The following is a 144,179-nucleotide window of genomic DNA, read 5'->3' on the forward strand; positions in this document are numbered from 1 at the left end:
CACCTTGCTCTCGCTTTGACATCTCTATCCTTGGCCTCCGTACTGTGCTGTTCCAGTGAACTTTAACGTAAACTTGAGGAATAGCGCCTCATCTTGCAATTAGGTACTGACAGCCTTCAGGATTCAACAGTGAGTTCAACAATTTCAAACCACAATCTCTGCTCCATTTTGTTCCCTTTCCTTTGCTTGTTTTGTTTTTCCTTTTCATCAGCAGCACACCTTCTCTAGGTTACATAGAAACATAGAAAATAGAAGCAGAAGTAGGCCATTCGGCCCTTTGAGCATGCTCATTATGGTCATGGAAAAATCATCAAATTCAATACACTGATCCCACCTTCCTCCATTTCCCTTGATCCCTCACCACTCCAGTCTGGTGGTCTGTATATCACCCCTCCAACTTGGTGTTTCTTAACTAGACGCAAAGTGGTTCCACATTGTCTTGTGCTAATGGGCGGGATTCTCCGATAATTGGAGCGATGGCCGGGACCTGGCGCTAAAAATGGTGCGGATCACTCTGCCGTTGGGCCCCCCCCAAACGGTGAAATTCTCTGGCCCAGAATGGGCTAGTAGCGGCGTGACACCATTCGCGACGGAGTCACCCGCCGCAGATGTGCGGCGTCATTGATGGCAGGCGGCATCACAGCACAAAAGACGTGCCCCACCCCCGCCCACACATCCCCCCACCCCCAACCCCCCCGGAGATCCGACAAGGTGGCCGTCCACCGTGCAGCCCCAAGGTTCCAGGAGCGCAACATCGAGGCGCTCCTGGATGCAGTAGAGCAGAGGAGGGAGGCCCTGTACCCCGGACACGGCCGCAGGGTTGCCCCACGCCTCAACCGGAGCCTGTGGAGAGAGGTTGCAGAGGCCGTCAGCGCTGTGGCTGTAACACCACGAACAGGTGCACATGCCACAAGAAGGTGATTGACCACGTCAGGGCAGCCAGGGTGAGTCCCCCTCCCCCCCCACTCCCCCCCCCCCACCCCCCCCCCCCCACCCCGCCGATGTGCGGCACACCCCCAGGTGCAACGAACCCTAACCCTAATGTGCTGCGTACCTGTGCCAATATACGCACAACCACTGGCCTGCATATCCCTGCCTAACACTGTTGCCCTTTATCCCTGCCACCCACCCGCCCGCCCCCCACAGGAGAAGCGCACACACAACAGGGAGTGTGAGAGGACTGGAGGGGGCACAGCTGATGAGAGACCACTCACCGTTCATGAGGAAAGGGCCCTGGAACTGGCAGTCGGACCCGAGGAACGGGAGGTTGCCGATGCAGAGGTCGGGGGCGCACCACCAAGTGAGAACCCCCACAGCCCATCCCCATTCCCCCCATATCCACCCTCCCCCATATCCCCCTTCCCCCATATCCCCCTCTCCCTTTTCCCCCACCCCCATATCCCCCCTCCCCAATATCGCCGGTGACGGCCGGCTTGTAACGGCTGCAGACGCAGGTGGAGGAGTGCACCCTCGTCCAGTAGCTGGGAGTGGTGCCGGTCATGTGTGCCACCCAGGCCGAAACAGCATGGGTGGCGTCCGCGGTGGAGGCAATGGGTGCGACGCCGTCAGACATGGGGAGCAGTATGCAAGTTCCTGGGGCTTTCCGTGCAGACACGTCTGTGGCCCAGGACATGGTTGCCCTCTCACAGGGAGCCATGAGCCAGAGCCAGCAGCAGATGGCAGAGGCGCTCAATGCCGTGGCCCAGTCTCAACAGGGAGTGGCCCAGTCTCTGCAGGCAGTGGCCCAGTCCCAGGAGGCCATGGCCCAGTCCCAGCAGGCAGTGGCCCAGTCTCAGCAGGCCATCGCTGGGGGCATTGGCACCATTGCCCAGGTGCTGGCCGGCGTCACCCAGACACAGACAGGGATGGCCAACTCCCTGAGCTCCATGGCTGAAAACTTGCAGACCCTTGTCGATACCAGGGTATGCCTCCAGGACTGGCAGTGCCAGGTGTCAGGGGGGTGTTGGATGGCCGGTCCGTTCACACCCCCGACCCATGTAGAGGCCCAGGGGCCATCAGGCACCCCGAGGGAGGAGGAGGTGCTGGGGTCCGTCCTGGGTCCCCCTGTAGGAGAGGCCCTTTAACACAGCGACACCTCGGACTCCCCCTCTTCCGTCCCAGGTGCATCTGGTGGGCAACGGGCAGGACAGGCTGGCAGCTCGCCATCCCAGTCGCCCGAGCCTTAGCCTGGCCCATTTAGGCCGGGCCGCCCCAGGAAACGGCCGCCAAAGGGATCCCGAGTCACAGGGCAGGAATCACAGGAGTCTGCCTCCAGTTCTGCTGTACCGTCTGGGGAACCACCTAGGCGTAGTCAAATGGCCCGTAAGGCCAAACAATTAGACACTGAGTAAGTTGGCACGGGTGCAGGGCACAGATGAGTTATAGGGGCTAGGGCACGTCTATGGACTGTTTGTCATTAAAATCACTTTCACACATACTAATCTGCCGTTGTGCTCTGTCCGATGCGTGCAGGGGGGTGGTGTGAGGTGAGTACCAGTGTGTGTGAGGGGTGGTATTACATCGGCCCCAGGTGAGTGTGCCCCCCCCCTCCCCCCGGGTCGCCCTCACCATCCCCCTGGGCAGAGGACGGGACCGTGCGCTGCAGTGTGACGGCCGCATGCAGGGGTGGTCCGGAAGAATGATGGTACTTTGGCCATGAGTCAGACATTGTCCAACAATGTAGAGCCAGGAGCTCATCGCAGAATGTGTCGTCATCATGGCCTGCAATAGACACGTTTCCAACGGCAACCGTGTGAGCCCGGCCCGTTGTGCCGCAGGTGGATGTGCAATGGAGAGGTGGTGTGCATGCGGGTGGGGTGGTTGGTGGTGGATGGGTGGTGGGGGGTGAGGGTGTTGGTGGTGGGTGGGTGGGGGGAGTGAGGGTGGTCGGCTGGTGCCGTGGTGTGCGGTCTGTGCCATTCCCGCACCAGCCTCCCCGGACAGGCGCTGGAATGTGGTGACTGGGGGCTTTTCACAGTAACTTTGTTGAAGCCTACTCGTGACAATAAGGCGTTTTTCATTTTCATTTTCATTACTCGGCGATTCTCATGCCCTCCCTAGTTTGTGAACGGGGTGGCTATCGGCCTGTCCCGTGCCCGCTGGCCCAGCCGGTAACGGTGGGCAGCCTCCCGCCCATGTCCTGCCCCTCTGTCCTGACCATTTCCCCAGCCACCTCATCTGGGGAGGACTGCGCCTCACCCTGCTGCTCCTCCACTCCCCCTCCTCTGCCTGTGGCACATCGCCCCTCTGCTGGGCTATGTTGTGCAGGACACAGCACACCACAATGCTGAGGCCCACCCCATCTGGCAGGTACTGGAGGGCCCCTCCAGAGCGGTCCAGGCACCTGAAACGCATTTCTAGCAGGCCAAAGCACCTCTCTATCACGCCCCTGGTCGCTGCATGGGCATCGTTGTAGCTGTTCTCCACGTCAGTCTGTGGCCTCCGTATAGGCGTCATCAGCCACGACCGCAACGGGTAACCCCTGTCGCCCAGCAACCAGCCCCTCAGCCGGGGGTTGAGTCCCTTGAACATGCCGGGGATGTAAGACTGCGCCAATACGTATGAGTCATGTACACTTCCCGGGTACCGGGCGCAGACGTGCAGGATCATCATGCGGTGATCGCAGACCATCTGAATGTTCATGGAATAGGTCCCCTTCCTATTGGTGAACATGGCCCTGTTATCTACAGGTGGCTGCACGGCGACGTGCATCCCATCGATCGTGACCTGGACCATGGGAAACCCGGCCACGGCAGCGAAACCCGCTGCCCGGGCATCCTGGCTGGCTCAGTCCATAGGGAACTGGATGTAGCGATCCGCAATGGCATATAGGGCATCTGTCACTGCCCGGATGCACCGGTACACCGATGCCTGCGAGATGCCGGACAGGTCTCCACTCGGCGCCTGGAATGACTCAGTGGCATAAACGTTCAGGGCCACTATGACCTTGACGGACACGGGGAGAGGATGTCCTCCCCCAGTGCCATTCGGTGCCAGTTGTGCCATCAGGTGGCAGATGTGTGCCACGGATCACCAGTTCATCCGGAGTCTCCTCCTGCATGCCCGATCTGTGAGGTCCTGGTACGATGAGCGGGGCCGGTACACACGGGGCCTCCTCAGGCGTCTCCGTCGCCGTGGCGCAACCACCTCCTCCTCGTCCTGTCAGGCGGGCGGCCCTCCAGCCTGGGCGGCTGCCACCTGCCCCTCTGCGGCATGCTCCTCTACGGCAGCCTGCGCCGCCTCCGTCGCACGCTCCTCCTCCTCCTCCTCCTCCCCCAGGGCAACATGTAGAAGTGCGGTTGCCGCCATGGCGGCCAACATCGCTGGCTGATCAGCAAACATAACGGCCTGCAGGGGGTGGGGGTGGGGGCTGAGGGGTGGGGGAAGGGGGGAAACGACAACATGTCATTATTGCCCGGTGCCATGGGCTGCATGGGCTCGACTGTTGGAGGCTGACATCTGGCCAGGCGGACGACCTCCCTCGTCCTCTCCCCCCTCCCCGGCACTCACCCTCTCCCCCCTCCCCGGCACTCACCCTCTCCCCCCTCCCCGGCACTCACCCTCGCCCCCCTCCCCAGTACTCACCCTCTCCCCTCACCCCGGCTCTCACCCCCCCTCCCCAACACTCATCCCCCCTTCCCTGGCACTCACCCTCACCCCGGCACTTGCCTCACCTCCCCGGCACACCCTCTCCCCCCTCCCCGGCACTCACCCTCGCCCCCCTCCCCAGTACTCACCCTCTCCCCTCACCACGGCCTTGCCCACCCCCTCCCCGACACTCATCCCCCTCCTCCCCGGCACACATCCCCCCCCTCCCCGGCACTCATCCCCCCCCTGCCCGGCACTCATCCCCCCCCTCCCCGGCACACCCCCCCTCCCCGGCACTCATCCCCCCTCCCCGGCACTCCCCTCTTCCCTCATCCCGGCACTTGCCCCCCTCCCCGGCACTCGTACCCCCTCCCCGGCACTCACCCTCTCCCCATAACTTGCCCACCCCCCTCCCCGGCACTCACCCGCTCCCCCCTCCACGGCACTCATCCCCCCTCCCCGGCACTCACCCTCTTCCCCGGCACTTGCCCCCACCCTCCACCCGGCAGTGGGTCGGAGAATCCCGCCCAATATCTTTCCTCAACATTGTACCAATATTTTCTTTAATCACCAATTATCTGTCCTCCCTAAAAACCGAATGGGCCTCAATGTTTTGTTCCCATCTTTGGTCACCTTGGAGCAATGACTCCTTAATTCCAAGTATTTTATTTATTTTTTATAAATTAAGAGTACCCAATAATTTTTTCCAATTAAGGGGCAATTTAGCATGACAATCCACCTAACCTGCACATCTTTTGGGGTGTGGGGGGTGAAACCCACGCAGACACGGGGAGAATGTGCAAACTCCACACGAACAGTGACCCAGGGCCGAGATTCAAACCCAGGTCTTCAGTGCCATAGGCAGCAATGCTAACTACTGTGCCACCGTGCTGCCCTATTAAGTCCAACTATATCATACCCTTTCACATCTATCTGCGCAATTAATTCATCCATTTTACTTTGAATGCTCTGAGTGTTCAGGTACATAACCTTTTAACGTTTCTTGACCCATTGTTACAATATCTTTACTCATTCTGGCCCTTAATTTCTCTGTCTATCACTTTTCTTATTCTCTTTGCAGTATTTTTCTCTTGTACTTGATTCTCCCTGCTCTGAATCCTTACATAGGTTCCCACCCCCCCCTGCCATATTAGTTTAAACCCTCCCCAACCGCTCTAGTAAGTACCTTCCCAGGACATCAGTCCTGGTCCTGCCCACGTGTAACCCGTAGAGTTTGTACTGGTCCCACCTTCCCCAGACCGCCCTCCCCTGCACATGCGCCGGTATGACGTCAGCAGCCGCTGATGCTCCGGCGCATGCGCGGACTTACGCCTGCCGGCGAAGTCCTTTCAGCCTCAGCTGGTGTGGCGCCAAATGCCGTTCACGCCAGCCGGCGGAGTGGGAACCACTCCGGCGTGGGCCTAGCCCCTCATGGTGAGAACTTGGCCCCTAAAGGGTCGGAGAATTCCGCACCTTTGGGGTGGCCCGACGCCGGAGTGGTCCACACCACTCCGACACGCTGGGACCCCCCACCCCGCCGGGTAGGGGAGAATCCCGGCCCTGGTTCCAATGCCCCAGGAATCACCAATAAGGAAATAACCAGCTCTCCTTCACAGTCAATGGCATTAACATCACTGAATTCCCCACTATCAACATCCTGGGAGTTAAGAATGACCAGAAATTGAACTGAACTAGCCATACAAATACTGTGGCTTCAATAGCAGGTCTGAGGCTAAGAATCCTCCGCCAAGTAACCTATCTCCTGATTCCCCAAAGCGTGCCCATCATCTGCAAGGAACAAGTCAGAAGTGTGATGAAATGCACCATTCAAAACAAAACAACCAGCTTCATTGGTAACCCTTCTACAAACATTCACCACCAATGAACAGTGGCAGAAAAGTGTATAATGTACAAGATGCACTGCAGGAACTCACAAAGACTCTTGAGACAGCATCTTCCAAACCCACAACCATGACCACGACCATTTTGACGGTTAAAGTCAGAAGATACCTGGGAACACCACCACCTGGGATTTCCCCTCCAAGTCACTCACCATCCTGACCTGGAGATGTATTGCCATTCCTTCGCTGCCCCCGGGTCAAAATCCTGGAACTCCCTAATAGCGGCGTGGGTGCACCTACACCTCAGACAGCAGCAGTTCAAGAAGGCAGCTCACCACCACCTTCTCAAGAGCAACTGGGGATGGGCAATAAATGCTGGCCTAGCCACAATGCCCACATCCCACGAGTGAATCAAAAGCCTTGAAAAATTAGTTGATGACAGATAATTGAATGAATTACAGAGTTTCAGGGGTGTAAGAAACAGTAACACGTTCACCAGTGGAATGGCCAAATTATATGCTGCAAGACTTTCAAATTAGGTATTCTTATCTTTATTTTTGTTCCTTATTAAGTCAATTTAACAGAATTCCCATGGTATATTGAACATTCAGTTTACTGAGAACAGTCAATATCATTTATTTTTAATTTGCGTTGTACCTAATCTCTTTTAAAATGTCTGAGTGTTTTAGACCTATCAACAGATGTGTAATTCAACAGTTTCTACCCAGGATTAACAATATCTGATTTTGTATTCCAACACAGCCTTTTAGCTGAATAGTGTTAGGGCTTTGCAATTCCCAAGGAAGCTGAGCACTCTCAGTGACAAACATCAGTTTTCACTTTCCATAGGTCCTGTGCAGTTACTTACAAATGTTTCCACAGCTTTCTTAAGTTGCACTAAGTTCAATTGAATCTCACCACTTCGATTAACTGTCTGAAACTAATCATCAGTTATAATGTTCTATCCACAACCAGAAGAAAATCAATAACTGGCATGTTCCATAGCATTTATATACAGTTAGGTCACTGCTTAACAGTGCAGACATTATGAGCAATTACTTTGCTTGCTCTGTGATGGAGAAAGATTTCGCAAATTGATTTTAAAAAATGGAAAAAGTTCTCTTTTCCCTACATTATATACTGTTCCAATCATTCTAATATTCTGATTTTTAAACCTGCAGGAAATAAACATGGTCAGAATATTAACAATGAGATGTCACTGAACGAGTATTCCAGAAACACAATGCCAGCTGCATTGTCTTAAAATAATTTGCCTAATACATATGAATTAAGATTCGAGGCACCTCTTGACACCTGTGTTTTGCTCTCCAGATCAATCTATGTAATTCCCCTGTTTCTGCTTTCACTGAGTCAATAATCAGGCTTATCAGCAAACTCCATTATGTTTGACCTCCCAATTAAATAAATCAATAACATTTATGTGGAGATTCACACTTCTCAACAAGTGAGAGCTAAATGTGGCATTAATGCAAGTTGGGTCTTAACTGGACAATTGCAGCACAGAAAATCATCTCCCCACTTGAGTCCCTGCCCTTGTAGTTTTAAAAAAACTACACTTGAGGTGAAAACTACTTTCACTCTATCAGTTACATGTTTCCACATTACTGTTAAATATTTAGGGGAGGGCGTGAGGCAAAAGATTGAAGTGTGGAAGTCCGTCTCAGACGGAGGCACGAAATGGGTGATAACAGACTGGTCACCTGTTAAATGCAGCACTTCTTACTCAGTTCTACTGCGGTCAGGTATATCAGGAATATTCAGTGCTGTGTATAACAGGAAGCAGATACTACGGCTCCTCGTTTGCCCAACTGTGTCAGACAAATTATGACCCGCAAATCCGTAAATTTCTGCAGAAGGTGTCAAAACTAGGCAATTTTATTGTTCAGAGTGAATGGCTTTCTAAAGATTTGTTACGATGCCCTGAATTCGTGCACAGTCGATTCCAGCCCACAGACCCCTGGAGTCCCAACAAAAGTGAATTAACCAATAGTTTCAATAAAATTCATAAACTCTTTGCCCCTTGACTACACAATAACTGTTTTATTATAACAGAAATAAAATTCAAATGTGAAGTAATTACAACAAAATAACAGCCAGCTAACCTACTATGCCCCCTTTTGACTGTCCTACCCTCTACCCACACAAGACAGACAAACAGAGAGAGAGAGGAGAGGGGTAAAATAATTGGTATTAAGATGGAAAAAGAAATATGAGAGTCCTTGCTTCTGATGTTGAAGCCTTTGCAGTGGGCTGTCCTCCCAGAATGCTGAGTGATCAAACTCACTGGTGTAGTATTAGTGATAATCTTCTGGCAGCAGCTTTTTGTCAGTACTCCCAGTCAATGAGTTTTCCACTGGAGAGGCACTTTAACTTTCATTAACCTGGGCCTTCACTCAAATAAACATCCTCAGGCCTGTTTAATTCTTAAAACTCTTTGTCTCACTTCAGTCTAGCTCCAGCCTGAGTTTTAATCTTACTTGGTTTCCAGCTCCACCAGAATGACCTCCAACCTTACTGAGGAAAGAACAGAGTTCCCCACACAAGATTTTCAGAAAGCTTTAAACATCTGAACCCTACCTTCAGCTGGTGGCGTGACATTATTTCTTTGCAGTTCAGTCTTACTGTGCAGAGAGAGAATTATTTATCCCTGATCTTTAGAGAGAATCCATTATACGAGACAGAGAGGGTGAGAGCTGCTTTCTTCATGTTTCTATACCAAAAATGAAAGTAAGAAAAACCTGGGGCAGAATTCTCCGACCTCCCAGGGGTCGGAGAATCGCCCGGGGCCGGCGTCAATCCTGCCCCCGCAATGTCCCGAATTCTCCACCCCCCTAAGATTCGTCAGGGGCGGGAATCATGCCGCGCCGGTCGGCGGGCCCCCGGCCCCGGTTGGCAGGCCCCTCGCGGCGATTCTCCGGCCCGCGGCTGATAGGCCTTTCCCGCCGGCGTGGTTTAAACAACCTCTCTTACCGGCGGGATTGGCGGTGCGGGTGGGCTCCGGGGTCCTGGGGGGGGGCGCGGGGCGATCTGACCCTGGCGGGTGCCCCCACAGTAGCCTGGCCCGTGATCGGGGCCCACCGATCGGCGGGCGGGCCTGTACCACGGGGGCACTCTTTTTCTTCCACCCCCGCCATGGCCTTCACCATGGCGGAGGCGGAAGAGGCCCCCTCCACTGCGCATGCGCCAGTATGACGTCAGCAGCCTCTGACGCACCGGTGCATGCGCGGACTTACGCCGGCCGGCGAAGTCCTTTCGGCCCCGGCTGGCGTGGCGCCAAAGGACGTTCACGCCAGCCGGCGGAGTGGGAACCACCCCGGCGCGGGTCTAGCCCCTCAATGGAGGGCTTGGCCCCTAAAGATGCAGAGAATTCCGCCCCTTTGGGGCGGCCCGACACCGGAGTGGTTCAAGCCACTCCGACACTCCGGGACCCCCACCCCGCCGGGTAGGGGAGAATCACGGCCCTGGTCTCACTGAGGAATTCCAGAGAAAGCAGCACCAATCCTGACCTAAACAGGACCCAGCCTTTGGGTCAGTTCATTGGCCAACAGCCAAGCTGGTCAGTCTGGGTCATGATTGATGTCAGACCGAAACTGGAGCTTACTGCTTTAAATCAAAGGTAAACTGCTTGGCCTTAAAGTTATTAATCAACCTGTTCAAAAATTGTAATTGCCAAAAGAATAACGGAAATTAAAAAGAGGAACAAGGAACAAACGAGGGTTAAACAGGAGGATCCCTACTAATACTATTAGTATTATTACTGGAAGAAGGCACAGATCCCTCATTTTAAAATGGAAACTAGTTGGACCCGATCTTGCCTTTTGTTTGCCCATTCACAGGATGTAAGCCTCACTGGCAAGCCCAGTATTTATTGCTCACCCCTAATTGCCCTCCAGAAGGTGGGGGTTTGCACGGTGGAGCTGTGCAAATGGTCCTTTAAAAACATAATCCAGCTTTGCTAATCATTTCCTTGCAAAAACTACCTTGGTTAAATATGCTGGTCCTGAAGACAAGTTGGATGAAATTTGCAGACATTAATTTTCATATTTGAGCAGGAGCGAGTGATGCCAGAAGTGTGAACTGGACTACTCTTTGGATCACTGTCTGTTCCCCTCATGTTTCCATTTCCATTTATAAACTGGATTCAGAAGCTTACTAGTCATTCTGCTGTCAGATAGAGACTCACAACTTTGGATTGTTGTTTTGTTATTTTTTTATAATATAATTTGGAAGCTCCTATCTTCATTTCGAAGTCGCCCTTGAGATAATTTCTTGTTTGAAGTATTTCCCTAAAAGGAACTTTGCAAGGCTGCAAAGTATTTTCCCTTATGGGTGTTCCCCTTCTGAGTTAGAGAAAAATGAACAGCAGGCAAGACAGGATTTAGTAGTGGCACAGGGCCCTCCTACAAATGGAAGCACTGGGATGTATAGCTCCAGATAACTATTCCACACTATATCCATGGATATAGATTTCTGAGTTCTGTGAGATATGCGCAGAGGTTTCAGGAGCTGCCATTTACTCCAAGTAGCTTATTTCCTCATGGGATGTGGGCATCACTGGCTACGCCAGCACATATTGCCCATTCCTGATTTCCCTTGAGAAGGTGGTGCCTTCTTGAACTGCTGCAGTTTTTGTGGTGTAGGTCCATCCCCCGTGCTGTTAGGGAGGGAGTTTCAGGATTTTGACCTAGTGACAGTGAAGGAATGGCGATCTATTTCCAAGTCAGGATGGTGAATGGTTCAACATGAAGATGCTTTCTTTAATCATGCTGCAAAGGATTGCCATCAGCTCTGACACCTGCCAGACATCTTTTTACAGTCTTTGCAGTACCTTAAAATTGTTCCAAAGCTTGGAAACAATTTTTCTTTTTGCGGCTATACCCCTGCAATCATGATTTGAATGCTCAGCAGCCAGAATCTAACATCTCCATGGTCACATGTGCGCGGTGGCTCACCTCGGCGCTCGCGCCACGACATGGCAGAGCCACACAGCAGGCCGCGCGGAGTAAGGTAGGCCCCTCCCCAGATCGCGATTGCCCACCGATCGGTGGCCCCCAAACGCGGGCCTGCCCACTGTTGAGGCCCCCCCCCCCGGAGTCAGATTCTCCCCGTTAATCATGTGTTAGTCTGTTTTGATCCCCCCCTTCATTCCACCTCATAAGAGTAGGGCATCCCCGTGCCCGATCTACGGCACGGGTAACAGAGCACCCAGGCACCTTGGCAGTACATTTACCAGCTTGGGTGCCACCCAGGAACCCTGATAGTGCAGGGGTGACACTGCCAGCATGTCAGGGTGGCTGGGTGCCAGCAGAGTGCCAGAGTATTACCCTGCCATAGCCCAACCACCTGGAAGACCAGCCTAGATGCCATTACACCTGGTCCACGTTTTGGTGGACCAGTACTAAACGGCATCACAGTGAGGCCTCCCAGGCACCGGCATTCGGCCCCAGGCCTTGAGAGACTCCAGAGCTAATAGCTCACTTAAATATGCAAATCTGGATCCCACCTAGTGATGGTGAGGTCCAGATTGTGACCTCCCATGAGATCTCATTAGATCTCACGAGGCGTCCAGAGCATTACAAATCTCACGAGAAGCCACTGGTGAGATTTAATGGCCTGGTCGCGTACCGAGTCGGGCACGACAAGGCTGTATGATTGGGCTCCCAGACTACACGGACTGGCGAATGTAAGAATCATAGAACTATTACACACAGCAAAGAAGGAGACTATTCTGCCCATTGTCTCTGCTAGCCCCCAGAGGGCCAATTCACACAATGTCACTGTGCCTTTTTCCCATAGCCCGGGATAATTTTCCTTTGCAGATAATAATCTAATTCCCTAGTGCATGCTTTAATTGAACCTGCCTCAGACACTCTGAGGCAGAACATTCCAGACCTTAATCAGTCGCCACTAGTTCCATTGCTTTAAATCTGTGCCCTCTTGTTATCGATCCTTCTTTAAATGGGAACTGTTTCTCTCTGCCAACTACCTACTTTTTCCTTCCTGTTGGACTCATGATAAGAGTGGCTTTGAACTATTAACATCAGAAAGGGGAAATTAGCATTTAGCACAATCATTCATTGGCATCCTACCTTTCCATCCCTTCAGGGATCAGTGAATGTGTTCTGGGGATTGGTATCGCTGTCTCCTTCTACAGTCCAACCTTCTTGGCAATCTTTGCCTGCATGAACAAAAGTGCCTGTTATTCACAGACTGTTTAAATCAACAACATCTTGAACATTCTCATCACTTCTCTTCTTCATCTCCACAAAACAATGAGATGCCACTGGGCATCATTGTAAGGTGCTGTATCCATTTAATGCAAATACTTTGGGAGCAAGTACATCACAGCAGATAAAGTTAGTGCGCAGTAATACACGTGGATTTGTGAACCTACGTATCAAATAAAGATACGTTTCTGATCAGAAATAAACAAATATAATGATAGCAGAATGTACCCAGAACACACCTTTGGTGACCTTGTAGAAGTATGAAAGGCTGTCCTACATTGGAGAGAGATTCTAGCGGCTTTCCCATTCACTCTCTGCACCAATCTACACTGAGTCTTAGCAGATCTCTTGTCACTCACACTTTCCACTCTTGTCCCCACTCTCCATGTCTCATTTCAGTCAGAATAATATTTATGAAACTCTCCGAAAAGTTTCCTACTTCTTGGATGCTGTTGGATCTATTTCTTCAACCTATGCTGCCTGCTGATTCTGCTTTAACGGTAAACCCACATAACATGACGTTTTTACTCCATTCCTCTGTCTCCTCCGCCCCTCCCCAATCTCCGCCCCGGCCCCCAAAACCTTGCACACCCCCATACATTTTCTGGACTTCCATTTGCTGGATGGACATATAACCTTGTTCTGCCCAACATTGTCAAAACGAGCTGACCCTGGAATTTCTGATGTGCTCAGGGTCAGGACAGCAGATGACAACATGTATCAGGCCATCACGAATTGCTGGATTTTGCAAAACAGCTGTGTTTTGGCAGAGTCATTGGTCAATCTTTAGAAGCAGTAATCAACATCAAACTCTTCTTTTTTGTGAAGGTAGAATAAAAAAAGGAGGAAAAATGTTGGGCAGCATGGTAGCATGGTGGTTAGCATAAATGCTTCACAGCTCCAGGGTCCCAGGTTCGATTTCCGGCTGGGTCACTGTCTGTGTGGAGTCTGCACGTCCTCCCCGTGTGTGCGTGGGTTTCCTCCGGGTGCTCCGGTTTCCTCCCACAGTCCAAAGATGTGCGGGTTAGGTGGATTGGCCATGCTAAATTGCCCGTAGTGTCCTAATAGTAAGGTTAAGGGGGGGAGTTGTTGGGTTACGGGTATAGGGTGGATACGTGGGTTTGAGTAGGGTGATCATGGCTCGGCACAACATCGAGGGCCGAAGGGCCTGTTCTGTGCTGTAATGTTCTATGTTCTATATTCTAACTGGAAGGTGCTTTGGTGACAGTACACCGTGAATTATTGTCTTTTCTGAGTCTCTGAGATATATTCAGATTCTGGAAGCTGTGTAGTAAATGTTCATGAGGCTAATTCCTAGAAGCTAGGTTAAGATGAAATACCTGAAACATTCAGACAGAAAGGAGTGAATTAAGAGAGAAAAATAAGTCCTGAGCCCCACCATCACTGAAATCAGCATATGTCCTGTATTACATTCATACTTAATACGCTAATTCTTTTCTTGTTTCCCTTGTTCAAAGAAATGCAACTCATTCAAAACTCTGTTGCCTGCTTTTGCTCCATTGATTAAAGTCATATCTAGCACACGGGGAAGATGGTTGTAGTTTTTGGAGGCCAATCATCTCAACTTCAAGGAATCACCACAGGTGTTCCTCAGGGTAGTGTCCTCGGCCCAACCACTTTCAGCTGCTTCATTAATGACATTCCTTCCACCATAAAGTCAGCAGCGCAGATGTTGGTTGATGATTGCACCATTGTTCAGCACCATTCACGACTCCTGAGATACTGAAGCCACCTGAGTCTATATACAGCTTGATCTAGACAACATTCTGGCTTGGGTTTATCAGTGGTAAGTAACATTCACATCATACAAGTGACAGGCAATGGTCTTCTCCAACAAGAGAAAATCGAACCATCGCCACCTTGATAGCCGATGACATTACCATTGCTGAATCCCCCACTATCAACATCCTAGGGGTTACCACTGACCAGAAACTAAATTGGACTAGCCATATAAATACTATGGCTACAAGAGCAGGTCAGAAGCTGGGAATTCTGTAATGTATTCCCTTCCTGAATCCCCAAAGCCAGTCCACATCTATAAAGCACAAGTTAGGAATTTAATGGACACACTCCAGAAATAGCAAACCAATAAAAACTATTAAAAATTATATATATACTTCACAGAATCCCAGTCATTGTGGGGGAATGTCGGCCAAGCTATTTCACCTGATTATCCAGTGACCCTACTTTTAATGCATGTGTCGGGTTGTTGAATGTTGGCAGGTTTAGACTCAATTCAACCTGCTGTCTGATAGCTTTTGCCATTCACTGTTAAGGATCTAACATAAATATTTACTACTTAGATGAGTTATCTAGGGATCACTCATTCCCACCTAATTGTATCCAATCCAGAGCTGCCTGGATGAGTGCAGCTCCAGCAACACTCCAGAAGCTGGACACCATCCAGGACAAAGCAGCCTGCTTGACCGGCATCCCACCTACCACCCTAATCATTCACTCCCTGTACCGCCAATACACAGGGACAGCAGTGTACTCCATCTATGAGATGCACTTCAAGAGTTTGTCAAGCCTCCTTCTGCAGCATCTTCCAAAACTGTGACCTACAACACGTAGAAGGACAAGGTCAGCAGATATCTGGGAAGACCACCGCCTGCAGGTTTTCCTCCAAGTCACTCAGCATGCTGACTTGGAACTATATCGCTGTTCCTTCACTGACATTATATCAAAATCCTGAAACTCCTTTCCTAACAGCACTGTGGGTGTTCCCACACCACAAGGACTGCAGCAGTTCAAGAAGGCAGCTCACCAGTACCTTTTCAACAGCAATTGATGATGGGAAACAAACACTTGCCTAACCTGTGAAGTGCACATGCCATAAAAAGAATACATTTATAAAACCGCTCCCATTTTAAGTGCCACTGCCTTAGACACCAACCAACATTCGCTCCAAGTTCTTCACATATTGAATTTTAATGCTTGACCCTTTCTTTAAATCCTTCCCCAGTTTTACCTCGATGTATTTTCTCTCTAATCTCCTCCCATACACCATGCCCCTCTGACACTGGCTTCCTGTGAATTCTGTCTTTCCCTTCACTGCGTGGTTGGTGACAGGACTGCCTGTTGCCTTGGTACTAATCTTGAGAACCCCCGTTTCTAAATTTCCCTCATGATCCATCTCATTCTTCACCTTCATCTCTTTGATTTCTGTTAATCTCTTCATTCCTCGTTCAGTGTCTACCTTTTCATTTCTTATAGCCTTGGGATCTTTTAAATGTTAAATGGGCTGTAAAAATCTAAATCCTTGTTATTGTACATGGTATGGAACAGATAAATCCAAAGCACTACTTCATAATGAACTGCGATAGTGTGACAGATCACTGAGACTTAAACCAGCGAAAGGCAAATTTAGGTTATGTCAGAAAGTTCTTCACAGCAAAACAAATAACAAGTGGAATGGATTACTCAGTTTATGCGCTGCAATAAATTAAGGAACAGTTGAACGATGCACTGGCAGGGTTATTGTCGGCACTTTCTGAATATTTGAGTGAAGATGGGTTAAATTATTTCCTCAATTGTATATCTTGAGATTTCATCATGTTCTGGCACCAAATGGTTGCTCTAATCCTTTAAACTACAAACTCTGACTGCCTTTATCCAATCACAGAAAACCTGATAGCAGAAAGGTCCAACAAAATATAAATAGGCATACAACATTCTCTCCATTTTATACAGAGCTCTCTAACTGAGGTCTACGTCTGTCTGTCTGTATCTGTCTCACTCTCTCTCACTATTAAACAGCACACAGCGCCAGTAGACCGGGCTATTGATATCATTGGGACCCTTCACCTGAATTAGCTCATGTTAGGTAACCATCAGACCAGAAGGTTATAGTGACATCGCCTAATAACAGGGGGGGAAATGTATTCAACCATGAACATACTTACGTTTGTATCTATGCTTTTGTCTAGTTCCCAAGCCTCTGTGTTCCATGGCTACATGGTCTGTGGGTAAGTTTGTTCCAATGTCATTCATTTTCATTTCACTTTTTCTAATCTTCCTCGTATTTTTCCGAAGGCTCTAAGTATTAAGTATAGTTCCATAATTACCAGGCATTATCAGCCTTGATTCATGTGTAAGCTTGAGCAGCTTTATCAAAGTGGAAAACACCACAACTGAGACGGTTTTGAGGAGATGGAAAGGAGGAGAGATATCCGGTATCCAGAGGAGGATGGAAGGTCATCCAGAACCATGGGCAAAACATAATGGAAGCAGATAGCTGTGCAGAACAGTGTCAGGACACAAGAGCCATAAAGCTGAATGCAATGCAGCAACTGGTTCAGCAGCGCACGAGTGGTCAAGGTTAGTGAATGCACCTTCAAACGCCAAATCCTACCATCTGTACCACAGCCGCACTCACTCCTCAATTGGCCACACTTCCATCTCACCTACCAACAAGCTCTATTAATCAGGACTCCTACTGAACATTGATATGTTTCACATCACCCTCGCACACTCAGTATTATCTGAAAGCCTCACACCCACATCTTGTAGCTTGTCCGCACTGCCAGCTATTCAACCACAACAGCAATGTCATTACACCACACTCACTGAGGCACATCCCTCTCTTTTACAGCATAAGGTGATGTAGAAACAGCAGAAGCTACCTGGAATGAGACAGATATGTCTTCAGCCCCATAGGACAGATGGTGGTGGCCATTAATAGAATGTCCATTGTTGAGACCATGGACACCAACAGGATCAAAACCATCACAGAGGACAGTATTCTCATATTCAATCCTCCTTTTCACTTCCCACTCATCCCACAATGCCTTCTAATTTTCAAGCTGCAGATGGGGTAAATATTACCTTTTACTTTATTCCATCTCTCTAACAACACCTTGCCCTTGTGCTGTTTTTTTCCCTAAAATATATATCCAAGTGGTGAAGCCTGGTCAGGCACTGGAAGAAACCAAGGCAAGATGAACACACATCTTTGTCAGCTGAGATAAAGATATTGCAAATATTTTAGAGGATAGATTAGAGGTGGAGGCTGCGAGTGGTTGGCCATTTGATCTGTGGCCAGGGATGGGGGCATAAGTAATGTAGGTGTCAGCTCAGCAGAGGATGAGGTCACACGTGGGATGGGATTCAGAGGACTCTGATGAGGACTTTGATGGGGCAGTTTACAGATGAATGCTGATGAATCCATGGAATGAAATACTTAGTGCACTGGCAGGCCTGCCAAAAGCCCCTGATAAATGCCAAAGGCCATGGAGAAGTCCAGCACCAACTTGGCACAGGGTTTTGAGTTGAGTATGGCATCATTCTTTCCTATATATAAGCGGTGGACAACTCCACTTCAAACTAATGGACCAAACCATGATAGAATGTGTGATGGTCCGCCAAATCCTACAGCTTACATTGCCAGCACAGGCTGCGGCAAGTAACTCCATTCACGAAATTTCCCAATTGTCCCAGCTCTCCCCCACACGCACCTCATGCCCCTTCCGTGCCATATCGTGCCAGCCTATGTCCTCACACATTCCCTCAAACACTTCATGTCCTCAAACCATCCCCTTGTAGCCCCTAGGCAAATCTAGTGCCTAGATCCAACCATCACCCTCTGCCCTTACACCTGCCATGCCAGCATACTCAGTATTCATCATGGACAGGCTTGAGGGTCCATGCTGAGGTGAAATAAAATAAAGTTCTAAATATCTACACCAGAGTTCACAAATCAAAAAAGTCGCCTGCAAGATTTTCTTTGAATAGGGTTGTGGTGTTCACCCTGAGAATCTCGAAGCCATTCAGGCAGCATTTTTAATTTAGTTCCTTGTCATTGTTTGCTCTATTTGCAGGTAATTATCTCTTTGTGCTGGTGGACTTGGACTCGATGTTTAGGTTATGGGAGGGGAAAGGTTTGGAAAGGGTTGGGGACCTGTTCCTGAAGGGAAGGTTTGTCAGATTTGCGGATCGGTCAGAAATTTTTTAACTGTGGGACCAATTGGTTTAGCTACTTCCAGATTCCTGATATTTTGCAGATGTGTTTTCCTTAATTTCCCTTGGCACCACGGTCCTCCCTATTGGTGAGGATTTTATCTTTGGTCAGGTCTGTTTGGGGGGGGGGGGTTTTATAGGTTTTTCCGGCCAGAACCCTTCAGTGGAGTCAGCTCTGTTGGGGTGAAGGTGAAATGAGAGGGTGAATTGGGTCCTATTTTGGATGAGGTTTTTTGCAGAGTCAACTCGACGCCCTCCTGTGCTCGGCTTAGTTTCATCCACGGCTAATCTGACAAAGGTGAGGATGAGTAGTTTCTTTTCGGGGTTGGTGACAGGGGTGAGTTTAGTTCATGGGGGCCGGCTATAATATTTTCTGGTCGTGTCCCAAACTGTTAAGCCTTTGGGTCTCCTTCTTGAACAACATGTCAGAGCCTCTTAATGTTAAACTGCAGCCTTGTCTGTTGGTGGCCATTTGTGGGGTGTTGGACTTGCTGGTGCTGCAGACGGGAGTAAAGACGGATGGCTTCGCCTTTGCCTCATTAATAACCCGAAGGTGGAGGTCTTCCATTCCGCCCAGTGCCTCGGCCAGATTGGGTGACCTCATTGAGTTCCTGCATTTGGAGAAGGTCAAGTACACCATGAGGGAGTTGGTTCAAGGGTTCTCCCTCAGGTGCCAGCTATTAATTTCCTTTTATAAAGAATTAGTCACCGTTAGTTGTTCGGGGTTTTAAATTTAATGTTGGGGAGTTACGGTTGGATGGGTTTTTCGTTATTGATTGTGCTCTTTGTACAGTGTAACCTGAAGCATCTCTTTTATATTATATAATTGTACTATTTTGTTATAATGAAAACAGTTTCAATGAAATATTTTTTTTTTAAAAGAAGTTTCATTCATGAAAGCCCATTCAATACATTTATATCCATTCAAGGAATTAATCTATTGTAAAAAAAAACAAGTACAAGTATTAATAACCCCACCTCAAAGGCAGCTAATCCTTCACTAACTTCTTTGAGCCATCAATCAAACTGGAAACTTACTGCACTCTGCTATGATAGTAAAAGGTTATGGAAGCTGTCAAGTAGCAATGAATTGGTAAGTGCTGTCCTCTCACGATGGTGTGCTTGTGCATCATTCAATAGATAACCCCAACCTTAATACTTGTAATGCAGGCTCCACCAGGTCATAGAAGTGTTGTTCGAGTGTGCTGTTGTATCACATTATATGTGACAAAATGACTTTCAATGAATTTATGTCAGATAGTCCTTGTGACAAACTCAATTCATGACTGATATGCGTGTATGCCTGCATCGGTTGCCATTTTGGTCCCCGAATGGCAGCCTTGGCACCTAAACAATGACCACTCGTGGCAAGATTGCCATTATTTTCAATCTTGTGGATGACACATTAAACTGAGTTCCGCAATAAAATACCAACAATAACAATAATGATAGCAGTCATAAGCATTCACCCATCCTCAATGAACAACAAAACATATTAACAACAACTTAAATTAACACAATGTTAAGTTAAATAACCATAGAAAAAATAAAAACAATAATAAAGAACACCCCCCTTCCTCCCCCCCCCCCCCCCCCCCCTCCCCCCTCCCCCCTGGGTTGCTGCTGCTATTGACCAAGATACTTATCTTTGAGCCAGAAAGTCCAGAAAAGGCTGCCACCGTTTATAGAACCCTTGTATTGATCCTCTCAGGGAAAATTTGACCCTCTCCAATTTTATAAATCCCGCCATGTCACTGATCCAGGTCTCCACACTTGGGGGTCTCGCATCCTTCCACTGCATCAAGATCCTCCGCCGGGCTACTAGGGCGGCAAAGGCCAGGACACCGGCCTCTTTCGCCTCCTGCACTCCCGGCTCCACCACAACTCCAAAAATCGCGAGTCCCCACCCTGGTTTGACCCTGGATCCAACCACCCTTGACACCGTCCTCGCCACCCCCTTCCAGAATTCTTCCAGTGCCAGGCATGCCCAGAACATATGGGCATGATTCGCTGGACTCCCCAAACACCTGGTGCACCTGTCCTCACCCCCAAAGAACCTACTCATTCTAGTCCCGGATATGTGGGCCCAGTGCAGAACCTTGAATTGGATGAGACTAAGCCTCGCACATGAAGAGGAAGAGTTGACTCTCTCCAAGGCATCCGCCCAAGTCCCGTCCTCTATCTGCTCCCCTACCACACCTCCCATTTAACCTTCAGCTCCTCCCCTGACGACTCCTCCACCTCCTGCATTACCCTATAAATGTCAGACACCTTCCCCTCTCCGACCCATACCCCCGAAAGCACTCTGTCCATCGCCCCCCGCGAGGACATCAAAGGGAACTCCTCTACCTGTCGCCTAGCAAACGCCTTTACCTGCAAGTGTCTGAACATGTTCCATTGGGGGAGCCCAAATTTATCTTCCAGTTCCCCCAGGTCCGCAAACCTCCCGCCAATAAACAGGTCCCTCAGTTTACAGATGCCCACCCTATGCCACCCCCTAAATCCCCCATCAGTGTTTCCCGGGATGAACCGATGATTTCCACCTAATGGAGCCTCCATCGAGCCCCCTATTACCCCCTGTGCCGTCTCCACTGTCCCCAGAATCTTAGGGTCGCCGCCACCACCGGGCTCATGGTATACCTCTTAGGAGAGAGCGGTAACGGCGCCGTTACCAAGGCACCCAGGCTCGTACCTCTGCAAGACGTCATCTCCATTCTTTTCCACGCTGCCACCTCCCCCCCCCCCCCCCCCCCCACCCCATCACCCATTTACACACCATTGACATATTGGCCACCCAATAGTACCCCAAAAGGTTGGGCAGCACCAGCCCGCCTCTATCCCTCCCTCGCTCCAGGAAAACCCTCTTCACTCTCGGAGTCCCATGTGCCCACACAAAGCTCAAAATACTGCTAGTCACCCTCCTAAAGAAAGCCCTGGGGATGAAGATGGGCAGGCACTGAAAGAGGAACAAGAACCTCGGAAGCACCGTCATTTTGACGGACTGCACCCTCCCCGCCAACGACAATGGCAGCATGTCCCACCTCTTGAACTCCTCCTCCATCTGATCCACAAGCCTGGTGAAATTATGCTTGTGAAAAGTCCCCCAGTCCCTGGCCACCTGCACCCCCAGGTACCTAAAGCTCTCCCCTGCCCTCCTAAGCGGGAGCCTACCAATTCCCTCCTCCTGGTCCCCAGGTTGCACCACAAACACCTCACTTTTGCCTAGATTTAGTTTATAGCCTGAAAAGGTCCCAAACTCAGCTAGCAGCTCCATCACCCCCAGCATCCCTCCCACCGGGTCCGCCACATACAGTAGCAGGTCATCGGCATACAACGACCCCCTATGTTCCTCCCCACCCCGCACCAAACCCCTCCACCTCCCTGAATCCCTCAACGCCATTGCCAACGGTTCGATTGCCAATGCAAACAACAAGGGGGACAGGGGGCAACCCTGCCTGGTCCCACGGTAAAGCCGGAAGTACTCCGACCTCCTCCCATTTGTGGCCACGCACGCCATCGGGGCCTCATATAGCAGCCTCACCCATCTGATAAACCCTTCACCAAATCCAAACCTCCCCAACACCTCCCATAAGTACCTCCACTCCACTCTATCAAAGGCCTTCTCAACATCCAGCGCCACCACTATCTCAGCCTTCCCCTCAATCGCCGGCATCATGATGACATTTAACAATCTCCGCACATTCGTGTTCAGCTGCCTTCCCTTCACAAACCCTGTCTGGTCCTCGTGTACAACCCCTGGCACACAGTCCTCTATCCTGGTGGCCAGGATCTTTGCCAGCACCTTGGCGTCCACATTAAGGAGAGATATGGGTCTGTATGAACCACACTGCTGGGGGTCCTTGTCCCTCTTTAAGATTGAAGAAATCAGCGCCCGCGACATCGTCGGGGGCAAAGTCCCCCCTTCCCACGCCTCAATAAGTGTCTGCATCAGCAAGGGGCCCACTAGGTCCACAAACTTTTTATAAAACTCCACCGGGAACCCATGTGTCAAGACTGTTTTAGTAATATAAGTTTTTTAATTTCATGCTTCAGTCCCTGAGCTTATTCATATTTTATTAGAGGAGCACATTCCTCCCACGTACTATACAACTAATGTGTTTTAAACAACGTTTGAGAACATTTTACCTTTATTCTTATTGATACAATTAGAAATGTATTCTTCCACTAGTGGACAAAAGGTATTCTGAACTCAGTGTATCCACAAGGGCGCATGCAACAATGAATAACACATTTAAAAAATGGCCATCTCACTTACGGGGAGGCGGTGGCATAGTGGCATTGTCACCAAACTAGCAATCCAGACACTCTGGATAATTCTCTGGGAACCAAGGTTTGAATCCCACCACGGAAGTTGGTGAACTTTAAATTGAATTTTAAAAATTTGGAATTAAATTCTAACGATGACCATGAAACCATTGGCTAATGTTGTAAAAACCCATCTGGTTCACTAATGTTCTTTAGGGAAGGAAATCTGCCATCCTTACCTGGTCTGGCCTACATCTGACTCCGGACCCACAACAGTGTGGTTAACTCTTAACTACCCCTCATGGGCAATTAGGAATGGGCAATAGGTGCAGGTCCAGCCAGTGATGCCCACGTCTCATGAATAAATAAATAATTTGATTTGGTAATTGTGCAAACAAAATTTGTCTTATTCGATTTGAGGAATGCAGTACTTCTCCATCGAGCAATTTAGTTTCTCCATCTGGTAACAATCTAACAACTAACTGCACAAAAATTCATTGCCCGCAGCCTGAGCTCATTTCAGTAGGTGAACCAACAGTCTCAATGCTGCCAGCAATCCAAGTGTCAGCAGTCATACTGAACTACCACATTAGGCACAATTCTCCGGCCTTATTGTGCTCAAGCAAGAGCCCGCCCATCAGGCCAGGGTGATACCCAGAGGGGTGGCCCACGACAACCCAGGGTGTAGAAGCGGCGCTGGTCTTTTGAGCAAATGATGGACAGCATGTGCCGCAGAAAGCTCCACCTCAAAAAATGGATGATGCGACTCCTTGCAGACTTGGCACCACATGAAGGAGGAGGATACCACTCTCTGTGGCCTTCATGTTCACTGCAGCTCTGAACTTTTACACCTCAGGATCATTTCAGGACTCAAGCGGAATATGTGAGGCATCTCTCAGGCTATAGCCCATAGTTGCATCCGACATGTCACAGATGCCTTGTTAGAAAATTATATAAACATTGACATTGACCAAGACCAACAAGATGCCCAGGCAGCAGATTTCCAGTCCTTCCCTTTGGCAGGATCTTCTAGGTGCGGGACTTACAAAACCCCATAAACATCGGCAGGAGCAGAAGATCCCGCCAATGGAAAAGGAGGTGGGGTGGGGGCAGAAAATTCCACCCAATGTTTAAATATACAATCTGCAAGATGCGCTGTGGGAACTCATCGAATCTCTTCACCTTCTAAACCCCTGACCACTACCATCTAGAAGGACAAAATTAGGAGATATATGGCAACACCACCAGCTGGAGGTTCCCCTCACCATCCTGGCTTGGTAATATATCGCTGTTCCTTCACCGTTGCTGAGCCAAAATCCTGAAAACCCCTCCCTAAAAGCACCCTCCACCACAAGGACTACAGCGATTCAAGAAGACAGCTCAGGATAACCTTCTCAAGGGCAATTAGGGATGCGCAATAAGTGCTGTTCTAGAAGAGAAGTCCACGTCGTACAAATGAAAGTATGAAAAATGCAAATTTTAATATTTTTGCTGTCATAAATAAACTAAAATCAAAATTGATTAAATATCAGTAAGTAATCAAATACTGCTCTAAACTGTGCAACCGGCATTCACTAATAGATTCCTTAACACAACTGGTAACTGCATGCTACATTCTAGTTGATGACAACAATGTGATATGCGAGCTAATGACAACACAGTTATGCGTTTGATCACAGATTCCAAAGTCAAGTTGAAGTACCAGCATTTAATAACAAACAGTTTTGTAGAGTGCAATCGATTGTTAAAATGGTGCCCTGCCTCTGACTGTCACCATGTTATTAATTTTGATGAAGCAGCTGAAGATGGTTGGGCCTAGGACACTACCCTAAGGAACTTCTGCAGCGATGTCCTGGAACTGAGGTGATTGACCTCCAGCCAGCACAGCCATCTTCCTTTGTGCCAGGCATGATTCCCACAAGTAGAGACTATTCCCCTGATTTCTATTGATTCCAGTTTTGCTGGGACACTCTGATGCCATATTTGGTCAAATGCTGCCTTGATGTTAAGGGTGGTCACTCTCACCTCACCTCTGCCATTCAGCTCTTTTGTCTGGACCAAGGCTGTATTGAGGTCAGGTGCTTAGTGACCTTGGCGGAAGCTAAACTGAGCATGCTATTGTTAAGCGAGTGCTGCTTGATATTACTGATGACCCCTGCCATCACTTTACTGATGATCGAGAGGCTATAATTGATCGGATTTTTGAGTACAGGATATTCACGAATAATTTTCTACATTGCTGGATAAATGCTAGTGTTGTAGCTGCACTGCAACACTTTGGTTTGGGATGCGGTAAGTTCTAGAGCACAAATCTTCAATACTATTGCCTAACTATTGTCAGGCCCCACAACATTCGAAGTATCCAGGGCCTTCAATCATTCCTTGGTACCATATGAAGTGAATCAAATTGGCTGAAGACTGGCATCTGAGATGCTGGGACCTCCAGCGGAGGACGAGACGGATCACTTCTGGCTGAAGATTATTGCGGCTGCTTCAGCCTTATCTTTGCACAGATATACTGAGCTCCTCCGTCATTGAAGATGAGGATATTAGTGGAGCCTCCTCGTCTAATGAGTTGTTTAATTGTCCACCACTATTTAATGACTGGATGTGGCAGGACTGAAGAGCGTAGATCTGATCTGTTGGTTATTGAATCGCTTCACTCTGTCTATCACTTGTTGCTTATACTGTTTGGGATGCATATGGTCCTGTGTTGTAGTTTCACCAGATTCACTTTCTGGCATGTCTGGTGATCCTTCCTGTACTCTTCCTTGAACTAGGGTTGATCCCCTGGCTTGGTGGAAATGGGAGAGTGGGGGATATGCCAGGCCATGAGGTTACAGATTGTGGTTGCATATAATTCTGCTGCTGTTGATGACCACAGCGCCTCATGGATACCCAGTCTCGAATTGCTAGATCTGTTGGAAGTCTATCCCATTTAGCACAATTGTCGTGCCACACAGCACGATGGAGGCTTTGCTCAATATTAAGATGGAACTTTGTGTCGACCAGGACTGTGCGATGCAATACTGTCATTTACAAATGCAGGCAGCAGGCAGATTGGTGAGGATGAGGTCAAGTATGTTTTTTCCTCTTGTTGGTTCCCTCACCGTCTGACTAAAGGGAAACACCAAAGCTAAGCCAAACTGAAAAACACCTGAGAATTTTATTTTAGCATTATTTTCGAGCTACAAATGTATTGTGGACCAGTCCTGTTCAATGGGTTCCAGTAGAACAATCAAGAAAAACAATTAGCAGTCATTGATTTTTATTTTGAGGAGTTTTAAATTCTGTGGCTGTGATTCAGCGGCCTTGTCATGCCTGATTTGGTGTCAGGACAAGGCCATTCAATCTCACAAGAGGCCTCTCGTGAGATTCGCGACGTTTGAAATGTCTCGCGAGATTCAATGGAATCTTGCCAGGCGTCGCAATCTGGATCTCACTCTTGCTGGGCAAGATCCAGACACGCACATGTAAATGACCCATTAGGCACATTTAAGTATGGATTAGCCGGATTCACTGAGGGCCCTGGATTCACCGGCCATGGCTGGGAGATTTCGCCAGGTCGCCATTTAGTACTGGTCCACACAAACGTGGACCAGTCATAACGGCACCTGGGTGGTCGGGAAAGGGGTAGGGTGACACCCTGGGCACTGCCACCCAGACACCCTGACAGTGTGACTCTGCCACTGTCATGGTGCCCAGGTGGCACTGCCATGCTGGAAGAGGCACCAGGGTGACAGGCTAGCAGTGCCAAGGGTCAGGCCCAGAGGGGTGGGATTAGGCAGGCTCGAGCTTGAGGATCCCGGAAGAGATAAGTTAGGTGAAATGGGGGATCCTGAGGCCATGGTAGGGACGCTGAGGGGGGGTTGTCGAAAGATCAGAGTTGCCTTTAAAAATAGCGCCCCTGAGGGGAGGTTTGCGAGCCTGGGAGGGCTGGAGGAGAAGTTTCCCCCCGGGAAACATGTTCAGATATTTACAAGTGAAGGCATTTGCTAGGCGGCAGGTGGAGGGGTTTCCCCTGCTCCCCAGTAAGGGGGCGAGTGATAGGGTGCTCTCGGGGGTCTGGGTCGGAGGGGGGAAGATATCAGACATCTACAAGATAATGCAGGAGGTGGAAGAAGCATCAGGGGAGGAGCTGAAAGCCAAGTGGGAAGGGGAGCTGGGAGAGCGGATAGAAGACGGGACGTGGGCGGATGCACTGGAGAAGGTCAATTCTTCCTCCTCGTGTGCGAGGCTGAGCCTCATTCAATTTAAGGTGCTGCATAGAGCTCACATGACGGGGACAAGGATGAGCCGGTTCTTTGGGGGTGAGGACAGGTGTGTCAGATGTCTGGGAAGCCCAGCGAACCATGTGCATATGTTCTGGGCATGTCCGGTGCTGGAAGGGTTCTGGAAGGGGGTGGCAAGGACGTTGTCGAAGGTGGTGGGGTCCAGGGTCAAACCAGGATGGGGGCTTGCGATCTTTGGGGTCGGGGTAGAACCGGGGGTACAGGAGGCTAGGGAGGCCGGAATACTGGCCTTTGCGTCCCTAGTGGCTCGACGAAGGATATTAATTCAATGGAAGGACGCGAGGCCTCCAAGCGTTGAAACTTGGATTAACGATATGGCTAGCTATATTCAGCTAGAAAGGATCAAATTCGCCCTGAGAGGGTCGGTACAGGGATTCTCCAGGCGGTGGCAACCTTTCCTTGACTTTTTAGATCAGAGATAGACGTTCGGGGTAGTGGCAGCAGCAACCCGGGGGGGGGGAGGGAGGGAGGGAGGGAGGGAGGGAGGGGGGGAGGGGAGGGGGGGAGGGGAGGGGGGGGCAGCAAGGGTCGTGGGGGGACATGCACAACTGTAACGCGGGCAAGTCTGCTCGCTGCTCATGTCTGAAACTGTAGGCTGCCTTGTTTGTTAAGGTTGCCTGGGGGGGGGGGGGGGAGGACTGGTGCGCGCGAGAGGGCGGGCGAGGGAGGGACATTTGCCTAGAGGGATTGTGTTGTAAATAATTTAAAAATTAGTAGGGGTAAATGTTTGTATGGAAAAACTCTTTCAATAAAAATTATTTAAAAAAAAAAAAAAAATAGCGCCCCTGCCCACGCATAGTCTTCCTGGAAGTGACTTAAAGTGCAGCCTTGATGGGGAGTTCCTTGGCAAGGCTAACAACATTAGCAATGTGCCGGTGAATAGCGGGATCTTAGTCAGTACTGCAGGTGCTGGGAAACACCCCGCTAAATGTTCCATTCAGCAGACTTTAACTCAAATCCATTGAATCGTGCCCTATATCATATTCAAAATAAAAATCATATTGCTGCCAGTGTAACGGCAGTTGCTGTTGTAGAAACTACAACAACGGCAATGGCAAGACAATAAATTCAAGATGTTTATTCATTAACCAAATTCCCTCCCATTGCAAACATTTATCATCCTTAGAATTGTGTGCAAGCCTTGTAGGCATTGACATTAACAGTAGGGACTCTCCCAGAACATCTTAATTTTGACAGGATATATTTGTAAGATACTTACATTATTGTCTTAAATAATTACTTAGTGCTATTTGTAACAAAACATAATTAATCAAAAATTAAAATGCATTAGCCTTACCTCCCTCAACACTTTACATTTCGATGAAATATGGTGTGTAAGTGTGTAATGTTGCAGATATGTCTCAATTGTTAATGATAATGATAAATCTGTGTTACCTGGTTTAGTAACAAACATCTTCAGTGTACATTCTAATGAGACCATGGGTCACAGAGAAAGTACATCAGAGGAATGAGGCTTGTAATTTTGTTTACATTTTTGGTCATAAGTGGAGTTAATTGACTAGTAAAGGTCAACAATCAGTGAGGCATATTTTAGGCTATTTATCTAGTCCTGCTTATCTTACCTCCCTTACATTGTAAGGGTATTTTGAGGCGTGCGCAGTGCAACACAGTACAATTCAAGTCCTTGAGAGAGAGACGCACAAATGCCGAAGCACCATGACAACCACAATGATAAGGAGTTAGCAACATCCTAAGAGGGCAGTACTGTACACCGAAGATAAAGAAAATAAATCGCATTGTTCTTTTGCTCTGTGTAGAAACACAAATTAAAAGAAAAGTCCCAAATTTGCATTGGATTTTTAAAAGTTTATTCTTGAAATGAAGACATCACTGGCATGGCCAGCATTTATTGCCCATCCTCAGTCATCCTTTAGGAGGTGCTGGTGAATTATTTTCTTGAACGACTGCCAAAAAAGCTAAAGAAATACCTTCAGAACCATTGAATATTTTTGTGTGCTGATTAATTCTGCTGCTATTTACCCCTTTCAGTGAGAGAAAGCTGCAGTCCCTTGGCACAACTGTCCCAACGTCACAGTTAATGAGGAAGTAGTGCTCCACATTTACTTTCTCTGTATGAATTTGTTATTTTCCACACTCCCATGAGATTCCCCTCTCAGCTATTTAATTTCAAGTCTTGGGGCCGAGTTTCTCAAGTCATTCCTCATAACTCAACTCCTTAATATTAAGCATGTAATATCCTGACAGATGTACGACCACCATATAGATTAACAATTGAACAATTTATTAAAGCAAGAAACTATGCACAGAGAACAAGACAAAAGCCATCATGTCCCAAGTCTCCAAACTCACAACTGACTGTGAATCCCTTCTCCGCCCCCAGAGTTCACGCACTCTGACCCCATTGGCTGATTGGGTCACATGACTGTTCAGAGACTCGCCCCCTTAAGGGGGCACACTACTACATCCCTCCCCTTGAAGTCCTTGATGATTATTCTCACTTAACAAAAGAACTATTTACAAAAATGTACAACAAGCGCCTCTCAAAACAGTCTCTTCTAGGGTCAGTTAGTTAGGGGATATTTTATTTCTTTGAGAGTGATGCAATTCATTAACGGGTGCTAAGCAATAGAGGTGACTCTGGGGATGATCTCCCTCACAATGGTAGCATTCTTCATAGCTCTTGATCTGCAGACCAAATTCTTTATATCGCTCCATTCTCTTCTGCTCCTCGGCACCACTAGTGCAAGAATCTACCAAACTCTTAACAGCCTGGCTCTCAATAGGTGAAGGTGTATCCATGTAGGTAGTTTCCTCAGTTTCCCTTAAGACAATGCTGGGCTTTTCTTCTGGGAAGCTTGCTGTGCCACTACTTTAATCCTCATACATCTTGTTGACAAGTATTCTGGGGCCAGGTTGTCCCAGTTGTTTGGCGTGCAGTTCACTTTTCCTAAAGTGGTCCAAGTGTTTTTTAACCTTCTCCCTTGTACTTCTATCTCATACGATACCGGATTTGTTTGAGTCACGACCGTTCCCGGGACCAAATTAGAGCCAGCATCAAACTTCTTCATGTAAGCTAAATGTAACCCACAACTGTTCTTTCAACTTTCTTTGTTGAATCGTGGTGTATTTTCCATTCATTTTGAGGGCCTCCACCCTCCCCACCAAATGTAGAAAAAGATTTAATCGCCTTTTAAGATTCTTAAGGATTCCCAGCGTAGCTAGCCTGACCAATGTGCTTCTTAAAATAAGGGACTGGACACCACCTTGAAAGAAATGATACATGTGTTCACCTGCAACTGTAGCAGAGGCCCCTGTGCCTACCTCCATGCTAAGCGGCTAACCATTTACCATTAGTACATTGTAACTTGGGGGTGTCTTGCCCACCTTTATATTGTTTAAACTATAATAATTTCAGGGTTATTCTCAACACTGTGGACTCGAGTTGGAGGTTTTTTTTGATGGCCCCCTTTGTGCTCTGCCTAGCCTTGCATTTCTTCCTAAAATGCACCCTGCTATTGCAGGCACAACATGCAACTTCCCTGAATCAACATCTTTCTGGGGATGATCTTCCCAACAGTGGTAGCATTCGTCATAGCTCTTAGTCTGTGGACCAAATTCCTTATATCTCTGCACTCTCTTATGTTCCGAGCATCTTTGTTCATTACTTTCTGCACCTTCATCCTTAGCACCACGACTGCCAGAATCTACCCAAATCATCCCCCTCTCGTCATTTTCCATAGCCTGGACAACATATAATGCCTTGTTTAAGGTCATCTCTGTCTCTGCTAACAATTTTTAAAATATGGTAATGTCATTAAAAACACAGACCAGCCTATTCCTCAATATGTTATCTAGTGCAGACCAGAACTTGCATTGTTCAGCCGTTTGTTTTAGGCACTCCATGAATGCCACGATTATCTCCTTTGGGGCCCTTGTTGAATTGAATTTGTAAAGTTGCATGATTATCAACGGTTTTGGGTGGTAATGGCCCTTAACAAATTCCACCAACTCCTCGAATGTTATAGAATTGGAGATGTCAAGTGCTCAATTAGATTGTAAGTGGGAGCCCCATAAGCTGTTAGTAGAATAACCTGCTGCTTTTCTGCCCCCACCCCACCAATTTCACTTGCCTTGAAAAAGTAACAAAGTCGCTTTATGTATAGCGGCCATTGTTCTGTATGGGAGTCAAATGGTTCTAGTTTACCAAAAAGGGGCATTGTCACTCATGGACTGTGAAACACATTTGCTTCGATTGAGAAGTTTTCACACAACGTTGGCTCTCCTGATTTTTGCAACAGCCGAAAGGCACTCCGATTGATCCTCATTGCTAATGTCGCCACAGCTGGGCGACAACCAGATGTATCGACAAATGACCGATTTACTAAAGTCAGAAGCTATGTACAGAGAGTGAGACAAAAGCTACCATGTTCCAAGACTCCAAACTCCTAACTGATTAGAGCCTGCCCTCTGCCCCTAGGGCTTATGCGCTCCGGCCCCATTGGCCGATTGGATCACATGACATCTGGGGTCATTTCAGGCAGGAATGGCTGGAAGTTTCTCTCCAGTTCTGTTGGCAAGTACACCACCGCTATCTAACCACACCAAATTGTGTCAACCCTGGGAAGTTTCTCTCCGGGCTAGTCCACACTGACAATTATTCTCATCAGTGGGGAGTTGAACTCACTGGCCAGACTGGCTCCTCTGAGATCAGGCCATCATTATGAAAGGATGCTCGATCTCTAAGTGAGCTTAAGGGTTCTCCCACACACCCCCAAGCACGGACAATGTCAGCACCCCGCACACATGGACATTAGCACCCCCCTCCCAAGGAGTCGTTGGTGACCCCCTTATCAGGATTTCCCATGCCCACTTTCAGGCTCACCCTCCCTTCCAGGCCCCCACCTTTCCAGAGACCCCTTCATACCGGCCCTTCACCCCCCCCCCCCCCCCCCCCCACCCCCTCGGGACCTTGGCAGGGCCAGGACGGTAGTGCCAAGGTTCAAACCTGGCATTGCCAAGGTGACCGGGTGTGAGAGGGAGAGCCAGTGTGCCACCATGCCCTGTCCCTAACTGTCCAGGAACCTCCAATGGCCTGGTCCACGTTTGTGTGCACCGGTAATAATCGCCGCCTGCGCGACCTCTCACTGGGGAGTCGGTTAGATCATGGGAGGCCATAGGATTGGGTTTCCATCTCGCAAGTGAGATGGAGATTGTCCTCAATTGGCCCCAATTAGCTTCACGCCGCATATAGGCGGGATCCGGATCCCGCCAATGAGAGGGTCTGTTCGATCGCATCCGCTTGGTGCTCACAGCGGTTCCCGATTTTTACCTCTCCTGTGATCTAACCAACCTGCATGGATGCTTGCCAGGCACAATGCGGCCATTAAATCATACCCAATATGTTGCATATTAGAACACAATATAATTTTAGTGTGAAATTCCCCTGCTTGCACTTATCTGATTTAACAACAGAGTTCATTTTACTTTGTTGATTGCTGCTCCACGGTAATTGAATGTGTCAAGAACCAAGTCTACAAACAACCCTGGGGCCCTACAACCCTGCCACTGCAGATATTAACAGTGAACACAAATGTGTTCATCTGAAATTCCTCTCACTTAATTTTAGCAGAGATGTTAACCTTTTATGTTCACATAAAATTACATTATACAAATCTTGCAGCACAGAAACAGACCATTTGGCGCGACAAATATGAGCTCATTCTTATGCTCCACACCATACTTCTCACCTTTACAGCACATGACAATCTCCACTTTATATCACCCTTTTAACACTGAAATGTCACAAGGCACCTCAGTGGAATGTCATCAAACAAACTTTTTCTTTTGCAAAAGCATAATTTATTCATAAAATATCTGCAAGAACATTACACACATCTCAGAATGGCCATCACACAAAGTTCAATAATATTCAGGTTCTCCACATACAACATGGACGCAATACAGCGGACTGACATTAAAGTCCGCTGACCAACGCGTTTAGGGGGTGTTTCTCTGTGGCTGCAGCACCGAGAAACATCCGCTATCCGATGGCATTTTGCCATGTTTTTTGTCCTCGCGGACATTCTCACTGCCGAGATCAGACAGAGTGATTTCAGGATAATCAGGCTGATCTAAAGGCACCTCGCAGATCGGGATGTAATTTTGACTGACAGCTCCGATCTCACCCCCTTTCGCACCCCCCACTCCCGCTGCTTTTTTGACTTTGTCACCTCCCAAACTTTGGGGAGGCCCCCCTCACTCCACCCGACTCATACCACACCTTGCCCAACCCCTGGCAGTGCCAACCTGACACCTGGGAAACCTGGCATTGACAACTTGACAGCCTGGCATTGCCATAAACGTGCAGATGGGGTAAGACTCTGGGCGTCTAGGAAGGATCTCACTGGGAGGGCCTTTTATGGTATCAAACGTACATCAAACATATCCTTTTAACAGCAATTTAAACAGGATAATTACTCCACTGGTAGAAAGGATGCTCAGATGAACATATTGCTGTTTCTCGGTAATTAATATTCCACAATACACTTCATGGTTGAGACATTGTTCCACCTCACCATTTACTCAGCCAACACTTTTTCTAACTGAGCAGGTCAACCATTTTCACAAACGCTATTTTAAACTTGTTTAGATTGAATTTTATTTCTCATGATCTGACTATTGACAGATTCAATCAAACAGACAGGTTTTGAAGTGCCTAGGGGCCTCACGGTAGCATGGTGGTTAGCATCAATGCTTCACAGCTCCAGGGTCCCAGGTTCGATTCCCGGCTGGGTCACTGTCTGTGTGGAGTCTGCACGTCCTCCCCGTGTGTGCGTGGGTTTCCTCCGGGTGCTCCGGTTTCCTCCCACAGTCCAAAGATGTGCGGGTTAGGTGGATTGGCCACGATAAATTGCCCGTAGTGTAAGGTTAATGGGGGGATTGTTGGGTTACGGGAATGCAGGTTACGTGGGTTTAAGTGGGGTGATCATTGCTCGGCACAACATCGAGGGCCGAAGGGCCTGTTCTGTGCTGTACTGTTCTATGTTCTATGTTCTATAAAGGGAGGGAAAGAGGTTTCAGGAGGGAGTTCCATAGCTTAGGGCCTGGACATTTGAAGGCACGGCTACCAGTGACAGAGTGATGTCTCACCAGACTTGCCTGCCTTCCCACTAGTTAATAGGAAAATTGGGCTGAAACCAGCCTTACTTGAGAGGATACTATAGATACCATAGAAAGCCCTATTTTTGCAAACCTTGTCTCACTATTTCCTGGTAGCTTACAGTGTTCTTATTTTCCATTTTATCTGCTGGCAATCTAGAGTGTATTATTGTTGAACGCTCAGAGCAATGGAAGGAAGCAAGACTAACTGTCAGAGGTAGCTTCAGGAAACTAGTCTCTTGGAAACTTGACACAATCCAGGACAAAGCAGGCCATTTGATTGGCACCCCTTACAGAAACATTCACTCCCTCCACCCCGACACACAGTGGCATCAGTGTGTGCCATCTACAAGATGCAGTGCAGCAATGGGCTCCTTCGGCAACACCTTCCAACACCTCCACCAGCAGGACAAAGGCAACATTTGGATGGGAACACCACCAACTTCAAGTTCCCACCAAGCCACACAGCAACCTGACTTAGGTCTGCATCACCATTTCGCTGTCGCTAAAAATCCTGAAACTCCCTTCCCAACGGCACCGTGAGTGGACCTACACCACCTGAACTGCAGCGGTTCAATAAGGCAGCTCATCACTACCTTCTCAAGGACAATTACCAATGGTCTACCTGTCAACGCTCACACCCATCAGCAAATAAAATTTAAAAACCTGCTGCTGCAAATGTAACAATGGATTTGTAGAAAATGTCATAGAGGACCTTGAAACATGTCAACATCATATACATATATATACCAGGACCTGAGATTGTCAATCTTCTCCCAAAGCAGCTTGTGTGGACAGTGCACCATCAAGCAGTGCAGTCATACCACTCTCACAATAGTACTATATCACTGGTACAAATATACAGATTGCATTACATATGTTCTTGCATTGCACGTGTTCAACAAGAAAGGTCACGCCTATAACCAGGTTCTCTATAATTACAGGCTACATTGATAGCCCAATATTTAGTTCAATAATATCAATGCGTGTAGGTCTGAAACAATAACAACCACAACTTGCATTTGTGGTGTAGCTTTAACACAAGAAAATATTTGAAGAGGCTTTACAGACGTCTAAGAATGTTGCCGATTGCTACACTCCAAAGACAGGGAGGGAGAGAACAGTTTGTTCTCTGATAACTCTGTCATCTTTCTATGATGATAATTAGCTGCCTGAAGTGAATTACCTGCTTAGATTAAGAACTGTTAAAAGGTCAAGTCAAAATGAGGCACCCATTTTGTAAGGCGGATAAACTCATTAGAAACCGGAAGAATTTTGCCAACAGTGGCAGTCTTTAAAGAGGTCATTAACAGCCTGATCCTGAGGTTAAATAACACATTGGGTACATTTAGATCTGAACTTTCTTCATTCCGGCTGTCTTAGACACTAACCTAACTCTGATACAATCTGATATAATCTTTACACAACCATCACACTCATGTTATCTACTAGAGCGATCTAACCGAAAGCAGAGTCCATTCTGAGTGGGATTAGTGGGCTCGTTCGGCACCTTTTTCAGGTCTCAGTGGGAATGCACCTCCAAGATGCACTCAGTCACATTTCCTCCACTGAGATGCTGCACTTGTCAGTGCAGGAAGATATTGGGGCACCATTTTTAAATAGCGCCCCAATCTCTCGACTCCTGGACACGACCCCCCCAATGCCCAACTCACCTGTTGGAGGTCTTCAAGCCCCTCACATCCCACCTCATTAGGGAAGGGGACCCTCAGGCGAGCGATTCCCCCATGCGGGAAAAATGTCACCTGGGTACCTTGACACAAGCCTCGTATCTTGGCAGTGTCCCTGCCAGCCTGGCTGGATGATCTTAGCACCCTGACAGTTTCAGTTTGGCATCCAGGGGATACTGCCAGGGTGCCCAGATGACAGTGCCTGGGTACCAGGCTGACAGTGTCAAGGTACCCAGGTGGCATCAGCTGTGCAAGGGTGCCACCCTGCCAAGATACCAACCACCCGGGCATCCAATTGCCTGGGAGACCCCCAAGAGCCATTCTGCCTGGTCCCTGTTTGTGAGGAGCAGTGCAAAATGGCACCTAGCTGGGGTCTCTTTGGTAAGACCTGTAGATCCTGGGGGGCTGGTTAGATCTGGCATTGGCAGAGTCAAGTGAGTTTTTAAGATCAATTAACTCTGCAAGTATGGGTCCCGCCCCTCATGTTCAGGATCCAGGTCGCGGCGACTCGCAAGATCTCAGTAGATCCCGTGAGGCGAATCGTGGCCTACATTTCTGAAGGGAGAATTAATGCATTATTAGAGTCAAAGTGACTATGGAATGTTCTAACAGCAGCACACCGTTTCAAAACTGATATGGTTAACAGTTTCAATGACCAGCCCATTTTCGTTTGGAGGGCCCATCAAAATTCTGAACCACCCTTTGATCAATGTCTTTTGACATTTTGCTGGAAGTCAGGAAAATGTGATGGAATTCTGAAATTACCTTTTGTAACCAGAAAGGTAGAATAACTTAAACCCCAAACCCCTTGTAAACTAACTTGGTTAAAATCTCTTAATACTGCAAACATATTTATATAATTAATATAACAGCATAGTTACAGCGAGTCCATTTTAAACTGCCCTGTTGTAGGCTTTTACATTCTTAAAAAAATAAATTTAAAGTACCCAACTCATTTTTTTCCAATTAAGGGGCAATTTAACGTGGCCAATCTACCTACCCTGCATATCTTTGGCTTTGTGGGGGTGAGACCCACGCAGACACAGGGAGAATGTCCAAACTCCACATGGATAGTGATCTGGGATCGAATCCGGGTCCTCGGCACCATGAGGCAGCAGTACTAACCACTACACCATGGTGTCGCCCTAAGTGTTCCACTTGAATGTCGGTCAGGCAATGGGGCCAGTATTTATGATTGGTGCCACTAATTTTACTTTAAAGCTATTTCTTGATTAACAAGGGGTGAAAGATTTATGGGGGTAGGCAGGAATGTGGAATTGAGGTTACAATCAGATCAGCCATGGTCATTTGCGAGGCGGAGCAGGCCTAAGGGGCAACACGGTAGCATTGTGGATAGCACAATCGCTTCACAGCTCCAGGGTCACAGGTTCGATTCCGGCTTGGGTCACTGTCTGTGCGGAGTCTGCACATCCTCCCCGTGTGTGCGTGGGTTTCCTCCGGGTGCTCCGGTTTCCTCCCTCAGTCCAAAGATGTGCAAGTTAGGTGGATTGGACATGATAAATTGCCCTTAGTGTCCAAAATTGCCCTTAGTGTTGGGTGGGGTTACTGGGTTATAGGGATAGGGTGGAGGTGTTAACCTTGGGTAGGGTGCTCTTTCCAGGAGCTGGTGCAGACTCGAAGGGCTGAATGGCCTCCTTCTGCACTGTAAATTCTATGATCTATGAATCACCGAATCCTGCTCCTAATTCATGCGTTTGGATGTTTTGAGTCAGATCTGATGTGGGGCCACGTGAGCTGATTGACATAGTTTGGAGCAGTCTCTGCTACTCCCTGTCCCTCTTTCTCACCACTGACTCTCCATTTCAAGCCTGTGCTGCTCCCTTGTCTCCCTCTCACGGCTTACCTCCTTCAAGCTGCAGCTGCTCTTCCAGCCTCTCACTGCTCTTGAGCCCTCCAGAGCAAGATGTGAAAAAGAGCTAGGGTCCAAGCCCACTGGTGAGAGGGTTATTTTCAGTAACAGTTCGTTTCTGATCCTTCCCCCAGCAAGGAATAAAATCCCAGCCTTTGCAGTTTGCTGAGTACCTTCTTCAGTGGCGGACTGGGTCTAAAAATATTGGTTGCCAGGAGACAAAGGGGGCCCACCCACAACTACAATGCTATCATTTAATTTTCATAACGAATAAATAAAATTTTCAAAAAATACATATGGAAAAAAGGGTACAATTAAAATTTTTGTGGAAAAAATGTGTATTTCTTAGTCATTACAGTGTACATGTACTGTACATATTACTGGCAGTAGATACCAAATGTAAATACAGAATGTTATAATTGAATTTTTTTTTTTTTTTAATTTTAAGTAATTGGTTGATATTTTTAAATAGTTTACTGCACGATTTACATATTAACAGATAGTTCAAAAGCACAATAGAGCATTGCATGCAGTCCACTATATTAAGAGCAATCGTTTGTGTTCGCTAGATGATTGAGCGAATCTGCCAATAATTGCTTCTGCATCCAATTCATCTAACAATTCCTTTTCAATGGATAGCAACATGTATGATTCCAAATTCTCCTCAGACAGCAAATTTTTTAACCTTGTCTTTATGATCTTTAGCTTTGAAAATGTCCTCTCACATTGGACTTGAGTAACTGATAGTATGCAGATGACTTTATAAAGTTCATAAAGATTATCATATGCCTTGTCATGAAGTCTGTTGGATGCCAGAATTTTTACTACACACAATGGACAAGTGCTGCAAATTTTACAATTGTTGCAACTGGAATCCATATTCTCACCATCATTAAGCAATAGCTTTAATACATCAAAGTTTGAAGCAAAATAAAACAATTCCAATATTACTTGATCTTTGCTGATTTGTGGAAACAGCTTAATAATACCTTCCAATGCTTCATCTTCAAGGCCCTTCTCTGCAATAGTTTTAAACTTTGTTGGGTCCAAGCAGGACAAATCTTTATACAACTGTTTGTGTTGTACAAAGCGTGAGTCTAGCGACTGGGCAATACAATCCATTATTAGGTTAAACACATTTACTCGAAAATCAGCTAGAGAATCTGAGGAATTTCTTTCATCATCCATAAGCTCATCTGCCATTCTTTTCTTCTTCCTCTGCCTCTTAACTGGCAATGCTGTTTCCAACGCATCAATTTCCAATGTTTGATTTTCATCCATATTCATTTGTGAAATCCTGTCATTACATTTATTTACAAATTCCAAAGCCTTGCTGTGAACGTTATCAAATGTTCTTGTCTGTTCCTTCAACTTTGTTGTAGCTGAATCTACCAAACTCCATGCAGTAAACATATCTAAACCACTTGTCTACATAACTTGATAACGGGGTTCTAGTTTCAAATATTTACAAGTAAGTAAATGCTGTCAATATGGTTTCAAACTTTAGAAGACTTTGAAGTAAAACATTTGCTTCATGTTTTGTTTTTGCATCAAACTTTTCTGAATCTTGTATCATTGATAAGCATGTCAATAGATTACGAAAGTACTGGCAGCTGCATCATCAAAACGTCCAAATGTAGTCGTTGCTGCATTGGATTTTCCTGACCATCTGGTCTCACCAATTAGCTTTAATCGTTTCATTTTTTCTTGTCCTAGATGTTTTCCAACAACTTCTATCCATACAGCCATTCTCTTGTATGATGCTTTCACAAAAGTTGCTATATTCTGGAGCAAATTGAAAAAAGAAACTGCAGGCACACAACATTTTGTTGTTTCAGTTATCACCAAATTCAAGACATGGGCATAGCACCATATATGAATATGTTGATCAGCCACATCAGCAATTTTACTTTGTAAACCATTATACTGGCCATGGTAGCTTGCAGCGCCATCTGTGCTATCAGATAAACATTTTTGGGGGTCAATTTTAAGATGCTGTAATGTTTCAATCAATAGATCAAAAAGACCCTGTCCTGTACCATCATTACTTGGCACAACTGAAAGTAGTCGCTCACAGATAATACCTTTAAGCACATACCGAATAATAATGCTAAACTGATCGATGGATGAATTATCTTGTGTTGAATCAACCTGAATAGAATAATATTTTGCTTGAGAAACTTCATGACTAATTTTTTCTTGTATCATATTCTTCATAATTTTGATTAACATGTTTATAGTTGTTTTACTCAGGTATGTAACAAGTCCACCACGGCCTTTACTTTGAGCCTTTCCTTGTTGCTCTAATCGTTTGATTCTTTGTTTAGACTTGTTTTGCACTGCAGAAACGTGAGCTGCCATACTGGGGTCATATTTTTCCATCAGCTGCACTGTAGCTAAAGAATTGCCATGATTCAGAACCTCATTATCTAGAGTGTAGGTCGATTCATTTCTGTGACCTCGAAAAGGAAGTGCTTGCTTGCCTAATATCTTTAGGATGTCTATAATCCTCATGACAATACTTCTCTGCTTCAATACTTCTTTCCTTTTAATTGGTGATGCTGCAAAAAATTTATCTAAGGTGCCATCATTAACCACACTGATATATTGCTGAGCATTTCTGACATGTGTTGTTGTCGATTCATGTAAAGTCAAGCTCTGGCTAACACGCCTGTAGTCACTAAAGCCAAGTACAAAGGGTGATGGATTACAAGTGTTGGGAAACTCAAAGGCTAAGCAGTATGAACAATATAAGCATCTATTTTCTTTGTTATATGTTAGCCATTTTCTTGGGACTGAGTCATTCATAATTTTCCTCTCATACAAACGAGCATCAAATGGCAGATCATCAAGTGGCTGAAGTGGATGTTCAGCAAAAAACTGTTTTAGCTTTGCTTGTGATGGATATTGGAAGATTCCAGTAATTGATCTTTCATTTTCTTGCGTAGGTTCATTTACAGGATGTGCTTCAGAAACCAAGTAATTTATGCTTGAAGGAATATCTGATTCCCTGCCACTAGTTGAAGCTATGTGTTCAGATGTTGCAACTACAGGCAGTACAGATACCGGAACAAGGAAGCCAGAAGAAATATTGGCCTGGGTTGATTAGTAATGGATGCACTTGTATTTGTCTCTACATTCAAAGTAGCTCTTCTCTGTTCTTGTAACTCGCATGTCATTGCCATGAGCATTGTTTCTTGCTTCTTGATTATTTGTTGCAGAACTGGATATTGATGTGGATTGTGCTTGTGGTGTTATAAACTCTGTAATAGGCCTGCATCGCTTGGCTGATTCCTTCCTTTCTGCTTCTTTTTGTTCTTTGCGTTTTAGTGACCCAGATTTATGCTTTTTCTTTCCCATGCTAGTAGGGGTAATATTCCTGAAATAAAAACTTAATTAAAAATAGCCCACATTGGGAAAAATGAATATTGATGATTGCAAGAATAACTTGAAGGAACGCCAGAAAACCCCAACTTGATAAAAAATATAAAATAACTTACTTACACTTCAATAGGCTATGTTCATTAGGCCACTACTGTGGCCGATGCAGCTTCAGAAGAGGAGACAGTCCACTGTCCAGTGTTCACACCAGCAAGCAACTGAGACAACTGTTGATACTTAGAAGTTTTGTCCGACTATAGTAAGACATTAAGAATCGTCCCACGACCAAAGTGAACATGTCCAGTTTGATACCAGTGTAGTGTTACAAGTCGCAACCCTTTGAGTTTACCGATCATGGCTTATCACTTCAATATCTTTGACCTCATGATTCACGGTCAAAGGTACCGCTTCTCCTTTTCGGTGACTTCATGACCCTATGTACTGCTTGATATCCTTTCAAGTTGCCGACCATCTCAAATCACAAACTGTAACTTAATCTTTAAATTCACACACTCTTGCTGAAAACGTGGATTTCCAACTATGTCCGACCCGGGTTAACCAGCACCCCCCCCCCCCCCCCCCTCCCCCCCTCCTCCACTCCTTTTCACATCCGTTAACACTGCTTCGTTCCTTCATATGTTAATTCCTGATTATTTTGCTGTCAGTCTGGATTCAATAAAATCTGAGATGGATTTGCAGGTATCATATCATTTAATAATAACTAACTTGCAAGGCTGACTCAATCCATAGGACCTCAGGACACACACACTGTCTTCTGAGAGCCCAGGATAAAGAGAACCTCAGGACAAAGGAACACTGGAGATATATTTCAAATTACATCAAGATTCACATACAAACTTCTCATTGGTCATTTTACACACCTCCTGACCTGGTCATATATCCTAATTGGCTCACTTATCCTGGGCCTCTTGTTACCCAGCATCCTTTTCACTATTCTCTCCACGAGGCAAAGCTCCCCTCCCCCTTCCTAGCCATGCTGTGCTCATCCCTTTGTTCTCTGTCTGTGAACACATTACCCTCAGGGTCCTACTGTCCATCATATTCCTTTGTTCACTTCCTCACATATACTGAGTGATTACTTGTTTGTTTCTTTATTGCATTTTTATTTGGTATTGCTCTTTTTAAAAACAATTATATTTTATTAAGTTAGAATACAAATCTCAGGAAAGAAGTTGGAGATTTATTTATCTAATTAATTATAATTTTTAAGGGCCCTTCAGAGATTCTCGGGCCCCTTCTTGGTTCTCTGGGCCCCGGACCGATATATCGGCTGAACCAAGACTACTGCTTGATATCTTTTGAAGTTGCCGACCATCTCAAATCACGAATTGTAACTTTATCTTTAAATTCACACACTCTTGCTGAAAACATGGAATTTCCTTAATTATGCCCGACCCGGGTCCCCCTATTCCACATCCTTCCATTACCTCCCCTGCTTCGTTCCTTTTCATGCACTGCTTATTTGTGTCCTGTTCTCTTTTTTTTCTTATTCCTTTTTATTACTAAAACAGTTGTCTGTGTTTGTTTCTTTATTGCATTTTTATTTGATATAGGGGGCCCACTTGCCATCGGGCAAGCTGACACCCTGGCCAGTCCGCCACTGCCTTTCTTGGTAAATAACGCCCTGATTAATACCTCATTTTACTGCTTTGATTGAATTTGTTATTTTTACTTAATTGTCGTATCGAAATCAGATAGTGGATAAGCAAAATCTTCCTGACAGCCATTAATGGTGTGCCCCCTTTGAGGGAAAGGACATGATACGTTTCTTTGGAGATAGACCCATCAACTAAACTGACCTGCTTAAAAAAAAGAGCCACCACATGCCTTACACATGTTTACATTTTATATTTTACTTTTCTGTATGAAAATCCATCTGCCATATCTGAAGCCATTTATAAAATTGATTTAAAAATCTCTCTGCAAAGGTAATCAGCCTAATTTCTTTAGATTAATCTGAACATATGGGTTTACAGACCTGCAGAACAGATTGTCATTAATTTTACACAATACTACTTTTTTAGATTGGGAAGAAAGAGTACAATCTTATTGGCTTAGAATACTGTGGAGGGCCTGACATACAACATTTTGAACAGCAAGTAAATCACCCGTTTCCAGTATTCAAGAGCCCTGTCGGGCCGCCATCCCATTGTAACCACGGAGTATGGATCTGACAAAGTGGGGCAATTTTAAATTAACTAATCAAGTGGAAAACTATGGGATCAGGCAGACCACTGATTACACCCAATATTGCTCATTGAACTCAATGGGCAGTAAAATTGGTTGGGGTGTAAAAATCAAAAGAACACCCAATCCCTTGAGTTGCCCAACTGAACAGACAGGTTCAAATCCCCAGTAAGTGGGTCATGGATAGGTCAGTTGTCCACTAGATGGGGAGGGAGTGTAAGACTTGAAAACTACAAAATACTTTTTAGTTCTTGTGAGAGATATGTCCAAGCCATCATCCAGCCATAGGCATGCCCCACTTCCATCTGATGGCCATCGGGTGCACATTCTCAACCTATCAGCTTACCATTGTACCATCAGGCATGGGGAGAGGGTACTCCTGACCTGGTAGTTGGCCCCACTTCCCGCCCAGCCATACCCCTTGATGGGGAGATCCATGTTTGGGTTAGACATGAGACAGCGTGAAATGAAAACAAATGTCTAATCTCTACATGGAAACCAACAGGATTGTCAACACACAATACATCAATCCCATTGCATTCTTGCTGGATTTACAGTTTCAGTCTGCCAGAAGGTATATGGATGTCAAACACCACCACCCCCACTGCATCTCACCCCCCAACCCCCACATGCTCACCTTTAATAGGAACATAAGAACAGGAAGAGGCAGTTTTAGTCCTGTGAGCGTGTTCTGCCATTCAATGAGATCATAGCTGGTCAGCATATTGCTGACTTTGCCCCATATCCAATAATGCATTTGGTTCACAAAACTCCAGCAATCTCAGATTGAAAATACATCTGACATACATTGCCATTTGCGGAAAATAATTCAGGTGTAGAAGTGTTTCCTAATTTCACACTTGAAAAGCCCGTCTTTAATGCTTTAACTATGTTCTTTTGTCCTGAACTTTTGTCCCAGCCAGCAGAAATGGATTTCCTCTATCTATCCTATCTTGCCTCTTTATTTTGATTTTAAACGTCAAATATTCTAAATTCCATGGAATATAACTTTAGTTTGTTCAACCCTTCCTTATAGCATAACCTTCCTTAGTGCCAAGATATAATTCCAGTAAATACATACAGCATTCCCTCTGCGGCTAATATGTTCTTCCTCAGGGTGTGGTGTTCAAAATTGCTCCCAATTCTCCAGATTTGGTTGAACCAGGACTTTGTGTAGCTGAAGCATGACATCGACTGCCTCACACTCTCTATTCCTGTAGTTAGAACGGCCAGTGTTCTATTTGTCTTTTTGATTATTTTCTGTTCTGAGAATCAAGGTGACACCCATGTTGTTTCTCGGACATTGTAGTTGTAGAAAACTATCTTGGGCACACTGAAACATTTCACTACTTATGCCAATCTATATAAAAGTTAAAGGGTGGGGTTTTCCGGTCCCTGAGCCATGTGTTTCTCAGTGGCATGCCATTCACTGGCAGCGGAATTCCCACTTCCCGCCGCTTGTCAATCGGATTTACTAGTAAAGCCACCCCACGCTGCCAGGAAACCTGCGGCCGGGGGGGGGGGGGGGGGGGGGGGGGGGGGGGGGGGGGGGGTACTGCCAGCAGGAAAAGAGAAACCGATGACCAGAGAATTCCAGCATAGATCACACAGTAAAACTGCTCTGCCTTTTTTGCATGCTTATCTGATCTCAGCATTTGTACAACCTGCTACGACCTGTACCGGCTGAAGAGTCACCGTGAAAGTCGGACCTTCTCAACCTTGCAGCTCACCTAAGGTGTGGTGACCCTCAGGTTAAATCACTACCAGTTAGCTCTCCCTCTCAAAGTGAAGTCTGGAACAATGGTGAATTAACTACCAGTGAAAGAACACAGAACCAACCTACGCCTCAGGCTCCAAACCTTTCCCATTTCTTAATTCTACCCATAGTCTCTTGCTGTATCCTTTTTCTCAATGAAATAATATCATCCTTAATCATTCAGTCTCCTCCCCCCTTGCTATAATTTTTCCTCTTTTATGTCAAACTTGTAATCTGGTATATTTAGTTCCCCGCCTGACCATCTTGCAGCCATGACTCCAGAATGATACCTTGTTATACCCACCAAGTTGATTTCATTTTGTTTTTCATTATACTCCATGTGGTTTTTAAAAAGATGAATATTTGGGACACACATCCTAATTTGCCCATTGACTCGAAAGTTTACTCACGCATTTCCTATTTCTTTCTCCTTGTTCAGTTAATGTAGCAGCTAGCCCCTTTAAAGGGGTGTGCATTGGAATTATCATGTGACATGATCAGCCAATGGGGAATGAGTGTGAGACCCCATGTGCAGAGCATGGGCTTTTGCAGCCAGTTGTGATCCTAGTGCCGAGAAGGCATCAGTTACAGTGTTCGGCATACAGCTTGGTCTATAATAAACCCTTTGTTGTTCATTAGCTAACTGGTGGTCGCCAAGTATTGTATTTACTGCTTTGACGATGAAGAAAAACAACAAAGGCTCAGGAAGGCACCTTTGGTTGCAAGAGTGCAGAACATGTCCAATTGGGCCCAGCCTGAAAAAGGTGCAAAATTTAGTCATGTCTCTCTGCGGAAATTGAGCAGCTTTTGACGCTGCCACAGAAGAATAGGTGCAGTATTCCAATATGAGCCTTTGGAATATTTTTTCTGGGCTAATGAAACAGCGGGAGAAGATAGGAGGAAATTTGTATTGCTGACTGCATGTGGGACCCAGACAACAAATTGAACTGAAGTTTAACATCCCCGGATACTCCCGAAAGGAAGGCATTTGCAGAGCTCATTGAGCTAACAAAGAGGCATTACCACTCTAAGCACTCAGTAATATCACAAAGGTACAAATTTAACTCCACAGGGAGAAGCTCAGGGGAGAGCAATGCGGCCTTTGTGGCAAGGCTAAGACAAATCGTGGAGCATTGCGATTTTGGGTCAGCGTTGAATGACATGTTATGAGACCAATTGGTGTGTGGTGTAAACAATGCAGCTATACAAAGAAAATTGTTAGCTGAATTGGAGTTAATTTTAAAATGGCTACGAATATGCCATTTTTGTTGGTAATGGCCTCAGCGATAGAGAGCACTGGAAGGACACCCAGTATCTGCAAAGTGCACAGAATGATAAGGCCGTCACCAGTTTGGACAGGAAGCTGTGAGCAGCAGTGGTGCCAGGAGTGAAGGCACTAGTTTAAGGAGACAGGAGCCGGAAGAACCACAAGGCATAGAAGATTTTAAAAACCACCCAGGAATAAAAGAATGCTATCATTGTGGGGAAAGTCACTCCCCAGAAACATGTAGATTTAGAGAACGCTACATGTGTGGAAGAAAATGATATTTGAGGCACAAGTGTAAAAACAAGCAGGGCCTGTCCAGTACCAGCAGAGTAAGTAATCCAGCCCCAATGCATAGTATGGTGGATAGCCCAGCGGGTGAAGGAACATATTGTCACTGAATAATGTGAGAACAAGCAAATGGTGCAATTAGTGAACAGTTGTCCTCAGAAGATGGACGTAGGCATGGGAGCATCAGCTACTGTCCTGCCTGAACAGACCTACCGGTATCTCCAAGAAAGGAGTTGATAAAGTATTGCAGCTAGATTGGCTACAAATACTGCAGGAGGTATTGGTGACAAAAATCGCAATACTGAAGAGTATAAAAATAGCAGGGGTGACCGTGACCCCCGTGAGCTGTAGACAGCAGTCTGCGCAACTGCAGTCGATAATGGTGTTAGACAAAGGATCAAGTTTAATGGAGTATGATCTCCAAGAAATCAAGTTGAACTGGCTAGAAATGTTTAAATTGAAAGAGGAGGGCCTGCATGAAGTCATAAAAAATACCAAGATGTATTCCAGGAGAAACTGGCAAAGATCAAAAAATATGATATAATGCAAGCAAAAATCCATGTGGACTCGGAAGCCATCCCAAGGTTTTTTTGAGCATGTTATGTGCCCTATGCATTATTATGTAAAGGCAGAAGTAAAATGACTGGAAGACTTGGCATCACTGGCACCATACTATTCCCAGAGTGGGTAGCACCCATTGTGCCAGTATTCAAGTCAGACAAAAACATTCGCTTTTCCTCAGATTACAAGCTAAATGGTAAACCAAGCTGCAAAATTATATAGGTACCCCGACCCAAAATAGAGCATCTTTTTGCCAAGTTGGCGGTGGTGGTAGCAGTTTGATACGTACCAAATTGGATATGAGCAATGCATACAAGCATTTTAGACCTGGATGACACATGCAGAGGATATGTCACCATAAACACTCAAAATAGGTTATACCAATACACACATTTATGATTTGGGGTTTCATCAGCTTGTGCCATCTTCCAGCAATTTATTTAGAGTTTTCTGCAGGATTTGTCCAGATTTACTGAATAACCTTTATTATTGTCACAAGTAGGCTCACACTGGCACAGCAATGAAGTTACTGTGAAAATCCCTTCGTCGTCACACTCCGGCGCCTGTTCGGGTACACAGAGGGAGAATTCAGAATGTCCAATTCAACTCACAAGCACTTCTTTTGGGATTTGTGGGAGGAAACTGGGGCACCCGGAGGAAACCCACGCAGATACGGGAGACCATGCAGACACCGCACAGACAGTGACCCAAGCCGGGAATCGGACCGGGGATCCTTGCGCTGGGAAGTAACAGTGCTAACCACTGTGCTACCGTGCCGCCCAACTAAAAGGAAGACGAACATCTAGTCAATTTGGATGAAGTTTTGGAGAGATTTCAGGCTGTGGGGGTGTGCTTGCAAAAAGGTGGTTTATCTTAGTTATCGTGTGGGTGCTCAGCGGTTACACCCTATTGAGCACAAATTGAGGGTAACTAAGGAGGCACTGGCCCCTAGGAACACATCCGAACTCGGATCTATCCTTGGGATGGTCAACTTTCTCTTTCTTTGATTCCCGGCTTGGGCCACTGCCTGTGCGGAGTCTGCACGTTCACCCGTTTCTGCGTGGGTTTCCTCAGGGTGCTCCTTCCACAGTCCAAAGATGTACAGGTTAGGTAAATTGGCCATGCTAGATTGTCCTTAAAGTCCAAAATGGTTAAGTGGGGTTACTAGGTTAGCGGGATTGTGTTGAGGTGTGGGCTTAAGTGGGATGCTCTTTCCAAGGGCCGGTGCAGACTCGATGAACAGAATGGCCTCCTTCTGCACGGTAAATTCTATGTAAACTATTATGGGAGGTTCCTCCCAAATGTATGGGGGTTGTGAGCACAATTGCACGTGCTGTTACAGAAGCGCTAGGCATCGGATTGAGAAACACAACAGGATTAGGCTTTTAAGCAAGTTAAGCAGGCACTTCTGCCTTCAAGCTTATTGGTACATTTTGACCCATCTAAGAAGATAGTATTTACATGTGCTGCATCACAGTATGGGGTAGGGACTGTGTTATCCCATACAATTGGGGATGGATCTGGGAGACCCATAAGGTAATATATCAAGAATCCTAACAGATGCTGAAAGAGGATACCCCCAAATAGGAAAAGAAAGGCCTGGCTATAATCCACATCAGTACATATATGGGCAACATTTTGCTATCATCACAGACTACAAGCCACTTTTAGGGCTCTTAAAGAAAGACAAAGCGATTCCACTAAGTGCTTCTGCTACGACACAATATTGAGCACTGATCATATCGGCCTACTGATGTGCCTTCGAATATCAGCCATGGGCTCACAAAACCAATGCAGATGGCATGCCACAACCTCTAATACTGCAAGAGATTGAAATGGCATTAATCCTTTAGGACTCCTTACCTGTGACAGCATAGCAAATTAAATACTGGACTAATAGAGACCAATTGTTATCGAAGGTTAAGCATATGACACTCCATGGATGGTGGAATGAGAAAGCTTCGGAGGCAATGAAGCCTTTTCAGCTCAGGAAAGTGAGTTTAGTAATGAGGACGGTGTCATCCTTTGGGGAATGAGAGTGGTCCTCCCCATACCAGGAAGTGAATCATTGTTTGAGGAATTGCATAGTGCCAATTTGAACATGTGTAAGATGAAAATGTTAGCAAGAAGCTATGTTTGGTGGCTTGCCATCAATGTCGATAGAGAAAGGATTGTGAAACCATGTGACCAATGCCAGTTATACCAGAAGTTGCCAGCTGCAGCTTCCTTGCACCTCTGGGAATGGCCGAGTCGACCATGGGTGAGGGTTCTCATAGATTATGTTGGCCCATTCATGGCAGTTATGTTCCTTTTGCTCGTGTATGGCCATTCAAAATGGATGGAGGTATTCAAAATGAAGTCCAGAACTTCATATGCCACAGCTGAGAAATTGCACTAATGTTTCGCCACCCATAGCATACCAGAAGTACCTGTATCGGACAATGGGACAACGTTCACAAGTATGGAATTCCAGCAGTTCATGACTTTAATGGAATAAAACATACCTGGGCTTCACCAAATCACCCCTTGTCATATAGGTTGGCTGAACGCACAGTTTGAGCATTCAGAGATGGTCTGAAAAAGTAATCACCTGCAACGCTAGGAAACAAGATAACATGGTTCCTCTTAGCCTACAGAACCACCCAGCATATCACCACAGGCATTGCTCCAGCTTAGCTGCTGATGGGCCATTGTAGTGAGAACGAGGTTGAGTCTGGTAGTTGCAAATTTGATGGAGAGGGTGGAGTCGAGGCAGAATTGCCAGAAAAGGAACTATGATTCGGCAAATGTGGAAAGAGCATTTGAGCTAGCCAATCCAATTTTTGTAAATAATTTTGAAAGTGGACCAAATTGGGTGGTCTACTTCTAAAATCAGGGTCCTGGGAGTTGTGATGGCCAACACTGTCCTATGAAGTGAAAGTGCAGGACAAGTTTTTGAAGAAACACATAGGTCATTTGCGGAGACAGGGGCAGCCCCAAGGACTAGTGCTACTGTCTGATCCAATTGTGCACACTAGCAGTGTTGTTGTTTGTCCATGGAGTGAAGAAGCAGATCAGTCAGGGCCAGGCCAAAGTGCTGCTCCCAGTGAAACTGAGAAAATAGTGAAAAGTGGTGTGCTGCTACCAGGGCAGAGTTCCAGTGTAGTGGCCCAATCGAAGCTATGTGTGGCCTTGGCCGCGCGTCCCCTGTTTAGGCCCCTTATTCAAAGTGAGTCGTCTTGAATAACCACTTGTTACTTGGCACTGCGAGGGCTGGGAAACACACGGCGAAACACGCTCGCTTGGGAACTTTGTTCCCTTTTGTGAAGATCGCACCCAGAGTGTTTCTGACTCGCACTCCAGCTCAATGGCTCTGAACTGGAGAGATTTGGGACAGAGGCTACTGCAGATGTTTTTCTTTGGGAGGTTTTACTGCCCATAAGGGATTCCAGAGATGAGGGATCTGTCTTTTGAAGAGCGATTGAGCAGTTCAGACCTATACTCTATTCAGCTTCGAAGAATGAGAGGAGATCTAATTTAGATACATAAGATTATGATTCTATTGAAAGGCGAAACAAGCTCAAGAGGCTCTCTTGCTTACTCCAGTTCCTAGTTCTTCTGTTCTTAAAAGTCCCACATACGGCAGCTCAGACACACAACCTGCTCCACCACATCTTAATCTTGATTATTTATATTATACCTGATCTTTGTATATTTTTTCTATAGCCACTACGTTGCATTAACAGTGGACAAATATTTAAAATACTCAGTGCCTCAGGTTTCCAACTGAAGTGATCAAGATGAAAATAAAGAAACAAAAGCAGATGACACGAAGGTCTGTGGAGTTGTGGATAGTGCTGAAGGATGATATAGGATACAGAGGGGCATAGATAAGCTGCAGAGCTGGGCTGAGAGGTGGCAGATGGAGTTTAATGCGGAAAAGTGTGAGGTGGTTCACTTTGGAAGGAGTAACAGGAATGCAGAGTACTGGGCTAATGGCAAGATTCTTGGTAGTGTAGATGAACAGAGAGATCTCGGCATCCAGGTACATAAATCCCTGAAAGTTGCCACCCAGGTTAATAGGGCTGTTAAGAAGGCATATGGTGTGCTAGCCTTTATCAGTAGGGGGATTGAGTTTCGGAGCCACAAGGTCATGCTGCAGCTGTACATAACTCTGGTGCGGCTGCTCCTGGAGTACTGCGTGCAGTTCTGGTCACCACATTATAGGAAGGATGTGGAAGCTTTGGAAAGGGTTCAGAGGGGATTTACTAGGATGTTGCCTGGTATGGAGGGAAGGTCTTACGAGGAAAGGCTCAGGGACTTGAGGTTGTTTTCGTTAGAGAGGAGAAGGCTGAGAGGTGACTTAATAGAGACATATAAGATAGTCAGAGGGTTAGATAGGGTGGACAGTGAGAGTCTCTTTCCTCGGATGGTGATGACCAACACGAGGGAACATAGCTTTAAATTGAGGGGTGGTAGATATAGGACAGATGTCAGAGGCAGTTTCTTTACTCAGAGAGTAGTAGGGGTGTGGAAAGCCCTGCCTGCAACAGTAGTAGACTCGCCAAATTTAAGGGCATTTAAGTGGCCACTGAATAGACATATGGATGAAAATGGAATAGTGCAGGTCAGATAGGCTTCAGATGGTTTCACAGGTCGGCGCAACATCGAGGGCCGAAGGGCCCGTACTGCGCTGTAATGTTCTATGTTCTATGTTCTATGTTCCTTTTTCTGGAGGGTTGTACCCTGGAAGAATCCTGGAAGAGGTATTGGGGGGACCCCTCAGAAAACCACATGCAAGTACAGCATGGGGATGAACTGGGTAGTTTTGTCGTTCACCCGACATCTTCTCATGTGATTTCACAGGATTTCGAGTGGAGAATGAGCCCACTTAAACAACGTTTAATTCTGGCCCTGGCCTTTTAAGTCGACTTAGTGAATGTGAAATGAATTTGATAATTATTGTTGTTATTTTATTCGAAATGCTGGAAAGTTAAGATAAATTCATGTCCCTTTCAGAAGAAGGGCAAGCATAGCATTGCTCCATGCAGCATCTGACAATGCGTAAATTCTCAATCTTTGCTCTGATGGGCTCATTTGGTTGTTTCTTCGACATGAATTATTCATCTTGGTTCTCTTATTCGCTTACACTGGTTACACTTGTTTGACTATTTTGATCTTTTTTTTCCAAAACCATTAAATGTCTTGGCACAGTTGTGTCTTGTTCTAAAGCATGCCATTTATGTGTGTTTTATAACTATTATAAGCTGATCATACTGGAAACAAACATGAGTTATCACTACCAATCAACCTCAAATTAATCACTACGATCAAAGATTAAATAGCAGGGTTGATGTGGGAAGGGTCATTTGGAATTCATGCACAGGGTTAACTTACTCATAGTAAATTTACTTCTGAACTAGGACTTTTGAAGCTGCAGAGTCAAATGCTAAAACAGAATCAGAATGTGGATCCATGCTTATTCCACACATGCTGGCACTATTGAAAAAAATGATTTGGGCTTCCGTCTTAAATAACTGATTTTCTGGAGAGTTCAAGTAGCTATTCACATCGGTCAGTGGGATTTAAAAGATACAAAATTCAACAATTAACTCCCATCTTATTAAGCAACAACAAAGATTGGATATGGCACAATTCTGCAGTTCTGGGTGAGATTAGTATTAGCAGAGGCACTGAGACCAAATCCCCAAATTCATCATTGAAATGGTACAGTTCCGAATATGATCTAAAATAACATAACATGATTTAACTTCTTTAGCCACTGAAATACTAGAGGAAATATGAACTTGTATTTATATAGCACATTTAACCCTCAAGACCTTTCAAAGTGCCTCACAATGTTTTCTTGTTAAAATGTATTCTATATAGCTATGTAGGTGCTCACAGCAGTTCATTTGTACCCAGCAAGGTTCTTCAAACAACATAATCAATAAATTCCATTTAATCTGCTTTTAGTAAAAATGTTAATTAAAAAATATGTTCCAGTCAAAATATTGAGAGTATTGCCCTGCTCTTCAATACATCACATGGCATAAATGACTAAGACAAATGGTGTCCAGAAATAGTACAGTTGTGGACTATTTAATGGTGATAGGCATTCAATCAACCTATTTCTTCAATAGTGTTGTTTCAGCATGTTTCAAGAACAAGGGACAATGCCCTTGCCCATAACGTGTGACACCTCATTGTCTGTTAAACCGCCTTTATACATTTTTATCGGCATTTCTTGATCTGCAATTAGTTATTTTCATGAGGTCCGTTTCCTGAAACACATTGATCTCCCAGGTAATGTAAAGCTTCTGGGCCTCATTAGGACTGACAGTCCGATAAAAGCATGCTTAAGACCAAAACCCTCCCACATTCCCAAGTGGCTGAGATTTCCACTTCCATGGTCACCATCCCACAATTTTCCACCAGGCCTCTGAGTGCAGGTTGACAAAGCGCAGAAAGCCCTGGTGGTCTTCTATTTGGCTTCGAGCTGGCAACACAGACCCTGTGCTTCAGTAATTCAGTGGCAGCAGCGAGATTTTGCATTTTTGTGTATTCTTTTCCACATGGAAACAATTCATCTATGAATGTTCCTAAAGACTGACAGGCAGAAAAAATGCCCCAGACCCCTGCCAAGTACATGTTTCATCAGATTCTTCATCAATTATTTAACACAGAAGTTGCATCTTTTAAATAATCTGTGCCCTCAGGCACTTAGGAAATGAGCTTTTAAGGGTTGAATATTCCTCCTCTTGCTGAAGAAAGCCATGTGGAGACTTCTGCCTCCTCTCTAAATCCTGCTGTGTCTTGACCCAATTTTCTGGATTGGGCCAGTTTATCACCACATGGGAAAATGCTGGTGGGTTCAGCGCCAGCGACAGGAGGCTCACCATTGTCCAGAAGCAACTGTTAGAGAGGTGGGCTGAATCTTAAATGGGACAGAAAATGCCCAGAAGATTGGGGAAAAGAATTAGGGCCTGGAACACAGCCGAGGCTGAGTTAAAATCTGGGGCCTAAGAAGAAGAAAAAGAATCTGCACCAAAAATGGATGTGGAGTTGAAGCTTCTGGATGACTTGATGGTAATTACTTCAATACAGTTTTCGGAATGGGCATCACCCAGCAGCCCAGTTTTGAAGCCAGACTGCACAGTCCGAAACTGCGGTGTTATAAGATGATGGTGAACAGGGCTGCTAAAGTAGATTTGGGCGGCACGGTAGCACAGTGGATAGCACAATTGCTTCACAGCTCCAGGGTCTTAGGATCGATTCCCGGCTTGGGTGACTGTCTGTGAGGAGTCTACCAGTTCTTCCTGTGTCTGCGTGGGTTTCCTCCGGGTCCTCCCACAGTCCAAAGATGTACAGGTTAGGTGGACTGGCCATGCTAAATTCCCCTTAGTGTCCAAAAACGTTACATGGGGTTACAGGGATAGGGTGGAGGTGCAGGGCTTAGCTAGGGTGATCTTTCCATGGGTCAGTGCAGACTCGATGGGCCAAATGGCATCTTCCTGCACTGTAAATTCTATGTCTATTTATTATCCCCAGGACTGAAGATTTATATTCCAAATTGGCAGAAGGCCTTAAGTACACCAGCAACTTGAGCTGGAAGATGAGTCAAAAAAGTTTGTTACCATAAATACCCACTGTGGTGGTATGGATATGAGCACTGCCATTGGTGCTGAGCACCGGCTTACCATTGGCTCTGGCTGGTCATGTGCCTCTCGTCCGATTGGTTGGGACTAGTCATGTGACTGCTCTCCAATTGGTCGAGAGGCAAGTAGGCCCCGCCTCTGAGGTGGGGTATAAGTACCCAGAGTTCCCGGCGGTCGGCCATTCTCTGTAGTCGACCACCGGGCTAACAACTAGCTGATTAAAGCCACAGTTCGGATCCTAATTGTGTCTTGAGTCGAATTGATGGTACATCAATTTAATCAGCTAGCATTTTGGAATGGAGCTACGCATCAACCCTGACTGCCTCCGCACCAGCCCGCATGCCTCAAATGCGCCTGCAATCTTTAAACACTGGCAGGCGTGTTTTAATAGTTACCTGACGACTGCAGCCGGCAAGCCCACCAAGGAGCAGAAACTCCACATCCTCCACTCATGCGTGGGCACATCGGTCTACGCAATGATCGAGGATGAAGGCGACTTTGATGCAGCCATGGAGATTCTCAAAGGACACTTTCTCCGGCCGGTCAACGAAGTTTACGCACGGCATCTGCTGACGACTAGACAACAGTTCCCTGGTGAGTCCCTCAACGAGTTTTACCAGGCCCTCGCAGCTCTAGGGTGAACGTGCGCATGTCTCCAAGTTTCGACGACGGACCACATGGAACTTCTAATCAGAGACGCTTACGTTGCTGGCATGCAGTCCCCTTCTATCCGCCAACGATTGCTGGAGAAGAACACCCTCAGCCTAGCTCCCTGGAGGTTGCTGACCTGAACGCCCGCGCTTACGCCCCCGGCCGCGCAGCAACCCCCTGGACTTCATGGCACGTGCCACCCCCGTCCTCCATGGACCCCGACCCCCCCCCCCCCCCCCCTAAGCCTGCGCTGCGGGTCGCTCCGACAAACTAGCGGGGCCCCGTTGCTATTTCTGTGGCCTCTCAAAGCACCCCCGCCCACGCTGCCCGGCCCGCTCCGCTCTGTGTAAGAGCTGCGGGAAGAAGGACCACTACGCGGTGGTCGCCAGACCAAGCCGGTCGCTGCTGTCCCGCGCAGCGACCGCGGATCGCCCCCACGGGCCCCTCCAGGGCCCCATGCCGTGCAACAACCTCTCCGGCCCGGCTCCCGCAACAGCCCCACGGTCCTCCCGACCCGCGCTCCCAGCTGCACCGACCGGTCCGCAGACGCCGTTGACACTGCCCCCAGCCTCCACGAGGCTCCCATGTGCACCGCCATCTTGGGCCCCGGACACCATGTGCGGGCCATGGGCGCCGCCATCTTGGTGCCCCGGCTCCACGCGTGGGTCCTGGGCGCCGCCATCTTGGGACCCCAACTCCACGTGCGGGTCCTGGGCGCCGCCATCTTGGGCCAACACGGAAGGCCCTGCAAGCGATTACTCTGCCACTGAGGAGGATCTGGAACTCTCACCACGACTGGCTTCCATCATACTCGACCAGTCGCGACCACGCACGCTCACCAAGACTATAACAACGGTTCAGCTCAACGGACACAAAACGAGGTGCCTGCTGGACTCCGGGAGCACGGAAAGTTTCGTCCACCCCGACACGGAAGTCGTCCTCAGGATCCCCTCTCCCGATCTGGCTGGCCACCCCCAGGCCCATCTTGCTCCGGAAGCATGTGCGGGTGCACACGTCCGACCCGTTGGTTGAGCGAGTCCAGTTACGCCCCGCCAACCCGCAATATGCGTACGTGGAGTATCCCGACGGTCGGCAGGATACGGTCTCGCTTCGGGACTGGGCTTACATGGTTGCCAGTGGAAGCGTGTCTATTGCAGGCCATGGAGGATGATGACAACCTGCTCTGTGATGAGCTCCGGACTCCACATCGTTGGACAATGTCTGACTCGGTACCACCCTCCGCCTGGTCTGTCCCTGCATGCGGCCGTGACACTGCAGCGCACAGTCCCATTGTCTGCCCGGGGGGATGGTGAGGGCGAGCCGGGGAGGGGGGGGCACACCCACCTGAGGCCGATGTTCTATCACCCCTCTCACACACACACTGGCGCTCACCTCACACCACAACCCCACACGCATCACAAGAGGCAGCTTCTGTAGGTGTGAAAGTGACTTTAATAACAAACAGTTCCTACACGTGCCCTGGCTCCAGAACTAATCTGTGCCCTGCACAGGTGCCAACTTACTCTGTCTAAATTTTTGGCCTTGCAGGCCCAAGACTACGTCTAGGTGGTTCCCCAGAGGGTACAGCAGAACTGGAGGCGGACTCGTGTGATTCCTGCCCTATGACTAGGGTCCCCCTTGGCGGCCGTTTCCTGGGGCGGCCTGGCCTGGATGGGCCACGCTGCGGCGTGGGCGACTGGGATGGCAAGCTGCCAGCCTGTCCTTCCCGTTGCCCATCAGATGCACCCAAGACAGAAGGCGAAGAGTCCGAGGTGTCGCGGTGTCCCAGATCCTCCCCTGAAGTGGTCCCAAAATGGGCCCCAGCACCTCTTCCTCCCTCGAGGTGCCCGATGGCCCCCATGACTCTTCATTGGTCGGGTGTGTGAATGGATCCAGCATCCGACGCACCCCTGGCACCTGGCACTGCCAGTCCTGGATGACCACCCTGGTATCAACAAGGGTCTGCAGGTTTGCAGCCTTGGAGCTCAGGGAGTTGGCCACCCCTGTCTGTATCTGGGCGACGCCAGCCAGCACCTGGGCAATGGCGCTGATGCCCTCAGCAATGGCCTGCTGGGACTGGCCCATGGCCTACTGGGACTGGCCCATGGCCTACTGGGACTGGCCCATGGCCTGCTGGGACTGGCCCATGGCCTACTGGGACTGGCCCATGGCCTGCTGAGACTGGGCCACAGCCTTGAGCGCCTCTGCTATCTTCTGCTGGCTCTGGCTCATGGCTTCCTGTGAGAGGGCAGCCATGTCCTGGGCCACAGACAACGCCTGCACGAAAAGCCCCAGGCCGTGCATACTACTCCTCATGTCTGACACTGTCGCCCCCATTGCCTCCACCGCGGACACCAACCGTACGGTGTCGGCCTGGGTGGCACGCATGACCGGCACTACTCCCTGCTCCTGGACGCGGGTGGACTCCTCCACCTGCGTCTGCAGCTGCCGCAAGCCGGCCGTCACCGGGGGAAAGGGAGGATGGGGAAAGGGGCGATGGGGGAAGGGGGGTTGGGGGAAGGGGAGATGGGGCTGGAGGAAGGGGGTGGGGGAACGGGAAAATGGGGGATGGGGGAAGAGGGAAGGGGTGGGGGAAGAGGGATGTGGGGAGGGGGAAGGGGGATGGGAGAAGGGGGGATGGGAGAAGTGAGGATGGGGATGGGGATGGGGCTGGGGGAAGGGGGGTAGGGGGATTGGGAAGGGGTGGGGGATGGGAGAAGGGGGATGGGGAAAGGGATGGGGAAAGGGGGGATGGGAAAGGGGGATGGGGAGGGGAGAAGGGGGAAGGTGGGGTGGGGGAAGGGGGAAAGGGAGGATGGGGAAAGGGGCGATGGGGGAAGGGGGTGGGGGAAGGGGGAATGGGGAAGGGGAGATGGGGCTGGAGGAAGGGGGTGGGGAAGGGGAAAATGGGGGATGGGGGAAGAGGGAAGGGGTGGGGGAAGAGTGATGTGGGGAGGGGGAAAGGGGGATGGGAGAAGGGGGGATGGGAGAAGTGAGGATGGGGATGGGGATGGGGCTGGGGGAAGGGGGGTAGGGGGATTGGGAAGGGGTGGGGGATGGGAGAAGGGGGATGGGGAAAGGGATGGGGAAAGGGGGGATGGGAAAGGGGGATGGGGAGGGGAGAAGGGGGAAGGTGGGGTAGGGGAAGGGGGAAAGGGAAGATGGGGAAAGGGGCGATGGGGGAAGGGGGTGGGGGAAGGGGGAATGGGGAAGGGGAGATGGGGCTGGAGAATGGGGAAGGAGTGAAAGGGGGATGGGGAGGGGGAATGGGGAAGTGGAATGGGGAAAGGGGGGATGGGGATGGAGGAAGGGGGAAAGGGGGATGGAGGAAGGGGAAAGGGGGATGGGGAAAGGGGGATGGAGGAAGGGTGGATGGGGAAAGGGGGAAGGGGGTGGGGGAAGGGGGATGGAGATGGGGGAGGGAAGGGTGGTGGGGAAGGGGGATGGGGCTGGGGGAGGGGAGTGGGGGAAGGGGGATGGAGCTGGGGGGTGGGGGATGGGGAAAGGGGGGAGGGGTAAAGGGGTAAGGGGGTGGGGATGGGGAAGGGGGGTGGGGATGGGGAAAGGGGGAGAAGGGGAAAGGGGGAGTGGAAAGGCGGATGGGGGAATGGGAAAGGGGGATGGGGAGGGGAAATGGGGGATGGAGAAGGGGGTGGGCGAGGAGGAAAGGGGAAGGGGAAAGGGCGATGGGGGAAGGGGGAAAGGGTGGATTGGGAAAAGGAGGATGGGGGAAGGGGTGTGGGGAATGGGCGAAGGGGGGATGGGGAAGGGGGGATGGCGTTGGGGAAGGGGGAAGATGGGGGAGGGGGTGGAGATGGGGAAAGGAGAAAGGGGGATGAGGAAGGGGGATGGGGAGGTGAAAAGGGGGAAAGGGGGATGTGGGAAGGGGATGGGGAAGGGGGAAGGGAGGATGAGGAAAGGGGCGGTGGGGGGATGGGGAAGGGGAAAGGGCGGATTGGGAAAAGGGGGATGGAAAGGGGTTGGGTGATGGGAGAAGGGGGAAGGGGTATGGGGCTGGGGGAAGGGGGTGGGGGGGATGGGGATGGGGGAGAGGGATGGGGGAGAGGGATGGGGATGGGGAAAGGGGTGGGGGATGGGGAAAGGGGGAATGGGGAAAGGGGGGATGGGGAGGAGGGGGAAAGGGGGATGGGGAGGGGAAAAGGGGGAAGGGGAAAGGAGGGATGGAGTAATGGGGTGGGGTAATGAGGGTGGGGGAAAGGGAGGATGGGGAAGGGGGTGGGGAAGGGGAAAGGGGCGATGGGGGAAGGGGTTGAGGGAAGGGGAGATGGGGCTGGAGGAAGGGGGTGGGGGAGGGGGAATGGGGGGATGGGAAAAGGGGAAGGGGGAAGGGGGAGGGGGAAATTGTGGATGGTGGAAGGGGAAGAGCAAAGGGGGTGGGGGATGGGAGTAGGGGGATGGGGAAGAGGAAAGGGGGTGGGGGATGGGAGTAGGGGATGGGGATGTGGGAAGGGGGGTGGGGAAGGGGGGTGGAAGGGGAAGAGGAAAGGGGTGGGGGGTGGGAGAGGGGGATGTGGGAATGGGGGTGGGGAAGGGGGATGGGGAAGAGGGAAGGAGGGAAAGGGGGATGGGGAGGGGAAAGGGGAAAGGGGAAGGGCAGTGGGAGAAGGGGAAGGGGAAAAGGGAGGATGGGGAAACGGGGTGGGGGGGATAGGGGGGTGGGGGAATGGGGAAGGGGAAAGGGGGGATGGGGAAAGGGGCAATGGGAGAAGGGGGGGTGGGGGAAGGGGAGATGGGGCTGGAGAAAGGGGGTGGGGGAAAGGGAAAGTGGGGGAAGGGGGATGGGGAAGAGGGATAATGGGCAACAGTGTTGGGCAGACATATACATGCGGACCAGCGGTTGTTTATATGTTGGCAGAGGTTAACACCCCATCCTGCCAATGCAGCCTGCGTGGGTGGGTGCAGCCATGTCAGTTTCAGCTAGGGCTGTCCCGCCCATCGGAGGCGGGGTGGGGGGGGGGGGGGGGGGGGGAGGCTACAAACCCTGGCTGCCCTGACTAGGTTATTGACCTTCTTGTGGCACTGGCTGCCTGTCCTGGCTGTGACGGCCACGGCGCTAACAGCCTCTGCCGGCCCCCTCCTCAGGCGCCGTCCGAGGTGTGGTGCGACCCTGCGGCCGTGTCTGGGGTACAGGGCCTCCCCCCTCTGCTCCACTGCGTCCAGGTGTGCCTTGATGTCGCGCTCCTGGAACCTCGGTGCTGCGGGGCGGGCGGCCATTTTGCCGGGTCTCCGGCTGGGCGTCGTTTGTGCTGCGACACCTTGCAGCGTCAATGATGGCACACGCTTCAGTGATGGGTGACGCTGTCGCGATTGGCGTCGCGTTGCTGTTAGCCCCTTCCGGGTCGGAGGTTTTCCGACGTTCCGGTTGGCCTGACGCTGGAGTGACTCGTGCTGTTTGTGACGCCGGCGTCGGGCCATCGTGCCGATTGTCTAGAATCCCGCCCGGGGATTCAGTTTATTTCTCCTCACCTGAGAGCCCAACAATTTAGGGATATCTCATCCAGAATCATAACAAATTGGGGAACCTGACCAGAGACAGGTCATAACAGTGGGTGCACTGCCACTACCAGCCACCATGCCCGCCTTCGATTGCTAGCACCACTCAGCATGTGGATCTTTCAGTGCCGAGGACCTCATTGGCAGAGAAGGCCCAAGCCCGCCAAGTAAGTCCTGGAATTGACAGGACTACCTCGCTGGTTCTCTCGGAGGAGGGTGAGACCCCCATCGACCTGACAAATCCTGTGCAAGAAACGTGCAAAGCCATTAGCTATTAGTATAATATGGCCACCAAGTGTTCGAATCAGGAATTCAGAATAAATTGTGATGTAGTGATATTCACTATCTTAAGGAGTAGCTCAAATGAAGAATATAGATGTAATAAGGAGAAGCTAGATACCCGAAAGAGAAGGACATATAGTGCAGGATTTTCCAGAGGCTGCTCGCGATTGGCTGGTGGCAGGAACCTCTGGTCCCACCGGCGTCCACCTTGTTTTACATGCCCCGCACCCTCCGCCGTGAGGGAACGCACCTCACTGTGTGGCCATCGGCGGGACCGGAAAATCCGGTGGGAAGGGCCAGAAAACCTTGACCAAAGAGTTATCCTGATGGAGTTAAATGAGGAAGGATAGATGGACGCTTGAGCGGAGCATAAACACTGGCAAGGACTCTTTGGGTTGCATAGCGTGTTTCTGTGCCTTGTATTGAATGTCAGTCCATGTAAAACCCCAATATCACTGAGCTGGTTCTCCAGTAATTGAGTTTAAAGGAGGCTCAGTTATCTCTTAAGCTCAGCAAGTTCAGCCATATATATATATATATATACACTTGGATATTATTCTGCTCAAAGGCATCCTATTATATGTCTGGCCCGATTAGACAACTGTAAGGTTGTGAATCCTAAAAGCAGCATCTGGAGCTGATAGATGAATGTGAGCAGCAGATTCGTCCATATTATACCAAAATAATTTAGAAAGGCTAATTTGCTTTCTGTGTATTATTTCGCATAAGTTACAGCCAGTCTAAATCCTTCACTTTATGGAGATAAGACCCAAAATGTTTTTAAAATTGCTTGATTTTAGAAGTTAATTTCAAAGTCAGTTGAAATCTATCTGAAACCACATTATATTATTCAGATGACCTTTTGGGAACGTCTCTTTGCTTGAGGCAAATTAACACTTAAACGAAACATACTTTTCCTCATTTTGTTTAATTCATTTAGCCTCGTGTTCTTAAAATTTCAATATGTTGGAATATTAGCTGTTCAATCTTGGTGACTTTCAATTATTCTGGAGAACCAATATCCCATCGCGGTAAAAGAAAAAGCAAACGATGGAAACTGAAATACGAATTACGCATTTACAACTCACATTTGAAAGGTCATGGGCGAAATTCTCCCAAAACGGGAGAAATCGTCAAACTGCCGTAAAACCCGGGCGGGTTTTACGGCATCGCGCCCCTTCCCGACGGGGGACCGATTCTGGTCCCCCGTCGGGGCTAGCAGCCCGACGTCGGAGGCTCCGACAAGTCGGGCTTAACGAAAATCGTTAAGCCCGCTTGTCGGATTTAGCGCCGGCTGACGCTTCATATGACGTCAGCCGCGCATGCGCAGGTGGGAAGACTCCACCCGCGCATGCGCGGGTGACGTCATCGCGTTTTTGCGCGAAACCCGCGCATGCGCGGTCCGGGTTGCCCCTCAGCCGCCCCGCGTATTGATACTGCGGGGCGGCGGAAGGACAAATAGTGCGCGGGCATCGGGCCCGCTGCCCGCGATCGGTGGGCACCGATCGCGGGCCCATGGCACCCTTGGCACGGCCGTGGTACTGCCGTGCCAATCGGTGCCATGGTTATTTTTTTCCAGGTGGTCACGACGTTTTTACGAACGGCAGGACCAGGTGTGTTTTCCGTTCGTAAAAAGGTCGTAAAGGGCTGGGACTTCGGCCCTTCTAACAGCTGTGAATCGCTGCCGGCCGTAAAAAAACGGCGGCAGCGATTCGTGTCGGGATTTCGGCGGGGGGGGGGGGAGAATAGCGGGAGGGCGTCAAAAAAGTCGGGAAGGCCCTCCCGCTATTCTCCCACCCGTCGTGGGGGGGGGAGAATTTCGCCCCATCTGCGTGATTGCCGACAAATCCTCACCTCTGTGCCGTACGCCAACCTCTACGTCGGTGACCAATCTGTCGCCGGTTACCACTTGACCTCCAAAGCCCGTTCCATGTAGGGGGTGAAGACGAATGTCTGCTACCGCGCTGCCCATCTTCACCCTCTCCCGTCTGTTGTGGGCTAACATCTCCTGCAGGGATACAGATGGTGCACCGTGAGCCGCATGCTTCATTCATCAGAAAGATGGGGGGTGCGGAGGGCACCCAACCCACCCCCCGATCACATGTCCATTATCCAGCAAGATCTCCATCCGACACCGGATGGTGCCGGACCAGCCAGGGTGGTTTATTCCCCCCTACCCCCCCCCCCCCCCCCAACCCCCAACTCTCCCCCCACCTCCACCGACCTCGCTTGAGAACAATCCAGAAAGGAGGTCCAAAATGACCACTGTATTCGCAGCCCAGCCCTAATCCCCACCCTCCAGCAATGGAGAGATGCACACCTTGGTGGGCGACAGAAGTGGGCAGGCTCCTGGGGCACATTCTGGTCAGCACAACCTAATTGCTGATGCATATCAGGTGGAGGCAGGACGTTCGGGTGGGACAGGAGTCAGAGGTCTGCTGGATCCCTTGACCCAGTTGGGTCCCAGTCAGATGCTGAGCCTGTGGAACATGTTTACCCGAAGCTGAGACAGTTGATAAAATGCAGCCATGATATTCAGAGGGGGATGTGAGCGACACTCCAGCAGATCCATTGCAGATTGGAAGAGTCCCACGGCTACGGGGGCAGGAGATATTGCCAGCAATGCATCGCGCCGAGGCAAACATTGCTCGGATAGCAACCACAGTGGAGAACCTGGTGCATGATGTCAGTAGCATGAGTCAAGTTTTGCAAGGCATTGTTCAGTCAGTGATGGCCATGACTGAGCACCTCAGCAGCATGTCCGACTCTCTGGAGGACAGGCCTCTGTGACTCTCTGTCTTCCAACCACAGGTGGGCATTGCCATCCGCTCCAGAGCATTTCCCAGTCACTGAGGAGTATCGCCGAGTGTGTCGATACCATGCTGCAGACGTTGGGGAGTCATCAGGGCTGGCAGAGCCAGTAGACACAGAGGCAGCTGAGTCACAATCCAGTATCCCCCCGTCCCAAAATGACCCCAAGGGCCAAATGGGCACCGGCCGTGATGAGGGGGTGCTGGGTGCCAACATGAAATCAATCTACGGTGTGGCAATGCCGGCCACCAGCTCCCCCTGGGTTCCACCCCGCTAACAATGACGTATCTCGGAGTCAGCCCCCAGAACAGGGTGGCATGGTGGAGCATGTGCTGCTGGCAAGTGGGTTAGGACTACCGGTAAGTGGGTCGAGGAAGCCCATCTGGGGTATCGAAGGCCACCGGATACGGTAAGAAACTGTCTGCCTCCACCTCTGATGTGCATCAGGCACACACCTAGATGCAACAGTAGAGCACGGAAGGCTAAGCATGTCAAAGGTCACTGAGAGGGTACTGGGAAGAGAAGGGTGTTGGTCGCACACAAGCCTGACATGCAAGGAGTGGAACTCCTTCCAGTAGATGTAGGGCACTCCCTGATGGCCCGGTGCACGCAAGGTGATATGCAGGCCATCTATTGCCCCCTGAGCCTGAGGCATCCCATCGATGAGCACCTCGGTAGCATGTCCAACTCCCTGGGGACAGGCCTCTGTGACTCTCTGTCTTCCAACCACAGGTGGGCATTGCCAGGCCACTCCAGAGCTGCCCAGGCATCTTGTGGGAATGGTCCACGTCAAAGTATATAGTTTGCTGCCCAGGCAAACAGGGCATCCATGACCTCACAAATGTACTTGTGGGCTGTAGCTTCTGAGATGCCACATAAGTCCACCCTTGCGCCCTGGAATGATCCTGAGGAGTAGAGGTTCAAGGCTGCGTTGACCCTGATGGCTGCCGGGAACGGGTATCCCCCTCCTCCACGTGATGCCAAATCGGTGAGGGCATGGCACAGGTGCTGCACTGTCCCCTTGTTGAAACACAAGCGATGCCTGTACACTTTCGACTGTCGCCGAACTCCCCCTCTGGGTCCCTCCCTGGTCTGATGAGCGTCCGGGTCCTCAGGTTGTGGGGCAGGTCACTGCGATGGCAGCCTCCGGGAGGGTTCATAGATATCACCCACCTCGTGTAATATCTGTAAGAAATTGGAGAGGGTGAGATACTGGCGACCAGCTGTGATTTCCACCCAGGTACGCTCCATTCTCCTATTGCTCACCCACCCCACATCCCCTGCCATCCGACACACTCTGTCCATGCACCCCTGGTCACCAGACCCCATACCCTGGACACCTGCACCTTACGTTACCTGGACAGGGCGCTGGTCCCTTCCCCATTGCATGCACCCACCCTCGGTCATGGAAATGTCCCCAGGGCTGGGGGCAAGCTCTGGATGTTGGAATGTTGGCCTCTGTGACCATGGAGTTGCTTCCTGCAGTTTTCAAGCACAGTGTCCAGGCATCACGTCTGATTGGGCAATAACTCCCAAATGCTGCATGTCATGCCTACCCACGGGAATCCACTTGGGAGCTGTGAAGTGCTCACATAACTATGAGAATAATAATCTTTTTTAGTGTCACAAGTATGTTTACATTCACACTGCAATGAAGTTATTGTGAAAATCCCCGAGTCACCACACTCCGGTGCTGGTTCAGGTACACAGAGGGAGAATTCAGAATGCTCAATTCACCTAATAAGTACGTCTTGCGGGACTTGTGGGAGGAAACCTGATCACCCGGAGGAAACCCACGCAGTCATGGGAAGAACATGCAGACTCTGCTTAGACGGTGACCCAAGCAGGGAATTGAACCAGGGTCCCTGGCGTATTGTCAATTCCTTATTAGCAGTCACCTTCAACCACTAGGCCAGAGGCCTCCACAGTCAACTTTGACGTGGACCAGCCCCAACAAGATTACTGGGCAACAGAATTCTCCGCCATCGATGAGATGCCCCAGGTCCAGGGGATAATAGATGACATGTATGTCAACTTGCGCAGCGGGCTGTCAGGGAGTGCCCTACATCAACCAGAAGGTGTTCCACTCCCTATGGATGGTTGGTGGGATAGACAGGCAGGGGCAGGTGTGGTCCCCGGTATGGGTATGCGCGATCCAGGAGGTGGCAGGGCGGACCCGTGGGGCCTGAGACCCCCACCAAACCCTCAGCACAGGGGCGACACCCCTTACTGTTTGATGCCCACTCCCCTCCGACCAAGGCCGCCCACCCACCTCCCATGCACCCCTCCACACCCCCCCCCCTCCCGCATACTGGGGCAGCAACACCAGTGCCCCCAGACTAATTGCCCAGGAGCGATGATGGTTACTGACCTCCTCGGATCCCCACAGCAGCCGTTCCACCAGTTTCACATTTTAAAAAGGTGTACTAATCAACGCCCACATTACCACTTACTGGGAAGGTGGTTAGATCATGAGAGGCCATTAGATTGGGGGTCACCACCGCTAATTGTGCGGAGATGGCTTTTAAGTAGTGATTACTGGTTTCTGCCCTCGGCGGGATCCTGATTCCGCCAACAGGAGCTGGCCGGTTAGATTGCAAACCGATTGGCGCCCAACGCAGTTTTCAATTTTGGCGTCTCCCACAACCTAATGGCTGCATCGCCCTCTCGCTCAAGCGCGATGTGGCACTAAAACCGCAGCCTAAATGCTTGCTCCTAATTCTACCTGTAACACTAAGGAGAAGAGAATTGTGTCAACATCGTAACCATGGCATAACCGGAAGTGTGTGAGGCTTCCTTTGTCTTGCGTTTTTCTGCTTCCAATGTGATTACTGGCGACGTGTGTAATTGTCCCATGGCTGGAAGCTTTTATTGGTGAAACCTGCCATCAGCTGACAGTGCTGCAGCTATGGGTGGGCGAGTAAAATACCTCCTAATCAAACAGGGATGCTCGGCTTCACAGCCAAAACTTTCCTGCCCAACTCCATTTCCATCAATGTAAGACTTGAGAGCACAAAGGTGAAATGGTCGTTTTTCAATATTAAACTTAACTTAAATTTACTTTATTTATGTGTGCATTGTTGTCAATTGTTGCGGCTAGCTTAGTCAGAGAGCAAAATGTACTGGTATGCCTCATGGTTGGCACTCATTGATGGTAATATGAAGTAGGAAAGATTAATAAAAAGAATGTTTGCCCCTTACAGTCAGAAACAGGGAAATTCATAACAAGGAAGAAGGAAATGACTGAGGAACCAGATTCATCCTTTGCTTCTGTCTTCAGAAAGGTGGATATGAATAAAGTACCATAAGTCCTGAGAAATACAAATTTTAGTGAGGAGCTGAAGGAAATTAGTATCAGTAAAGAAATGGGCCAGGATTCTCCGACCCTGTGCTGGGTTGAAGAATCGGCGGGGGGGGGGGGGGCGATCCCGGATCGCCGCCACGCCGGTCAGGGGCCGTTGAAAGCGGCTGCCCCAGCGACTCAACGGGCCTTGACGGGCCGAGTGCCCGCTGAGTTCGGCCGAGTCCCACCAGCATGGGTTACGTATTGTCCCACCTGACGGGACCTCGGAGTTCTGTCTGCGGGGGCCATCCTGGTGGGGAGGCAGGGGAATCTGACCCCGGGGGGGGGCCTCCATGGTGGCCTGGCCCGCGATCGGGGCCTACTGATTGGCGGGCGGGCTAGTTCTGTGCGGGCCTATGTTCCTTCTCACGGGGCGCCTGTAGGCCGGGGGCCGGCGTGGAGACGGGAACCCACCCGCATGCGCCAGCCGTGGCGCATGCGTGAACTCGCGTTGGCCGTAAAGTGCATATGCGGACACGCGCCGACCGTGGAGCACATGTGCGGACTCGCGCCAGCTAGTGTGCGCCGGCTTTTGGCCGCCTGAGCCGCAGAAACCACTCTGGTGCCATACTAGCAGCCCTAGGAAGGAGTGGATAGCTGCCAGTTGAGGCCCGTTCACGCTGTCGTGGCTCGCACCACTTTTCACACCGGCATCAGAACTTGGCCTAATGGGTTTGAAGGTGGACAAAGGGACTCTGGAATGATTCCTCCAGATTGGAGGGTAGTTCATATATGACTGCTACTCAGAATGGGACAGAAAACAGGGAACTATAGACCAGTGAGCCTAACATCAGTAGTCAGGAATTTGCTGAAGTCTATTATCAAGGCTTCCATTGCACAGCATTTGGAAAGCTGCGTTGTATTCAGACAAAGTCAGCATGGATTTACAAAAGGAAAATCATGCTTGACAAATCTACTAAAATTCTTTAAAGATGTAACTAGTAGAGTTGACCAGGGAGAACCTGTGGATGTGGTTTATTTATACTTTCAGAAGGCTTTCGACAAGGTCTCACATAGAAGATTACTATGTAAAGTTAAAGTGCATGGGATTACTGATAGTGTCTTGAGATGGATAGAAAGCTGGTTTGCAGACAGGAAGCAAGGTGGAATAAATGGATCTTTTTCTGATTGGCAGGCAGTGACAAGTAGGATACCGCAGGGATCTGCGCTACGGCTCAACTGTTCACATTGTATATTAATGATCTGGACGAGGGAATAAATTGTATTGTCTCCAAATTTGCAGACGATACGAAGTTGGATGGGAGGGTGAGCTGTGAGTTGGATGCAGAGATGCTTCAGCGGGATCTGGACAGGCTGAGTGAGTGGGAACAAGCATGGCAGGTGCACTATAATGTGGATAAATGTGAAGTTATCCATTTGGTAGCAAAAAATAGGAAGGCAGATTATTATTTGAATATCTCTGCATCGCAACCTGCTGTCAGGAAATTGAGATTTCACCTAATTACCTCACCCCACACGCAACATTTCCCACTTTAGTGAGCTCCATAAAATTCCCCTGAAAGTATCACAAGGGACTGAGTGGCTGAGCATTTTACCAACCATGAGCTTGATCAACAATTCAATCTAAATTTGCAAAGTGTAGGTCATATCCGTTTCAACTGACTGAATTTTCTAGCAGAGGTCAAGAACGTGGTGGGTACAGGACGATCTATGGATGTTGTTTTTATCAATTCAGAAGGTATCACACAAGGGATTAGTAGTAAAATGAGTGCACATGGAATTGGAGATTACCTTGCCATGTGGGTTGGTAACTTGATGGGAGACAGAGGCTATGGATAAAGAGAACACTCTCTGGTTGATGGAACGTGATGGTGTTGCCTAAGGCTTTGTCTTGTAGCTTTTGCTTTCTATCATATGTATCAATGACTTGGATGAAGGACTAACATATTGCACATTCAAGTTACCAGCTGATAATAAGTTGGGAGGAACAGTAAATTGTGTAGATACGAAGCGGGGTTACAAAGGGAAGAACTTTGGACTTTGCAATAGCAATTTTAAGGATTAATTACGTGCCAGAGGAGCTGAGTTTGGTTAAAAGTATTAACTCAATAAAGGAATTGCTAAACTGACTGTTCGTTGCATGCAGGGGAGGTTGACCACATTTCAAAAGCGTTATGAAGACTTCCTGGAAAACTCTGAAGAAGGCAGTCATGGGAGATTGGGAAATCGTTGTAAACAACAGGTGCTGTTTGTTCTCATCAGTCTCTGTGACCATAGCAAAGAGACAATAGGAAATGACTGAAAAGCTGGTTCTTGTCAGCAACAATGTTGCAAGAGCAATGATTCTAAATTGCAAGAGAACTCAATCCTCGAGACAGATCAAATAACCATTGAGCACGATGGTGATGTATTATTAACCTCCCAGTCTCCTAAAGAAGAAGAATTGGCCAACCTCAGTTTCAAGTTGTGCAACTGACTCAAAGATTGCACAAATCTCTCTATCCGTAAAATCTGTGGTATTATTATGTCAATCAAAAGAATGAATTAAAAAGAAAGTTTTGGTATATCTCACCTCTTATTACCCTAAAGCCTGTAAACAGTAAAGTAAAAACCCGACACAGAGCAGAGACTGACTAAGCGAATGGTCCATCATCACCTATGTAATAATGTTGAATAAAATAATGCTAGGCTGCCAGTTATTAGATCCTTCCATGAGACTGTCAAAATAGAAACAAATGCTGTCACTAGATTCGTAAAGAGCAGGAATATATCCCTCTTCTCCCAGTGGACTACAAGGGCACACCATGTTGAGAAATTAATAACCAGAAAGGAAACAACGTGACAGGAATACCTATGCAATCAATTTCCAGCTTTTCAATGACCTGGAGCATTTTATGAATTTAATATTGTTCTACTCTGTAAAATGCTTAAATCTCTATGTGAAAGAGAAACACCATGTAAATTGCTGCAGGCAGATATATACAAAATTAAATAGCAAAGGAAGGAATACTGTTTTATCTTTCGTACTGAGGGGACTATTGATAGGAATGACTGCAGCGTTGCCTAATTCTGTTCTACAAGCACTTCAAAGAACCTTCATTTCCATTTACAGCATGCCTTGGTTTGGTAATGACATTTACCATGCTGGAATAAATCAGCACTGAAACATGCTGGAACAGCTAGAGCTGGAAGCAGGAATATTGAAGAAAACTTGACCCTGTTATTTACTGTCAGTAAGTTTTGAGAGGGAATATTGTAGCTCAGTTCATTAAGATTGCAGAGAAATCCAACTCTTTTATTAGCAACCTAATCATAAGGAGTCATTAAATTGCAATGTGTCTCAAAGTTAAGCGAATTATGCCCAAAATATTTGTATTACCTATGCTGTTTTATGGTTTTTTATTTTGATCAGGTCCCACCCATGAAATAGGCCATATCCTTAGTCGAAATAGCAAGACCCCACTGATTGCTGGAGGGAGGTACTTTAAATGAGGTACACAGACACTGGTCGGCACTTTTTAAAAACAATCATATAAAAGTATATTTAATTTACTCAGAGGTAAAGGATTGGACTCCGTTGTTAAAAATATTTACTTTTGATAATAAATCCATTTTTAACTGTATTAATACAATGCTACCAGATTACCACTCTTAAACACATCAAGGAACACTTTTAATGGAAAGAAAACCAATAAATAAATATGTTCTATTACACTACCCGATTGCATTAGTTCATGGAAGATTGGGTCACTGTCTGTGTGGAGGCCGTGTGTGGCTGTTTGGGGTTCCTCCGGGTGCTCCAGTTTCCTCCCACAGTCCAAAGATATGCGTGTTCGGTTGATTGGCCATGCTAAAATGACCCCTTAGTGTCTAGCAATGTGCAGGTTAGGTTATAGGGTTACGCGGATAGGGGAGAGTGGGCAAGGGTAGAGTGCTTATTCAAAAGGTCGGTGCAGAATTGATGGGTCAAATGGTCTCTTTCTGCACTAAAACCACTTAAGGCGATATTAGGTCAGATGACCAAAAACTTGGTTCATGTTTTGAGAAATGTCTTAAAGAGGGGGAAAGCAAGTTAGAGAGGTGGAGAGGACATGGCCCAGGCAACTAAAGCACAGACACCATTGGTGGAGCAATTTCAATTGGGAATGAGGCCGAGACCAATTTGACAGGCACAATTTGAAATGCAATTTCCCAATTACACCCCTTGTTTCTAGTGGGCACTAAATCAACAACTTTGCTTAGGAAAACAACAACATGCTATGTGAAAAGAATATGAATTGTCCTGATACAGTTTCTAATGTGTCCATAAAACTACCCTTGCCACAGGGTACAAGTACAATCTTACACAAAGAAACCACAGGCATAATTGATGTGCAGGAAGGATGTGATTAGCAGAAGGTGTTGAGCAGAATATTTCAACAATCAAAGCTTGGACTCCCCTGTATTTCATCTACGTCTCAGACTTAGATTGTAAAATTAATTGCAATTTATCAAATGGGCAAACATAATTTCTCCAGGGTTTCCACAGATCTTTGAGCCAAGTTGCAGCAGACAATCAGGAGAACCCCTGCACCACCACGACCCCCTCCCCCCCCCACCCCGAATCAGCCCATTGCATCTGTGTGAAATAATTCCAGCGAATTTAGTGCCTTAATAAAGGAGAATAACACAGGGTGAATAGGATCAGATGAGGTGGCTAAATGAAGAAAAACACTAACAGGCTTGAAGAGTGAAACAGTTTGTTTTCATGTTGTGAGAAGCGACAATTCTATTTGATTGGCCAAATGTTCTTGTCCAAAGCTTGACTTTTCTCCAGATGCTCGATTTCTTCACAGGTGCAGGAGGAATGCTTTCTGCTCGGGGGCTACTTGATGTTGACCCAGAATACCTGGAATAAAGAAGTGCTCCGCTCCTCCATAGTTGTACCTCTGTCTTGTCCTCCTGGGAAAAAAAAAACTTTGAAGAAAAAGGTAATTCCCCACAGTAATACAACTAGATGTTTGTGATATTTCGACACACAAAATCAAAATTCCACATTTGACATAGATTTTTGCAAATCAATATTATTTCAAATGATATTTTATATTTGCTTCACTGGAATTATTTTTGGGTTACAGTGATAAAGCAGAAGGAGCTAGGGCAGCACGGTTGCACAAGTGGATAACAATGTGGCTTCACAGCGCCAGGGTCCCAGGTTCGATTCCCCACTGGGTAACTGTCTGTGTGGAGACCGCGTGTTCTCCCTGTGTCTGCGTGGGTTTCCTCCGGGTGCTCCGGTTTCCTTCCACAGTACAAAGATGTGCAGGTTAGGTGGATTGGCCATGATAAATTGCCCTTAGTGACCAAAAAGGTTTGGAGGGGTTTTTGGGTTACAGGGATAGGGTGGAAGTGAGGGCTTAAGTGGGTCGGTGCAGACTCAATGGGCTGAATGGCCTCCTTCTGCACTGTATGTTCTATGTTCTAGGAGGAAATATCCAGTCCATTTCCAAATATTTGCTCACCAACCACTTCAGACTAGCAGAATAATACACAATAAAAGATGATGGGAAATACTTTTAAAACAGTTTGAATTATAGCAACGATAACATGAACACCATTGTGCGCCATCTGCTCTCACCAGAAAGCAGCTGGCTTCAGTGAATATTCAAAAGTAGCATTTCTATGGACCATCCTTGCAAAAGGGCATCATTTTGGTGATCCTCCATGATCATAATGAATGGTGGAGCGTGCTCAAAGGGCCAAATGGCCTCCTCCTGCTTCTATTTTCTATGTTTTATGTACTTATTTCGAAGAAGACTAGGAGATTGATCCTGGGGTCCTGGCCAATATATTCCCTTCAATCAGGATCACCACACTAGATTATATAGAATCATATAATCAATAGATCATTATCTCATTGCATTTCTAGAATCTTGCTATGCACAAATTGGTTGCTGCATTGATGACTACAATTTAACAATGTTACATTGGTTGTAAAAAGTACTTAGTAGCATCTTAAAGATAGAACATAGAACATAGAACGATACAGCGCAGTACAGGCCCTTCGGCCCTCGATGTTGCACCGACATGGAAAAAATCTAAAGGCCATCTAACCTACACTATGCCCTTATCATCCATATGCTTATCCAATAAATTTTTAAATGCCCTCAATGTTGGCGTGTTCACTACTGTTGCAGGTAGGGCATTCCACGGCCTCACCACTCTTTGCGTAAAAAACCCACCTCTGACCTCTGTCCTATATCTATTACCCCTCAATTTAAGGCTATGTCCCCTCGTGCTAGCCACCTCCATCCGCGGGAGAAGGCTCTCGCTGTCCACCCTATCTAACCCTCTGATCATTTTGGATGCCTCTATTAAGTCACCTCTTAACCTTCTTCTCTCTAACGAAAACAACCTCAAGTCCATCAGCCTTTCCTCATAAGATTTTCCCTCCATACCAGGCAACATCCTGGTAAATCTCCTCTGCACCCGTTCCAAAGCTTCCACGTCCTTCCTATAATGAGGCGACCAGAACTGTACACAATACTCCAAATGCGGCCGTACTAGAGTTTTGTACAACTGCAACATGACCTCATGGCTCCGGAACTCAATCCCTCTACCAATAAAGGCCAACACACCATAGGCCTTCTTCACAACCCTATCAACCTGGGTGGCAACTTTCAGGGATCTATGTACATGGACACCGAGATCCCTCTGCTCATCCACACTATCAAGAATTTTACCATTAGCCAAATATTCTGCATTTCTGTTATTCTTTCCAAAGTGAATCACCTCACACTTCTCCACATTAAACTCCATTTGCCACCTCTCAGCCCAGCTCTGCAGCTTATCTATGTCCCTCTGTAACCTGCAACATCCTTCCGCACTGTCTACAACTCCACCGACTTTAGTGTCGTCTGCAAATTTACTCACCCATCCTTCTGCGCCCTCCTCTAGGTCATTTATAAAAATGACAAACAGCAACGGCCCCAGAACAGATCCTTGTGGTACGCCACTCGTAACTGAACTCCATTCTGAACATTTCCCATCAACTACCACTCTCTGTCTTCTTTCAACTAGCCAATTTCTGATCCACATCTCTAAATCACCCTCAATCCCCAGCCTCCGTATTTTCTGCAATAGACGACCGTGGGGAACCTTATCAAACGCTTTACTGAAATCCATATACACCACATCAACTGCTCTACCCTCGTCTACCTGTTCAGTCACCGTCTCAAAGAACTCGATAAGGTTTGTGAGGCATGACCTACCCTTCACAAAACCATGCTGACTGTCCCTAATCATATTATTCCTATCTAGATGATTATAAATCGTATCTTTTATAATCCTCTCCAAGACTTTACCCACCACAGACGTTAGGCTCACCGGCCTATAGTTACCGGGGTTATCTCTACTCCTCTTCTTGAACAAAAGGACCACATTTGCTATCCTCCAGTCCTCTGGCACTATTCCTGTAGCCAATGATGACCTAAAAATCAAAGCCAAAGGCTCAGCAATCTCTTCCCTGGCTTCCCAGAGAATCCTAGGATAAATCCCATCCGGCCCCGGGGACTTATCTATTTTCACCTTGTCCAGAATTGCCAACACTTCTTCCCTACGCACCTCAATGCCATCTATTCTAATAGCCTGGGTCTCAGCATTCTCCTCCACAATATTATCTTTTTCTTGAGTGAATACTGACGAAAAGTATTCATTTAGTATCTCGCTTATCTCCTCAGCCTCCACACACAACTTCCCACCACTGTCCTTGACTGGCCCTACTCTTACCCTAGTCATTCTTTTATTCCTGACATACCTGTAGAAAGCTTTTGGGTTTTCCTTGATCCTACCTGCCAAAGACTTCTCATGTCCCCTCCTTGCTCGTCTCAGCTCTCTCTTTAGATCCTTCCTTGCTTCCTTGTAAATATCAAGCGCCCCAACTGAAACTTCACGCCTCATCATCACATAGGCCTCCTTCTTCCTCTTAACAAGAGATTCCACTTCTTTGGTAAACCACGGTTCCCTCGCTCGACCCCTTCCTCCCTGCCTGACTGGTACGTACTTATCAAGAACATGCAATAGCTGTTCCTTGAACAAGCTCCACATATCCAGTGTGCCCAACCCTTGCAGCCTACTTCTCCAACCAACACATCCTAAGTCATGTCTAATGGCATCATAATTGCCCTTCCCCCAGCTATAACTCTTGCCCTGCGGGGTATACTTATCCCTTTCCATCACTAACGTAAAGGTCACCGAATTGTGGTCACTGTTTCCAAAGTGCTCACCTACCTCCAGATCTAACACCTGGCCTGGTTCATTACCCAAAACCAAATCCAAGGTGGTCTCGCCTCTTGTTGGCCTGTCAACATATTGTGTCAGGAAACCCTCCTGCACACATTGTACAAAGAATGACCCATCTAATGTACTCGAACTATATCTTTTCCAGTCAATATTTGGAAAGTTAAAGTCTCCCATAACAACTACCCTGTTACTTTCGCTCTTTTCCAGAATCATCTTCGCCATCCTTTCCTCTACATCCCTAGAACTATTAGGTGGCCTATAGAAAACTCCCAACAGGGTGACCTCTCCTTTCCTGTTTCTAACCTCAGCCCATACTACCTCAGAAGAAGAGTCCCCATCTAGCATCCTTTCCGCCACCGTAATACTGTCCTTGACTAGCAGCGCCACACCTCCCCCTCTTTTGCCCCCTTCTCTGAGCTTACTAAAACACCTAAACCCCGGAACCTGCAACAACCATTCCTGTCCCTGCTCTATCCATGTCTCTGAAATGGCCACAACATCGAAGTCCCAGGTACCAACCCATGCTGCCAGTTCCCCTACCTTATTTCGTATACTCCTGGCATTGAAGTAGACACACTTCAAACCACCTACCTGAACACTGGCACCCTCCTGTGAAGTCAAATCTGTGCTCCTGACCTCTATACTCTCAATCTCCCGTACCCTAAAACTACAATCCAGGTTCCCATGCCCCTGCTGAATTAGTTTAAACCCCCCCAAAGAGCACTAACAAATCTCCCCCCCAGGATATTGGTGCCCCTCAGGTTCAGATGTAGACCATCCTGTCTATAGAGGTCCCACCTTCCCCAGAAAGATGCTAGATAAATGCACATATGTGTTCTTTCAAAGAGTGTCCTGATTCCACACTTTAAATATGCCAAAAGCAATTTGGAAATTCTAGGCTGTAATGTATTGTAAATAATTTTATTCTAAAAGTGTTGGTATGTGCATTATTGCTAACAACATTATTTGGTTCACATTTAATTGTTGCTTTATTCCGAAGGAACATTTGGACACAGCTTGTATTCTCAATATTGTTCCAACTTTCAGGAATAGAAACCGAGTTCTGCATGAATATATGAAAATGATACAATTAAAATATATCCTCCATGGATGTCGAACAGAACAAGGGGATGATTATCTGTTGCTCCTTTATGTTTCATTTATTGTTCCAAGGGTTTGTGAGGACTAATTGTATTTTACTTTGCAACCTTGGTAATCCGTTACCATAGAATATTTTATGGCGTTCTTAAATGGGAATATTCAGTAACTTTCCATTGGGGACCTGTTAGTTTTCTATCTATGCAGTAAAGAGATTAATCAGTGAAACAACCACTAATTGTCGAAATCGTTGATAAACGAACAGCCTTGTTGGACCAAATTCTCTGGATGGACGTTAAGAATTTATGCATCAGAAGTACACTTCACAGACAAAAGGAAAATACTGCAGATGTATTTTAGGTAGATAGATACGTAGCTCAGTTTGCTTCACATTCCATCCATTTGTTATGTTAGACAAAGCGTTTTGTGCATCTACTAACTTTGTTTTTTAAATTCCCTATATTTATTCTGAGCAGCCGTGGGAATGCCTACCCTATTCCCTTCTCTATGCCCTACTTAAATGCATAACATTCTTTCTCTAACAGCACTGTGGGTGTATCTACACCCACAAGATACTGCAACGGTTCAAGAACATAACTCACCACTATCCTCTCAAGGGCAACTAGGAATGGGCAATAAAAGCTGGTCTCGCCAGTGATGCCCACATCCCACAAATTATTTTTTTGAAAAATAAGCCATTTTATTTTGGGAATACCTGAGCAATTTGCAAGTCAGGAAAAAGATACCACCTGTTTCAGTCTGGTACAGAGATTGTCGTACCATTTACATAATCTTTTAACAGGCTGATATATCCACTACTCTGCTAGTGTTGACTCTAGTGTGTGAAGTATATTCCAAAGAATTTAGTCATAGGAGATCATTTTCAACTTCAGTTTGGAGTAAAAAGTTAAAATAATTCATGTCAAAACAAATCCGATCCCATTGCATCGGAAATCAAGACCTGCATAATACTGAAATATTTAGCTTGTGCGGAAAAAATGATAACAGTACATCCTAAAACATTAGACAATGGAAGATTCCATTGTAGCAGCATGAGGATTAAAATGTAATGAAGTAAACTTAAAAACTTAAATTGCAACTTTTTTTTTTGTTTTCAGTAGTTGGGAAGTTAGTTCAGTGGGAATGGAGGTTAGGGCAGTTGAATGTTCCTCCTGCAGAATGTGGGAGGAAAGGGTCACCTCGAGTGTCCCTGCTGACTACATCTGCGGGAAGTGTACCAGCCTCCCATACCAGCCTCCCCGGACAGGCGCCGGAAAGTGGTGACTAGGGGCTTTTCACAGTAACTTCATTGAAGCCTACTCGTGACAATAAGCGATTTTCATTCATTTCAAGTGCACCCAACTCCAGCTCCTCGAGAACCGCGTTAGGGACCTGGAGCTGGAGCTGGATGAACTTCGGATCATTCGGGACGCGGAAGGGGTTATTGAGAGGAGTTATAGGGAGGTAGTCACACCTCAAGTAAAAGAAGGAGGTAGATGGGTTACCGTCAGGGGAACGAGAGGGAACCAGCAGGCAGTGCAGGGCTCCCCTGTGGTCGTTCCCCTCAATAACAAGTATACCGTTTTGGATACTGTTGGGGTGGGGGGGACTTACCAGGGGTAAGCAATGGGGCACAGGTCTCTGGCACAGAGTCTGTCCCTGTTGCTCAGAAGGGAAGGGAGAAGAGGAACAGAGCACTTGTCATTGGGGACTCCATAGTTAGAGGAACAGACAGGAAGTTCTGTGGGAACGAAAGAGACTCACGGTTGGTGTGTTGCCTCCCAGGTGCCAGTGTTCGTGATGTCTCTGATCGTGTTTTTGGGATCCTTAAGGGGGAGGGGGAGCAGCCCCAAGTCGTGGTCCACAGAGGTACCAACGACATAGGTAGGAAGAGAGATAGGGATTTGAGACAGAAATTCAGGGAGCTAGGGTGGAAGCTGAGAGCTAGAACAAACAGAGTTGTTATCTCTGGGTTGTTACCCGTGCCACGTGCTAGCGAAGTGAGAAATAAGGAGAGAGAAGAGTTGAACATGTGGCTACAGGGATGGTGCAGGAGGGAGGGTTTTGGTTTCCTGGATAATTGGGGCTCATTCTGGGGTAGGTGGGACCTCTACAAACAGGATGGTCTTCACCTGAACCAGAGGGGTACCAATATCCTGGGGGGGGAGATTTGCTAGTGCTCTTCGGGGGGGTTTAAACTAATTCAGCAGGGGGATGGGAACCTAAATTGTAGTCCCAGTGTACAGGATGTTGAGAGTAGTGAGGTCAGGGATAGGGTTAAAAGTTCGAAAGAGGGCACCGGCAAGCAGGACGCTGGTTTGAAGTGTGTCTACTTCAACGCCAGGAGCATCCGGAATAAGGTGGGTGAGCTTGCAGCGTGGGTTGGTACCTGGGATCTCGAGGTTGTGGCGATTTCGGAGACATGGGTAGAGCAGGGACAGGAATGGTTGTTGCAGGTTCCAGGATTTAGATGTTTCTGTAAGAACAGAGAAGATGGTAAAAGAGGGGGGGGGGGGGGGGGGCATTGTTAATCAAGGAAAGTATTACGGCGGCAGAAAGGACGTTTGAGGACTCGTCTACTGAGGTAGTATGGGCCGAGATTAGGAACAGGAGAGGAGAGGTCACCCTGTTGGGAGTTGTCTATAGACCTCCGAATAGTTCCAGGGATGTAGAGGAAAGGATTGCAAAGATGATTCTCGACAGGAGCGAGAGTAACAGGGTAGTTGTTATGGGGGACTTTAACTTTCCAAATATTGACTGGAAATACTATAGTTCGAGTACTATAGATGGGTCAGTTTTTGTGCAGAGTGTGCAGGAGGGTTTTCTGACACAGTATGTAGACAGGCCAACAAGGGGCGATGCCACATTGGATTTGGTACTGGGTAATGAACCCGGCCAGGTGTTAGATTTAGATGTAGGTGAGCACTTTGGTGATAGTGATCACAATTCGGTTATGTTTACTTTAGCGATGGGCAGGGATAGGTATGTACCGCAAGGCAAGAATTATAGCTGGGGGAAAGGCAATTATTATGCTATTTGGCAAGATTTAGGATGTATAGGATGGGGAAGGAAACTGCAGGGGATGGGTATAATCGAAATGTGGAGCTTTTTCAAGGAACAGCTACTGCGTGTCCTTGATAAGTATGTACCTGTCAGGCAGGGAGGAAGTTGTCGAGCAAGGGAACCGTGGTTTACTAAGGAAGTTGAAGCACTTGTCAAGAAGAAGAAGAAGGCTTCTGTTAGGATGAGACATGAAGGCTCAGTTAGGGCACTTGAGAGTTACAAGTTAGCCAGGAAGGACCGAAAGGGAGAGTTAAGAAGAGCGAGGAGAGGACACGAAAAGTCGTTGGCGGATAGGATCAAGGACAACCCTAAGGCTTTCTATAGGTATATCAGGAGCAAAAGAATGACTAGAGTAAGATTAGGGCCAATCAAGGATAGTAGTGGAAAGTTGTTTGTGGAATGAGAGGAGATAGGGGAAGCGTTAAATGGATATTTTTCGTCAGTGTTTACACTGGAGAAAGACAATGTTGTCGAGGAGAATACTCAGGTACAGTCGACCAGGCTAGATGGGATTGAGGTTCACAAGGAGGAGGTGTAAGCAATTGTGGAAAGTGTAAAAATAGATAAGTCTCCTGGGCCAGATGGGATTTATCCTAGGATTCTCTGAGATGCCAGGGAGGAGATTGCAGAGCCTTTGGCCTTGATCTTTATGTCGTCTTTGTCAACAGGAATAGTGCCGGAAGACTGGAGGATAGCAAATGTTGTCAGCTTTTTCAAGAGGTGGAATAGAGACAACCCTGGTAATTATAGACCTGTGAGCCTTCGGTTGTGGGTAAAATGTTGGAAAAGGTTATAAGAGATGGGGTTTATAATCATCTTGAAAATAACAAGTTGATTAGCGATACTCAACACGGTTTTGTGAAGGGTAGGTCATGCCTCACAAACCTTATTGAGTTTTTTGAGAAGGTGACCAAACAGGTGAATGAGGGTAAAGCGGTTGATGTGGTGTATATGGATTTCAGTAAGGCGTTTGATAAGGTTCCCCACGGTAGGCTATTGCAGAAAATACGGAAGTATGGGATTGAAGGTGATTTAGCGGTTTGGATCAGTAATTGGCTAGCTGAAAGAAGACAGGGTGGTGGTTGATGGCAAATGTTCATCCTGGAGTTCAGTTACTAGTGGTGTAGCACAAGGATCTGTTTTGGGGCCACTGCTGTTTGTCATTTTTATAAATGACCTGGAAGTAAATTTGCAGATGACACGAAGGTCGGTGGAGTTGTGGATAGTGCTGAAGGATGTTATAGGTTACAGAGGGACATAGATAAGCTGCAGAGCTGGGCTGAGAGGTGGCAGATGGAGTTTAATGCGGAAAAGTGTGAGGTGGTTCACTTTGGAAGGAGTAACAGGAATGCAGAGTACTGGGCTAATGGCAAGATTCTTGGTAGTGTAGATGAACAGAGAGATCTCGGCATCCAGGTACGTAAATCCCTGAAAATTGCCACCCAGGTTAATAGGGCTGTTAAGAAGGCATATGGTGTGCTAGCCTTTATCAGTAGGGGGATTGAGTTTCGGAACCATGAGGTCATGCTGCAGCTGTACAAAACTCTGGTGCGGCTGCACCTGGAGTACTGCGTGCAGTTCTGGTCACCGCATTATAGGAAGGATGTGGAAGCTTTGGAAAGGGTTCAGAGGAGATTTACTAGGATGTTGCCTGGTATGGAGGGAAGGTCTTACGAGGAAAGGCTCAGGAACTTGAGGTTGTTTTCGTCAGAGAGGAGAAGGTTGAGAGGTGACTTAATAGAGACATATAAGATAGTCAGAGGGTTAGATAGGGTGGACAGTGAGAGTCTTTTAAATTGAGGGGTGGTAGATATAGGACAGATGTCAGAGGCAGTTTCTTTACTCAGAGAGTAGTAGGGGTGTGGAACACCCTGCCTGCAACAGTAGTAGACTCGCCAAATTTAAGGGCATTTAAGTGGTCACTGGATAGACATATGGATGAAAATGGAATAGTGTAGGTCAGATAGGCTTTAGATGGTTTCACGGGTCGGCGCAACATCGAGGGCCGAAGGGCCTGTACTGCGCTGTAATGTTCTATGTTCTATTCACTGCAGGATTCTTATTTATCTTAGAAGTAGCTTAATTCAAATTAACTGAATTCATTATTGGAATTACACTGCCTAATGTGAATTTGTGGAAAGTACGTTCTTGTTTGCTTGCAAAAAAAACCATTGCGCTGGTAGGAGTGGAAGGTGTTGGCTTTGTGACATCACAATGGCAGGAGAAATATCAACACAAACCTTATGCTGATGCCCACTCATAGACACCAACCAAAGGTTATTGAAGAACTATATAGCATGGAACTAATATATTAAAAGAGCACAAGCAGCTACTGATTCAGAGGAATTTATAGAGTGACTGGCATTAGCAAATTCATCAATTAGTTCAACAGGGAACTAAAAGTTAATGGAGCAGTCAGCATCAGCAAAATGATCAATTATTACAGCAGCAACATTAGAAAATGAATGAAGCAGAAGTCAGCAATGATTTAATACATTCGTAGACCAGTGGACTCACAAATAATAAATTAATGCAGCAGCAGGTGGCAGCGAATTAATTTCTAGAGTGGTGAGCGTACCACAAATCTATACGTTAATGGGTCAGCAGACATTGGTGAATTACTGAAATAAAGGGAAGTGGGCAATAGAAAATTAGTAAGTTAATGGGGAGCATGAACAAGTGAATTAATAACTTGATAGAGCAATGCACTAAAAAGTCAATAATTTAATTAAGTGTTGGGTAACAACAAATCAACGGAACTATGAGGAACAGAGATAGGCCATTCAGCCACTGGGCCTTGTTCGCCATTCAGTAATATAATGGCTCAATGTGCCTCAACTCCATTGTCCAACCTTTGCTCCACGTATCTTGATGGGAGCCTTATTTACATAATCAATGATTTACCACAATTAAATGTGCCAGAGAATTACTCAATGAATGGATCAATGTGTATTATGAATGAATGCATAGAGTTTCGGAGACCAAAAATTGAAGAAGCTCATAAAGTGGTGGTTACCTCAGACTTAATAGCCACCATCGACATCCATGCTTTCAGTTGGAATTACCTCTCTTAGCCTCCCTGCCTCTCTCCTTCTGTCAGAGTGTTATTAAAGCCTATTTCTTTGGCCAAGCCTTGAGCCACACATCCTGATATTTCTTTGACTCAAAACCAATCCTTTCTTTATGCACCCGATTCAATGAAGAAACAATGATATATTTCCCTGTCAAGTTGGCGTGTGACTTGAGAAGAACTCACAGGTGGTAGTATTCCCGCCTGCTGCCCTTGTCCTTTTAAGTGGTTGAGGCCATGGGTTTGAAAGGTGCTTGCGAAGGAATCCTGCTGAGTTGCTGCAGTGCATCTTTTAGGCAGGACGCACTGCTGCCACTGTGCAGCGGAGGGAGGGGGAGCAGTGAATGTTTGTGATGGCATGCCAATCAAACAAACTGATTAGCCCTGAATGGTGCCAAGCTTCTTGAGCGTTGTTGGAGCTGCACTCAACCAAGCTTTAATAAGGACATGGGGGAGACCACACCGAGTAAGAATAAAGAACTTTGGTTGATTTACAGTTACTCTATACACAGCACGGTAGCATTGTGGATAGCACAATCGCTTCACAGCTCCAGAGTCCCAGGTTCGATTCCGGCTTGGGTCACTGTCTGTGCGGAGTCTGCACATCCTCCCCGTGTGTGCGTGGATTTCCTCCGGGTGCTCCGGTTTCCTCCCACAGTCCAAAGATGTGCAGGTTAGGTGGATTGGCCATGATAAATTGCCCTTAGTGTCCAAAATTGCCCTTAGTGTTGGGTGGGGTTACTGGGTTATGGGGATAGGGTGGAGGTGTTAACCTTGGGTGGGGTGCTCTTTCCAGGAGCCGGTGCAGACTCAATGGGCCGAATGGCCTCCTTCTGCACTGCAAATTCTATGTAAACCCCTGATAGATCACTATCAGGTCTCCACATGGCCGGTGCCTTACTGACCAACCTTTTATACACAGCTGAAAGGTGTTCCCCCGCCCCTCAGCGGCAGAGCTGGTACTCGGCGAGAAACATGTAGAAGATAATCATTCCCACCCCGTAGGTCCTGTGCAACACCAGCTTAAAGTCCAACAGGTTTATTTTGAATCACTATCTTTCGGAGCACTGCTCCTTCCTCAGGTGAATGAAGAGATGGGTTCCAGAAACACATATATAAACAGATTCAATGATGCAAGACAATACGTTGAATGCGAGTTTTTGTAGGTAGTTAAGTCTTTACAGGTCCAGACAGTGACTGGAGAGAGGGATAATCACAGGTTACAGAGGTGTGAATTGTCTCAAGCCAGGACAGTTGGTAGGATTTTGCAAACCCAAGTTAGATGGTGGGGGGTGAAAGCAATGCAACATGAATCCACATGAATCCAAGGTCCTGTTTGATGCAGTACTCATGTGTGCGGAACTTGGCTATCAGTTTCTGCTTGGCGATTCTGTGCTGCTGCACATCCTGAAGGCCACCTTGGAGCACGCTTACCTGAAGATCAGAGGCTGAATGCCCTTGACTGCTAAAGTGTTCTCCGACTGGAAGAGGACATTCCTACCAGGCGATTGTCGTGCAATGTCCGTTCATCCATTGTCACAGCGTCTGCATGGTCTCGCCAATGTGCCACGCCTCAGAACATCCATTCCTGCAGTGTATGAGGGAGACAACGTTGGCCGAGTCACACGAATATGTACCACGTACCTGGGTGGTGGTGTTCTCATGTGTAATGTTGGTACCCTTATCGATGATCTGGCACGTCTTGCAGAGATTGCCATGGCAGGGTAGTGTGGTGTTGTTGTCGCTGTTCTGAAGGCTGGGTAGTTTGCTGCAAACAATTGTCTTTTTGAGGTTGCACAGTTATTTGAAGGCAAGTAGTGGGGGTCTGGGGATGGCCTTCGCAAGATGTTTGTCTTCATCGATGATGTGTTGAAGGCTGCGAAGAAGTTGTCATAGTTTCTCCACTCCGGGAAAGTACTGGACGACGAAGGATACTCGGTTGTGTTTGTCCTCTGAGGAGGTCAGTGTGGTTTTTTGCTGTGGCACGTTGGATTTGCCGATCGATGAGTCGAGTGCCATATTCTGTTCTTACGAGGGCATCTTTCAGCATTTGTAGATGCCTTTTATGTTCCTCCTCATCTGAGCAGGTCCTGTGTATGCGGAGGGCTTTTCCATAGGGGATGGAGTCGTTCACGTGTTTAGGATGGAAGCTGGAGAAGTGGAGCATTGTGAGGTTATCCGTGGGCTTGCGGTAAAGCAAAGTGCTGTGGTGACCATCCTTGATGGAGATGAGTTTGTCCAAGAATGCAACTGATTCTGGAGAATATTCTATGGTGAGTCTGATGGTGGGATGTAACGTATTGATGTCATCGTGTAGTTGTTTCAGTGATTCTTCACCATGGGTCCAAAAGAAAAAAATGTTAGTGATGTATCTGGTGCATAACGTCGGTTGAAGCTCCTGTGCGGTGAGGAGGTCTTGTTGGAACTTGTGCATGAAGATGTTGGCGTATTGAGGTGCGAATTTGGTCCCCATGGCTGTTTTGTGTGTTCGGATGAAGAACCTGTTGTCGAAGGTGAAAACGTTGTGATCTTTCACACTCATGTTGATTTAAATGGCTACATTCCTGAGTAGGCTCCACGCCTGTTAGAAATATCCCAGATAATCAGACAAAATAGACCAAAACTCCAAAGGAACACCTAAAACAGGGGTGTGTGGTGGGGCGGTTGGGGAGGGGGGGGGGGGGGCAGAGGAGAGGGCCGGCCGATCGACAAGGGGAAGAGGGGAAGGGGGAGAAACAAATATGCATGTGCAAATACTTGACAATCATCTTCTGTATTGCAATAAAAATATTTCAAAATAACAAAAAAAGAAAGGAGTTCAGGGGGTGGCTAGGGGGCTTGGGTTATGGGGGCTATTTCTAATTGGTTTTGTAAATTGTATCTGGTCAACACAGATTTGTTTATTTTGTATTGTATAAAATGAAAAACTTTAATAAAAACATTTTCAACAAAAAAAAGAACCTGAAAATAAATGCCAGTGAGAGGAAAGGTTAACCCAAATTTGGACGCTGACAGACCACAGCTGAACCATCAGTTTGCACTTCCCCAGAGCCACTGAAGCCAAACTGCAACTCCAGGTTTGAGCGTCACTCAGCTCCCCAGAAATGATAGTTTTGCTCCAGCCCTCAACAGCACCGAACCCCTCAGCGTTTGCCGCTGTTACAGCCTGCTTCCCTTGCTGCATCATCGTCAGCTCGCACTTTCCAGCAACTTGCCATGCAGAAAATTAGAAAAAGCTTAAATGAGCAAGGTAAAGTTTAAATAACGGGAAACATTGTTCGATACCCTATGAAAGCAAATTACGGCCCATTGTGTGATTTGCCACAGGAGATTTAGCATGTTAGAACTATCCAGTAGTTCTGCTATCCAGTGGTGCTGCAGTACTAATGACCGAAATACATGGTGTGATGTTTTCCATTCAATATCATGTAATTGAAATGCATTCACCCTGGTAGAAAGTCTTAGAAGTAGACCATGTGAGATAATGGGACAGCTTCCCTCCAAATTATTGTGTGCTAAGTCCTGTCATTCTGTTGAAGATTTGATGTAAATATCTAACGGAAGTCAAGGACAGAAAATTCTCAAACACAGCACTCTCCCCGCCCCTCCCCATCGACTTTGTAGCCTTGTCTAAATTTCCAGGCTGATAAACTGAAAGCAGAATTCAAGTTATAGATGAGTGTAATTGCGCATGAAAAAGCAGACCATGAATTCAAATAAAGATTCGCCGAGGCTTTACCTGAACACACATTGATATTAAAGGACAGACAGGCTTCAGCTAAAGAGGATTGAATATAATGTGTGCTGGGCTTCCTCTGTGGTTGAAGTTTATGACATTTATTCGCAATCCCGTCCTTTCCAAAGCTGATTTCGGAAATAAAGCTGCAAGCAAGAAAACAGCACAAACATAATGCTTGGAAATTTTTAATTAACTTTAAATTATTGAGCTGGGTGCATGCACAAAAGTAAAAAGAAAATCTGTCAAGCACTATCCCTTACAAATGTAGAATACTAATTTTAATATAACCTGCAGACATAAGCTGTGAATCTCTCATTTAAGCATTAATAAATTTAATGGGATGTAAAGGAATAATTCTTGTATTAATGGCATTTAAATCAACCTAATATAGACCAAATGAGAAGCTTCAGGCAGCAAAATACAACTTGAGCTATAAAACTAAGGAACTTTGCTTGCAGCAACTTAATTTGAAACCTTTGCTCAGACATTTAGTAAGTTTTAATTAAACCTTGATGAGAAAATCTGATAATTGCACGTCAAAGCAGTGAGATGAGGCTGATGGTCGAGCTGGGTCAAAGGCGGTACAAAGGACTTGTGCACATGATAGCATCATACCTATTGTCAGGAGACTGGACACAGGTCCACAATACCATGCTGCTTGCAGCCACAAACCAGTTGAATAATGGATGACTGGAGTCCTTTCTGTGGAGAAACACAGTTGGGTCCTTCAGGGGATCACATGGGGTCATTTGCCTGCTGTCACGCATCCCCTGTACTCCATTCTATGATAATCAATGTGGGTGGATCCCAAAGCACTTCCTTCAAGCATATCAGTCTCGAAAGAGAAGTTACTGAGCTCATGATAGCTCGTAACCAACGCATTGATGACCCCTGCCAGACCACCAGGTAAACAGAAAACTGACTGCTATTGCTGATGTTTCCAGAGTAATTTGCACATGGCATCAGGACTAGAAGAAGCTCTGGTTAAGTTATGCAGCCACAGGCAGTGCAAACCGTGCCCTCGAGTTGTATTCCAATTCCTGCTATGTATAAAAGTCTTTCCTCATGTCGCCTTTGGTTCTATTCAGATTAAATCGACGTCCTCTGGGTCTCGAATTTTCCGCCACTGGGAAAATTTTCTCGCTATCCACTCTGTCCAGACCCCTCATGATTTTAAACACCTCTCAGCCTTTTATTATCTCAGAACAATCCAGATTCTTCAGTCTGTCCCTATACCTGGGGTTGGATTCTCCACTCCCCGACGCCAAAATCGCGAGGGGGTGGAGAATCCCCGATGACGCCAAAATCGGGAGCTGCTTTCGCGATGCTGTGCCCCCCTGAATAGCGACGCCGCGACACGTATTCACGGCCTCAGGCCGCTGCCTGAGGCCCGCCCTGCAATGCCCCGTCCCTGACCGGCTGAGTTCCCGACAGCGTGGGACATGTGTGGTCTCACCCGTCGTGAACTCAGCATGGTGGCTGCGGACTCATTCTGGCACCGCCACAGTCGGGGAACGTCCAATCAGCCGGAAGGGGGGCTTCATTCGGGACTGAGGACACTGTTGGCGGGAAGCCCGGGGCTCGCGAGTGGCTGAAGGTGATTACTATTTTTGCGGTCTGGGTGCATGGGCTGAAGAAAGTTCTTCCATGAAGAACGGCGCAGCTGATGCAGGCCACCGCCGTGCGCATGTGTGGCCATGGACCCAGAAATTCTCAGGGCCGTAATGGCAGCGAGAGCTGGGAGCTCTATGCTGCCTCCCTGTTAGCCACCAGCAAAACGGCGAATCAGTGGCCGTTTTGCGCCAGTTGTCCTGGTGTAAAACACCACCATTATCATGCTGGTGTGGGGATTAAGTCCCCAAATGGAGAATTCAGTCCCTGAAGTCCCTCATCCCTGGAACCATTCTTGTGAATCTTTTCTGCATCAGCTCCAATGCCTTCACGTCATTCCAAAATCTGATGTGCAGAATTGGACACAATACTCCAATTGAGGCCGAACTAGGCGTTTTAAAAAGGTCCATCAAATCCTCCTTGCTTTTGTACTCTCAGCACCTCCATTTATAAAGCTCAAGATCCCGTATGCTCTATTAACTGCTTTCTCAATTTGACCTGCCACCTTCAATAATTTGTGTACATATATCCCCGAGTCTCTCTGTATTGTTTATCTCATATTGCTTCTCTCCATTCTTCTTACCAACATGAATCACTTCACACTTCTCTGCATTGAATTCTCTGCAATAAAGGCAGAAAGTGCTATAAATACTCAGCAGGTCTGGCGGCAGCTGTGACGAGTTAATGTTTCATGTCACAGAGTTTCAAGTCAAATCCGACTCTTCAAAACTTTGTATCATTGCTGTCACTTTCCATTTTTGTCCCCTTGTCTCTAACTTTGCTGACAGATTTGTTATGTAGCACTTTATCAAACATCTTTTGGAAGCCCATGCTTCCATCAACTCTCTCTGTTATCTCATCAAAGACTCAATCAAACATGATTTGCCTTTAGAAATCCATGCTGGCTTTCCTCAGTTAATGCACATTCGTTCAAGTGACTGTTTCTTTTTCCCTAAATGATAATTTCCTGAAGCCGAGGTTATACTGACTAGTTTGTAGTTGCTGGGTTCACCCTTACACCTTTTTATGAACAAATGTGTGACATTTACGCTGCATGGTAGCATAGTGGTTAGCACAATTGCTTTACAGCTCCAGGGTCCCAGGTTTGATTCCCGGCTGGGTCACTGTCTGTGCGGAGTCTGCACATTCTCCCTGTGTCTGCGTGGGTTTCCTCCGGGTGCTCCGGTTTCCTTCCACAGTCCAAAGATTTGCAGGTTAGGTGGATTGGCCATGATAAATTGCCCTTAGTGTCCAAAACGGTTAAGTGGGGGTTACGGGGATGGGCTGGATATGTGGGCTTGAGTGGGGTGCTCTTTGTAGTTGCTGGGTTGCTGGTGCAGACTCAATGGGCCAAGTGGCCTCCTTCTACACTGTAAATTCTATGATCTATTTGCAGCTCTCCTGTCCTCTGGCACTGTCCCTGTACCTAAGGAGGGCTGGAAGATCATGGCCAGAACCTCCAAGGTTCCACCCTTCCCTCAACATTTCGGAGGCAACTAATCCGGTCCTGGTGGCGTTTCAATTTTAAGTACAGCCGGCCTTTCCAGAACCTTCTCTTTATCCATTTTTAGGCCAAACAGTGTCTCAAAAGCCTCTTCTTTCAATATGAAAATAATGAGAAGCATAGATAAAGTCAACATCTTTTTGTAAAGCCAGGGGAGTCTAAAACTAGAGGTTTAAGATGAGAGGGAAAAGATACAAAAGAATCCAGAGGGGCAATTTTTTCACACAGAGGGTGGTGAGTGTCTGGAACGAGCTGCTAGAGGCAGTAGTAGAGGTGGGTACAATTTTGGCTTTTAAAAATCATTTAGACAGTTATTTGGGCAAGATGGGTACAGTGGGATATGGGCCAAATGTGGGCAAAAGTGACTAGCTTAGTGGTAAAAACTGGGCAGAATGAACAAATTGGGCCGAAGGACCTGTTTCCATGTTTTAAACATCTATGACTTCTATGACTCTATGACTTTGGAAGTATCTTCTTCCTTCTAAAGACAGATGCAGAGTACTTATTTCATACCGAGGCCACATTCTCTGACTACAAGTATAAATCTCCTTTTTGGTGTGGCCCTGCCAAAGCCCTGTACAATTACAGCATGGCTTCTTTCCTCTTGTACTACAGCTCCCTTGCGGTTTAGGCCAACATGCCATTTGCCTTCCTAATTACTTGCTCTACCTATATGCTAACTTTTTGTGTTCTTGTACAAGTACACCCAGCTCTCCCTGGACATTAATATTTACATGTTTCAACCCTTTCAAAATATTCTGCTTTTTTATTCCTACGACCAAAGCAAATGACCTCACACTCCCCTGCATTATACTCCATCTGTCACCTTGTTGCACACTCACTTTACCTGTCCATATTCATTTACATCCTCCTCACAGCTTGCATTCACACCAAGCTTTGTCTCATCGGCAAGCTTAGGTACATTCTTCTCTGTCCCTTTGTCTAATCTATTTATTAACTCGTGTGTGCTGGCTGAAGGCAAGGCATGGTTGTCTGTCGATGTTCCATCAGGAGCTGTTTCCTCAGCAGTTTTTGTCCGTAATGGTTTGCCATTGCTTTCTGCTTTCAGAGACAAGGTGCAGGCCACATGTTTACCTCAGCCAGAACAGGAATCAAACCCATCCAGAATAATGTTGGCATGATTATGAAGAACAGGCTAGCCATCGTGTCAACTGAGCTAACTGACCCCAACTCATAATAGCAGCAATGAACTTTGTGGCAATCCACTTGTCACAGCCCGCCAATTTGAAAATGTTACATTTATTTTTTGGGCAAAATTTTAGGGATCTTAAGCAATGCGTGCCTGATCTGAACTCTCATGAAATGGCTTGAGATGTCGGGTAAAGGTACCAACGTGATGATGTCTTCATGCAATATTTTGGTTGGCATGCATGCACGGGAGTCAGAAGTATGCCTGCTGTCAGGTGAAAGGGAAATTAAGCCCATTAAGCATGCAATTGGTCCTGATTTTATATGGCCAAGCACTTTTACTCTTCATGCCAATTGGCCAGGTGACATTCACGACTTTTCAGCATTCCCGATCAAGGGCAGGATAAAATGACCAGGATGAAATACCAGGATGAAATAAAATAACAGAAATTGTTTGAGGGTTGAGGTGCTAAATGTTATGCTGCCAGTTGCTTGATTCTGCATGATGGAGAGAGTTTGCAGCATTTTGCGGGTTCAAATGTAATGGGAACAATATCGCAGCTCCATGAGGCAGATGTCAGCCTTCAGAGAGCTTGTTGGAAACGCCAGCCTGCACTGTCACTTCCCTCAGCACCTGCCCACTTCCCAAACTCCTCAGCAGTGGTCAGCCTTTCAGAATGCACGTTTCACACTGGCTAGCCAGTGCCCTCAGGTTAATCGCACCCGAAAGCAGGTTTTGCACCCGCTTACGGGTCCCCCAAGTGCACAAGTCTGATAGGCAAAAAATTCAGACCTCAATCCCTGTTTCCTCTCCATTACTCAATCCTCCATTCATGCTAATATTTGATCCCAACTCCATGAGCCCTTATCCTGTGTATTAATCTCTTATGTTGGAAGCTTTCAAATGCCTTTAGGAAATCCAAGGACGGAATTCGAGCGAGAGTGCGACGAAGCAGATGATTATCGGGAGAGGCCAAAAATGGAAACAGCAACAAGCGCCAAATTGTTTGCAATCCAACCGTCCGCTCCCGAAGATAAAATCGGGATCCTGCTGTAGCATGGCGAGAAGCCAATAATCAGCACTTAAGACCTATTTCCATACAATTAACAGGAGCCACCTCATATCCATTGACATCCCACGATCCAGCGGCCTCCCCAGCAATGATTCCATGAAGTGGTCATGCTCGCGACGATTAGTACTCCTTTTTAAAAATATCAACCTGGCGGAAGGGCTTCTGTGGGGATTCATAGAGGTGAGTAGCTATCTTTGCTCACAGGCAGTGAGCGTGGGGGCACTGTGCTTACCGTCTCTGTGTTTGGAGTGAGGTGGAGGGGGACAACCGAGGGGTGGGGAGAATACTCTTGGATAGGGTCGTCCACCACGGGAGGGGGTCGGACTTGTGGAAGGGGATGCTCTGTTGGGGGGGCAATCACGCACGGCTCCTCCATGCCAATCGCTGGATCATGTGTACCCATTGTCCATGCCTGCCTGGATTATGGATGACCCTATCCGAGGGTGCTCCCCCCACCCCTCGGTTGCCTCTGGCCATGTAGCTGAAGGCTATTGCTGAATTGGGATTCGTGGTTGTGAGAACTTCACACCTCTCAAGTGGATTCCATGGGTGGATGACCCAAATAATATGTGGATTTCATTGCCTAGCTTCCCAATCAGACCGTGAAGCCTGGATACTCTGTCTGAACATTATGGGAGGCAACACCACACATGCAGCTGCCGAGATCCAAACTCCCAGGGGATGAGCCCCAGCACCAGGGACATAGAACATAGAACATAGAACAGTACAGCACAGAACAGGCCCTTCGGCCCTCAATGTTGTGCCGAGCCATGATCACCCTACTCAAACCCACGTATCCACCCTATACCCGTAACCCAACAACCCCCCCCCTTAACCTTACTTTTATTAGGACAGTACGGGCAATTTAGCATGGCCAATCCACCTAACCCGCACATCTTTGGACTGTGGGAGGAAACCGGAGCACCCGGAGGAAACCCACGCACACAGGGGGAGGACGTGCAGACTCCACACAGACAGTGACTCAGCCGGGAATCGAACCTGGGACCCTGGAGCTGTGAAGCATTTATGCTAACCACCATGCTACCCTGCTGCCCACTACTGCCCATGTCCACTACTGGAGGGTGCGTAAGTGCCATGGGGAGGGGATCAGTGCCTGATCCAGTTAATGTTATGTGCCGGTGTCAGGGTACTGGGTCTGGGGTCCGGTGAGCGCGGGGGTGGGAGCCACCGCTGTTTGTCAGTTCAGCACCCTCTCCCAATTCCTTACAAGTATTGAACGGTATGAACGGTATTTGGGCCCTGCCGCACAGGCCCGAGTGGTGTTGATGCCAGACGCCGGACACGATGGCAGCAGCAGCAACAGCGTTGACAGAAGCTTGAGGCTGCGGCCCATGTGCCGGACCCCGACCCACAACTTGACGACCCAGCCGGCCATCAGGCCAGGGTGACAGGGTGAGAACCAGAGTGGGAGGCCCGTGAAGGCCTAGGGTGTGCAAGTGTCACTGCTCGTTCGAGTAGATGATGGACTACGCATGCTGCAGGAGGTTCCACCTCAACAAGGAGATGGTGCGGCACCTGTGCCATGTCCTGGCGTACTTGGCACCATGTGGAGGAGGAGGACACCCGCTCTCCATGGCCACTAAGGTCACCACAGCCCTGAACCTTTGTGCCTCGGGGTTCATCCAGGGTCCACTCACCCGTGCTGCCCGGTGTAGGCCGTTGACATTCTTGCAGCACTGGAGGCCAGTCCTCCTGGTAATACTGTCCAACTTCCGGCCGCTTTGTGGCAGGCAGCACTGGCTGCCTTGTAGCTCACCTTCTGGGACCCTCGGGAGAACAGGAATTCTCTTCTTGCTCCACTAAATCTAGGAGCCTCCTGAGATCCGCGTCTCCAAACCTTGGGGTAGGTTGTTCCGGCACTATGGCTGCGAGCTCAGTGGGTTTGGCTGTGCAACTGCTGTTCGGGGGGCTGGCGGCTTGCGGCTTCCACACTTGGAAATCTTTCCGGAGAATCACACCCTAAGTTTCATTTTGGACGGGATTGGTGGGGTGTTTCCCATTGGCTTTTTGGGTGAGATCCAGACCGGGATTCACCCACGCTTAGTCTTTTTCTTTTGTCCTTGAGGTGTTTCTCCCTGGTCTACCCCACTCTTAGAAATATTTATATCAAATGGGAGCTGAACACACTGGTGAGACCAACTCTTCAGAGATCGGGGCACCAGTTTAAAAGAGTGCGTTGATCTCTTTATGAGCTTGAGGATCCCTCACCACCGCACCCACGGGCAATGCCCTACCCCCCTCGCAGACATGGGCATTATCTAATGGCTCATTTAAATATCCTTGTCTGGATTACGCCCAGCGAGGGCGTGATCCAGATCATGCCGGGCACTGCGAGTCAGGTAAATCGCGTACACTTTTGCGCCAGTTGCAGAGCCCGATGTAGACCTCCTACTGCGATATTGCTGGCATGCCCGGATCAGCGCCGGGCGCAACTCAGTGGCAAAGTTGCTTCATTTATCTATCCCCAGATAAAGGGTGGCTCCCTGATGTACTTTCACCACTGGATATTTTTGCAAGGGGCAGTTTGGATGACAGACTGGCTGCCCATTCCACAAGAGGTGACCAGCCAATTTAAATTATTGAGGCCCCAGTTAGGGGTGATTTTGCGGCCACTCCATTGGCAGTGAACTGGCTCAGTCATCGCTTGTAGAGGCCACCAACTTAATGGAGGAAACTTCCCTGTGACAGGTTTGGGGGGGGGGCAGCCAAAGCCAGGGACTCCATGCTGTAATAAGGGGGCTGCATGAATGAAAGGCATAATTACAGCCCAGGCAGGCCCAATATAAGGGTTTTCCTCCAGGATGATTCACCCACAGGTCTAGATGCTGGTGAGAAACTAGTTCGGAGAAAGGCAGAAGCAGCCAGTTAAAAGAACTGGGGAAGGGAGAGCAGCTTCAGAAAGAGAAAGAGCACGGTGAGAGGTGGACTCAGCCAATAAAATAGTGGGGGAAATGGAGAGCAGCTTTGGGATGCAAGGCCAAGCACTATGTTCTTCCTGCATGATGTGGGAGCTGGTGGGCCCCATTGTGGTTCCCAGTGAACAATCTATAGCAAGTGTTGGTTACTTCAGAAACTTCAGCTCAGAGATGATGAGCTGGAGTCTGAGCTTCAGATGCAGTGAAACATTACGGAGCGGGAGAGTTACCTGGACTCTGTGTTTTAGGAGACAGTCACACCCCTCAGATTGACTACCTTGAATTTGGTCAGTGATCAGAGACAGGATGGTGTGACTATGAGTGAGGCAGGTAGAGAGATCCAGGAAGTAGGGTTGCAGGAGCCTTGCCCAACAGGTTTGAGTTTGTTGGCCCTTGTGAGGATGAGAGCGGGGACTGTAGGAAAGATGAGCAAACTGACCACAGCACCGCGTTTCAAGGAGCCATTCAAGTGGGGGGAGAAAAGAGAAATGGCGTCATAATCGGGGATAGTATAGTTAGGGACATAGACGCTGTTCTCCATAGCCAGGATCGAAGGTTGTGTTGCTCACCTGGTGCCAGAGTTTGGGATATTTCACCTGGACTTCAAGGGAACTTGGAGGGGAAAGATTCAGTTGTCGTGGTCCATGTAGGTACCAATGATATAGGTACAACCAGGATACGGGTGTTGCTGAAGGAATATGAGCAGCGAGGGGCTATGTTAAAAAGCAGAACCAAAACGGTAATAATCTCTGGATTGCTACCTGAGGCACGAGCTAATTGGCACAGGGTCACTAAAATTAAAGAGGTAAATGTGTGGCTCAAAGATGTGGGAAAAATGGGTCCGAATTCATGGGGCATTGGCACCAGGATTGGGGAAGGAGGAAGCTGTTCCCATGGGGCAGTCTTCACCTGAATCATGCTGGGAACAGAGTCCTAGCTAATAGCATAACTCGAGCTGTAGATAGGCCTTTAAACTAAATAGTGGAGGGGCAATACGGTGCTGCAGCGGTTAGCACTGCTGCCCCACTGCGCCGATGCTCCAGGTTCAATCCCAGCTCTGAGTCACTGGCCATGTGGAGTTTGCACATCCTCCCCATATTTGCGTGGGTTTCGCCCCCACAACTCAAAGATGTGCAGATTAGGTGGACTGGACACGCTAATTTCCCGTTTAATTGGAAAAAATGAATTGGGTATTCTAAATTTATTTTTTAAAAACTAAACAGTGGGGAGAGGGTTTTCAGTTTCATGTAAAATAGAAAATCAATTGGGGCGGCACAGTAGCACAGTGGTTAGCACTGCTGCCTCACAGCTTTAAGGGCTGGGGTTCAATTCCGGCCTCAGGTGACTGCGTGGAGTTTGTACTTTCTCCCTGTGTCTGTGTGGGTTTCCTCTCGGTGCTCTGGTTTCCTCCCACAGTTCAAAGATATGCAGATTAGGTGGATTGGCTATGATAAATTGTCCCTTAGTGTCCAAAACGTCAGGTGGGGTTACTCGGTTGCGTGGATAGGGTGGAAGCGTGGGCTGAAGCAGGGTGTTCTTTCAGTGCGTCAGTGCCGACTTGACAGACCAAATTACCTCTTTCTGCATTGTAAATTCTATGATTAGTGAAGGAGAAGATAGGAGTCCAGGTTAGTGATGAGGCTGATTGTTACCAGAAAATAAAAGGAAGGGACAGATTGCATGAACATTATTTTTCACCAAAAATATACAAGAGTAGAGAAATGTGATAATGGAACAAACAAAGCGGTTTTATATCTGAATGCATGAAGCATTCAAAATAAAATCAATGAGTTTACAGCGCAAATAGATTTGGTGGCAATCATTGAGACATGTTTACAAGGAGACCAGGGCCGGGATTCTCCCCTACCCGGCGGGGCGGGGGTCCCGGCGTGATGGAGTGGCGTGAATCACTCTGGCGCGGGCCGCCCCAAAGGTGCGGACATCTCCGCACCTTTAGGGGCCAGGCCCTCACCTTGAGGGGCTAGGCCCGCGCCGGAGTAGTTGTCGCTCCACCGGCTGGCATGGATGGCCTTTGGCGCCATGCCAGCCGGGGCCGAAGGGACTTCACCGGCCGGCGTAAGTCCGCGCATGTGCCGGAGCATGAGCGGCTGCTGACGTCATCCCCGCGCATGCACAGGGGAGGGGGTCACTTCCGCCTCCGCCATGGTGAAGACTATGGCGAAGGCGGAAAGAAAAGAGTGCCCCCACGGGACAGGCCCGCCCGCCGATCGGTGGGCCCCGATCGTGGGCCAGGCCACCGTGAGGGCACCCGCCCCAGGGCCAGATCGCCCCAGGACCCTGGAGCCCACCCGCGCCGCCTGCTCCCGCCGGTAAGGTAGGTGGTTTGATCCACGTTGGCAGGAGAGTGTTGACAGCGGCGGGACTACGACCCATCGCATGCCGGAGAATCACCGGGGGGGGGGGGGGGGGGGGGGGGGGGGGCGCCGACCAGTGCGCCGCGATTCCTGCCCCTGCCGAATCTCTGGTGGCGGAGAATTCGGGACACGGTGGGGGCGGGATTGACGCAGGCCCCAGCGATTCTCCGACCAGGCGGGGGTCGGAGAATCCCACCCCAGATCTGGGAATTGAATATTCAAGAGTACTCAGTATTTCGGTAAGATAGACTGAAAGGAAAAGGAAGTGGTGTAGCTTTGCTAGTAAAAGAAGGGATCAGTGCTGTAGTGAAAAATGATACAGGCTCTGGAGATCAAGACATGGAGTCAGTCTGGGTAGAAATAAGACATAGCAAAGGAAAGAAGTCCCTGGTGGGAGCAAACTATAGGTTCCCAAACAATAGTTCAACAGTGGGGCACAGCATACACCATAAAATACAGGGGCTTGTAAGAAAGGTATGGTAATAAACATGGGTGATTCAAATCTGCACATAGACTGGATTAATCAAATTGGTAAGGGTAGCCTCAAGGGAGACTTCATTGAATATATTGGAGATTATTTCTTGGAACAATATATTGTGGCTATTCTGTATTTGGCATTCTGTAATGAGGAGGGATTAATTAATGGTCTCATAGTTAAGGATCATCTTGGGAAGAGTTATCATAGCATGATAGAGTTTCAATTTCAGTTTGAGGCCGAGGAATTTGAGTCCCACACCAGAGTTCTGGTGTTAAATAAAGGTAATTACATTAGCACAAGGAGAGATTTGGCCCCAGTGGACTGGACAAAAAGACTAAAAGGTAGGACAGTTAATGAGCAGTGGCAGTTGTTGAAGGAGATATTCAATTCCTCCCAACTAAAAAATATTCCAGAGATGAAATAAAAAAGGGAAAAAGTATCCATGGCCAAGCATGAAGTTAAAGATAACCTAAAGATAGGCGTTAAGGCATTACATAATGCAAAGGCCAATGGTAAGGTGGAAGATTGGGAAACATTTAGAAATCAACAAAGGGTTGCTTTAAAGCAGTAAAAGATCAAAGGTAAATTACGCAAAATATAAAAAAGGACAGCAAAAGCTTCCATAAGTATATAAAAGGGAAGGGAGTAGCTAATGTGAATGTTGGTCCCTTGGAGGATGGGACTGGGCAGTTAATAGTGGGGAACACAGAAATGGCAGAGACACTAAATCAATATTTTACCTCAGTTTTCATAGTGAAGGACACAGGTACCATCCCAATAGTAACAGCTAATGCTGAGGTAATAGAAAGGGAGGAACTTAGAAGAAACACCATTAATAGGGAAAAAGTACTGAACAAACTATTGGGATTGAAGGCAGACAAGTCCACAGGGCCTGATGGCCTCCATCCTAGGAACTTAAAGGAAGTGGCAGTGGAGATAGTGGATCCATTGGTTATAATATTCCAAAATTCTTTGGATGAGGAAAAAGTTTCAGTGGATTGGAAAAATGCTAATGTAAAGCCCATATTCAAAAAGGGAGGCATCGAGTAGGAACCTATACCAGTTAGTTTAAAATCGGTCGGTGGAAGGAATAACAGGACATTTAGCAAATCAAAATCCACTCCATCAGCGTCAGAATGGTTTTATGAAGGGTAGATCATGTTTGACCAATTTTCTAGAGTTCTTCAAAGATGTAACAAGCCAAGTGGATAATGGACATCCTGTAGATGTAGTATATCTGGACGACCAGAAGGCATTTGATAAGTTGCCGCTCAAAAGGATCACATACGGTTAGGGGTATTTATTAACTTGGCTAGAGGACTGGTTAACCGACAAAATGAAGAGTCGGGATAAAATAATTCTTTTTCTGGTTGGTAAGATGTAACTAGTGATGTGCCACAGGGAGTCCTTGCGCCCCAATTATTTACAATATATATAAATGACTTGGATGCAAGGATAGAAGGTAATATAGCCAAATTTGCAGATCACATTAAAATAGGTGAGAGAGTAAGTTGCAAAGAGGAAATAGGAAATTTACAAATGGATGCAGATAGGTTAGGTGAGGGGCCAAAATTTGACAGATGAAGTTTAACGTGGATAAGTGTGAGGTTATCCATTTTGGTCTGAAAAATAGAAAGGCAACCTATTATCTAAATGGAGAGAAACATCAGAGTGCTTCAGTGCAGAAGGACCAGGGTGTCCCAGTGCATGAATCACAGAAAAATAATATGCAGGTATAGTCGGAGGAGAAATGGAATGTTGGCCTTTATAGCTAAAGTAAGCAAAGCATAAAAGTAGGAAAGTGTTGCTGCAACTGTACAAGGCATTGGCGAGACTGCACCTGGGGTACTGTGCACAGTTTTAATCCCCTTTTATGAGGATGGATGAAATGAAATGAAATGAAATGAAAATCGCTTATTGTCACAAGTAGGCTTCAAATGAAGTTAGTGTGAAAAGCCCCACAGATGTGGTTGCATTGAAGGTCGTTCAGAGGAGGTTCACTGGATTGATTCCAGAGATGAGGGGTTTTTCTTATGAAAATAAATTAAGCAGTTTAGGCCGGCACTCTTTTGAGTTTAGAAGAATGAGAGAAGATCTAGTTGAGGTATATAAGATGATGCAAGGTGTTGATAAAATAGACATAGTGCGGATGTTTCTTGCGGGACAATCTAGAAAGAGGGGTCATAGTTTTAGGGCAGCACGGTAGCACAGTGGCTAACACAGTTGCATCACAGCTCCAGGGTCCCAGGTTCGATTCCGACTTGGGTCACTGTCTGTGCGGAGTCTGCACGTTCTCCCCGTGTCTGCATGGGTTTCATTCGGGTGCTCCGGTTTCCTCCCACAGTCCAAAGATGTGCAGGTTAGGTGGATTGGCCAGGCTAAATTGCCCTTAGTGTCCAAAAAGTTTAAGTTGAGTTACTGGGTTTCGGGGAGGGGATGGAGACCTGGGGCTTAAGTAGGGTGTTCTTTCCAAGCGCCGGTGCAGACTCGATGGGTCGAATGGCCTCCTTCTGTACTGTCAATTCTATGATTCTATGATAAGAGGTAATAGGTTTAAAACAGGGATGCAGAGAAATTATTTCTCTCAAAGGGCCTTGAATCTGTGGAACACACTAACCCAGAGTGAGGTGGATGCCAGGCACATTTAAAGAGGAGATAGACAGATTTTTAATTAGTAATGGGCGGAAGGGTTGTGGAGAAGGGGTAGGAAAGTGGGGCTGAGGCAGCCATGATCAAATTGAATGGCGGAGCGGGCTCGAGGAGCTGACTCCTGCTCCTTGTTCTGATGTTCTTATTTGAAGTTTGAGGAGCATGATAGTGAAAGTCCCTCTTTGTTGAGCCCTGTGGGGCTGTCCTCCGACTGGTCCTGCAGTATCAATGTGTTTACCCACCCTCGTTAATTGGATAGTGAGTGCGGAGTCGGCCAACTAGAAGGAATCCCCTGCCAGTCTTGCTGGTGGCAAGTGTGGATCCAGAATCCCTACTGCTTCCCAACATTGGAGCGTCAAAGCTTGGGAGAAAATCCTGCCCATCAACCTTGGGTGGAATTTGTCGTGATCCCTCGCCTGAGTGTGTACAGAAGGGGCTGATGGGAAATGGAAGTACCACCAGGGGGCAGCACGGGGATCACTACAGAATTTTCCAGCCCCCGCCCGCCAGCAAGGTCTTCTGGTCCCACTGAAATCAATGGCCTATTGGCTGGCTCACCACATCCGCAGCGTAGGGAACAGAAAGTCCTGGCCTCTGCTTTTGCCTCTGTGCCACCTGGGCTGACTTGTTTTTCAGGTTTTCAAACATCCGCAGTACTTCTGTCTTTGCAACAATTGCGAGTTCTTTTCAATAAAGCTGCAGATGGTCGAGAGCACCAATAAAGTTGGCTCAGGCAGCTTCAGACTGACCAAGATGCCAGGTTCATTGGGCAACACCTTTACAAGGAATATCAAAAGAGCAGAAATTTGATTGACCAGGCGTACAGCGCCATGATTAACAGCAGGAAATGAGGGAAGCATCAAATCTCACATGCAGCTGAGAACAATGTCTGTTACTTCATTGGAACAAGTAGAAAAGTCAAGAGTGAAAACGACAGCTGAACTAGGAAAAGATTTCTTACAATCTGCCTCTTTTAGATGATTTATCATCTCAAACAAGCTTTGTCTGGTTTGCAGAGCCTGATTTGTTTCAGGGCATTCTATAAATATTAAACAAAGTAAATTAAACCAGCCAAGATAATTGCAGTTTCTATAACGTGTTGTTGGTCCTTTGGTCAAGAAGGGTCTTTAGTTAATGACTGTGGTAAAACTATTTACATATGTACATAGGAATGGGACAAAAATCATTCTAACACCTTCTGTCACATAACTCAGAGCAAATTTATTCTTCAAACAGTAAGAAGTCTTACAATACCAGGTTAAAGTCCAACATGTTTGTTTCAAACACTAGCTTTCGGAGCACTGCTCCATCCTCAGGTGAATCCAAAAGCGGTGCTCCAAAAGCTGGTGTTTGAAACAAACATGTTGGATTTTAACCTGGTGTTGTAAGACTGCTTACTGTGCATACCCCAGTCCAACGCTGGCATCTCCACATCATTCTTTAAACAGCCTTGGCTTACTGCATATTTCATATGATCGCAAAATGTCTCCAAGTTCCAACAATGGGCATTGACTAAACCAAATTATATAGCTAGAACAAAAGGGACTTTAAATTACTTTTAGCTGCTATAATTATCAAATAATTTCCTTAAAATGCTGGAAGATGCATTCTTCAAATTTAATACTTGCATATAGATCGATTTGGGCAATTAGTGTTCTAAATGTTGAAGATTGCATGATTGATTTCACCACGTGAGACTGAATTGTAATTGTGCCCGGGTTGCCCCACCTTCAGACCCAATGCGCCTTGCTAATCTTAATAATCAGTGCAGCATGGTGGCGTAGTTGTTAGCACTCCTTGCGTCGGGGTCCCAGGTTCGATCCCGGCTCTGGGTCACTGTCCGTGTGGAGTTTGCTCATTCTTCCCGTGTTTGCATGGGGTTCACCCCCACAACCCAAAAAGATGGGCAGGGTAGGTAGATTGGCTACACTAAATTGTCCCTCAATTGGAAAAAATGAATTGGGTACTCTAAATTTTAAAAAAATAATCTAATAATCTTTATTAGTGTCACAACCAGGCTTACATTAACACTGCAATGAAGTTACTGTGAAAATTCCCTAGTTACCACACTCCGGCACCTGTTTGGGTACACTAATCTTAGGCTGATTAAAACACAACTGCCACTCAATAATTGCTCCTTCTTCGTCTATACTGTACATTTTCTATTTCCGTCACACACCAATAAATTTTCATCTGTTTCTGAAGCCCTCAACTGATTTTTTTCTTCATTGTATGGAAAAACCTGCATAAAATGAATTACTAGAGTGACAAAAATAGGTACAGAATGGCACAGCATAGCTCAACCTTTCTGGCTGTGCATCATTTTTAAGTAGGCACCAATGACAAACATAGTTGTAGAATATTTTTATTTGCTAGCTGGGCCTGACCTACGTCAAAATCCAATGCCAAACCAAACTGCTGAGAAACTCCTATAATTGATTCTGTTTTGCCCAATTACAAACTGCACACTTTCTCTTGGGGATTAGTTTAACTTACCCTAGTTTGAGAGGCCTTAGGAACCACTGAGTAGTCTGGCATTTCTCCAAAACTGGTCTCTTGCACATCCTGACTTTCAATGCCCCATCCTTGGTGTCCATGCCGCCTGTTATAAGGCCTCAAGTTCTGGAAATCCATCCCTCAACCTCTCTGTCACTCTACCTCTTTCTCCTTCTTTAGACGCTCCTTAACCTACCTCTTTGAAAATTAACTTGATCACCTGCCTTCATATCTATTTATGTGGCTGCGTGTTAAATGCTGTCAGATAAAGATCCTGTGAAACATCTTGGGTATTTTACTGCCTTGATGCTATATAGATTTCAGTAACTTATTCAACTTGACATTCTAAGGTGTAAGGAACCATGTGCAGGGGAGTTCCTATGGAGTTTCACTGAACTTGGGCGTAACAGAAAGGAGTGACAAGTTTAAGAAATATCTTAAAACCATTTTATTGAATAATGAAAATTACAATAATTATACAAAATTATAATTGATATAGGAAGAAATAAGTAAGGAGAAAGAAAGATAACTTTATTGAAAGGAGAAAGCACTTAATGTATTTAAAGAAAGGAAGAAAGAAAACTCGAATACATATTGTATTAGTTATTACAAACATTACCCCCAAATTAGCCTGTTCCACAACAGGAATTTAATATGATAAATTTGGCGCATACATTACAAAGTGTCACAATAACTTTACAATCGGTGGGCAATACAGTCAGTCACACTCTTCCTGATTCTTCTGCCCATTCTCTCCAGTGGTTGACTGTTCCACTGCCATTGCAGCAGCGAGTCCAGGGGGCAGCCTCCCTTTAAGCCAGATTTCTGTCTCTATTTTAGCCTTTAAAGACTTGCTGCAGGCATTTTGAAAACAAGTCGCAGTCCTTATCAATTTTCCACACAGTGCTGCAATAACATGCAGACTTCATAGAATCCATAGAATCCCTACAGGGCAGAAGGAGGCCATTCGACCCATCAAATTTGCACTGACCTCTCAAAGAACACTCCACCTATGCTCGCACGATCCCCACCTAATCTGCACATCATGGGACACTAAGAGCAATTTAGCATGAGTAATCTACCTAACCTGCAAATCTTTGAACTGTGGGAGGAAACCGGAGCACCGAGGAAACCCATGCAGACACGGGGAGAACATGCAAACTCCCCACAGACAGTCACCCAAAGCCGGAATTAAACCCGAGACCCTGGTTGTTTTTACCGTTTCAGTGCAACGATTCACTTTCTTCCATGTAGGTTAAATTTCAAGTACCAGCTGAAAAGGAGCTCTTATTGCCACATTCACTTTGTCCATCTGCCATCCCCTCATGGATTGGGTTCTGCTACTAATACCTGAAAACAGATAGTATTGCTGAGGCTTTCTCCCTTTTTTAGCTCAATAATTTTCAGTACGTCTTTCATTTTATTTTTTATTACATTAAGGGCGGGATTCTCTGGCCGCATTGTGCTCTCGTTTGAGCGCAATGTGGTCGGAGAATGCCGAGAGAGGCATGCAGCAAGCCTGCCAAAGTGCTCTGCCCCTTCTGGGATTCTCCGGAGTCCCGCGAGATGTCGGAGTCGGAATCCCACCCCAGAATGGGTGGGACCGAATGATGCTTGCGGAAGTAGGTCGTAAACCTACTTACGACCTACCTGCATTGGATCCACCAGCCTCTCTTGATTTTGAGGTTGCAGCCAGGCGCTGATCAGTGCTGGTCCACATGAACATGGACGAGGCGGAACAGCACCCGGAGCCACTTGAGAACACAGAGTGGTCAGAGAAAGTGGCTCTTGTGGTGATATGCATCACTGTAAATTCACAAGGGGTTAATGTAAATACACGCAGACTATACAGATACTAGAGGGAGCACCAGAGACATTCAACCAATAGGTCAGTAAGATAGGACACGACCAATGGGCATTCATGACACACACAGAGGTGACACTACCACAGGGGGGCATTACACCAACCCATATAAAAGGACACAGCACACATGATCTTCCCCTTTCCAGTGGAGACACTCAGTGAGTACACAGGGTTGATTTGGAACACATCACACCCACCACGTGGATTGTAGCAGACTGTTTCGTGAGTCTGAGTAGCTATAGCAGGATTAACAGGAGATTCAAATCCAAGTAGGAGAATTGTTCACAGTTTAAACAAATGTGTTAAAGCTATCTCCAAGTCTGAACCTTCCTTTGTCAGAGTGCACATCAAGGAAGCAGCTTATGCTACATCAAGAGCATAACAAAACAGCTCTCTGGTCCTCCCTTGCAACATGGGCACTGCCAGGGTGTCCAGATAGCACTGCCAAGCTGTCAGAAGCACTGACTGGGTGCCAGGGTGGCAGTACAAGGGTCAGGGGCGAGGGGAGCCATTCCCAAGAAATGAGGGTGGAGGGGGGATTTGAGGGGTGGGAAAGTGCAGGGAAGGTAAGTAGGGGCCTCCGGGATGTTAGTTGGTGATGGGTGGGGGTCCTAGAAGGGAGGGGTTCTGTAAAGGGGCTTGGGGGAGGGAACCCAGGGACCCCATAGTCGGGTGTCCTCATTTTGGGGGTGTGGGATAGTGCCCATGTGTGTGGGGGATGACATTGTCCATGGGTGGGGAATGTGGGGGACCCACAAGCTCACTTAGAGATTGGGGCACCTTTTCAAAATGGTGGCCCGATCTCTGATTTCAGCTCCCCGATGCTAATGTGAGCTAAATCGGTGAGAAACTCCCCAGGGCCCCAAAGAATGATTAAGAGTCATTGAATAGCAGTGGGGAAATCACCAGTAGAGCCGACAGGAAACTTCCTGAAAAACCCGCCACAAATTAACTTCGAAATTTTTTGGGAGAAGTGTTCACATTCACACATAGATTTCTCAAATCCATTGTTTAATTTGATAAAGCGATGGATGTGACAAATTATTTTTTGCACCGTGAGGCAGCAGTGCTAATCACTGTGTTACTTTACAATAGCCAAATTGACTGCATATCTTTTGATAGTGTCATCTCACCTTCTATCAGTCAGGCGTTATGTCCATCGATCAAACTCCATCTCCTGATAACCTGTTGCATGTAAGGTCACTCATTATCCTGGCTTATAGTCTATGGTTCATTATCCTGGCTTATAGTCCATGGTCCATGTGTAGTATTGTGTGAAGCAAATAATGGCATGATGGGAAAACTAGTCAAGTCTTCTTGGTACAAGTGAATTTAAACTGATTTTCATATAACCTAAGGCCCAGAATACAGAGACAGCCGAGGTCAGCATGTCTTGGGAACTGGGTGACTCTGAGAGTCTAGATAAGGCTTGGAGCCCGAAGTAGTCGTAATACATAACAAGCTGAACAACTATCTCTTCCTGTTCCTAAACAACTTCTTCCCTTACTTAAAACAAAGACAAGATAATAATATGAAACTCACGTCCCCTGGCGGTCAGCAAGGAGCCGCCATGGTAACGATTATTACTTATGTTTTACTTTCGATCAAATTCTTGACCAAGCTGTATTCATGTTATCTTGATCCTATAATGTATAAGAATCGCCTTCTTTTCTGTACTATCGCAGACTTGGGACGGACTCCGCAGTTTGTAATTGACTGCCTTCCGACTCCAAGTATCAGCCATTTTCTGCTAGCAGTTCTAATTAGTGAATAAAGTTCAGTTTTGCTTATCTAATGAATGCTGTTTGAATTTCTCTATCACAGTCAAGACGCGGGGAAAATATAAAATACAACACATGGTTCACTGGGAATAATATGGTAAGAACAGTTCCTCTTCTTGAAACCAAAAATATGTTTTAATGGTGGTGTATTTACAATGTCCAGTCCAAACAGTAGCTATGAACATGATGCACAAGAAAAACATGAGGATAAAGTCCAAATCTACAATTAACAATGGGCACAATTCAGCAGACAAATATTAAAGTCCACTTTTGGGTAGGTTTAACTGGCTGTTTCATGGTGACTACAGCGCTGAGAAACACCACGCTATTCATTTTTTAAAAAATTTAGAATATTCAATTCATTTTTTCCAATTAAGGGGCAATTTAGCATGGCCAATCCACCTAGCCTGCACATCTTTGGGTTGTGGGGTTGAAACCCACGCAAACACGGGGAGAATGTGCAAACTCCACACGGACAGTGACCCAGAGCCGGGATCGAACCTGGGACCTCGGCGCCGTGAGGCAGCAGGGCTAACCCACTGTGCCACCATGCTGCCACTCACCCCACTATTCAAAGGGAGTATGGGCTTTTTTTGGGGCCTCGGGGAGTTTCTGTTTAGGCCGCATTTAGAGGGATTTCCTGCTGGTGAGCTGATTTTGACAGCAGGAAAGGCTATTTCTCAGATCCGGGTGCCATTTTGACCAGCAGCTCCGATCCCCCCCCCCCCCCCCCCCCACCCCCCCATTTCAGGCCCCCCTCACCACACTTCATCGATCCCCCTCCCACAACCTTCCCAAAATTATTAAGGACCCAGGGACTGCCCATCACCCCCGCTCCAATTGGGAAGTCCCCGGTCTCTGGCAGTGCCAACCTGGCATTTGGGCATCCTGGCACAGCCACCCTGGCACCCTGGCAGTGCTTGTGCCACCCTAGAAGTACCCAGGTACACTATAAGTGGCAGCCTGGCTCCTTGGCAGTGCCCCAGGACCCTGGATCTGCCACCTAGGCATGCTGGCAGTATCAGGGCCACACTGCCCTGCTGCCTGGGTAGCAGTGCCAGGGGCCAGGCTGGCACTTCCAAGGTGCCTAGGGAGTGCCAGGGTACTGCCCTGCCCTCTCCATGACCACCCAGGGGTCTCTAATGGCCTCCAAGACCCAGAGGTGCTGTTATGCCTGGTTCACCTTTGTGTGAACCAGTAAATGGCGCATTGGTGAGGTGCTGGGCGAATCCGGCATCCGGGTATTTAAATGAGCCATTATGCTCATTTAAATATGCTGATCATGATCACGTCCAGAGAGGATCAGGTCCAGATTGCTCCGGGCAAAGTGAGTCAGGTGACTCGCAATTGGCCTGGCTCTCAGCGCGGAGCCTGATTCGGGGCTCTCGCGCAGTTCACCCATTGTGCCCAGATCTGTGCCGGGTGCAATGGGGTCACTGAAAGAAAATGCAAAATTACAAAATTAGTGGCTGTAGGCCTCCAAAGGTCTTCTAAATTCCACACACTGAAGCATACTCACCAACAATGGCCAATCTAGGTTCTTGTGAGTGACTTTAGTAATTCCAATTCTCTACCCGTACCTAGTGGTGAACTAAGGCAAAGTTTTGACTGTTTCGATAGTTAGTAACTTCTGGAACAAGTCACTAGTCCGGCACCAGAGGCTTATAGTTTGAAGGGCCCCACTACACATCAAGCATTGCTTACCAGGAGGCCCGCCTGCTTTTTCCACCAGCCATTGGTGTGTTGAAAGCATTTGCAGGTCAACACTTAACCTGTTTGGTCATGTTATGAATGCACCATCCTTGGGTGGGACTCAAACCCGGAGCTTCGGGCTCAGTGGCAGCAATGCTACCCACTGTGCTGCAAGACATCTCGGCTTTGGTAAGTAGGCAACTTAATACTGTTAACATGTAATGGGAATATACTAAAAGGAGTGGATGAAGTGAGAGATTTTGGCGTACAAGTACGCTGGTCTCTAAAGGCAGCAATTTAAGTAGACAAGATTAAAAAGAAAGCATATGGAATGCTCTACTTCATTGGCAGAGATATTGATAGAGTTTAGTTTTATTCATTGTTTTATTCATATAGGAGCTAGTTTAATGCATATAGCTAAGAGTGCTTCATATTAAAAGTGTCTTGACTGTGAGAACACAGTCAGTATCTCATGTAATGAATTGACCATTGTATTCCAGTGTATTCAGCACTGAGAATGTATTGTTTTCTAGCTAATCAACTAATCAATTCTTAAGGTCTCTGCCAAGCTGTGTAACATGGCATGTGTGAGAAAACATATCCAGTAATTTTCCTAAGACTGCGCACGCAGAAGCTAAGCTAGTTTTGATAGACACCAGTCAGTCTTAAGTAATGTCCAATGTTTGATGAACAAAACATCCTCTAAGTAACAGAGATTCATTTGAACAAACCAGGAGGGGTTAAACCAGAGATAAGAATTCCCTTAAAAGTAGGACCTCGTGGTTAAGGTCTTTGTTCCTGAATTCTTGAATCATCTATCTGTTTGTTTGTGTTAAAGTGATTTAGTGTTGTGCTTTATGCTTTATGCTCTATGTCCAATGTTCTATGTTCTATGTTTATGCTTTTTGCCATATGCTTGACTTTTTTTATGCATTGTTTGATATTTTGTTTCTAAGTTTTTATTCAGTTCTTATTCAAGTGAGTAATTAACTACAATAAAATTGTATTTTTGACACCTCCCACCAACCGGACTGCCGATTCTTATCTGAAGGTAAAATAAGAGTCCTCACAGGTATAGAATATAAAAGTAAGGAGATAATGTTGGAATTGTATAAAATACTGCTGAGGCCACAACTGGAATATTGTGCAATTCTGGTCACCATAGTACAGGAAGGACGTAATAGCTCTGGAGTGCAGAAGAGGTTTACAAGAATGTTGCCAGGCTAGAAAAGTGCAGCTACAAAGAGAGATTAGATAGTTTGGGGATATTTTCCTTGGAACAGAGAAGGTTGTAAGTGGTGACTTAATTGAGGTATTCAAAATTATGAGGGGAAGAGATAGAGTGGACACGATAAAATTGTTTCCTTTGGTGGAGAATTCTAGAACCAGGGGTCATAGATTCAAGACAAGTGGCAGAAGGTGTAGAGGGGACATGAGGAAGAACTTTTTTGCGCAGAGGGTAGTGGGAGTCTGGAATTCGCTGCCCGAGTTGATGGTGGAGGCAGAGATCCTAAATTATTTTTAAAAGTATCTAGATCTGTACCTTAAGTGCTGTTAGCTACAGGGATATATACCGGATGCAGGAAGGTGGGATTAGAAAGGGCTCCTGGATGTTCTCGGGCTGGCAGGGACAAGATGGGCCGAATGGCCTCCTTTTGTGCTGCAATGTTTCTGTGGTTCTTTCAATGGTTGAGAAACCATTGTATAGAAAACAATCATTGAGTGGCAATTTGCTAAGTTATCAAATATGCATAAAAAATAAAACCTAGGAAAATGACAATATTTATAATCTTTTGTAGACGGTCTTTACAAGAGTATTACCCTTGTCAGTTTTTAGTCCGTAATTGGCTTTTGCCTATAAGCTGATTAGTTACTGGTGTTTATGGAGAGTCTGGGGCAGATTTTCCTTTTCAATCCTTGAGGATAAAAAAGCTTTGGGAGCAGCTGCCTTTATTATGAATTCGAGCATTGCCTCTCTGCCAAGAACTTACACCTCAGTGCTGGAGAGAAAAGTCTGCTTCTGACTATCTCCGTGCCCAAGGATTCCACATCAATGAATCTGCGGTAACAGGAAGGCACACACTTATATAAATATGTCTCTACTCCAATGAATAAATGTAATTAAATGATATTGTGTGGAGGTGCTAAGAATCTAGGTAAACTCCTTTTCATACCAAATTCTACTGAGCAAATTATTTCTATCACTCTGGTCTCAAGATATGCATTATTAAGGAATGCCTTGCAACTATGGAAACTAAGGCTTTGCATCCACAGGCTTTATTTTGAGAAGCGACATCTAATTTTTAGTGAAAAAAATTTTTTTTATTTGGGCTTCATACATAAATATTGGTTTTCTCTTGTATTTAGACCTGAAGGCAATGAAGCTACTTAGACACATAAAATCAAAGAAACGTACAGCGCAGGAGGCTATCCGCTGCAAGGTGCCTCTGCTGGATCGTTGATGTCTCACATCCCAGCATTTTGTCCAGAACCCCGCAAGTTTCTCATCCTCAGGTCTCTCTCCAACTTCCTTGTAAAATGACTATGGAATCAGCTTTCACCACCTTTCGGTTCGAGTACTCTGGACCCTGATGACTCTCTGTGTGTAAAATGTTCTCATCTGCCCTCTTGATCTTCAGCCAACAGTTATGAATCTCTGAACTCTGATCATTGCTTAATTTACCAGAAGGAATAATGCTTCTCTATCGACTCTGTCAAAACCTTTCATCATCTTGAAAAAGTTCCTTGTGAAATCTTACCTAAGTTCGGAGTCGTACTTTGGACACACAGCAATAAGTAACTCAATACGAAGCAATGTATGCAAACAACAATTTTTATTTGACAAGTGTGGAACAAATATTAATGGGCGGCATGGTGGCTCAGTGGTTAGCACTGCTGCCTACAGCACTGAGGACCCACGTTCAATCCCGGCCCTAGATCACTGATGGTGTGGAGTTTGCACATTCTCCTCATGTTTGGGTGGGTCTCACCCCCACAGACCAAAGATGTGTAGGGTAGGTGGATTGACCACATTAAATTGCCCTTTGATTGGGAAAAAATAATTGGGTACTCTAAATTTATTTAAAAGAAGAAGAAAAGAAGTTAAGAAAAAAAATATTAATGATTAAAATAAAATGAAAGAAAGATTATTTTATTAAAAAGAAAGGAAGGAAGTAAACACTTTATATATTTATAGCTGGCAAGCTGGTGCAGACATAACTTTAAGACAGGGATAGATAGGTTCTTGATTAATAAGGGGATCAGGGGTTATTAGGAGAAGGCAGGAAAATGGGGATGAGAAAAATATCAGCCATGATTGAATGGCGGAGCAGACTTGATGAGCCGAATGGCCTAATTCTGCTTCTATGTCTTATGGTCTTGTAACAGGCGGAGTGTGAAAGGGAAATCATGTTTAACCAACTTATTGGTGTTTTGTCAGGAAGTAACATGTGCTGCGGATAAAGGGGAACCGATGGGTATACTGTACTTAGATTTCCAGAAGGCATTTGGTAAGGTGTCACAGCAAAGTTTATTGAAGAAAATAAAAGTTCATATCATATGAAGGGATTGAAGGGGTGGTTGCCAAATTTGCTGATGACACAAAGATAGGCTGAAAGGTAAGTTGTGAAGAGGACATAAGGAGGCTACAAAAAGATGTGCGGCGGAATTGCAAGTCACAACAATGGTGGTCCGTGCCTGGGCACCGCCCCAGTCACATTGAGCTGGAATTGACTTATCACTAGCCCAGAGTTCCGCAACGTAATTTAGGAGTTCACTCCGGGATCTTTGGAATGGTTGACAATAAAGTTTGGGTTATAATATGAATTCAATTAAAAAGAGACACTTGTTTTGTAGCAATATAACAGGATGGCTCTGGAAGCTGGTAAGATTTTTCTTCGAGTGGGCGTTTTTCCTCCGGTTTATTTTAAAAGGCTTCAAAAAAACAAGCTAGTCAAATTGCCAGGTGAATTAGTCGAACCCATAACTATTTTCAGGGTCAGAAAGATTTGGTTTGCCCTCAGGCGAATTCAAAGAAAGCCACGGTATTAGTGAATGGGTTAGTGGAGATTAAATTCCAGTTCCATTGTCTAAAGTACAATTGTACTGTGATTTAGATCCAGTAGTTCTTAGAGTGATTAAAAAGTTACGAATGGACGAAGTAGACTTACTTTGGGGAATGATTTGGCAGGATTGAAGGTTGTAGCTTAAGCCATGATTACAAAGGAAAGATAAGGGGCGCGATTCTCCAACCCCCGCGCCGGGTGGGAGAATCGCGGGAGTGCCGGGCGATTCCACCCACGCCGCCCTGGCACCCGCACGTGATTCTCCCACCACCCCCCCCCCCAAAATGGCATGCCGCGTTTCATGACAGGCCGCTTGGAGAATCGCCGCTCGCCGTTTCTAACAGGCGAGCGGCAATTCTCCGGCCCGAATGGGCCGAGTGGCCTGCCCAATCCGATGGGTTCACACCGGTGCCAACAACACCTGGTCGCTGCCGGCGTGAACAGCGCGCGAATGCTGCGTGTGCGGCCTGTGGGGGGAGGGAGGATCGAGTGCCAGGGGGGTGCTCAGTAGGGGTCTGGCCCGCGATCGGTGCCCACTGATCGGCGGGCCGCCGTCTCTAAAGGACGCCCAACATTTCCTCCGCGGCCCCGCAAGATCCATCCTCCATGTCTTGCGGGGCGCCCGCGGGGAGGACGCCAACCTGCGCATGCGCGGGTGACATCATTTAAGCGCCGCTGGCCGCGTCATTTATGCGGCGCCGCTTTGATGTGGCGCCAAGGCCCGGCGCATGAAATTGATGCGGTGCCACCCCTAGCCCCCTGTGAGTGGGAAAATAGGGGTCGAGGAGCGGCCTCCGACGCCGGAGTGAAGCGGAGAGGGGATTGAGCACCACGGCCATGCTCGGGAGGGGACTGGCCCGAGATCGATGCCCAACGATCGTCGGGCCGCCGTCTACAAGAGACGCACTCTTTCCCCTCCGCCGCCCCGCAAGATCAAGCCGCCACGTCTTGCGGGGCAGCGGAGGGGAAGACGGCAACCGCACATGTGCGGGTTGGAGCCGGCCAACCTGCGCATGCGCGGCTGACGTCACTTAGGCGCCGCCGTTGCGTCATTCTCAGCGCGCCGCTTTGACGCAAGCGTTAAGGCCCGGCGGCCGAGTTTCTCACAACGCCGCTCATAGCCCCCTGGGGGGGGGGTGCGAGGAGCGGCCTCCGATGCCGTCGTGAATCTCGGCCGAGTTCACGATGGCCTTCCCGATGCCGCGCGGGAGCGGAGAATCGTGCCCTTAGTCTCCCGTTGGGAGAATTGCGCCCAAGGAGACAGAACAGTTCCAGGAACAATTTCCTGATATTTTTCCATTCAGTGCGGTGACTAGGGGAATGACTAATCAAAGTTCACCACCAGAGATCAAAATCATGCCACAATCAGATGGTAGAGTCAAAACTATTCTTGAGAATAAAGATAATGGCGATGAAGTGTTTGGTACAACTTTCTTAATTAAGGCCAAGGAAGCGATACATAGACTAGCATAGTCAGCTCTCAGAGAAGTTGGAGCTAAGGAGCTATCACATTAAGAACAGAATTCTGATGAGGAAGTGGAGCCATTCTCATAGACAGACAAATGATCAACAGACAGTTGTTCATCAGATAGTGGTACCGCCAAATATCATAGGGATGTACTGCGGATACCATATGATATACCAATGGCAGGACATGTGGCAATTCGGAAAATTCAGGCATCAGTCAACAGGCATTTTCTGGGCCAGGATTGCACAAGGATGTAGTGCAATTCTGTAGAACCTGTCAATCCTGTCAGGTAATAGGTAAACCATAGTATGTGAGTAAACCCTTACCTTTACTACCCATATCAATTTTTGAAGAACCATTTCGTCAGATATTAATAAATTGTGTTGGACCATTGCCTAAAACGAAGGCAGGACATCAATACATTCTTACGGTCATGGATATGACTACTCGATTTACGGAAGCTACACCTTTGAGAGCCATTACCGCGAAGGAATTTGGAAAAATTGACCGTGCACTAACCCGGGGTGCCATAACACCTACTCCTGCTCCTTGTTCGTATGTTTGTAACAATTCTGTGTTTTTATTTGATATAGGCTTCAGGCCTACATAGGTCACATTTTAACCTTTCCTATTTCAAGGAGAATAATCTCAATTTTTGCAACCTCTCCTCATAACTGAAGTCCCTCATCCCTGGTAACATCCCTTTCCTCTGTATCCTTTTACCCTCTTTAAATCTTTCCTGAAATGTTGTCCACAATATTCCAATTGAGGCCAACCGGCACGATCTCTTTGTTTTTACATTCTATCCGTTCAGAAAACTAAGTAACCCCAAATGCTTTTTTAACCATTATATCAACTTGCCCTGCCAGCTTTAAGGATTTGTGTATATGTATCTTTGAGCACCTACATTTTCAAAATTGTACACTTCCTTTCCAAATCAGTCATCACTTCATACTTCTCTGCATTGGATCCCATCTGCCATATGCTTCTGCCCATTTCATCATCCTGGCGTAATCTTTGTCATCCTGATGTCTATTGCTAACATTATCTTGGCAATTATTGTCTCAACTGTGAACATTAAAATGCTACTCTCCAAACCTGACTTGAGGTCAATGGTAAAAATGGAAAAGGGTAATGGATCCAAAGCTGGCCTTTGGGAAACCTCTAAAAAAAATTCAATTGTTCATGTCATTGAGTCAATTCCGTATCCATAATGTCACATTCCCCAAATTTTCATGGGTTTACATTAGTTTGGTGAGCCTGCTGTGTGGGTTATTGAAAGCGTTCCAAAATCTATGGGCTGGATTCTCCAGTTCTCTAGCCACATGTTCCTCGACGATGCACCGGCAGCGGGATTCTACCTCCCCACAGCCGGCCAATGGGATTTCCCAATTTGGCCACCCCACGCCGCCAGGAAACATGCGGGTCAGGGATGGGCTGCTGGCGGAATGGAGAATCCCATCGCCAGAGAATTCGCCCAGGGCATGATCCAGATAATGATATTTAAATGAGCCATTAGGCTCATTTTAATATGTGGACATATTAGCATCTGCCACCCACAGGTCAATGGCCGTGCCTGCAAGATCTCAACTAAGTGCCGGTTAGCACTGGTTTCAACAAACATGGACCGGGCATGATGGTACCTCGGGGGGTCTCACAGGCAATTAGAGCTCTTCGGGAGGTCCGGACAGGGCAGGGTAGCACCATAGCACTCCTCATGGTGCCTGGGTACTTTGGCACTGCCATCCTGGCACCCTGGCAATGCCAACTGAGCACCCTGGCACAGCCAGTGGTCGGGGCCTATGGGACCTTTCCCATTAAAGGGGCAGGATATGAGGGGACAAAACAAGGTATGGGGGGTGAAGGTGGGGTCCTGAATTAAATGGGGGTCAGGAGAGATCGGGCAGCCGTTAAAAATGGTGCACCGATCTGCGAGGAGCCAATCCTACTGGCGAGCTCAGCTCCTTAGTGCAGGAAATCTGCCTAAATGTGGCCTTGAGAGGGAGAAACTCCCCGAGACCATAGTGTAAGGTTAATGGGGGGATTGTTGGGTTACGGGTATAGGGTGGATACGTGGGGATGAGTAGGGTGATCATTGCTCGGCACAACATCGAGGGCCGAAGGGCCTGTTCTGTGCTGTACTGTTCTATGTTCTAAGATGGAAAAGTGCCGTGTAATAGAGGGATAAATATCGGCGCTCAGCCGCCAGGAAACACCCCAGGCATTGAACTTTTTTGGCTCAATCGCAGTCTTAGTCATTTTTCTGGCCGTTGGGGGAGTTCCCCGCTGGCCTAGACCATACGTAGAAATGTTTTTAGCAGTGGGAAATTTTTTGAAAGGGTACCCTGATCTTTAAGTGAGCTTGAGGGACCCCAACCCCTCTCCGCCCGCCCGACCCCCACCTGTGGACAACGTCAACCCCGTAGACATGGGCATAACCCCCCCCCCCCCCGCCCCACCGAAATGAACACCCCCCCTTCATTCACCATTCATGAATATGGCCTCCCTCAGGCCCCAACCTCAACATTGCCAACCTGGGATCCGAGCACCCTGGCACTGCCATCCTGGAACATGGATAGTGCCAGGGAATGCTGTGCCAACGAGGGCATGATTAAGATTACGTTGTGCACCGTGGGTCGGGTAACTCATGGGATATTTTGTATCCGGCACGAAGCTCAATTTGGGGTCCCCGGCGATGCTCCCGGTGTGCCCCATATACCCAAAACTTACTATACTACCTTGATCAACCTTCTCGTTTGCCTCAAAAAATATTTTAATCAGGTTAGTCAGCTTGAATAAAACTGTGCTTGCCCCCCTTGATTAACAGGAAATTTATCTTGTCCATTAAATTGGTTTTCATTAACCTCTCGCCCATTTCCGCTTGGCTTCCTGGGTGTTTATGCATGTCGAAAGGAATCATCCATATTAATGCAATCCCCTACTTTAGGACAGATTTAGTATATTTGTAAAACAAATGTGCTTTGTATATTTATATAATTTGTGTGTTGTTTTGCTTGGCCTGTTTTATATTCTTTTAAGCAAAGAGTGTGAGTTTTCCACCCAAGTACAGGCCCACTGTTTTCACTTCTCCTCCCCATTAATGATGCGATTGATGTGGAGAAACTAACCCTGTGCTTTCACACAGCTCTACAGGAATTCAGACAAGTCTGGAAAAAAAGCTTGGAGTTGCCTAATCCTGGGCAAGCACCTTATGGGCAAAGTACAAAACCAATGTCAATGATTAAAAAAGGAGATTCTTAACATGTACTTGTTTTTCATCTTCACCAACGTACAAATTACATTAAAAAAAATATTCATTGTTATTAGGAAATATCATTTGGAAAGTTCATATCCCATTTTTTGACTGAAAAATGGACAGGGATTTACGGGCCAATGTTCTATGTTTACTCATTGAGCAAGCTCTTGTCAGCCGTGCAATTATAGAGCAGTGTTGTTGAGTCGAACAGCAGATACCAATTTAATCTGAATTTATTACAGCCTTAGGTAATGTGATGAACATTAAGGTGGTTTTTGCTCTTTTGTGCTCTCCAACAAAACATGGGCAGAGCAAATAAGGAGCTACAAGGTGACTTTGAATTAATATTCTAAATCATTTGTATGGTAAGTAGGTGCATGTGCAACTGTCTGAGAAACAGGAGTATAATTTCTCGATCTGCGTGTGTAGGCACTTACGATACGCCATGATATGTAGTCATCACTATGAGAGTTACAATTTCTCGAAGGAACCAGTATATATCACTTATGCTTATTTCTCCAAGCTGCTGTACCAAATGTTTGGATATCAGATAATATATTTACTGCAATGGATTTTTAACATAGCGCTGTCACTGTCTAGGTTGATTAGCTCTACTACCGCTGTGGGAATGATATCCTGATTTGTATTGAAAAATTAGGCAATTAAAAATTTTTTTTTTTTTTTAAAAGATAATGGGCGTGATTCTCCCAAACCGGGAGAAATCGTAAGGCTGGCGTCAAACCCGGGCGGGTTTCACGCCAGCCCCCCCCTTCCCGACCGGGAACCGATTCTGGTCCCCGGTCGGGGCTAGCAGCCCGACGCCGTAAGCTCCGGCATCACGGGCTTAACGAAATTCGTTAAGCCCGCTTGCCCGAATTAGCGCCGGCTGACGCGTCATATGACGTCAGCCGCGCATGCGCGGATTGGAAGACTCCAACCCACACATGCGCGGATGACGTCATCGCGTATTTGCGCGAAACCCGCGCATGCGCGTGCCGGGATGCCCCTCAGCCGCCCCGCGAATGGATACTGCGGGGCGGCGGAAGGACAAATAGTGCGCGGGCATCGGGCCCGCTGCCCGCGATCGATGCCAACCGATCGCGGGCCCATGGCACCCTTGGCACGGCCGTGGTACTGCCGTGCCAATCGGTGCCATGGTTATAAAATGTGAGCGTTTACGGCCGTTTTTACGAACGGCCAGACCAGGTGTGTTTGCCGTTTGTAAAAACAGCCGTAAAGGGCTGGGAACTCGGCCCATCTATCAGCTGTGAATCGCTGCCGGCCGTAAAAAAACGGCGGCAGCGATTCGTGTCGGGAGTTGGGCGTGGGGGGGGGGAGAATAGCAGGAGGGCGTTGGAACAGCGTGGCCGTAAAATTCTACGAGCCACGCTATTCTCCGCACCGTCGGGAGTGCGGAGAATCTCGCCCAATATATTTACAGCGAATAGAGGTGTGGGGCGGGATTCCCCAAGCCCACGCCGAGTCGGAGAATCACGGGTGGGCTGCACAAATCCCGCCACCCTGCTCCGATGCCGGGACGCGCTTCTCCGGAGAGTGCTCTACGCGGCCCCCCTGACGATTCTCGGCCCGGGATGGGCCGAGCGGTCATACAAAAAACCCGAGTCCCATCAACCTGGTCTTACCCGGCGGGACCTCGGCGTGACTGGATCTGGGTGTGGCCTGGTTGGGGGGGGGAGGGGGTCCGACTGCAGGGAGGGTCTCCGCTGTGGTCTGGCCCCGCTGGGGGCCTCTTTAGTTCCGTGCCGGACCCTGTAGCCTGGGTGGGACCGCACGAATCCCGCCATGCCGCTCCGATGCCGGGACGCGCTTCTCCAGAGAGTGCTCTTGGCGGCCCCCTACTGATTCTCGGCCCGGGATGGGCCGAGCGGTCATACAAAAAACCCGAGTCCCATCAACGACATTCTCACCTGGTCTTACCCGGCGGGACCTCGGCCTGAATGGATCCTGGTTGGGGGGGGGGGGGTCCGTCCCCAGGGGGGATCTCGACTGTGGCCTGGCCCCGCTGGGGGCCACTTTTGGTCCGCGCTGGTCCCTATAGCCCTACGCCATTTTGTGTCGGGGCCAGCGCGGAGAAGGGAGCCACCGCGCATGCGCAGCAATCGCACCGGCCCCACTTACATGCCCACGTTGGCACCGGTCCCACTGCGCATGCGCAGATCAACGGCGCCCATCTGATGCCGGGATGTATTAAAAAATACATTTTTTTAAAAAAGATAATATATTTATAGCGAATAGTGGTGTGGGGTGGGATTCCCCAAGCCCAGCCAGGTCGGAGAATCACGGGTGGGCTGCCATGCTTCCATATTTGATCGTGCTGGCCCCCTATAGGCGTCAACACAGCCTCAGGATCAGAGAATCCTGCCCATTAGGCGTGATTTAACAGGAAAGAAATCAGTGTCCTTTTTTGGCCGTGTTTAGCAGGGTGTCTCATTGCTGTGTTGCCGAGAAATACTCCACTATTCAACAGTACTTTGGTGCACCGTCAAGACCACACTTACATCATTTCCTGTGCCAGTGAGTTGAGCTTGCCAGTGCAGGAAGAGTTCTCATGGACTGGGGCACCACTTGTAAAGGCAGCCTCGATGTTTAGATCCCCTTTGGCATCCCCACCTTGGCCTCTGAACACCCTGCACTGTCCTCAAGACACACCCCTCAACCCACCTGGGCAGTGCCAATGTGCCCAGGTGCCCGCGGCAGTGCCAGGAGTCCGACCACCCAGGTGTCATAATGGCTGGTCCATGTTTGTGTGGACCAGTCCTAAACAGCACCCAGTCGAGGCCTCACTGGGGAGGCCGATAGTTCCTGGGCCCAAGGAGAATACAGCGCAAACATAATTAAATGAGACTAATGGGTCTTTAAATATTCTGTTATGGATCACTCCCAGTGGGGGCGAGATCCAGATTGCCATGTCTCAAGAGGTTCGGTTGAATCTCACGAGATGTCTCAAGAGTCGCGAATCTCGCAAGACGCCTCTCGCGAGATTCAATGGCCTCGTTGCGTCACCAAGTCGGGTATGTTGAGGCCGGTAAATCCCGCCCATTCTTGTGTGGTACAACACAATAATGTTGAAGTCATTGCTTGAAACAAAACAAACTTTATTTTTCAGAGTCAAAGCATCATTCAGTTAGGGCATGAACCAATATCTGAGATGGATAATAATCATGACCTTTTTGGTGATCTTTATTTTCCAACTGTCGATGATAAAATTAATACAGTAATGCATTAGCTGTTTTATTGAATCCATTTCATAGCATTTGATAGACCAAGTACAATTTTTATGGCACTATTTCTTGAAGGTTTTGAAAGCTAACAGTTGCCTTGCACACTATGGAGAATTTTGTGCCAATAAACAAGGGGCCACTAATGAAGAGTAATTTTAAGTTAATCATTATAAAGCTGTTTTGGTGACAGTAATGATATTAATGGACCTGATTTTAATTTTCCTTAACTGGATAAGAAGTTGTTATTTTTAACAGTAGTTTAGCATTGAATTAGGGAGCATTAATTAACCTGATGTAAATTTATTTCTGTTTAATTATTATTTCTTGACCAAAGATTCAAAATCAAATACGAGGGAATCCATTGCTGCTCATGGTTAGTAAGATGAGGCACCATTTTATTTAAAGTGGGTCTGCGAAGCAGTAACTGAACACATTCACAGGAGTCTGCCAATTAACGTTTAACAAAAGAATAAAATAATTATTGAATAAAATGAACTATATTACACTGGATAAAAATGTTAGGAAGATTTCAATACAAACAGCACTAAATAAATCAAATCACACAATTGAGGAGCATAGACAAGTCAGATAGTCAACATTTTTTCCCCAAAGGTAGAGGAGTCTAGACTAGAGGGTATAGGTTTAAGGTTAGAGGGGAGGTATACAAAAGCGACCAGAGGGAAATTTCTCCACACAGAGAGTGGTGAGATTCTGCAACGGGCTACCAGAGGCAGTGGTAGGGACGGGTACGATTTTGTCTTTTAAAAAGCAGTTAGACAGTTAAATGGGCAAGGTGCGTATAGAGGGATATGGGCCAAATGCAGGCAAATGGGACTAGTTTTCTTTTTTTAAATAAATTTAGATTAGCCAATTATTTTTTCCAATTAAGGGGCAATTTAGCATGGCCAATCCACCTACTCTGCACATTTTTGGGTTGTGGGGACGAAACCCACGCAGACACGGGGAGAATGTGCAAACTCCACACGGACAGTGACCCAGAGCCAGGATCGAACCTGGGACCTCAGCGCCATGAGGCGGTTGTGCTAACCACTAGGCCACCGTGCTGCCCGGGACTAGCTTTCTGATAGAAACTGGCAGCATGGACAAGCTGGACCGAAGAGCCTGTTTCATAGATACTACAAACATCTATGAGTCTATGACTCTATTCCTTCACTTCAACTAAATCTCTGTAGATATATATAAATGTGGAAATAAAACAACATTTATATTATCTATCTCATACTTTACCATTCAGGGTAAGTATGCAATACATGTGAACTATTATGCACCATAGGGCAGCACGGTGGCATAATGGTAGCACTGCAGTCTCACAGCGCCGAGGTCCCAGGTTCGATCCCAGCTCTGGGTCACTGTCCATGTGGAGTTTGCACATTCTCCCTGTGTTTGCGTGGGTTTCGCCCCCACAACCCAAAGATGTGCAAGGTAGGTGGATCGAACATGCTAAATTGCTTCTTAATTGGAAAAATGAATTGGGTACTCTAAATTTAAAAAAAACTTTTATGCACCATGCTCCAGAACTAAGTATCAGATGCCATCAGAGCTTGCTACAATGTGAGCCAACGAGTCTTACCGAAACTCTGGGCTGGATTCTCTGCCGTCGGGATGCTCCGGGGTTTTCTCGACGGCGTGGGGCTGCCCCACAATGGGAAACCCCATTGACCAGCCGGCAAAATGGAGCACCCCGCCTGCATGCCGAACCAGAAATCTGGCGTGGCGGGATGGAGAATCCAGCCCCCTGTCTTTCTCACGAGGATTCCCAACCTCCACACTCAAAGAATTTGCCAGATGTTGCTTTCACTCAGACATCGTAAGCAAGGATGTACCTCCAGCATTTCAGTCTCTCCCCTTAATTTTCTCTCTCCACTACATCTCCACATACACTCAAACTTCACCTTCCATGCACACCCTCAGATATTTGATCATGCCCAGAAGACCACCATTGCTCCAAAGGCCTATAGTAAGGATTCACCAAATTTGGCTGTCTCCTCAGATCTTCTGGCTTTTCTCAAGTCCACTTTGCTAAAGTCTGATTTCCGTAGCTCTGTCTCTGTAGTTGCGAGGCTTTTGCCTGCTGCTTACTTTTAACTGTGCATGTTTACAGCTTGGAAATGAGAAAATACATCATCTGCATGTGTGTAGCCAATTTCTGGTCAGCACGTCTGAAGGAGACCCAAAACCAAAGAGAAACATAAACAGCACATATGCGACCAGTCTACGCATGCACCCAGACCACCGAGACCTGTTAGGAATGGTAGTTTCTAGCCTCTAATTTAAAGGTATTTTCTTTTCTTTTTTTTTTGTATAAATTTAGAGTGGCCAATTCATTTTTCCAATTAAGGGGCAATTTAGAGTGGCCAATCCACCTAGCCTGCACATCTTTTCGGTTGTGGAGGCGAAACCCACGCACACACGGGGAGAATGTGCAAACTCCACACGGACAGTGACCCAGAGCCGGGATCGAATCTGGGACCTCGGCGCCGTGAGGCTGCAGGGCTAACCCACTGCACCACCATGATGCCTGAAGTGTTGCCTAGTGTAGACTTGAGGACTTTGTGGGACATTGCCGCTTTAAGTGGGCGGAGCTGCAGTTGCCGCACGGTGGAGCGTCAGGACGTTCGTCACGCCACCGCGCATGTGTGGGGCGATCCAGCGAGGTGCGCACCTGCGCAAGCAGTCCGTGACGTCAGCACGCTCGCTGCGTGTAAGCGCGGGACTCCGTGAAAAGCGCGCGAAATGGCCGCCATCGTTCAGATCCAGAGCCTGAAAAGATTTAATCATTTGGACCCGTTCTGCCTCGTAAGGGGCTTGCCGCGCCGTTTCAGCGGCCTGGATGCAGGGGTAGCGCATGGAGGCATGCTCATGAAGTACACAGGTCTCAATGGCCATGGAGAGAGTAAGCTGCTTTACTTTTAGTAGCTGCTGGCGCAGGGGCTCAGATTGAACATCAAAAACAATCTGGTCACGGAGCATGGAGTCAGAGGTGGACCCGTAGTTGCAGGACTGCGCAAGGATGTGTTTGTGGGTAATAAAGGACTGGAAAGACTCATCCTTACCCTGAATTCGCTGCTGAAACATTTATCTCTCAAAGCTCTCGTTGACCTCGACCTCGCAGTGGCTGTCGAACTTTAGAATAACGGTCTTGAACTTCGATTTGTCCTCCCCCCTCAGCGAAGGTGAGCGAGTTGAAGATGTGCAGAGCGTGGTCACCAGCTGTGGAGAGGAAGAAAGCAATCTTCCGTGCGTCCGATGCAGCTTCCAGGCCCCTGGCCTCGAGGTACAGCTGAAGCGCTGTTTGAAAAGTTTCCAGTTTGAGCCCAGATTCCCGGCAATGCGGAGAAGTGGTGGCGGGCAAACGGAGTCCATTCTGTAGGATGGCGCGAGACTGGTAGAAGGCAGATCACTGAAAGGTAGGTCTCAGAAGTGCGAGCATCCCGCAACTTCTGGTACCATGAAGTGTTGGCTAGTGTAGACTTGAGAGATGAACAGACACTTCCAACACTGATGAAGGTTCAACTCAATTTTATTAGCTAACTTCTAACTAACTAACACATGATGACTGTGGGTCTAAATGATGCTAACTTAAACTAGAGACCTAAGCCTTGTCCAAACCAGATGATTAGCTAACCAGTTGATTAGCAGAGTCTGATTACAGGAGGGAGATAGAGAACTTAGTGGAGTGGTGCAATGACAACAATCTCTCCCTTAATGCCAGCAAAACTAAAGAGCTGGTCATCGACTTCAGGAAGCATAGTACTGTACACACCCCTGTCAGCATCAACGGAGCCGAGGTAGAGATGGTGAGCAGTTTCAAATTCCTAGGGGTGCATATCACCAAAAATCTATCCTGGTCCACTCATGTCGACGCTATCACCAAGAAAGCACAACAGCGCCTTTACTTCCTCAGGAAACTAAGGAAATTTGGCATGTCCACATTAACCCTTACCAACTTTTACAGATGCACTATAGAGAGCATCCTCTCGGGCTGCATCACAGCCTGGTATGGCAACTGCTCGGCCCAGGACCGCAAGGAACTTCAGAGAGTCGTGAATACCGCCCAGTCCATCACACGAACCTGCCTCCCATCCATTGATTCCATCTACACCTCCCGCTGCCGGGGAAAAGCAGGCAGCATAATCAAGGATCCCTCCCACCCGGCTTACTCACTTTTCCAACTTCTTCCATCGGGCAGGAGATTCAGAAGTCTGAGAACACGGACGAACAGACTCAAAAACAGCTTCTTCCCCACTGTCACCAGACTCCTAAATGACCCTTTTATGGACTGTCCTCATTAACACTACACCCTGTCTGCTTCATCCGATGCCAATGCTTATGTAGTTACATTGTATATCTTGTGTTGCCCTATTATGTATTCTCATGTATTTTCTTGAATTCTGATAAATTCCCTTTTCTTCCCATGTACTGAATGATCTGTTGAGCTGCTTGCAGAAAAATACTTTTCACTGTACCTCGGTACACGTGACAATAAACAAATCCAATCCAATCCAATCCAATTCTCTCAGCACGTGGTGTGAGTCTGTGCTGGGCTGGATGAGTTCTTGTTACACTGAGAGGCAGCACCCAGAATGAGCGGGAACCATGGTGTCCTCTGCCTTTATTGTGTGTGTATTCTAACTGGTGATTGGCTGCGGTGTTTGTACATGTCGATTGGTCCCTGTGTGTGTCCATCAGTGTGTGTCTGCACCATGATATACTGGTGTATATTATGACAATGCCCTTTTAAAGGTATTTTCATCCATTTTTTTTTCTTTGGGGTTCGTCACAATCCCACACCCGCCCTGACAGAGAGAACCCGCTTCCCTACAACACTATTTTTTAAACATCCCAAAGATTTGAATTAATTTTTCAAGTTCTGAACGAGGAGTACTAAATACCAAAAAAGTACCCAGATTAGCACATAATTTAGGCTGACACCTCAACACCGCATCGAGGTTGTGTTGTACTGTCAGGCTTGTCAACATTTAATTGAGATGTTTAACTGAGGCCCCATCTGACCTGCAGGATAGTTGAATGTTAAATAACCTATAGTGGTATTCGAGGAAGGAGGTGGGGAGGGGGGCAGATTTCTCCCTGTCACCTTTCCCATACCCCTCAACCAACAGCACTGAAATATAGATTGCTGCTTGCGGGATCTTGGTTCATACTTTGCCTGCTGCATTTCCTTACATTAAACCAGTAATTCCATCTCAAAAAGGTAACTCACTGTAGCTGAGAAATGCCTTTAGCACACCCTGAGGTGATGCAAAGCGCTATATTCGTGGAAATCTTCCATTTTCATTCTGCCCTGAGGAAAACTTCCTCCACGGACTTTAAAATGTAGTATGAACAATTGTGTATCTAACATTCATTTCTCTGTTAGCTTTGTCTAACTGAGCGAAGCTAACAAGCTGGCCTGAATGGCTAATTGTCAGTGTTGACATACAATTGGCTCTCAATGTTACATTACACTTGAGGGACATGAGGTGCCGAATTTGTATCCTGCTAATCATTAGCACATCATTCTTTGTCGGGATGTGCCAGCCATGCCCAGCAGCATTCTACTTTCAGAAACCGCATCCTGCTGTACATCAGTCATTTACTTCAGAACCCTGGCTACAATTGCCAAATATTGCTTCCAGGACTTGAAGCCAGAACCATCTGCTGGAGTGACAGGTCCCATAAATACTATGGTGCCCATGCTTAAATTTCCAGATTAGATGCAACCCCTAGTCATAGAAGTGAAATCACTCTTCACATCTACAATTCCATCGAATCAACTCATATCCCTGATATCAACTGCTAAATATTTTAGTCTCCCTATTCTGCACGTAAAATCTTCGACCGAGTTCAAAAGAACATCTCAGGTGCAGACAAACCACTCTCAGAAAATTTCCCTAAGATTGTGTGCAGTGGGTCTTTCGAAAGCTCCTGAAGTTTCACTCTTTTACTTTATTCAAACTATTTCTGTGTCTCCTTAAATTCAAGTATTTACTTATTTTAATATTAATAACATTTTCCCACAGGCGCGTGGGCAGCAATTAATGCTTATTAAATAACCAATTTAATTTGTCGCACAGCAAATCCTTCAATAACTTGTAATATGTAGACTTTATATAATGTGCCTTTTCAGAATTTTAAGCACGTATAACTGAAATAGACACTTAAAATTCTTCATTAATTTAAGTTTCTCAACAAAACATATTGTTTTCCCACAAAATATTTCTTGATGAGGTTGCTTTTATAAAGCATAGCTGTTACTCATTCCCTGAGGATCCAGTTTAGATTGGCTACATGATTATTACATTTCTTACTCATTATTGCAATATCCCATATAATACTGTGAATCTTACTTAAATTCCTTGTGAGTCAGAAAAAGGTATTCTGTATTATTAGAAGTATAAAGAGTTGTGGTTGTTTCTTCCATGCTGCCAAATTCTTCTTTGCAGGAGGAGCCTTCTCAAAATTACAGCTCGTGAGGCTTACTTACATAAGAACATAAGAAATAGGAGCAGGAATAGGCCATACGATCCATTGAACCTGTTCTGCAATCCAATAAGATCACGATTGCACTTCCACACCATTCCCTCGATTCCTTCAAGTGAAACAGAATCTACCAACCTCAGTCTTGACTATACTGATCGACTGAGATCCACCTTCCATTATTCGAAAGATTCACCACCCATTGACTGAAGAAATTTCTCCTCATCTCAGTCTTACTCATCAACCCTTTAACCATGAAACCATGATTTAATTCTCCAGCCAAGGAAACAGTCTCTCAGCATCTACCTTGTCAAGCCCTCTAAGAACCATTTCCATGTGATCACCTCTCATTTTAAATTCCAGAGAATATAGGCCTCTATCTAGTGAAATTTAGCTAATATTGTCAGTATAATTGGCAGTTAAATGCAAAGTGTATTATATTGCAAGATTGCGATATCATTCATTTATAGAATGGGATAAGCAGACTAGCTTGTGCCCGAAGGCGAGTCAATTCCTTTGTATAATCAGGATAACTTTCTGCAACAATGTGCAATGGAACTAAACAAGGGGATATGTCATATTAGATTTAGTAATAAGGCATAAACCAGATTTAATCATCAGTCTAACCATGCATGAACAGATATCTAATAATGACCATGATATGATCAAGTTAACATATTGTTTGGAAGGGAAAAATGGAGAACAGGTACTAAGGTACAAGATCCAGGTAAGGTTGACTTCAGCATAACAAGACAGAGACTGTGCACAGTAAAGCTGATCATAATAATCTTTATTTGTGTCACAAGTCATGTCACATTAACACTGCAATGAAGATACTGTGAAAATCCCCTAGTTGTCACACCCTGGCGCCTGTTAGGGTACACTGAGGGGGAATTCTGAACGCTCAAGTCACCAACAAGCATGTCTTTCGGGACTTGTGGGAGGAAACCGGAGCACCCGGAGGAAACACACGCAGACACGGAGAGAACGTGCAGATTCCACACAGACAGTGCCCCAAGCCGGGAATAAATCTAGGACCTTGGTGCTGTGAGGCAGCAGTGCTAACCACTGTGCTGCCCTAAACTTCAATGTTTGTGCAAGATTTTGCCAACATGTGCTGCTTTCACCATGAAATTGCTAGCATTTGTTCATGAGGTAGCTACTTTGACCTAAACAGATGAGGGCACGATGGAGATTTGAACTCAGGATCTCCTGTTTACAGGACAGGCACTTTAACCACCTAAGCCACAGTCTTTACAGTGCCACAGTGACAATAACAGTGAACATAGAAATAAAATTTATGGAAATGGTCAACATGTTGAATAATTACTTTGCAAAAATATTTACAACAGAAGATTCTATAATATATGCTGGGCACCTAAAGAGACTAATACTGAACCAGGGTCAGGGTGTCACCGTAATTAATATAAGCAAAATAACAGTAATGAAGAAATCATTAAAGTGCCTGTCCTGTAAACAGGAGATCCTGAGTTCAAATCTCAATCGTGCCCTCATCTGTTTAGGTCAAAGTAGCTACCTCATGAGTGATAAATCCCCAAAATCAAATAGTTTCCACTCCAAGCTTTTAACAGAGGTAGATGATAATATTGCAGATGCCCTAAACAAAAACTTCCATGGTTTTCTCAGTATGGAACTGAACCCTTCAGCATATGTCACTTTGCTATTTAATACAAGTGAAAGAGGGAAATCAGTAAATCATAGATTAGTTAGTCTAATGATTATTGTCAGGAAATTACCAGTCTTTATAATTAAGGATAGGGTAAGAGAATACCTTAAAATATTTCACCTGAGCCGAGAGAACCAGCATGAGTAAAGAGTAGGTGATGCCTGATGTACCTGACTGAATAAAGTAATGGACAAGGGAATGGCTGTGGATGTTATTGAGGAAATTGGCTAAGTGACAAGAGACAGATGAGGGAGGTATTGACAGGATGTGACTAGTGGAGTTCTGCAAAGATCTGTGATACAGGGCTCAAAGGTTCCTGATATTCATTGCCAACTAGGATGATGCAATAGAAAGCCGCATATCCAAATTTGGCAATGGCTCTAAGGTAGACAGCATTGTAGATGCATAAAATTACAAAGCAATATTGATAGATTAAGTGATTAAAACTGTGGCAAATCAATTTTAATTTAGGTCAGACCATTGAGTCAGGCAAAGGCTCATGCAAGATAGACACTAATGGAATATGTGGGGGGGATTAGCTGGTTTTGGGAAATTAGGTTTATGATTATTATTATTGCACTCAGACGAGTTCTTTATGGACAGACTAGCCAGTAAAGGACATTCTTGGGTGCTTACTCTCTTCCTCATTCTCCTTGTGTTCTTGTTCCCTCGCCTCTTCAGGCTCCTTCTCCACCTGCTTACTATAGAGCTGATGGCAAGGGATGAAGGCTCATTGCAGTAAGCTGGTGCAGCAGGCTGTCGACCAGGCCAGTTCTTAATAAGAGCATTGTTTCAGCAAGCCAGTGGCCTTCTCTATCACATTTCACGCAGCAGTACTGCTTTCATTGTATAAATGCTGCCCCTGTGTGCGTGAATGTGTAGGTTGGGCACCTGAGTCAAGAGCCATGTTGTCTGCGAATAATCCTTATTGCCAAATAACCACCACTTAGTTTTTCACAGTGGTTCAAATACAGCTGCTCCAGAATTAAGGCACTATAACTGCTGGCAGGGTACCAGACATCGGCAAGCATGATTCACTGCACACCAGCTGGACATGGAGGGAATGGAATCCCTTTCCGTTCTCATAAAGCAGAGAGTTGGCAGGTGGTGCTCACAAAGTGCTATGTGTACATTCAATGGTACCACTGCTCCCTGCACCATGCGGCAACCTACAGTCCCAGCAAAGCTGAATTCTTTCTCCACCTGCTTCTCCCTGGAAAGAGAGAATGAAATGTAGTTAGCCCTATTTGAGAGAAATTTGAGGAAACACCAGTCACAGGGCAGTGGGATAAACTGGATAGCTCAACCAAAGATAGCATAGGCCTGATGGGCCTAATGACCTTCTGGGCTCTACCGTCCTAGGATTCTATGATTGCTAACTCCATGTAAGGTATGATTGCAAGATTCAGGTCATTGCAAAGGAATTAACATGGCTGTAATGAACTCCAATTGGCTCTATTGGTTGGCCAATTGGAGTATGAGCTCCCTCAATGATAACTCATTGAGGGGGCCCAAATAATCACCTGCGCAGGCTTTGTGAGCCAGTCTTAAGTTGACTGGACTGCTAGCAGCACTGTTTGTAGCTGCTCCTGTAATATCGTTATTGTAAATAAATATTGGTGTGGTGACGGAACTCCTGCCTCCCGTGGATTACTACAATGGCTTTAAACCTCAGATGTGCCAGGTCCAGCTATGATTCACAACTGAACATTAAATGGTGCCAGCAAGAAGATGTTCGGGCCTTAACTATTTTCCACAAATGATTTAAAGGATAGGATAGAAAACTGCATATTCACATTTTCTGATGACACATAGATAGGCAGAAAATTCTAAAGAGATATTGACAGATTAAGTGAATGGATAAAACTGTGGCAAATGGATTTCAATGTACAGAAGTCTGAGATCAACCACTATTTACTTAAAGAGGATATAATAATAGTGAAAAGTTTGAAACATTAGAGGTTCAAAGAGACTTGGGGATTCAAGGTGCATCGATTATTAAAAGGTCAAGAACAGGAATACAAAAATAATCTAAAAGGTCTGGCTTTTATATCTAGAGAAATAAAATAGAGGATGGAAGTTATGCTCCAGCTATACAAAACCCTGGTTAGGGCACCTCTGTTCTTGTCAGCATACCCTAACAAGGATAAATGAGCCTTGTAGAGAGTACAACATAGATTTGATAGATTGACACATGGACTGCAAAGGTTAAGCTACAACGAGAGCTAAAACAAATTTAGGTCGTATTCCCTGGAATTCAGAAGGTTTGATCAACAGATGATTTGAACAAAAGTTTGAAAGATATTATGGGGAACAGTGTGCATAGTTAGAAACTATTCACTGTTCTAGGATGAGGATGAATAGTGTAAAAAAATGTAATTGAGGGGTTAATTCATACAAAGGACTGTAGAAAGTTTGGAACTCTCTTCTGCAAACAGCAGTTTGCTAGATCGATCATGAATTCTGGATTGATATTTTTGTTAGCCAAATGTATTAATGGTTATGAGATAAAGGCAGTGTATACAGAATACATTGCTGATCAGTCATTTTGCGTTGAATAGTAGGACAAGTTCGAGGGTAGCATTGTGACAACACCTCCAGCCATGTGTGAATGATGGCAAGAAAAGGGCAATCACTGGAAGCAGGGTCACGGCGGAGGAGCAGAGGAAGGTGACAGAAGGGGAAGGGTGGATGGCTCTCACTAACCCCAGCCTACCTGCCCCTCTTCCCAGTGCCTGACAACAAAGAACCCTTCCCCGGTCATCTCTCCACTGCAAGCCAACAAGCAACCTGTCTTCTTCCCTGTCTGCCGCTGGTTAATAGCCCCAGCATTAAAAGCATTAATTGCCCACTTAAGGGTCTCAATTGGTGGTTGGGTGGGAAGGCCACCAAGAGCCTTCCTACGCTGGACTTAATCAGGGCAGAGATGGGGCAGAGCTGGGGTCCCATTCGCCAATGTCTCACCTGATTAAGTGCCCCAAACTGAAACTGCCCTCCAGATCACCTCGGGGAAAGAAATTGGGCTGGATTCTCTGATCCCCGACGCCGAAATTACATTCGGCGACGGGGCGGGGAATCCACGATGACAACGAAATCGGGGAAATCGCGATGCACCGCCCCCTAAAAAGTGGCATACTCTGGGAGTACACTGCGCGCCATATCCACCGCATCCGAATGTTGGCTGAGGCCCACCCCCGCGATGCTCCGAGTTCCCAACGACATGGGACACGTATGGTCTCGCCCGTCAGGAACTCAGCATGGCAGCTGCGGACTCAGTCCAGTGCCACCACAGTCGGGGGAGGGGCAATCCGCGGGCAGGGGAGGGACATATTCGGGGCTGGGGGCACTGTGGTGGGACAGTCCAGGACGCGAGAGCCGGCCAAACGGGGGGACTATTTTGTGGGACGGTTCCACGGGCTAGTTCTGCCATGAAAAGCGACACAGTCGCTGTAGGCTGCTGCCATGCGCATGCGCGGCCATGGACTCAGCAACTCTCCAGGCCGTATCGGCAGCTAGAGCTGGGAGCTCTACGCTGCCTGGCTGCTAGCCCTTTCTGGAACAGGGAATCGGTAGCCGTTTTGCACCAGCATTCCTGGCCTAAAACGTTTTCACGCCGGCTTGGGTCTTAGTCTCCAGAATGGAGAATCCAGCCCATTAAATTCCATCTGTGGAAATTCATTTAATCGTTGCTGATATCTCTCTAAGATAACAAAACCAATGGAACTTTACACATTCTGTATGAACACAAAATCATCTGACTGACCATCTCTGTAACTTCTTCTGTGCCTGGCCCACCTTGGGGATATATCAGTGGTGTCCCTGAACTCCTAAGTAAACATACTGTTGTTTGATCACACTCCATTTAGAAAGCCACAGTGACTTACCATGCCCGCAAACTTAAACAAATTTCCCTTCAATGTCACACAGTGTTGTAAAGCTCAAGCTGAATTTACTATCTATTGACAATTTACACCAGTGAATTGGTTGATTTGATTCCTCCCTGATCATTGACACATGGGATTTGATTGGTTCTTTAGATGCAGCAGGTGGTAGCAATGCCAATCGAGCAGGAGTTGAACTGTCCCCTGAATCATTCTTGTATGTCTATTCCAATGGCTGTTTTTTCCGTCACTTCACGCTAGTGGGATCTTCTGCTCCCGCCGAAGGTGACTGCACGCCGCGGGTTCCTTGGCAACATGATAGGCAAACAACGCAGAGCGCTGCAGACATCAATAGGACTGGGAGATCCAGCCAGTGGCCAATAGTCAGGTCATTTCCACCACTGAAAGACACGCAGATGTGGGGGTGGGGGGCTGGAAAGCCCCACCCAATGTCTGGAAAGCAATACTTGACGCAACTTCCCTCCTTCAGATTTCCCAACACAGTTGCCCTGTTTCTAAATGGAATTGTCAATCTATTCAAGATTACAGTAAGAAGTCTTACAACACCAAGTTAAAGTCCAACAGGTTTGTTTCAAATCACTCGCTTTCGTTCACTTTCCTTCCTCAGGTGAATGAAGAAGTAGATTCCTGAAACATATATATAGACAAAGTCAAAGATGCAAGATGATACTTTGAATGGGAGTCTTTACAGGTAACTAAGTCTCTAGGTCTATTAAGTCTGCAAAGACCCGCATTCAAAGTATCGTCTTGCAGCTTTGATTTTGTCTATATATGGAACATACCTCTTCATTCACCTGAGGAAGGAGCAGTGCTCCGAAAGTTAGTGGGCACGATTCTCCGACCCCACGCCGGGTGGGAGAATTGCGGGAGGGCCGGGCGAATCACGTCACGCCGTCCTGGCAACCCGACGCGATTCTCCCACCCCCACCCCAAAACGGCGTGTTGCATTTTGCGACAGGCCGCTCGGAGAATCGGCATTCGCCGTTTCTTACGACGACTGGCGATTCTTCGGCCCGGATGGGCCGAGCGGCCTGCCGAACCCGATCGATTCACGCCGGCGCCAACCACACCTGGTTGCTGCCGGCGTGAACATCGCGCGACCGCAGCGTGTGGGGCCTGTGGGGGGCGCAGGGAGGATCGAGCATGAGGTGCGTGCTCAGGAGGGGTCTAGTCCGCGATCGGTGCCCACCGATCGTCGGGCCGGCGCCTCTGAAAGATGGCAACCTGCGCATGCGCGGGTGACGTCACTTAGGCACCGCCGGCCGCGTCATTCCAGCCGCGCCCCTTTGACGCAAGCGTCAAGGCCCGGCGCACTAACTTGACGCACTGCCACTCCTACCCCCCCCCCCCCCCGGGGGGGGGGGGGGGGGGGGGAGAATAGGGGGTGAGGAGCGGTCTCCGATGCCGGAGTGAAACACTCCGGTTTTCACTCCGGCATCGGCAGTTTGTCTGAGAATTTCGCCCAGTGTTTGAAACAAACATGTTGGACTTTCACCTGGCGTTGTAAGACTTCTTACTGTGCTCACCCCAGTCCAACGCCAGCATCTCCACATCATATTTAAGATTAGTTCTGATAATTGTTGCTGGATTGCAAAATCATGATAGGTCTGATAATTCATGGAGACAAAATGTTGCAGAAACTGACTGCACGAACTATTCAATTTCACTGTAAGAAAATGATTTCCTAGTTGTTATGGGAGAGGTGTTTTCAGAACCCCAAAATGTATCATGGAGTTCAACCAACCCCCACCTTTAGTGGATTGTTGCTTTTGAAGCACACGGCTTGTTCCCCAGGTGTAGTATCACAATTATGGACACGTGGTTTTTTAAAACAAAACAATGTTCTTCCATGAACTAAAATTAACCTTTTAAATAAACATTGGATCTCTTATCACCCCTTACTTCAAAGATAACCTCGAAAATTATACAACACTACCCAATCCTGCAAACTGTTCCTTTACACATCCAAAAGACTTAACAAGTCCTTCAAACAGAAGCACATTAGATTGATATTCAATACTGAGACCTTTTTACAATTCCGATTTCACCAAAGGATTAAGAGATAGTCCTTCATGGCAGAGATCACCAGCAATGCAGCTCACAGCCACACCCAAGCATTCTTCAAACTGAAACTAAAACTCCCAAAAAGCAGAAGTGAGCTCAGCTTCCCCCCTTTGACATCACTTCAGTAATATGATCAGTTTCATTTCTTAAAGATACATCTCTTAAACATCCAATTCTTAAAGGCACTCTCACATGACATTGCAGATTCTGGTAAAATATACCACATATTGTATCCAAGTACACCTCAGGTTCTCTAATCTTATACCCGCTCCAACACTGCTCTCACTGGAAACAAACTGGGGAGGCAGTGGCGTAGTGATATTGTCACTGGATTAGTAATCCAGAGACCCAGGGTAATGTTCTGATGAAACACAGAAACGTAGAAAGGAGGTTCAGGAAAGGCCATTCGGCCCTTCAAGCTTGGACCAGTATTTAATATGATCATAGCTGATCATGCAAATTCAGTCTCTCACTGTCATTTTCACTCCATACCCCTTGATCCCTTTAGCCACAAGGGCCACGTCCACCTCCCTCTTGAATGTATCCAACAAACTGGCCCCAACAGCTTTCTGTGGTAGAGAATTCCATAAGTTCACAACTCTCTGAGAGAAGAATTGCTCCCTCATCTCAGTCCTGAATGGCTTAACCCTTATACTCCACCGATGTCAGGCTAACCGGTCTATAATTCCCCATTTTCATTCTCCTGCCTTTTTTCAGACGCAGGGTTACATTAGCTACCCTCCAATCAATTGGAACGTTTCCAGAGTCTATAGAATTCTGGTAAATGAATACCAATGCATCCGCTATTTCTAGGGCCACTTCCTTAAGTATCTAGGATGCAGAGCATCAGGCCCTGGGGACTTAACTGATTTTAATCCCATCAATTTCCCCAATTCAATTTCCTGACTAGTATGGATTTCCTTCAGTTTCTCCTTCATGCCAGAAGCTCTGTACCCTCGTACTTCGGAAGGTTGTTTGTGTCCCCCTTAGTGAAAAGTAATTGTTCAACGGGTCTGCCATCTCTATTGCCCATTATGAGTTCACCTGATTCTAACTGTAAGGGACCTACATTTGTCTTCACCAGTCTTTTTCTCTTCACATATCTATAGAAGCTTTTGCAGACAGTTTTTATGATTTCTTCAAGCTTACGCTCATATTTTCCCCTCCTGAATTAAACCCTTTGTCCTCATCTGCTGAATTATAAATTTCTCAAAGTTCTCACGTTCACTGCTTTTTCTTGCCAATTTGTATGCCTCCTATTTGCCTTTAACACTATCCCTGATTTCCCTTGTTAGCCATGGTTGAGCCATCTTCCCTGTCTTACTCTTGCACCAGACAGGGATGTACAATTGTTGAATTGTTGAAGTTCTCTATGTGTTCTTTAAATATCTGCTATTGCCTAGCCACTGTCAACTCCTTAAATATCCTTTGCCAGCTTGTCCTAGGCAATGCATGTCTCAGATCATCAAAGTTAGCTTTCTTCAAGTTCGAATCCCACCTGAGCAATTGGTGAAATTTGAATTTAATAAAAATCTGGAATTAAAAGTCGAATGATGTAAATATCCATCTGGTTCACGAATGTAATTTAGGGAAGGAAATCTGTCATCATTACCTAGCCTGGCCTACATAGGACAGCAATGTGGTTGTCTCTTAACTGCCTTCGTAGATGGGCAATAAATGCTGGCTCAGCCAGCGACGTCCTCACCCCATGAACGAATAAAGAAAAAATATATATTGGTGCAGGGAAGTGAAGCGGGTTTGGGGGTCTACTCTGGATATTGATAACCAAAAATGCGGGACCTCACCCAAACTGGACTTGATTATTTGATTTCTGTTACAGACAACTCAATGATACTTACAACTCACCCTTTGCTCAAGTTGTTTGGTTTCCCCAAGAAACAGACAGAGTCGGATGATCAATCTGTCTTTGTCTACTCTGTGTTCAGATAGCTGACCAAGCTGTTCCCTTTCCTCATCCGACTGAACTTACAGCCTCAAGCTTAATGGACGGCAGCTTGAATAGGTCTCTGCTTCCCTGCCGTATGCACGCTTTCTGATTGACTCTTTTCTGTGATTGCAACAGTCCATGGTTGGCTCAGTTTCAAGCCCCAGCAACCCTCCCCAGAGCAGGAAGAACCCGTCAGCAAGTTTGGCCAACCTCCTCCTTGATCTGTTGCATCAGCATCTCCCCCATCCGTCCTTGGTTCCACCAATCAACCATTTCAGAAGCATGATACAAACTGCTAATTTTCTACTTATTCAATGATATTCAAAACACAGCAATTGTCAGTTGCATTATGTCAAAAAATACCCTTTGAGCTTTAATCAAATAACTTTACAAAATATTTTTAATCAAAAAGGTCTCAAATCTTCTGTTAGAAATTAGCCTGATAAGTCATGTTAGATAGTAATTGTGGACTGTAAAGCTGCACCTTTCACAGACTTCATTAATGAACACAAAAGTTATTTATTCATAGAATCACAGAATCCCTACAATGCAGAGGGAGGCCGTTCAGCCCATCAAGCCTGCACCGGCCTTTGCTCCGAAAGAGCACCCTACCTAGGACAATCCCCAACTCCTAGCCTCGTAACCCCACCTTACTTTGGGTCAATTTACCATGGCCAATTAATTTAATCTGCACATCTTTGGACATGGGAGGGAACTGGAGCACCCGGACGAAACCCACACAGACATGGGGAGAACGTGCAGACTCCACACAGGCAATCACATGAGGTCAGAATCGAACCTGAGACCCTGGCTTTGTGAGGCAGTAGTGCTAACCACTGTGCCGCTGTGCCACCTTACTGTGCCACCATGCCACCCTTATTAATAAGAGTTGCATAGCAGACTCATGGTCGTAGGCAGCTCCCAATGTACCTCTGCCTAGGAGCCTCTCTCACCATGTCAAGCCCTTAGGGAGAAAATCACCACATAGGGTAGCACAGTAGCATTGTGGATAGCACAATGGCTTCACAGCTCCAGGGTCCCAGGTTCGATTCCCGGCTTGGGTCACTGTCTGTGTGGAATCTGCACATCCCCCCCGTGTCTGTGTGGGTTTCCTCCGGGTGCTCCGGTTTCCTCCCACAGTCCAAAGATGTGCAGGTTAGGTGGATTGGCCATGATAAATTGCCCTTAGTGTCCAAAATTGCCCTTAGAGTTGGGAGGGGTTACTGGGTTATGGGTATAGCGTGGAGGTGTTGACCTTGGGTAGGGTGCTCTTTCCAGTAGCCGGTGCAGACCCGATGGGCCGAATGGCCTCCTTCTGCACTGTAAATTCTATGAAACTATGAAGGTCTAGCTTTTCTCGATATCAATAAAAAGCATCCACAATGTAATAACCCATTTATTATAATCAAAATGCAGCAACCAGCACTTGAGAAAACATTCTGCATTGTGCCATTTCATTCCTGTCTCAATCTCCTCTCCTGTGCACACAGCCACCCCACCCCGTAGCCCCCCTTGCCTTTTAATGTTCATCCCATGGCTCCCATGAATGGTAGTAGCATTCTCACCTCTGAGCTGGTAAATGATCACCAATGGTTTGATTGCAGCATTGTCCCTACTTCATTCGGAACTGCCCTTTGCAGTCCTTGCTTGAAGAACATACTCTCAACATTCTACACATGTGACCCAATTTGACCTGAACCACCTGATCTGAAAATCGGCCAGATCTGAAATCCGGCACAGACTCCATTCTGAGGCAGTCTTGTCTGAGACATTGTGCCTGCATTGTTGCTTATTGGAGTTTGCTTTGTTCACATTGGTTGCTGTATCTCCTACATTACAGCAATGACAATAATTCATTAGTTGCAAACTGCTCTGTGATGTATAATGGCCATGAAAAGCATTATTTAAATACAAGTCTTCCTTTCTTCCTTTGCCATTTTCTACTCCTCTATTAACATTGCCTCTTTTTCCTCAACATTTGCTCGATTTCTCTCTCTCTCTCCCTCTCTGCCTCTCCACTCCTTTCATTTAATCTAATCTCCTGTTCTGGTGTAAATAATACACTTGATCTTGATCCCCTCCTGCAACACCACAGGATGATGACCACTAAGAAATTAAAAATGAATATCCTCTGAAGTCGAGTACATGAATAGTATTGTCCCATTCATGAAATTGCTGCCTGTTGCACATAGCAATGGTGTTCAAAATGTACTGTTGCCTTCGTTAAGGGAAGCAGACTTCCAACGACGGGGCTGGCTCTACACTGATAATGGTGCTATCAAAATCAGAATGTTTGTTCATTTGAGAAGGTAGTGGGAGGCATGAAATGAAAGAGAAAATGCTGGAAAATCTCAGCAAGTCTGGCAGCATCTGTAGGGAGAGAAAAGAGCTAACGTTTCGAGTCCGATGACTCTTTGTCAAAGTAGTGGGAGGCATGATCGGCAAGGGGTCACCAGAGGGTATTGGCACATGTACAGATCAAACTAGCAAACTCGCTGAAAGTTAACAATCAGCTTCATAAACAAATTGATGATTGGAGCAACAAAAATGACTCAAGCCAAAGCTTGGCAGTGACACCACAAGTCAGCATTTCTTTAATTAACTTGGATTCCAAGATTTACGCAGGTTTTCAGGGTCACATATGGGCAGCACGTGCATAGTGGTTAGCACTGCTGCCTCACGGCGCTGAGGATCCGGGTTCAATCACGGCCTGTGTGGAGTTTGCACATTCTCCCCACGTCTGCGTGGGCCTTGACCCCACAACCCAAAGATGTGAAGGGTAGTTGAATTGGCCCCTTAATTGGAAATAAGAAGAATTAGGTAAAATACTTTAAAATACTTTTAATTTAATAAGTAAAAAGCTTTTCAGAGTCACATTTAAGAACCCAAAACATTAAGGTCTTGTTTTTTCCATTCTGTTGAACCTTCTCCTGCCCATGTCAGCTACACAAGAATTAGGGTTGCTCAACTGCCCCAAGAACAAGAACCTATAAAATAAGCAATAATGCAAAATATTTCATGGCACAGAAGCCAGTTTTCATTTCAGCATGAATTCCACGCCACCAAGGAAAGGAGTTCTGCTGAAATGACGGGAAATGTCCCAAATATTTAGCCACCTGTAACAAAGATAGTGTGGGACACACCTGACATCGGCAGAGTACCTACTGGGTCACTGGCGTATGGAGTTGACAAGCCTTTGTAGCCGGCCATTTGCAGCCTGATACAAAATGGCAAAGCAAACAAAGGACATAACTACGGTCTGATGGAAAATGTGGCTGACTAAGAGATTTTAGTTTCAGGAATATGGTCAGCAGAACTAATGACTTTAAGCTGTGAGTATGTGATTTATGCCACCTGCAGCAAGAAGAAGTGACCTCTGTGATTTACTACTAATGTTTTTGATTTTATGACTGGCCATAAAGAGTCAGCAGGATACTGGACAATAAATGTCTTCAAGGGAGAGACTGACCATGGTGAATTAGCTGGGTGAAAATAACCTGTGGCCCTGATAAAAAACTTATCCTAATCGATCAAATTGACAGGACGAGGGAAGGATGTACTAAAGTAATCAACAAGCCCTAAGGTCAGGCATTTTGCAATAAACTAATTTGAACACAGACCCTTGTGGCATCGTGCTCCTGAGAAGAAGTATGACCCCTGAGTGAATCATAAGTCTTTGAGCATTAGTGATGATGGGCAGCATGGTGGCACAGTGGTTGGCATTGCTGCCTCACAGCTCAAGGGCCCAGGCTCAATTCCAGCCTAAGGTGACTGTCTGTGTGGGGTTTGCACTTTCTCCCCCGTTGTGGGGTTTCCTCCGGGTGCTCCGGTTTCCTCCCACAGTCCAAAGATGTACAACTAGGTCGACTGGCCATGCTAAATTGACCTTTAGTGTCCAAAGGTTCAGTTTGGTTACTGGGTACGACAATACGGTGGAGGTAGAGTGCTCTTTCAAAGGCCGGTGTAGACTCGATGGGCTCCTTCTGCACTTTAAATTCAATTTTTTGTGCTGCCTTGTTACTACATGACCGGAAGCATGAGGTCAGTGCCAGGGACATCTATATAACAAGGGGAGACAAAAAAATTTCATCAGTGAAACTGCGAGGGGCATCACAGAAGACCTTTAGCTCTGAGCTTGACGAAGCCCAATCCCTCTCTATGCTCAACCAATGTGAGTGGGTAGTGGCACCCCAACAGGTCCATCAGTTAAATATTAGCAGTTAAAATCTATGCTTGTCAACTTATAGTATAAGAGAATCAGACTTATAACAGTCAAAAGTTTTTAAGTGCTTTTACATTTCTCCTAATAAAGACGTGATTTGGTTTAAAGGTAAAGTTCTTGGCCTGGATTCTTTGCCGGTAGAATGCTATGTTTTGCCGTCAGACCGGGGATTTCCCGACGGCGGGGAGCTGCCCCACAATAGGAAACCCCATTGACCAGCCGGTGTAACGGTGTAACGGGCGCTGTCGACGTGGCGCCAGTCGGAGGCCATTGAAAGAGGCCCCCGCAGCTATTCACCAACGTCAACTGGCCGAGTTCCTGACTGCATGTATGGTTCCCGCCCAAGATGTTTCATTAACAGGTTTCCACTAGCCTTTTTCATAGGGATTAAAAGCTATGTTCGACATATGCCACACATTCCAAAGAAAGAAAAAACTTTTTCTGATTTCAGGCCACCCCAAAGTGATTTCCAGTCAATTAAGTACTTTTTGAAATCTGCTTAGGATGTATAATACCCAATATCTGCACAGCAAGGTCCCACAACTTTCAAACCTAATAACAGGATCATCTATTTTTAGTGATGACAATTAAGGAGTAAATATTGAATAAGATGCTGAGAGACATCACCTGTTCTTTACCAAAGATCATCATGGAATTGTTTGCATCAATCGATGAAAGCGAATGAGGCATCCTTTTAATTTATGACTCAAAAACCATCAGCTCCAACATTGTTGGAGTGTAAACCTATGCTGTGCATTTAAGCGGCTGCCCAAGGATTTGAGACCCCAGCCTTCTGGCTTAGAAATAAGAGTTGCTGAGCCATAACTAAACTGCTGCCAGTGCCTGCACTCAATCACATCGCATACAGATGACAGAAAAAAAAATCATAAATTCTGGAAACTCTCTCTTGACCATCCTCCAAGCCTTCTAAACATCTGTTTAAACATTTCAAACATCTGTGCAAGACATTTGCTCCTTTCATGAGTCTCGTTATCGTTGGATCCTGCATCATGGTATTATTCGCTACGATTACTGCAAATAACCAATATCTTTTTCATTTGGAGTTTTGGGAGATACATGTGAATGGAGGTATTGTGAACGTTCGTTGGACACTATGTAATTAAGAATGTACCATGTACAATTCAGATAATCATGGAGTAAAAGCTCTGTCTATTCAAGTATCCTATTACAATATTCAAATATGTGTATATCGGCATTCATATTGATGGCTACAATATGGATTCCACATCTGAGCAAATCACCACTACTTATTTTTATGGCAAGCTCTGGCACCTTGTAGCCACCTAAGATGGACACTGGGCTACAAAATGGAGAACTGCTAAGGCTGCAGGGAGAAAACAGTCTTAGCAAGGACAAGCAGTTTGCAGAAGGCTAATTAGCATTCTGCACGTACAGAAACCAGTTTATGGCCAGGTGCAGAATCTCAGCTAAAGGTGTAAATGGCAACAACGATTTGCATAGTAATGAGGTGATCTAGATCCAGGCCCACACAATAGAAACATTTAGGTTTGAATGGATACTTTGAGTGGACGCCCAGACGAAACGGCACCATAAGTATCCATCACAAAGCACCATAGAGACAGCCCCACCCATCGAGAAGCAACCCTCAGATTGGGGGGGTTTGGAAAATATCGATTGGGAGAAGGCCCAATCGATATACAGCAGGTAGAGACCGCCCCGAAGAGGCACGGACTTTGGGGGGACCTATAAAAGTAGACCCCGCACATGGTCCGGTCTGTTGTTTAGCTCCGGCTCTGCTGTTGTTGCTCCGGCTTGCTGTTGTCTTGGCTCCGGCTCTCTGCATCTTCATCGCTTGCTGATACATCGCATCCTGACTCCAGTTCCATCACCAGCCGTTGAGCCACCAGCCATCGAACTGTAAGTTTCACCACAACGATCGCTACGTTGGCAGACTTGCTAGACCCTGACGACCTTAACACTTTGAGAGTTGCAGACCAAGAACGGGACGAAGGCCTCGCTCCCTGACCTTGCCTGTTCCTGTTTAGATAAGTATTTTAGTCGTTTAGTTTAGAAGTAACTTAGTCTCTTTAACGTATGCATGTGTATTTATTATATTGGTTATAATAAATATCAATCGTTTGAACTTACTAATCGGTGTACAGATTTATTACTTTGAACCTGACCTTGATATACTTGTGATGTGTCTAAATACAGCACCTGGCGACTCCGAGCAGAATTACATACACAGAGTTGTAGTAGTGTTAAGCACACGGCCTTTAAACGGAGGCGTGTTAATACACTCCAATAAAACGCGTAATACACTCAAGTAAAACCTGCAACATTTAGTGGCGACATCCTGACGGGACGTGGTTACAAGTGGCACCCCCACTCCGTCGAGGACCCTGAAATTTGAATTAGAAATCTGAGTAAAGAAAAAGAAAAGAAATCACAAGTAATCAAGGTGTTCAAACGAATAAACGTAATTCGGAAGTGTGTTTTGTGCATGCGTACTAACAGGGTTGTAAGGAAAACCTGAAAGCATTTTTGTTGCGACAAACTTTCGGGAGTTTTGTGAACGGAACATAGCGTAAGCCTTACCCGTTTCGTGAGACATAACCTCAACACCCCCTGTTCCAAATTTAAGTGAGTCAGAGAAAATGGCCATGCAGGCAATGGAACGCCTCATGAATCCAGAACGGTTTGTGGTCGCAGCGACCAGCAGTAGCCGAGTAGGTCAGTGTCCCGTGTGGGAGCTGGAACTCCGCAAGTATCTGCAAGGAAAGGGATGGCCCCTTTGGAAAGAGTTCTGTATGAATGAGGAGACAGGTCCCGGAAGTATAGGACATACTTGGTGGGAGAACCTCTCTCAAATTCATAAGAAAAACGCAAGCCGATGGCAATCGTGTCCTGTTTGGCACAATTGCGAGGCACAGAGGAGGTCGTTCAGACGCTCCGGACAGAATTAGAAGAGAGAAATCGGATGAGCAAAGTGGATGTCAGGGACATCGAGAAAGAGAATATGGAACTTAGAGGGAAGTTGGCAGAGAAAGGTAGAGAGGTGGATGATGCCAAGAGGGCACATCAGTCTTGTCTAGCCCATCTCAGCAGTTCCCAGACCCAGTACGAAAAGGCCTATCAGGACGTGCAACGTGCCGTCCTGATAAGAGAAGAATCAGAGAAGCAGGTAGAGGCTTTGCAGAGGCAATGCTCTGACCTAAAGGCAGCTTTAAGAGCACTCCATGCTGCCACCACAGAACAAAGACAGTGTAGAGTGGATCATGCGAAGTGTAGAAAGCAGATTGCGGCACTGCAATCTCTGCTTTTAGTGCAGAATGGATTTCAAAGTACCTTTGGAACAAAGCTAGATGAGGAGAATGCCCCAGGCTGGCAGGAATTAAGTGAGACCGCGCAGCGTTA

This window comes from Scyliorhinus canicula, chromosome 6, assembly GCF_902713615.1.
Source record: "Scyliorhinus canicula chromosome 6, sScyCan1.1, whole genome shotgun sequence".
NCBI lineage: Eukaryota > Metazoa > Chordata > Chondrichthyes > Carcharhiniformes > Scyliorhinidae > Scyliorhinus > Scyliorhinus canicula.